General features: G+C 37.7%; 1 protein-coding gene across 2 annotated transcripts; it reads left to right on the top strand.

The window, feature by feature from the left end:
- The first annotated feature begins 28,583 nt into the window (after positions 1 to 28,583).
- On the top strand, positions 28,584 to 114,998 carry LOC149846906 (phosphoinositide phospholipase C 2-like). 2 transcript variants are annotated; one of them, XM_089996652.1, is made up of 10 exons: positions 28,745 to 29,158; positions 29,257 to 29,379; positions 60,259 to 60,455; positions 97,484 to 97,619; positions 97,742 to 97,978; positions 98,081 to 98,325; positions 98,581 to 98,698; positions 112,948 to 113,097; positions 113,175 to 113,261; positions 114,497 to 114,998. In XM_089996652.1, the coding sequence occupies exons 3-10, from the start codon at positions 60,271 to 60,273 to the stop codon at positions 114,788 to 114,790; spliced, it is 1,452 nt and encodes a 483-aa protein (XP_089852778.1). In that variant the 5' UTR covers positions 28,745 to 29,158; positions 29,257 to 29,379; positions 60,259 to 60,270; the 3' UTR covers positions 114,791 to 114,998. The 2 variants fall into 2 exon arrangements, with proteins under 2 accessions (XP_089852777.1, XP_089852778.1); XM_089996651.1 differs by lacking the exon at positions 29,257 to 29,379 and having other exon boundaries at positions 28,584 to 29,158.
- The last annotated feature ends 29,181 nt before the right edge of the window (positions 114,999 to 144,179 follow it).

The following is a 144,179-nucleotide window of genomic DNA, read 5'->3' as shown; positions in this document are numbered from 1 at the left end:
AGCTTGTTAAGGACGCAATGCATGACTATTTACATGAAATAATTTTCGATGTTGTTCGTAATGAGTTGTGCAGCTTTTTTCAGAACTGGGGAACTTCGTCTGCAGGTGCCTCTTAAGTATGAAAGTTTCATGTAATTTGTTTCATGTCGTTAGATTTCAAGCTGGTATATGCATGATTAGAACACATATTTGCGTGTTTGAATCGTTATGAATTTATTATGTCAGCCTTAGAACACATCTGAATTTTGTTAATATCCTTCACTTTATTACTAGCTAGATTATGTGTAATTCACTAATGTTACTTTGATTGCCTTAACTTAGGTGCATTGCATGTAATTTATTTCATTATATTTTATCTATCAATACTAACATTTTTTTCACTTGTAGGATGCTGGAGATAATCAGCGTAGAGGAGCTGAAGGGGCAGATCGAGCCAATGAAGAAGATGACACACAAAATCTTGGCAATGATTAGATTCATGTGTTGAATTTGTTGTGCGTTGTTGTTTCAAAAAAAATCTTTGTAAATGTTCACTTGTAAATAATTAGAACTTGGCGAGGATTATAATGGATCGATAAATTGTTTTAGTTGTTTTTTATATGTATTTTTTATGTGTACTTTGTTTTTTATACATAGGAAATATAAATTTTATCACACAATTTTTTTCTCGATATTTATGTTTTAAACATTTTTTTTTAAATTTTTTTTATTGTTTGCGACAAATATTATCCGTCGCTATTTAGTATTGGTGTCTAATTTCGTGACAAATATTTATCCATCGCAAAAGTGAATCGGCCAATGATTTGCGATGAATTTTAATCTGTCGCTAATTCCATTGCTATTGTAGCGACGAAATTAGCGACAAATTAAAATTCATCGCCAAACCAAATCTCCGCATATTAACGATGGCCTTGTGATGAATCATGTCATTCACTAATTCATCGCAAATTAGTGATGGAACTTGCAATAGATAGTTTCTGTCGCTAAATAGTGACTAGAATTTTGCGATGGAAGTTATCCGTCGCTAATCCATCGCTAAACTGTTTAGCGATGAATTGGTGATGTATTAGCGACGAATTGAGGTCATCGCTAATCCATAAATTTCTTATAGTAAATCAACATGTATATATGTTGATCTGGATATATATATTTACATATATTATTCAACACACACACACACACACACACACACACACATATATATATATATATATATATATATATATATATATATATATATATATATATATATATATATATATATATATATATATATATATATATATATATATATAACAAGCTAGGTATATATATACATCAACCAGGGTATATATATGCATATTTTCGACAGTTAGTGTCTTCTAAAGTTTTGGTATTCTAATTTCCTTGACTTATAATCTGATTATGCATGCATTGCCTATGTTCCTGATTATGTTGTTAATCAAATTTCGGTGTGTTAACTGTCACACTTTAGAAATCTGATGACAGTTTTAAGTATGAAATTTGCTTTCTTCAATGTGAGTAAATCATTTTGTTAAATGATAGAAATCAGATTTTTTTTAAAGAGGTTTTGAAAGTGCTGGAAATCTGATTTGATTAAATCTGATTTTAAAAGTAAGATTGACATGTTATAAAAAAAATATGATCTATGGCATATAAAAGAAATTTGTTTGGAAAATTAAATGGGAATCTAAATTTTTTAGACGCTCAAAACTTTGGTTTTTATTAGAAAATGTTAAAATTGTTCTATCTTGGACAGTTAGTAAATCTGAAGATTTTAGATGTTTTAATTTTCTTGTTATATTGGAATGGTTGTAAAAGTTTTGGATTCCCTATTGACATGGTAAAATTGTAATGCTTGGTTCAATGTGCATTCATTTATTTGTTGTGAATATGCATTGATGTTGTATCATGAGCACCAATTTGAATATCTTTACATGGTTTATGTTCACTGAAATTTGCAATGTCATTTAAATTGTTAGTGGTTATGTGTGAACCACTGATGGGTCTTTTAATGCCAGGAGCATGTGTTGCTCACGAAGAGTAAATTGTAAATGCATTGCAAAATTATTTTTGTATTGTTTTTGAATTAATTGCACTGGTAAATTAAAAGAGCAAGGACCCAACATTGTTATTGCATGATGATTTGCATCATTGTTCTTGTATAAAAAAACCTTAATTGATTAAGAATAGTAAAAGCGACCAAACAATATAATAAATTTCTTCCTTGGTGTTCTTCTAAAAGGGTGAGAACCTTGGATGGCGGTCATGAAGGACCGTGAGGATACTAAACACCATGTGCAATTATTATTACTAAGAACTTGATGAGTAGTTTGTGTTTCCTACCCCGGTTGTAGGAAACTTCTGCTAAGGGTGGTGGTGTTGACTCAATTGTAGTTATTGGTATACGAAAAAAGTGGCATCAATGAATGTTGATTTCCTTATCATCCAGGCATTATATGACAATTCCTAATATTTTGATTAATAGTGATGATTTCTAACATTGGTCGAGGAACATGTGTAGAACCCAGTAAATAAAATACAAATTGTGTGTTAAGGTACTACTAAGAACTACTTTAAACCTTAAGAATTTGTCTCATTTTGAGTATTTGCGGGTTTTAAGAAAGTAAAAATTAAATTATGTACATTAATTAGGAACATGCATGCAAACACAATATTTTTAATTGAACTTAAAAAGTTATTCATGCATGTTGCATTAGGTCATGCAACTATAATTTTTTAATATAGCATGAAATTGATGGTTCTGTTATTTGAATTGCTTAGATTGTAAGTTTGTTCTGAATGTGCATTGTTTGTAGAACCCTCTTAAACTTATGTTTTATTTGATTCATGTTAAATTCTTTATTGTTGGATTCTGAGAGGGTCTGGTACAAGAACTTCAGTTTTTATCTTATTTTTTTTAAAAAAATTTAGGTACTGAGGCACAGTGAGGGTGTGACCAGCTTGCTGGAGGGTGCGAGAATTATGATCTAGTGGTTAGGGTTTTGACATATTCGATAGTCTTTGTTTTCAGAGAACTTTGTGAACCCTAAATGAGAATTATTTAATTTAAATAAATTCAATTCCAATTCATGATTTGATTTATATCATGTTTGGAGTTATTGTAAAAGTTTTGCATTCCCTTTTGACATGATAAAATTGTTATGCTTGGTTCAATATATATTCATTTATTTGGTGTGAATATGCATTGATGTTGTATCATAAGTACCAGTTTGAATATCTTTGCGTGATTTATGTTCACTAAAATTTGCAATGTTATTTAAATTGTTAGTTATTATGTGTGAACCACTGATAGGCCTTTTGATGCCAGGAGCATTTGTTGCTCATGAAATAGTAAATTGTAAATGCATTGCAAAACAAATTTGGTATTATTTTTTAATTAATTACACAATTGAATTAAAAGGGCAAGAGTCTGAAATGATTATTGCATGATAATTTGCATAATTGTTCTTGTATAAAAAAACCTTAATTGATTAAGAATGGTAAAAGAAACCAAACAATGTAATAAATTTCTTCCTTGGTGTTCCTCTAAAAGGGTGAGAACCTTAGATGGTTGTCATGGGGGATAGTGAGAATACTAAACATTGTGTGCAATTGTTGTCCCCAAGAACCCAAAGTATAGTTTATGTTCTTGGCCACTGTTGTAGGGAACTTCTGTTACTTTGCCTCGAGTGTTGTTGACTCAGTTGTAGTTATTGATATACCAAGAAAGTTGTGTCAATGGTTGAGAAATTTCATTGATGTTCAAACATTAAGTGAGGATTCATACTATTTTGATAAAAGATGAGGATTCCTGACATCAGTCAAGGAACATATATAAAACCCAGTAAATAAAATACAAATTGTGTGTTAAGCTACCACTAGAAACTACCTTGAACTTTGAGAATTTGACCTATTTTAAATATATGTTGGTTTTAAAAAAATGAAAATTAAATTGTGTGCATTAAATAAGGACATGTATGCAAAAATAATATTGTTAATTGAACTTAAATAGTTATTCATGCATGTTACATTAGGTCATGCAACCCTAAATATTTAATGTAGCATGAAATTGATTATTATGTTATTTGAACTGCATAGATTATAGGTTTGTTATGAATGTGTGTTGTTTGTAGAACTCTCTTAAACTTATGCTTGATTTGATTCATGCTAAATTCTCTACTATTGAATTTTGAGAGGGTCTCATACGAGAACTTCGGTTCTTTCCTAGTTTTTTAAAATCTTTTTCAGGTACTGAGGTGAGGGTGGGACCAGCTTGCTTGAGGGTGCGAGGATTATGATCTAGTGGCTAGGGTTTTGATGTATTCAATTGTTTTTGTTTTTGGGAAACTTTGTGAACCCTCAATGAGAATTATTTAATTTAAATAAATTCAATTTCAGTTCATGATTTAATTTATATTATGTTTGGAAGAGTTATTCTTGGGTTATGTAAATTAAATCTTTAATATGCTCTGGGTCCTTGGGATATTTTTCGCAAGGTTTAAATTTTATTTTTATTTTTTGAGGGTTAGTTTGGGGTCATTACAGAGTTGGTATCAAAGCTAGTCAGATACCACCACCATAAAGTCATAAACTCGTACTCCAGAAGCTATCTCCACTTAACTGCTAAGAGGTATATAGTGAATTTTTGTTTCCTTACGGTCTTATAATCATGAAAATTATTATTTTAGCAATATAGATTGTTATAATTAACTCATTGTATAATGATTTAATTTGAATACTTGATGTGATCATGTTTCTTTAGTGGGATCAATCCTCAGAGAATAGGTTAGATCCATAGGTATGGTTGAATGATAATTTATGGTTAATTTTTTTTAGATGTATACTCGTAGTCGCATGAATGCTTTTGAGAACTGACAGGAACAGAGGGATTTTCTAACAAATGCTACCAACAATCTAGCCAAGACAGTTACTACGCATATCATGTCACATACTATAAGGCATGCACCATGAGTGCATCTCGCATCAATAGCGACTCCTAATGCTAGTGCAATGACCTATGAAAAATTCTTGAAGTTGGACCCACCAAATTTTTCTGGGAAGGCCGACCCTAAAGTCATTAAAAACTGGGTCAAGAGATCAAACGTGCCTTTCGTGTCATGCCTGTACTAGAGAATAGATGGACTCATTTTGGCACTTACTATCTAAAAGGTGATGCCAAGAAGTGGTGGGACACCGAGCGAAAGGTAAAGTACGTCACAGTGGAGTCCATTCTCTGGAAGACCTTTCGAGAGGAGTCCTTGAGGGCTTATGTTCCCTCCTTCACCAGGGAAAGGATACAGTAGCAGTTCATCGAGCTGACTCGTGGAAACATGAATTTTGTGGACTATACCACAAAGTTCTGGAGCTTTGAGCGATATTGTCCCAACATGTTTGCTGACAAAAGGCAAGGGCGTCGAGGTATTTGAGGGGGCTCAAGGATGGGCTACATGTTCGGGTGATGACCAGCTGCCCTATGATATTTAGCTATGCGATTGAGTCGCCTTCCATCCTGAATGAAGAGTGAGAGTGATTCAAGGAAGGGCAATGAAGTATGTGAGGGGGCACAAGGATGGGCTACGTGTTTAGGTGATGATTATACACTCTATGATGTTTAGCGACATGATTAAGTCGGTTTTCATCCTAAATGAGGAGTGGGAGCGATTTAAGGGAGGAAAATCTAAGAAGTCAGGTGACAATGGTAATGGTGGAGCTCGAAAGCACCCACCTGCTGGTGGTAAGGCAGGGAGTGCAGAACAAGAAGCAGAAGACCCAGTAGGGGAACCACTAAAACCGTTTTCAGCAGAAGAAGCATCATTAAGGGAAGGCACAACAGACATGCAAGAGGTGCAACAAAAGTCATCCTTTCAGTTCATGTACTCTCCTTACTAGGCTCTGCTATTAGTACAAGCAACTCGATCATATTGCTCAGTATTGCCCGAACAAGCCAGCAACCCAAGGCAGTCAGCAGTAGACACAACAACAGAAAAGACCTTAGCAGTAGCAGACGCAAAGGAAGACCAATAGACAGGTGTATGCTATTACAACCATGAGACCAATCTGATCAAATGTATTATTGTAGTTGTTTATCACCTTGCTCATGTCATGTTTGATTTGGGAGCAACTCACTCTTTTATATCTTCTTCTTTTGCTGAATTACTTAACATTGTACCATGTAGCTTAGAAACTACATTAGAGGTTATGTCTCTAATGGGTGTGTCTACTCGATGTGCTAAGTATCTCTGTGCAGTTTAAGTAGTTATTGAGAGACATGAGTTATCAGTTGATCTTGTTATACTCTTGAGATGACATTCTATGATGTCATTTTGTATATGGATTGGTTGTCTTGACATAACGTGACTCTTCAGCACCGAGGTAAGAAGGTCTGCTTAGAGCGACCCAATCTGTCAGTATTAGTTTTCCAGAAGACTAGGCTGGTGGGTGAGATAAAGATAGTATCAACGTTGAAGATATCGAAGTATTTCAAACAAGGTTATATTGTATTCTTGACTAGTGTGTCTAGTATAGATAGCTAGGAGATTTCCTGACGTCTTTCCAGATGACTTATCGGGTTTACTGCCTTATCGTGAGATCGACTTGATGCCTAAAACAACACCGATATCATGAGCGTTGTATCATATGGCACCTGCTGAGCTCATGGAGTTAAAGACGCAGTTGTAAGAGCTTTTTGACAAGGGTTTTATGAGGTCGAGTGTGTCACCTTGGGTTGTACCAATTTTATTTGTTAATAAGAAGGACAAATCCTTGAGGCTTTGCATCGACTATAGGATGCTGAATCAAGTAACGAAAAAGAATAAATATTTTTTGCCTAGAATTGATGACCTCTTTGATCAGTAGTGTACAATGAAGGTGTTCTCGAAGTTTGATCTTCGTTTAGGATATCACCAGTTGCAGATCAAGGCAGAGGACATCCCGAAGACAACTTTCAGATCCAGATATGGGCATTATGAAATTTTAGCGATGTCTTTCAGACTAACAAATGCCTCAACAACGTTTATGGACTTGATTAACTGAGACTTCCAGTTATGGCTGGATCAGTTCGTTATTGTATTTATTGATGACATCCTAATATACTCAAAGAGGGGACTATTATAGAGAGCATCTGAGGATTGTGGTGCAAACATAGAGGGAACATAAACTCTATGCTAAGTTCTCTAAGTATGAGTTTTGGCTTGACCGGGTTATGTTCGTCAGTCATGTCATATCAAAGAATGGTGTTGAGGTAGATCCAACTAAGGTAGAATCAGTGTTGTCTTGGGAGTAGCCAAAGATAACCACAAAAATCAAAAGTTTCGTGGGGTTGGCAAGTGATTATCGTATATTCATCAAGGACTTCTCTCGAATAGTTATCCCGATGATGAAGCTACTATAGAAAGAGGTGAAGTTCGTCTGGATGCCACGTTGTGAGGAGAGCTTTTAGAAGATGAAGAAGAGGTTGACCTCAGCTCCAGTTCTAGTGTTACCTTTAGGATCAGGAGAGTTCATAGTGCATAGTGATGCCTTATAAACCGGATTTGGCAGTGTCTTGATGCAACACGAAAAGGTTATTATTTATGCTTCTCGGCAACTAAAGGTGCATGAGAAGAATTACCTAATGTATGACTTGAAGCTAGTGGCCATTGTCTTTGCATTGAAGATTTGATGCCACTACCTGTACGAAGAGTAGTTTAAGGTCCTTTTTTACCACAAGAGTCTCAAGTATATTTTCTCAAAAAAAGACCAAACTTGAGACAACTCAAGTGGCTAGAGTTCCTCAAGGACTGTGAGTTTACCATCGCTTACCATCCAGGTAAAGCAAATGTAGTGGTTGATGCATTGTGTAGGAAGACTTTGATTTTTGCAACCAGCTTGATTGGGCAAAGTTGTAACTTAATTGAGTAGTTTATCAAGTGGCAGCCCTTTGCAGACGAAACCAGATACATCCATTATGCAGGGATGAGATCACAACCCGAGATCATAGAACACATCAAAGAGTTACGGTTAGCTAATCCAAACTTCAAGAAGTTATACGAGAATGCTCAAAAGCCGAATGCGCAGTTCTATCACGAGGAGGACGGGACCATTATATTCAAGGACAGATGGTGGGTTTTGAAGGCTCTTCAAGAGGGTTGATGAGTGAGGCCCATAGGTTGAAGTATTCTATTCATCCTAATAGCAACAAGATGTTCAAGGATCTACAATAGATTTATTAGTGGGATTGGATGAAACAAGATGTTGCAGAGTTTGTGTCTCGATGTATTACTTGTTAGCAAGTTAAGATCGAGCACCTGGTAGACTATTACAACCTTTGGGCAATCCCGAGTGAAAGTGAAATGACATATTGATGGACTTTATAGTGGGTTTATTGAGTACCCATCATCAACATGATGCTATTTGGGTGGTAGTGGACCGACTGACGAAGAGTGCACATTTTCTGTCGATCGAGGTGAGTCAGAGCTTGACAGACCTCTACATTGATGAGATCGTCAGACTACACGGAGTACCACTTTCAATCGTGTCGGATCAAGATCCTCGCTTTATATCTCATTTCTGGTGCCAGTTGCAGAAAGCTTTAATTACCAAACTGAAGTTTAGTACAACTTTCTATTCGTAAATCAATGGACAGATAAAACGTATAATCTAAACTCTTGAGGACATGTTGAGAGCATACGCACTAGATTAGGCAAGAGACTGAGATAAGAATGTGAAGCTTGTTGAGTTTTCATACAACAATAGCTATCAAGCTAGTATTGGTATGGCCTTGTATGAAGCTTTGTATGGTAGACCTTATAGATCCCCGATGTGTTGGGATGTGGTTGGCATTAGAGTTGTGGAGTCTGGAGAGACAATCCAACATTATTCAGATTAGGTGCAGATGATTTGCCAGCGGTTGATTGCCGCATAGAGCCGATAGAAGAGCTACACTGATCAACGACGCAGGGAGCTCAATTTTGCAGTGAACGAGCACGTGTTTGTTCAGATATCATTGATGGAGAGTATTTTCAGGTTTGAAAAAAAAGGAAACCTTACTCCTCGGTACATGGGACCTTTCAAGATCCTTGAGTGAGTTGGTGAGTCAGTATTGAGTCACACTTTCACCTCAGTTTTTTTAGATCCATAAAGTTTTTCATGTTTTAAAGTTGAGAAAGTATGTATCAAACGCCTCACATGTTATCCAATATGAAGGAGTCAAAGTACAACTAGACTTAACGATAAAAGAGAGACCGGTGGAGATTATGGATCACCAGGAGCGAGTACTTTGGAATAGGTTGATTCTGTTCATGAGAGTGTGGTGGTAACAACACAGACTGGACGAGTGCACCTGGGTGCCTAAGACCGATATGCGAGAACATTACCCACACTTATTTGGTACATTATAATTTTATGAACAAAATTCTTTTAAGGGGGTAGGGATGTAATATCTCATGAATTGTGTCTAATTTTAAAAGTTTATAAATATATTTTTTATTAAATAAATATACATTTATTTTACTACATTGAAATATATTTATAAAATAGGCATATAGTGGTTGACGTGATGTGGATCTTGATATGGGTCTTGGACACATTGTCAAGATCCATGAGCCATTTGTGATATTAATCTTGGACCCTTGCCACGATCCATGATCTAGTTAGACTATGAATCTTGGATCTGATGCCAATATCTATAATCCAATAACAATATAGATCTTGGACCCGTTGCCAAGATCCATAACATATTAGGCTAAGATTAAATTTATCCTTATTTAAAGTGATAAATACACACACACACACACACACACACACACACATATATATATATATATATATATATATATATATATATATATATATATATATATATATATATATATATAAGGAGTTTTAAAATAGGAAGACTTCTATTTCCATTAGGAAATAGAAGCCTTTCTATTTTCTCAACCGCGGGACGTTCCTACTAGGGAGTCTCACTAGCTTTAAAAGAAGGTCCAACCTTTCTCTCTCAAATCAGATTTGTGAGAGAGAGGAGAAAGTTGAGCATTGAGAAGAAAAAGAAAGAGAAAGAATAGATGGAGAGCATTGTGTGAGTTGCAGTGTGTTGACCTCTTCAACACCTCCTTCTTCTTATTTTCTCGGTGTTCGAATCACAAATAAGGTACGAGATTCTCTCTCTATTCCAATAAGCAAAAAGATTTTCTTGGTCAGAATCAAGTACGAGTTTGAGATAGAAATCAAATTTGTATATATATATATATATACATATATATATATACATACATACATATAGATTTATCGATTATGTCAAATCTGGAACTATGTTGGATGTTCCAAAGTTAGTTTTATTTTCAGTTTAAGAAAAAAAACCCTGATATTTTCTGTTGTAAGTTTTGTAGTTAACGTCCCTGCAAGAGTATGATATTTCTTGGATATGTTAAATATGATGCCTGGGTATAGAAATTTTGTTTCTTGTTGTTTCTTTGCATAACCAAAATTTATGTGGATTCAGAATGTAACTGTTATGCCGATAGTGGATGCCTGTGTGAGTTTGCCGAACTGTCCTAACCTTGTTTCACACCAAGATTAGTCGATCATTGTATATATATATATATATTATTCAACATACATATATATAATGACTAATATATATGTATGTATTAAAAAAAAGTCAGAAATATATATATATATATATATATATATATATATATATATATATATATATTAGTCAGCATGCATGTATATTGATCTGGATATATATATTTACATATATTATTAAGGATATATATATATATGTATTCATAACAAGTGAGAAATATATATGAGTCAACATGTATATAGGTGGATGTGGATATTTATATTTACATATATTATTCAACACATATATACATATCGAATGATATATATATATATAAACATCAACTAGGGTATATATATGTGTATATCTGACTGTCAAGTATCTATGTACTTAACTGGGTATATACCTGTATGCATTCGGACTTACAGTTAGTGTCTTCTGAAGTTTTGGTATTCTAATTTCCTTGGCTTATAATCTGATTATGCATACATTGCCTATATTGCTGATAATGTTGTTAATCAGATTTCAGTGTGTTAACTATCACACTTTAGAAATCTGATGATAGTTTTATGTTTGAAATTTGCTTTCTTCAATGTGAGTAAATCATTTTGTTAAATGATTTAGAAATCAGTTTTTTTTAAAGAGGTTTTGAAAGTGCTAAAAATCTGAATTTAAAAGTAAGATTGACAAGTTATTAAAAAAAATATGATCTATGGCATATAAAAGATTTTTTATTTGGAAAATTAAATCGGAATATAAATTTCTTAGATGCTCAAAACTTTGGTTTTTATTAGAAAATGTTAAAATATTTCAACCTTGGATAGTTAGTAAATCTGAAGATTTTAGATGTTTTGATTTTCTTGTTATATTGGAATGTTGTAAAAGTTTTGGATTCCCTGTTGAGATGTTAAAATTATTATTCTTGGTTCAATGTGCATTCATTTATTTGTTGTGAATATGCATTGATGTTGTATCGTGAGCACCAGTTTGAATATCTTTACATGGTTTATGTTCACTGAAATTTGCAATGCCACTTAAATTGTTATTAAGTTTGTTAGTGGTTATGTGTGAACCATTGATGAGCCTTTTAATATCAGGAGCATGTGTAGCTCATGAAGAGTCAATTATAAATGCATTGCAAAATGATTTTGGTATTGTTTTTGAATTAATTACACTGTTCAATTAAAAGGGCAAGGGTCCCAAATAGTTATTGCTTGATGATTTGCATAACTATTCTTGTACAAAAAAAACTTAATTGATTAAGAATGATAAAAGACACCAAACAGTGTAATAAATTTCTTCCTTGGTGTCCCTAAAAAAGGGTGAGAACCTTGGATGGCAGTCATGGAGGACCGTGAGGATACTGAACATGGTATGCAATTGTTATCCCCAAGAACTTGATGAGTAGTTTGTATTTTCTGCCACGGTTGTATGAAACTTTTGCCACTTTGTGTAAGGGGGGTGTTGTTGACTCAGTTGCAGTTATTGGTATACGAAGAAAGTGACATCAATGAATGTTGATTTTCTTGTCATCCAATTATAATATGATGATTCTTAATATTTTGATTGATAGTGATGATTTTTGACATTGATCGAGAAACATGCGCAGAACCCAATAAATAAAATACAAATTGTGTGTTAAGGTACTACTGGGAACAACCTTGAAGCTCAAGAATTTGTATTGTTTTCAGTATCCACGGGTTTTAAGGAAGTAAAAATTAAATTGTGTGCATTAAATAGGGACATACATCCAAAAGCAATATTGTTTATTATACTTGAAAAGTTATTCATGCATGTTGCATTGGGTCATGCAACTATTAATTTTTAATATTGTATGAAATTGATGGTTATGTTATTTGAACTACTTAGATTGTAAGTTTGTTCTGAATGTGTATTGTTTGTAGAACCCTCTTAAACTTATATTTGATTTGATCTGTTATTGGATTATGAGAGGGTCTCGTACGAGAACTTCAATTTTTACCCTATTTTTAAAAATCTTTTTCAGGTACTGAGGCACAGTAAGGGTGAGACCAACTTGCTAGAAGGAATGAGGATTATGATCTTGTGGTCTGGGTTCTGACATATTAGATATGTCTTTGTTTTTGGAGAACTTTATGAATCCTAAATGATAATTATTTAATTTAAATAAATTCAATTCTAGTTCATGATTTGATTTATATTATGTTTGGAGTTGTTATAAAAGTTTTGGATTCCTTGTTGACATGGTAAAATTGTTATGCTTGGTTCAATGTGCATTCATTTGTTTGGTGTGAATATGCATTGATGTTGTATCGTAAGCACCAATTTGAATATCTTTGCGTGATTTATGTTTAATGAAATTTGCAATGTTATTTAAATTGTTAGTGGTTATGTGTGAACCACTAATGGGCCTTTTGATGCGAGAAGCATGTGTTGCTCATGAAATAGTAAATTGTAATACATTGCAAAACTAATTTGGTATTATTTTTTAATTAATTACATTGTTGAATTAAAAGGGCAACAGACCAAAATGGTTATTGGATGATAATTTGCATAACTATTCTTATATAAAGAAACCTTAATTGATTAAGAATGGTAAAAGAGACCAAACAGTGTAATAAATTTCTTCCTTGGTATCCATCTAAAATGGTGAAAACCTTGAATGGTTGTCATGGAAGATTGTGAGAATACTAAACATTGTGTGCAATTGTTGCCCTTAAGAACCTGAAGTATTGTTCGTATTCTTGCCCACAGTTGTAGGGAACTTCCACCACTTTGCCTCGGGTGGTGTTACTGAGTTATAGTTATTGATATACCAAGAAAGTTGCATCAATGGTTGAGGATTTTCATTAATGTTTCGACATTAAGTGAGGATTCCTAATATTCTGATGAAAGGCAAGGATTCTTGACATCGATCGAGGAACATGTGTAAAACCCAGTAAATAAAATACAAATTGTGTATTAAGTTACCACTAAGAACTACGTTGAACCTCGAGAATTTGGCTTGTTTTAAATATTTGCGGGTTTTAAGAAAGTAAAAATTAAATTGTGTGCATTAAATAGGGACATGTATGCAAAAGAAATATTGTTAATTGAACTTAAATAGTTATTCATGCATGTTGCATTGGGTCATGCAAACCTAAATATTCAATGTTGCATGAAATTGATTATTATGTTATTTGAATTGCTTATATTGTAAATTTGTTTTAAATGTGTGCTATTTATAAAACCCTCTTAAACTTTTGTTAGATTTGATTCATGCTAAATTATCTACTGTTGGATTTTGAGAGGGTCTCGTACGAGAACTTCGGTTCTTACCTAGTTTTTAAAAATCTTTTTGAAGTACTAAGGCACAACGAGAGTGGGACCTGCTTGTTGGAGGGTGTGAGTATTATGATCTAGTGGTTAGGGTTCTGACATATTTGCTAGTCATTGGTTTTAGAGAAGTTTTTGAACCCTAAATGAGAATTATTTAATTTAAATAAATCAATTTTAGTTCATGATTTTATTTATATTATGTATGGAGTTATTGTTGGGTTATATAAATTAAATCTTTAATGTGCCCCGATTTCCTGGATATTTTTCGCAGTATTTGAAAAAAAAAATTGTTTGAATATCCTATTGCGATTTTCCTTCATGAGCTTTATCCTAGGGAACGATACGTTCCATCTCGATTTAAACAATGACATTCAAAATTGGCGGAAAAGAAAAAATAAACAAATCGACACAATGTTTAGACTTAGTAAAGAACAAGTAAAGGTAACTTCACCATTATAGACGTCATTGTGTATATCGCTCTTAGACAATATCTGGTATAACGATTTAGATACAATAGATGTACAACAATTTGTCTTATCGTGAATTACACAATGACTGATAAAAGGCGAAAAGTAGAAAGAAAAAATTGTTGAAGGTTATAGTCTTACTAATATATTTATTTTGTAGGCCTAGACGTGAGAGCATATTGCCGCGTTGCGGCCTTAGTGTAGCTCTGCGATTTGTGGTTTTCCAAAGATCGGCTGGTGGGCTTGAATTAATGTAAAGCAAGATAATGATAAGTTCGTCTTAGATGGTCTGCAATTAAATGAGGTAAATGGTTTAAAATCATTTACATACAATTCAACATTTATCATTCAATAGTATAAATCGTTGAAAAGTTTAGCATTCTTAAGTAATCATCGCTACACGATTTTGTCTTCGTTAGTACAAATCGTTATCGCTTTAGCATTTATCCTTTAGTACTGTAAATCGTTGTAATTGTTTGCATTCCTAAGTAATGATCGTTGCAGGAATTTGCCTTCGTTAGTACAAATCGTTATCGCTTTAGCATTTAACTTCCAGTGTTGTAAATCATTGTAATCGTTTGCATTCATAAGTAATGATCTTTGCATGATTTAAGAAAATGGACATCATCAATATCATCATCAGCATCAACCCACGTCCAAATAGTGATGTACTTCGAAACAGACATCATCAGCATCAACACCTTGAGTTTACGGAGTGGCCTTCGCTAGTCACTGCGAATGATTGAAGGCAAATCTATCTACCAATGGAGGTCCTTATCTGTTTGCAAGATTTTTTTTCATGAAGTATATTGGAAGCAAATAACGATATGGATCCCAATAGGCAGAGAAGATGTAATTCAGTACGACTAGTATATTTGTCTTGAAGTATATCAAAGATTAGGCAGATATTTTCTCAACTGAAAAGTATCGTTTGCGAACGATTGAGAGTCTGATGGTAGGAATAGATCAAATAGATGGTCATCAGCACCTACCTGTCCATCATGCAGAATATTTGTGCTTGCACTGGTATGGCGACAAAGATTGAGGATGATTATGGTCGTTATATTCTGTGTAAGCTTCGATATACTTCACGACAAATATGTCACAGTCGTATGTGTCATGAATATATTGATGTATCCACAGAAGATAACCACTATAATCATCATCAATGATTATACAAATCTTTTCGCATGGCATGAAACAACTATGGTATCAACATCAAACACCATCCATCAAGCACAGGTAAAAGGAACACAGAAGAACAAAGAAGAAAGAAAAATACAAGGAAGAAGAAGGAAAAGAAGAAGAAGAAGACAAAGGCGTAAGAGAAAAAGAAGAAGAATAAGAAGTTGCTCTGTCGCAGAAAAGAGAGAGAAAGAAAGGTTAAATAGATTAGGGTTTTAGACCTGGACAACGGGTCGGGTCACTCCAGCAACTAAATCCATCACACAAATCGAGACATTGTTAAGACTAGATAAAGTAAAACAATGCTATCACGATTTACATGATATGTCCTATCGACTTTGACTAGTTTTGTAAAAGGTAGATAAAATGACATTTTTTTATTTAATTAATGCACAATGCAATTAATTTGCACGCGGTATTTAAAAATGGGTGGTAGGTGAAACGACGTTTCCTTTATATATAAATGACATGTCACACAAGTTCAGGAGGATTCGCTTTGCTTTGCTTCATGATTAAGGAACAGTCAAAACGACGATTCCTTTAGAAATGACGTGTCCGTGAAACAAACATATAACCTGCTTCATTACAAAGGGGGTATCGATGTCGAAGAAGGAAACAATGACAACTACACAGCCAACGATGTCAATGAAAAAGACGACGACAGCTACACGACCAGCAGTGGCAACGATGGAGATGACCACAGCTACACGACCAACGATGGCGATTCAGGCATATATTATCTAAACCTCGTGACTGGTTTCTTCAACATTTGCCTCTTTTATAGAGTATATTCTATTTGTGTTGTGTACTATAGAAAGCAATTTCAATGTCATTTACCGAATATTCTGCTCATGTCAGTGGAACATCCACAAATAAAGGTGGGCAAAAACGCTGTAAAGAGCTCCAAGAGAACATCAATTGGCTGCAGGATGAATTTGCAGAAGGAAACACTATCAGTAATTTTGTTCGTACAAAACCACTATCAGTAATTTTGTTCGTATAAAACCACTATCAGTTATATATTTACGTATGTCATGGGTATGTATGTTAACAAGATCATATTTGTTGCAAACAAAATATATATGATTTCATCAAGTATATTAAAAACAACGCAACAAGCATAACTAGATGCATCGTCAACCCTTATTTCATGGTATATTAGTTCTCTTTTATGTTTATTTTGTTTTTTGATTTACTCTTGTTGCTTCATGTTTTAACATTACTATTATGACTGTTTCGTTTAACAGAGCATCGTCCATCGATTACCATACTCTATTGGATTTCAAGATAAACTACCATACTGGGGTAACAATGATCATTGTGGAGACTTTTGGTCAAGTGAAAAAGTAAGTGAACAAACCTCTTGTGCAAGGTTAAGGCATAACAGTCCTAACACGATTTATAAAATCAATTTCTAAGATATTGTATTGATTCACAGATATTGATTCTTACACTCTAGCAAACTGCTGAGCATTGGGTCTTATACGTGATGGATTAAAGAAAAAAACAACTATGGTGCTACAACTCATTGGACTTTCACACTGGTGTACAACGTGACATTATGCATTTGGTAAGTTTCTGTCTGTAAGTGTATTGTATCTTTTACGGTGACCTTGATTTTACTTTATTCTGGATTAACCATAGGAGGGATTCCTAAAAGACATTTTGGGTGTCAACATTGGCGAGTGGACCTTGCTCTGTGCAGACCATGCTCCTTAACAAAATAATGGCGTCGATTATGGCGTATTTGTAATGAAGTATATTGAAGCAATATACAATGGACAAAAACCTGATTTCGACATTGTATGTTCTTTATTATCCTCTGTTATTGGGGACTCAATTTATATATTGGTGTCACATTACATTTTTGTTGCAGGATGGTATACCTAGATTCCGCACAGAACTATGCCAAAATTTGACTGAGTTTTTTATTGCGGAAGAGAAAAAAAATCACCCGCGAAGAGTACTTACAAGGCAACAAACGACGTAACCCCCCTCCTCCCAGGGGGAGCACAGGGTTAATATGATGTACAGAGATTTCTAACAACTTTTATAGATTGTGTATACCAAAATTTTTTATACAAATTTTGTAAGACTGTATACAAATTATGTAAATCTCTTTGAGTTGAAATAAAATTTTAATTTTACTAAACACGCGAATAAGTTAGACTCTTATTTGTCACCTATATAGACGACTACTCTCTGTACATGCATCTCTACTTACAATTTGAGAAATCCGAAGTGTTTCAGGCCATTAATGTGCTTTTTAAAAGAAAAATGCATTATGCCTCAGTATACCATGCATAGGTTGGCTCCAACAGAGACGACATTTTGTAAATAGTATTTGTCCTAACGCGATTTGCTTTCTTTGAAGTTTGTCTATGTGAACAAATTCTTCTTTTGTAAATGAAAATCGCAAAAGAGATTAGCGATGTGTAAAGTAAACAAATTGATGTAATGTTCGCCATTCGTTAATGAAAAACACAGAAGTGATTAGCGTTGTGTACTGTTAAGAAATCATTGTAATGCTCACCCTCCGTAAATGAAAATCTTAAAGCGACTACCATTGTGTAGAATGAACAAAGCCTTGTAATGTTCGGCCTTCATAAATAAAAAACCTATAAGCGATTAGTGTTGTGTATAATAAAAATGAGTTGTTTTCTGTAACGTGATATTCCATAAGTGTAGCACACAAATGTCGCTAAACAAATCATTTTAATGATCGACCTTCGTAAATTTAAATCGAACAAGCATTTATATAAGTCTGAAAATATTTGCACAAACATTCATAAATGACTGAAATGATTTGCACAAACAATGACTAAAGATATTAGCGATGTGTATGGTGAACAAATTGGTGTAATGTTTGCCATTCGTTAGTGAAAATTGTATAAGTGATTGGCATTGCGTACTGTTAAGAAATCGTTATAATGCTCACCCTTCGTAAATGAAAATCATAAAGCGATTACCATTGTGTGCAGTGAACAAAGCCTTGTAATGTTCACCCTTCATAAATAAAAATCCTATTAGCAATTTGCGTTGTGTACAATGGAAATGAGCTATGTTCTATAATGTGACATTCTATAAGTGTAGCACACAAATGTTACTGAACAAATTATTGTAATGATCGGCCTTCGTAAATTTAAATCGAACAAGCGTTTATATAAGTCTGAAAAGATTTGCACACACACTCATAAACGACTGAAACGATTTGCACATACAATGATCTTTCACTTTTATAGCGTTTTGTACATATGCAAAAACTTTCATAAGCGGTTTAGGGTTTACGGTTAGGGTTAGGGTTTAGGTTTTAGGTTTCAGATTTATGGTTTAGGTAGTAGGGTTTAGGGATTAGTGTTTAGGGTTTAATGTTTAGGGTTTATGGTTTATGGTTTATGGTATATGGTTTATGGTTTATGGTTTATGGTTTATGGTTTAGATTTTAGGGTTTCAGGTTTAGGGTTTACGGCTTAGTGTTTAGGGTTTAGGGTTTACGGTTTAGGGTGTAAGGTTTAGGGTTTAGGGTTTAGGGTTTAGGGCTTATGGTTTAGGGTTTAGGTTTTAGAGTTTTGGGTTTAGGGTTTAGGGTTTAGAGTTTAGGGTTTAAGTAGTATGGTTTAAGAAGCTACCGCGATAATGATATATCTTTGTTTGTCTTTGTGAACGATAGCGATATATAATATCGCGATTGACGATCTTTGTGTTTTAGGTTTATGGATTTTTGGTGTAGGGATTTGGATTTAGGGTTTAGGGTGACGAGCTTTGTCTATGTGAATGATATAGCCTATCACAATTTACAATTTCATGTCGATTTTAGTCATAGTTGCAAATCGATTTTGCTGCAACAATTTGTCTTATCGCAATTTGTTTTGACAAGCTTTGTCCAAGTTAACGATTTTTCTATCACGATTTACACAATGACATATAAAAGACACAAAAGATGTAGAAAAACAAATCCACATGAGACGTGATATCGTGAATTGACTGATATGTCCTATCACGTTGATTAGTTTTGTATAAGGTAGATGAAATGACATTTTTTAATTTAATTATTGCACAGTGCAATTTATTTGCTCGCGTTTTTTGAAAACTGTTGTTATTTGTTTGAAAACTGACGGTCTGTGAAATGATGTTTCCTTTATATATGAATGACACATCGCACAAGTACTGAATGGTATGATTATCCTCTACTTCTTGAATAAGGAACAAACAAACTGACAGTTCCTTTATAAACGACATGTTCGTGAATCGAACATATAACCTGCTTCATCATAAATGGGGTATCGATATCAATGAATGAGACGTGGAAGGAGAAGACAACAGCTACACGACCGACGATGGCGAATCAGGCATATATTGTCTAAACATCATGTCATTTTGCTTCAAAATTCGTTTGTTTTATGCTATTTATGCGATTTGTGTTGTGTACTGTATAATGGAATTTCAATATCGTTTATTGAATATTTTTCTAATGTTAGTGGAACATCCACCAAAAAAGGCAGGCGAAAACTTAACAAATGACTCGAAGAGAACATCAATCAGCTGCAAAACAAATTCGCTAAAGGGAACACTATCAGTAATTTTGTTTGTATAAAACCACTATCAGTTATATATTTACGTATGCCATGGGTATGTATGTAAACAAGTTTATATTTGTTACAAACAGACTATATCCGATTTCATCAAGTATATTAAAAGCAACGCAACATGCAAAACTAGATGCATCGTCAGCCCTTATTTCATGGTATAACGGTTCTCTTTTATGTTTATTTTGTTTTTTTGATTTACTCTTGTTGCTTCATGTTTTAACATTACTATTATGACTGTTTCGTTTAACAGAGCATCGTTCGTCGATTGTCATACTCCATTGGATTTCAAGATAGACTACCATACTGGGGTAACAATGATCATTGCAGAGACTTTTGGTCAAGTGAAAAAGTAAGTGAACAAGCCTTTTGTGCAAGGTTAAGGCATAACAGTCCTTAACATGATTTATACTATTGATTTGCATATACTGATTCCTACACTCTAGCAAACTGAAAAGCATTGGGTCTTATACATGATGGATTTACATGAAAAATAAATATGGTGCTACAATTCATTGGACTTACACATTGATGTACATCTTGACATTTTACATTTCGTAAGATTTCATCTATAAGGGTATCATATCATGTACGGTGGCCAAGAATTTATTTTCTTCTGCATTAACCACAAGTAAGATTCGTCAAAGACGTTTTAGGTGTCAACATTGGCGAGTGGATCTTTCGCTCAACACACGATGCTCTTTTATAAAGTAATGGAATCGATTGCGGCATATTTGTAATGAAGTATATTGAAGCAATATACAATGATCGAGAACCTGATTTCGACGTTGTATGCTCTTTATTACCCTCTATTATTTGGGACTCAATGTATATATTGGTGTCACATTATATTTTTGTTGCAGGTTGATATGCCTGGATTCCGCACAGAACTATGCAAAAAATTGACAGAGTTTCTAATTGCGAAAGAGAAAAAAACCTAGCTGGCAAGAATACCTAGAAGGCAACGAACGACGCGACCCCCCCCAGAAGTAATATAATGTACATCGACTTCTAACAATTTTTATAGACTGTACAACAAAATTTTGTATAGCAATTTTTTTAAGACTATGTATACAAATTATATAAATATCTCTAGGTTGAAATAAATAAAATTTTAATTTCACTTAACACGCCAATAAGTTGGACTGTTATATAGTAAAAGCAAATCGTTGTTGTGTTCGCCCTTAATAATTGAAAATTGTCCAAGCGATTAGCCTTGTGTAAAGTGGAAGCGAGCTATTTTCTTGAACATGACTTTATATAAGTGTACAAACATTCATAAACGGTGATCACGATTTGCACAAGCAATGACATGCACTTTTACCACGATTTGTACTCATGCATAGATCGATTTTCATCCAGTTGTGACCGACATAGACGTCATTGCATAAATCGTTATACCATCGCGATTTACACAATGACATCTGTCTTTTAGACAATGAGCTTTGTCTAAGTGAATGATACGTACTATCGCGATTTACAATGACCTATAAAGGCTACATGGTATCGCGATTTGCTTTTACGGGCAATGTCTATGTCATCGATTTTTCTTAATCGCTTTTATGGGCGATTGAGGTTGAGGGTTTAAGAATTTTGGGTTTTACTTCAATAATAAAAAATGAGTTAAATTCTTGAATACAAATCGATTTCGTTCGTAAATACAAACAAAGATATATCATTGTTACCGTAATTTCATAACTACAAATCCACATGATTTACAACCAAATTCATATAGAAAATATATTAGTATTTGGTTACAATATCTATGTGCAACTGAGGATACATCCACTCTAAGAAAATGAGCTCATTAGTAATGGCAGCCCACTGTACCATTTTTCTAGGAGTGAGGTTGATTCTTAGAGACTCTAGCATTGGTGCGCTCTTGACAATATGCTTCACAAACTTTATCTCAGGCACCATCCCCTTAAAGAAGCATAGTGGCAACATGATAAATCGCTTTTACGTATTTGTCATGAAGTATATCAAAGATTAGGCAAATATTTTTCCAACTGTGAAGTATGGTTTGCGAACAATGGAGGGTCCGACAGTAGAAATAGATCAAATAGATGGACATCTGCATCACCCCCACTGTCTATGATGCAGATAACCACCATAATCATCATCGAAGATCATACAAATCTTTCCTCATGGCGTGAAACAACTACGTTATCACCATCAAACCCCATCTATCAAGCACAGGTAGAAGGAACACAAAAGAATAAAGAAGAAAGAAAAATACAAGGAAGAAGAAGAAGAAGAAGCTGTGCTGCCACAGAAAAGAAAGATAAAGAGAGGTTAAATAGATTAGGGTTTTAGATCTGGACAACGGGTTGGGTCGGGTCGGGTAGGGTCAGATAGGGTTTTATATATAGATCTATATTAGGGTTTTACACTCGTGTATAACAATCGATACGATGTTTAGACTTGATAAAGTACAAATCCAATTAAGTAACAATTGTAAAACGTTATGAGCAAATCGATATCGTTCACATAGACAAACAAAGGCATTTCTATTTTTTTGATAGAATTAGACGTCCTGTTAATTACCCACTGGTGATGATATCTATTTTTTTTATGATGATGGTCTTGTATTTAATCTAAGCCAAACCATTGCGGTCAGGTAAAAAAGACTAGGTTTTTTCATAAATGATTGAGGTTGTAAATCATATCGATTTATAATTTTAAAGTTACTGCGACAACGATATGTCTTTGTTAGTCTTTGTGAATGAAATCGATTTGTATTTATGAAGTTACCGCAACAACAATATATCTTTGTTAGTCTTTGTGAACGAAATCAATTTATATTTAAAAAGTTACATCGATTTGTATCGTTGAATTATTCTCGAATTGTTCTTTACTAAGTCTGTACATCGTGTGGCTTTGTTTGTGAATGAATTATTCTCGAAAAATACCGGATGTTGTAGAGGCTCTCCCATAAAATATGGACCATACAGTTTATATATAACGATTTGTATATGTGAAGGCTAGATGAGACAATGATTTTCACTAATTATGTAGGCACTGCAGTTCACATACAATACCCGATTTTCATGATTTTCACTAACTACGATTTATATAAGTGAATGATGCATATTACAAGGATTTATACATGTGAAAGATACATTATTAAACAGAGTTCACACGCGATTCCTTTGTTCCATAGCTTTTTGGATGAAGCCATTTTCATGAACGATGATCCATAATAATATTAACAATTCTATTTTTGTGGCCCACGATTCATGTAAATGGCTTCATCCAAAAACTCTTTCTTAATAAGACCATCTAGTGTATACGCATATTCACCTGTTGTTTTGTTAAACTCTTAACAAATTCGACAATGTAGAAATTGGGTCATGCAAAGAGGCATGACAACTAACTTTATGGTAAGACTTAAACAGAATTCACACGCGATTTTTGTGTTTCATAGCTCTCTTTCGAATTGATCTGAGTCTGTCATGAAACAGAACAGTATAAGACATTACATTAAGTTTCACAAGAAATGCAAACATCCTCCCAACATTGATTACATACCAACAGACTTGTAAAACTGAAGCTATCATTCTGGGAAAATTGGTCAGGAGGATTAAAGGTTACAATGTTTGAAATTACGTCTGTAGGGTATTGTTGCATGTTGAAAATTACAAAAGTTAGATATTGATAAGCTTCACATAATGCAATTTACATGGAAAGCAATATAATGTCTTATATACCTATTCATGCGAAGGGCTTGGTTGCTTTTGATTAGAGGTTGGTTGTTTCTTAGACCTTTTCTTGCCAACCAATTCTAGTGCACCCTTTGTCCTCCGACGACTATGATCAGAGACAGGTTTTCTTTTGATACCTTTCGCTTGATGATTTTTTCTATCATAATATACAACGTTCACTCCTGACTTGTTGAAGATGATGTTTATGCTTCGGTGTAACTTCTTATGAGTGCCAAGGAAAGCATGATTTTTACTTTTGTTGTTCGCTCTCATTTTCTTGGACTGGTATTCATGAGCTGCAACAGATTGATGGTGAATTAACTACACGTTTTCAAGTAACTCCCTTGACGCTTTTCTCATGCATACATAAACTTCTTTACTTTTAAATGCCAATTCTACAACATGCATAAATGACCTACACAGTTGTTGGTAATAGGAGGCTATGTGACACTTCTCATCAACACCAGATTGACTGGCATTATCTGTATCCAGTTCAATCTTTGCTTGTCTTCTCTATATTCGCATTAAATATGACTCAGGTATTTCTTGTATTTTTTCTTGATTAAGTGTCTTTAATACATGACGACATAAAATACCTTTGAATTCATATATTTTGCACATACATTCAACTGTTTAGTTGTCAACATTGTATGTGACATGTGCTTCTTGCCCTTTCTAATGCTCTTCACCCTCCCATAAAATATGGTGTTTGTGCATATTATCAATTTGCACGCATCCTTCTATGTTGCAATTCATGACCTGTATAACCTCTTTCTTAATCCATTCAAGTACAACTAGTGTATACAGATGTGCAGGTCACATCAATATTTTTATGCCCAAAGTTACAGGGCGTGTATTGAAGCATTTCACATCTTATTCAAGCTCATTCTGTCTAAAGCCGTCTACAAATAATTCATATTGTTCCATGAAGAGAAATATTGTTAAACATGAATACAAAATTTTCTTCAGCGTGACATGCATAAATTCAGCTCTTTGTGTGCTTATCATACCTGCACAAAAGTATTGTCTTCCATATGTCAATGCCCACTTCTCTTTTTCTGTATATAAATTTTGTAACAAAAAATAATCTTCAAGGTCGTATATCTGAATCATTTCCTCCCAATTAGACATAAAGGTGACCTCATCTACGCTCTCAAGTACACATCTTATAAACTTTTTGTCAAACCTTGTCTTCTTATTAAATATGTGTCATATATTCTTTGCTGCATTTTGAAAGATATGATACAAACATAGGCGATGATGTGCATCTAGCTACACATGAGACACTGTAGCCGTAATTGCATGATCACCATCTGTAAGTACAACTTCAGGTTGCTTCCCATTCATTGCCTGTGTAAATACTCTGAACAACCACTCAAAGCTTTCCTTGGTCTGGTCATACAAAAAAGTGCCGCCTAATATACAACTCTGTGAGTGATGGTTCACTCTGACAAACTGCGCAAATGACCACTGTTTAGTTTTAATCTTCACTGTCATATAAAAAACAAGCACATCATTGAAGCATTCACAATCTACTCTTGACTTTGAATCTGCCCAAAACGTATCCACAATATGTCCATCTACATCCAGTTGCATTGCACTAAAGAAACCAGGGTCAATGTTTGATTTCTTCTGTAAGTAATCAACCAAAGAACATATTTCTCCATTCTTTATATTATCTGTCCTCTTCCTTCTCAAGTGATTTCTTAGATCCATAGGTGTGAATCACACATTCTCGCAACCACCATCTATGTGCATGAATAAATTATATATCTTTCTTGGTACAGTGATTACGTTATCAGCTATTTCAGCAATTGCATACACTTCAGTTACTTTACTATGTGACATTAACATAGAAGTCATAAATGAAGAGATAAATCATAGTTATGATCACTGATTAAAGTACAAACTACATATTTCCCATTCGAAAGTCTTCTTAACACCATTCTCGCTAGACATCCACATCTTGATTTCGGCATGCTCCTTGTTGGATTTCCACTTGACTTCTTCCAACCTTCCTTAGAATAAACATGTCTTTCTCACCATGACACCCTGTGCATTTTTTGACCAAGAATACCTTCTAACACTGAAGCCAAATTTTAAGGCATAATCATTGTAACATTTATATGCAGTATTCTCATTATTAAACTACATTTCTTCTACGAGAACAGAGTCAAGTGTATTATCATGTTCATTCTTAATGCTTGCACGTTTATCAAGTGTATTGTCACGATCGTCTATCTCATTATCGAATTGCATTTCTTCTGTTGGAACATTTAAGTCAAGAGTGAATCCAGTGCCTGCACCCTTGTTATCATGTGCATCATTAGTGCACATGTTCACTTCTTCAGGTGCGTCATTAATACAAATGTTCACTTCTCCATATCTTTCAAATGATTTAGATAGATCATCTTCATTACAACCATATGATAAGCTCACCACTGTTATAAGCAAGATATCAATTTGCGTTAGCAAGCGCATACGTTTACTATGATTTATTCAAGATGCATATAACAATGGATACCAATAAGGTTAAGCAAGTCAAAGAAACAATTTAATGAATCATAGTATAAAAGCAACTGTGATTTGTTATTTACTTATACTATGCATCGAGTTGTTACTTACCATGCCAATAAAAGAAACGATATATCGTATATGTGTGTTGACGATAGTGATTTAATTATATCTACGATGTTGTGAAGCGAGTTCAATAGAAATCGTTAAATGAGCAGCGTTTTGAATACAAAAATCGCCACCGCAAGTGCGTAACAATGTATTTCTGCACGCACATATTTAAAAAGTCTTTCTACAAATATCTTACAAATCGATACTAGAAAACACATAATATATTACAAATTGATATACATATCACATAATATATTGCAAATCGATACGACAATTCAGCATAATACCTTACAAATCGACACTACAAAACACATAATATCTTACAAATCAATAAATATATCACAAAATATATTACAAATCGATATAGAAATTCAGCATAGTAGCTTACAAATAGATATTAACAAACAAAACAATATCTCACAAATCGGCAGTATGTTACTAAAACCGCGATTTGCGATACATTGAATATACTGAGTGAATGGAGGATATCGGATGGGGTAGAGGCCCTTCCTCGCATCTATAAACAAGCATTCTTGTCAACAAGTTCCGGCATCTTACAAATATCGTTAAGTTTCCAACCATCGAAATGATAAGATCTACCTGCAATAACAAAACAACGCTTTAATGACACTCACGATGACATACGTTCTTCAATGTTAGCATGATGGCATGAAAAGATACTCACGATGCCTTAATGGCACTGGTTGGAATGTTTGTGCGTCATTACTTTCTTCCATAATGCCTAAGGACAACGAAAAAGAAGAGAAAACTGTAAAAAGAGATGGCCGACAAATGTCCCTATGATGCCCACCAATGATCGAACCAGATGATCGTGAACCCGGGAATGTTTTGTAACATAAGGCAAGAACGAGAAGACGACAATGTGTTGTAACACAAGCAATAAACCAAGGCGGGAACCTCGACTCAAGACGACTGTAAAGGCTGCTACTCCAATGGCAGCAGACGAAGGCAAATGGTGCATTGTCAAAGAGAGCGCCTGCTACAGCAGATAGTGCAAAAGTTTACTGCTTGGGGTGAAAATGAAACGTTTGGACTTTGAAGAGTTAACATCATACTCGACTTTATGGATGAAGGACATTTTTGTCCTTTTCTCGAACCATTATTTCATGGCGAGAATAGCAGGAAAGGGTACTTAAGTCTTTGCAATCACACCAGATTCTGATGCTAAGTGATGCCGGCACACACGGGATACAAGTTCCATGAGCTTTTATACGTGGCACTCATTGGGCCCCCCAGACACACACTATGGCTAACAACCGTCTTCGGGGGAGAACACACAACACCCTCTCATTTTGGCTGGATTTTAAAATAAAAAGAAAGCATAGAGGGGTTGGGTGGGCCCCACCCAACTCGTTCTACCCAAAAGTCTTGTGCACCCACACCGCTGGGCCTCGATTGGGTATCGATCGAAGTGGGTCGGTTCCCACTCAATGCACTACACTAAAAGAGATAACAATTTTTTTTTTAAATAAATGTATATATATAGACCATTTCAATAAAATAAAATAAAATAAAATATAGCCGTCTCATAAGGTAAAATACCCAAAGTTAAATCAATATAAAAATCAATTTAAAATGATATTTTTGGGTGGACCCATTGGATCCGAACCCACTTGGACACCAATTCCAAATTGCAAATCCATCTACATATTAAATCTTGTAAATGGTATTTTAGAACTCTAAAAAGTTCTATTAAATATTTGTTTTGATAATATTTTAAATACCCAATGTTTTAAATAACTATTATATTAAAATAAAATGATTGGTTAAATATTATTTAATAAAAATGCCATTATGAGTATAAATCAAAGATATGATAACTAACCGAACTAGTTAGTCAAATAAATAGTAGATTATATTTCAGTCAACAATATCATCATAAAATTTCTATATTTAATTATAAATTAAATATAAATGAGAGTTAAAAGTCTAAATAAATTTAAAAATGCCAATTCTATCTTATTGGTCGGAAAAGAATAATTGAGCATACAATTAAAAGATAGAAACACAATTTACACAGAATTCTTTATTTATTAATTATCTTTAAAAATTCTTATTCCATTTGGAGGAGATTCTTCAGGAAACCAGGACCACATCCCTTTGGCCTGGTGAAATATGAAACATGACAGATCTCATTTTGCCTGTTGTCCCACGCTAGCAAATGGCATGTATTCTTTTGCGTTTTTCTTTTTCTCTTTTCGGTGAAATACGGCACCCATGTAGCCATCAGAATGCACATGTGAGAACAAGAATCGGGTGCCTTCTGTGAGAATACGTCAAGAATCTGACCATCTGAGGGATGAGGCTGGAGGAATTGTTTGTCGTGCATTCGTAAACTTGCTCCTCCCATGGAAGGATATAAGACTTCAGGCAGCATGACAAGTCTGATCCCCAGGGTTGCCCTTGTTTGGATCGATGACTACATTCAAGGTGTGTTTCTGCTGGAAGAGGAAATTTAGCTCGGCGTCAGAGGGACCGCCGGACGCTGTCAAACGGCTGTTCGAAAGGTACTCTGAAGATGGTCTCATGGTCGTCGAGCAACTGCAGAGGTTTCTTGTTGAGATCCAGAAGGAGGAGGGATCGACTGCTCAAAAGGCACAGAGCATCATTGAGCAGTTCATGGGTTATCATCTGCATTTGTTCAACAAGAAAGTCCTCACCCTCGATGCCTTCTTCCAGTACCTTTTCAGCGAGGGCAATGGCCCTCTACTGCCTCTGGGGGTAAGTTCTGCTAAATTGATATTCTTATTTTTGATTGCTTGTTTAAAAACCCTCTCAGAGACTGCTCTTGAAATAAAACATGGGTTTGCATCCTGTAGAGCCCAGCTGTGCCGTCCAGCAAATTCAGCAAAGGACTCTCATTCTTTAAACACAAGTTACTGATATGTCCTCAAGTTCAACATGGTTGATTTTATGGAATTAGTCTCAAGCTGTTTGAATAGGTAATGGCATTAACCGTCTATCAGTGGTGAATATGCCCTTGCAAGTTGTAGCTTATGTTTCTGCACTCTACTTGCAAGATGAGGGATAGAAAAGGAGGGGTGAATCAGCTACTCCAGCCATGACTAATTGGAAGAAGCAGCTTCTTCTCTGAGTACGCTGCGCATTGCCAATTAGACTCGTACGCATTTGGGGCTTTTCCATATAACCTATTTGCAAGAAAATTATTTATATACACAATCAGCCTGGGATATAAAATGCAACCATGGTGCTAATTGCTAACTCAATGGGCAGGCATAGCAGAAAGGCTCTTTAGCGGCGATCATGACCGCCTCTAAAAGGTCTTTTAAGTGCCATTGGGTTGCTGACCAACACTAGTAGGCAGTCTCTCTCTCTCTCTCTCTCTCTCTCAGTGCGTACAGACTTGCTCCATGCAATCAGTTACACAGATCAACCATACTGTTGGATTCGCATGAAATCCAACGGTATGCATTAAAATGGCACAAAGAAACAACCCTTAGTGGCATTCTCAAACTGCCACTAAAGACCTTTAGTGGTGATTTCTGACTGCTGCTAAAGATCCTTTCTGTGGGATCCAAAACAAATCATCGGTCTACATGCAGTTTGTATTGATGTAGTTTATGCATACTCCTAATACACACACGTGTATGTGTGTTGTGTGGGTGGGAGGGGGGGTTGTGCGTTGGTTCGTGTCAGTGCCCATTTGTGCGGATGGACCAACACCATGCAATGCTACAAACATCATTTTTACCCCGAAAACGGCATTTGACGGCGGTTTCTGCCTGCCTCTAAATATCATTTCAGAAAATGACCGGCGCATCCTTCCTGGGGCATTGACGATGCTTTGAAGTGCCACTAAAGGCTCAAAAATGCGCAAAATCGCATTTTTAGCATTTTTTTTTGCTTTTTTTGGGCGCTAGCCATCCATCACGCCTCACGATGGACAGCCAGCATGATCCCACTGGTAGTTACACACCTATGGGTTGCACAACTACCACTTTTTCTCATTTACCATGTTGGAATCTTTTATCTTGTTTAGTATATCATAAGATTTGTTTTTTAAGATGGCAGAAAATCAATTGCTCACAATTCATGAAGGTAATGGTGGTTTAAAAATGGTCTAAATGATCATGTTGAAGTGTCTTTCAATATTTGAAAATAGTAAATAAGACATGCTAAACATAATCCATAGGTCATTTTTCACATTTGGAGATCATGTAAATCAAGTGTGTACCACCATAAGTTATAGTGGTACAGTACCACAATTCAAGCACATGCTAAACATGAAAGGTTCACCTTTGGAGTTTAGATCTATGTAAATCAAATGTTACCACCATAAGTGGCGGTAGTATAGTACCACAATAGCACCTATCTATCTATCTACGTGTAAATATAAAACTATATCCACCAAGTAGAAACCATGATTTTTGATAATATTGAGTTTTTTTGTTGTTGATTAAACTCAATAGGTGTGATCTGTATACATTATTTAGTAGAAAACCAGTTTTGGAGATTGTGAATCTTGATTTGCATGTAGGTTTTCTAAGATCTTGATGCAGCGGAGGTTGGTAAACTTGTCACACTTGGGTGCTGTTGTCAGGTGCACTCTCACAAGGCACATCCAACAGGCAGAGGTAAATAATGACGGAACAAAAAATCAGATGAAGGCGCTTTGCCAATCAGTCTACGGTGATTCACTTATTAAAAGGAAATACAATGAAGAAAAAAATTGAGAAAAGGAAGTAATGGCTGCAACAGGAAACAAATGTTGACAGAAAAAACCCCCAAAAGAATAATCAATCTTCCCCCCTACGTGACCCTAAGGCCGGGTATTTGTAGGCTGCACCATGGATCTGGATCTCGGGTCCAATACTGGATCCGAGAAGAAATGGACGTCCACTGACTGGTGTGCTGGGTCACCGCTGGCTTGCATGCTTCAGACCTTCGCTCGCCTGGAATAGGTACGCAGAGGGACGTCCCTGAGTTGTGGTGCCGTGCTCGAGGTCGGATCCATCACCTGGGTCCGATCGTCTATCCCATTGGTGTCGGGAGCCCATGCCACTTCTGGGTCGTTCGGTAGAGGTCTGGGCTGTTCCTGCTCTGCATCATTCTCCCCTGGTTGGGAAGAAGTCGCCTCTGACGACTTATTGTCACCACATTATGCATATAGATCAGACACATTGAAGATAGGCGAAATGCGCCAAGCTTCGGGCAAATCAAGGAGGTAGGCATTCAGACCAAATCGTCGGAGGATCTTGAAAGGGCCATGTTTCTTGGGGCTCAACTTACCATAAGTATCAACTGGGAAATGCTCAGGACGTAGGTAGGCCCATACTAACTGACCCACTTGAAATTGAACATCACGACGACCTTGGTCCACAAAAGCTTTGTAAGCTTCGTAGTTTTCAACGAGTTTGGCTCGCACCTGCATGTGAATATCATGCATATACTCTACAACATCAAAAGCATCTGGGGCTGGGTCTTGGAGGCTAGTCACGAGTGCTAGATCTACTACACGTGTCAGTGAACGCCCATAAACCACTTGAAAAGGGGATTTGCCGGTGGATCGGTTGATGGAACTATTGTAGGCAAACTCGGCTTGTGGCAAGACTAGGTCCCACGTTTTGACATTCTCTCCCACGAGGCTCCTTGGTAGGTTTCCTAAGGTGCGGTTCACAACCTCTGTCTGGCCATCCGTTTGCGGGTGGTATGCACCACTGAACTGGAACTTGGTTTTCAATAAGGCCCACAATGATTTCCAAAAATGACTCATGAATCGCGTGTCACGATATGATGTGATCAAGTGAGGCAACCCACGGAAACATGGCACATCCTTGAAGTAGTACGAGGTTACTAGAGAGGCGTCAGTGGTTCGCTTACATGGGACAAAAATAGCCATTTTGAAAAACTGGTCAACCACAACTAATATCGAGTCAAATTGTCGCGAGGTCCTGAAAAGGCCCACGATAAAGTTCATAGAGACGTGCTCCCACGGGCGCTCAGGGATGGGTAACGGTGTATAGAAACCACTATTTTGACGACGATCCTTGGAAACTTGACACACTCGATAACATCAGACAAACTTGACAACATCTTTATGCATTTTGGGCCAAAAGTAGCGTTCATCTAACAGCGCGAACGTCTTATCATGTCCAAAATGTCTACCTAGTCCCCCTTCATGTAACTTAGAGATCAACTGTAGCCTAAGAGAGAATGCCGACATGCATAACTTATTACCTCGAAAGAGGTAACCATGATGTATAGTGAACCGTGGGTCTGCCGTGTTGGTGGAGGAGAGGCACCCTTCCCAGACTTGCTGAAAATCAGGGTTCGTCAGGTACAACTCCTTGCATTGCTCAAACCCAATCACTTGTATGGACAGTCATTAAAAGACTATTCTTCCTGCTGAGTGCGTCAGCTACCTTGTTGAGAGTACCCGATTGATGACAAATCGTAAAAGTGTACTCTTGCAAGAAGCTAACCCACTTGGCGTGCCTCACACTCAACTTCTTTTGACTGTTTAAGTATTTCAAGGCCTCATGATCCGTGTACAAGACAAACTCTTTATAAATAAGATAGTGCCTTCAGTAACGAAGGGCTTGTATGACGACATAAAATTCGACATCATAAGTAGAGTACTGGCATTTTGCCTGAGTCAGCTTTTCACTAAAGAAGGCAATAGGCTTGCAGTTCTGACTCAGGACGGTGCTAATGCCCACTTTAGAGGCGTTGCATTCAACTTCAAAAATCGAGCTAAAATCAGGAAGTGCTAGAACGGGGGTACTAGTCGTTTTCTCTTTGATGATCGTGAAAGCCTTGCCCGCCGACGAGGTCTAATGGAAGCTAGCACCCTTTAGACATTCCGTGATAGGGGCCATGAGGATGCTAAAATTCCTAATAAAACGACGGTAGAAGGTGGCCAACCCATGGAAACTACGGATCTCCCCTATAGTCCGCCGGGTAGGCCATTCTACAATCGCTCGGACTTTGGCGGGATCAGCCTTCACTCCATCAGACGACACTATAAAACCCAGGAACACCACACTTGGCGTCACGAACTCACACTTTTTGGCATTCACATAGAGTTTCTCTTTCCTCAAAATCTCTAGGACTTGACGCAAATGATCAGACAAAGAAGAACTGTAAACCAAGATGCTGTCGAAATAAACAACGACAAATCGTCCGATACAAGGACGCAACACTTGGGTCATCATGTTCATGAAAGTACTTGGAGCATTCGACAACCCAAAGGGCATGACTAACCACTCGTACAACCCATCACGTGTCTTGAAGGTCGTTTTCCACTCATCCCCTTCTTGGATATGGATTTGGTGGTACCCGCTTTTTAAATCAATTTTCAAAAAAATGGAGGCACCAGCCAGCATATCAAACATGTCATCCAACCGAGGAATGAAGAAACCGTATTTGACGGTGATGCAGTTGATTGCCCTACTATCGACACACATGCGCATGGACCCATCTTTCTTAGGAGTGAGCAGGGCTGGTACTGCGCAAGGGCTAACACTCTCACGAATGAACCCCTTTTGCAGTAGCTCTTGGACCTGTTTCAACAACTCAACATGCTCTGATGGGTTCATGCGATATGCAGGTTGGTTTGGCAGACTCGACCCAGGAACAAAATCGATGGCATACTGCACCACCCTTATCGAAGGTAGGCCATTGGGAAGGTCGTCTGGTATGACATCACAAAACTCCTCGACAAGATGTGTGATTTCCGCTAGAACGGGCAGTGACGTACTCATAATCGGTTTGGCCACTAGGGCATAGCAATAACGGTATTTCCTGCATTGACTCAAGAAAGTCCAATAGTATAGGCCCGCGAGCCGGAGAACTCGTTCAGGCTTATTCACAGTGGGAAAACCGGTCTCCTTGATAGGAAGTAGGATTACTTTATGCCCTTGAAAAACAAATGAGTATGTATTCCTACGGCCATCGTGAATAGTCTTACGATCAAACTGCTAGGGACGTCCCAAAAGAATATGACAGACACTCATTGGGGTCACGTCACACCACACTTCATCGTGGTAATGCTCTCTCATTGAAAATCTGACTAGACATCGTTGGGTGATGGGAACTTCGTTTCCCTTTTTGAACCACGCCATCTTGTATGGTTGAGCCAGTTTTTCCGTTTTCAAATTGAGGGTGGACACGACGTTTTCAGAAACCATGTTTTCACAAGCTCTAGTGTCAATGATGACATCACACACATGGCTCTCACAATTGCACCTGGTTCTAAAGATATTATTTCACAACCATTTTGCGGGGGCCGACTCTTGGGGTGCGGTTAGGACATGACGAATGGATGGTAAATTCTCGATGTTACCATCGAAATCTACGACTTCCCCTTCATCCTCCCCCTCAACAGGCGACTCACTCTCACTCTCGTTGGCTGACTCTGTTTCGGCCACAGGTTCGGTGAAGTGGGCGTTCTTGGTCACGGTGGGACACTTTGAGGCCACGTGTCCTAACTCTTGACATCTAAAGCAATGGATGGTAGACTCAATAGGCTTGAACTTGGATCGAGTATGGTAGGCTGGTCCGGACTGGTCAGGCTTATTGGGATCTGCTCTTGGGGTAAACCTTGAGTCTTCCTTCCTTGGGGAGCTCACTCCTTTGGTTGGGAAACTCGACTTGGGTCGACTGGATTAATCACTTTGGGAAACCCTGTACTCCTGCCTCCTTTTCAGTTTTTCCTCTACATTCATGGCATAAATGCTGGTCTGATCTAATGACTCTACTGTGACACAACTAAAGTCGTCAGAAATAACAGGACGGAGACCAGAGATATACCTCGTGACCTGTTGTCGGGCGGTCTCCTGAATCTGCACTCGGAGGGATAGGCGGTGGAACTCAGTAGTGTACTCCGCCACGGTACGGGTGCCTTGACGCAGGGTCAGGTACTCCTTGTAAGCCCTCTCAGTGTGGTCCGATGGTACGAACTTAGCTTGTATCAATCTCTACATCTCCTCCCATGTCTGCACACGCTCTTGCCCCTGCTTCTCCTTTGATCGTTGTAGTTCAACCCACCATGTCTATGTTAGGCCCCTCAATCAAGTGGACGCTAGAGAGACACAACGGTGCTCGGCCACTGAGTGGTAATCAAAGAAGAACTGCACGACGTATGCCCAGTCGAAGAATTGCTCTGTGTCAAATCGTCCTGCGAACTCCGGAAGGTTCAGCTTCACCCCGTAGGTGGTGGGGTGCTCTGGCATCCTTTGTTGACGATGTTCCACCATTCCTGCAGGGTACTCGTTCCAGAAAGTCTCATCATCCAACATGGTGATATCATCATCTTCACGGTCTTGATCGGCTGGTAGCTGGTAGCTGGTGCTGATGGACTCCATTGCCATGTGGTCGGCACTCAGGTCGCGCTGGCCCCTGCGGAATCAGTATAGGTGCTGTTGAAGGCTGTCGCGGTCTGGCCCGTACTTGGGTTGGAGACAGTTGCTGCCGGCGTTGAGGCACCGATAGAGAAGGAGGTCCCGTCAACGGGGGAAGGATTGATCGGATAACCGGTTCAGGGTTGGTAAGAGTGGGGTAGGATGGGTTTGGGTTATGAATTGGGCTGCGGTAGAAGTATTGGGTCAGGTTTGGGATAGGGTTCTGGGCCGGGAATGGGGTTGTGGTGTGGGTTAGATTCGGGTTTTGGTATGGGTACTGGGTATGGTGTGGGAAGTAATCGGACGTTTCACCCGATTGGATCTGGATTGGGTCTAAACCTAGACTATTCGTCGGACCCAGAATTGGATATGTGGGATTATAAATCGAGTTGTGAGGAACAAAGGTCTGGCTGGAACTTGATCCCTGATCCATAACATGATGGGTCTGGTTTTGACCCGGTTCAAAATAGAGCGGGAGCTCCATCCGGGTTCGATGCAAGACTGGGTCGGTATTGGATCACACATTAGGGTAAAAAATATTGGGTTGGGCCAGATTCGGGACAAACCGCGAACTGGTCCCAATTGGGTAGGCTCGGTGATGATGTTCAAGGCTCAGACCCACTCCCTGGGACCCAAAGGGCGGTCCCCGAGACCCGGATTTGGGCCCTGCTACAACTTGCTCTGGGCCGGACCCTGTCGGGTTCGGACCAGTCCATATGGGGCCACCTCCCCCGGCTCGCTGACAGACTGTGCTTGAGCCTCCATGAGCGGGTTCCAGGGGGGTGGAAAATCAACCCCGTCTCCCGCCATCGAAGCAGTGCCTACAGCTCGACCCAATGTCAGGTTTGGGTCCTGCAGGCCATTTCTGGCCTGCAAAACCTTTACCGCGGGTTGAGGACAAGACTGCGCACTCGAGTCGACGATGAGAGACCCCTCGACGACCCCCTGTTCTGACGGGTAAGCGCTACAAGCCTGATGCATCGCGGCTATCGGGACAGAATTCAGAAACGGTACCGTCTGTTGGAGGGTCACGCGACCAACATCCCTGTGCAGGCTCGCCTCAAGGCAATCCGGTTGCACAGTAAGTAGGTGGGAGTGTGGTTGGCCTGGTTCGATCGCCATTGCACCCATGAGACCAGCGACGTCATCGCCCAATCCAACACTCTTTTTCAGCATGGTCGTTGTGTGCGCCTCCACCAATGATTCAAGGGCCACGATCCGGCCGTCTATTCCATCCAACCGCTTTGACATCCCCGCCATATCCCTGCGTATGCACATCATATTCTCTTGGATCTTCGTCATCATATCAATCATGCACATCATGGGATCCTCGTTGCCTGTCTCTGATCCCTCTCGTTCTTTTCTGCTCGCAAGATCGTCCCTTGCTTCCTGCGTCATGTCGCCGACCAAGGAGAAGGGGTTGTGCTCTGATACCACTTTGATGCAGCAGAGGTCAGTAAACTTGTCACACTTGGGTGTTGTCATCAGGTGCACTCTCACAAGGCATGTCCAACAGGCAGAGGTAAATAATGACGGAACAAAAAATCAGATGAAGGCGCTCTGCGAATTAGTCTACGTTGATTCACTTATTAAAAGGAAATACAATAAAGAAAAAAATTGAGAAAAGGAAGTAATAGCTGCAGCAGGAAACAAATGTTGACAGAACCCCCCCCCCCCCCCAAAAGAATAATCAATCTTCCCCCCTACGTAACCCTAAGGCCGGGTATTTGTAGGCTGCACCATGGATCTCGATCTCGGGTCCAGTACTGGACCCGAGAAGAAATAGACGTCCACTGACTGGTGTGTTGGGTCGCCGCTGGCTTGCATGCTTCAGACCTTCGCTCGCCTGGAATAGGTACGCAGAGGGACGTCCCTGAGTTGTGGTGCCGTGCTCGAGGTCGGATCCATCACCTGGGTCCGATCGTCTATCCCATTGGTGTTGGGAGCCCGTGCCACTCCTGGGTCGTTCGGTAGAGGTCCTGTCTGTTCCTGCTCTGCATCAGATCTTCAAAGATCAAAGAACCACAATGGACCAAAAGTTTGTGACATAAAAAATCATATTTTTGCTTTCGAAAAACATGATCGAAGGTTTGATTCTTATCAAACAAACTATACTGAACACATTTGTAAGGTCAGAATTAAAAAAAAACACCAAAAATCTGATAAAATGTTTCTTAGTAGGTAGGTTTGGTAGATTTTCATTCCACTATGCACCTTTTTTTATGGTATTCATTTTGAGCAACAATACAATATGCTTATTGTACCCTCGAAGAAGAAAGAACATAAAAAAGTCCTGCCTATCGGACAAACTAGAATCAACCGGTAAAGGAGGTGAGACAAACCTCAACCCCTTCGTATATGTGAAACAGGAAACCCCATATTATGACAACAGTCTTTTGTGTTTTGTAGGTGCCAGAGGTGAGCAGAGATCCATAGTCATGGTATAGTATCACTCTAACCAACTTTGAGACGTTTCACCAACCTTTTCACATACTAGCCTCATATAGCATAACATACGTCTCTGAATATTCCCAATCCTCAAGAAAGGTTTGGATAGGTTAGGGATTTTTTTCCACCCACTCTTTATACATGGTTAAAAATCCCTCGGATTATTCACAAATGGTATTCATGTAACGACCCCAAACTGTTCATCGAAAAATGTTTTTTTTTTTTTAAACATTGCAGAAAACATCCCAGGGATCCACAGTACATTACAATTTAATTAATACAACCCAACAATAACTCCAAAATAACATAAATCAAATTATGAATTGAAATTGAATTTATTTATATCAAATAGTTCCCATTAAAGGTTCACAAAGTTTCCCAAAACAAAACATCTCAAGTATGTTAGAACTCGGGCCACCAAATCATAACCCTTGTGCTCTCCAGTCAGTCGGTGTCTCCATCACAGTGCTTTCGTACTTGAAAAGGATTTTTAAAAACCGAGTAAGAACCGAAGTTCTTGTGCGAGACCCTCTCGAAATCTAACAGTAAGAAATTTAACATAAATTAAATCAAACACAAGTTTAAGAGGACTACAAACAACACTCATATGAAACAACTTACAATTTAAGCAGTTCAAGTAATCAATCAACAATTTCATGTTAAATTAAATATTTAGGAATGCATGAAATCAATGCTAAACATTTAGGGATGCATGAATCAATGCAACATGCATGAATAACTTTTTAAGTTAAATTATTATTGCTTTTGCATGCATGTCTCTATTTAATGCACACAAATTTAATTTTCACTTTCTTACAAACTTGCAGATACTAAAAAACAGGCAAAGTTTTTGAGATTCAAGGCAGTTCTCGGTCGTAGCTTAATATACAATTTGTATTTTAATTACTGAATTCTATGCTTGTTCCTCAACCAATATGAGAAATTCTTACCATCAATCGGAATATTAGAAATCCTTACCTAATGCTGGGATATCAAGGAAATCTACATCCATTGATGTCACTTTCTTGGTATATCAATAACTACAGCTGAGTTAACAACACCATTCTCAGGCAAAGTGGTTGAAGTTCCGTACAATCGTAGCCGAGAACATGAATTAGTATCCTCACAGTGCCCCATTATTAGAGTTTCAAGTATTACCTGATCAAACCTGCTGTCGCTCGTTGATCAGCCTTGCAGAGGTTCCTTTATCTTTTCAGCAACGTCTTGTTGGTTCCTCTTTTAACGAGAGAGAGAGAGGTCCATAATGTGTTGTGCAGCAACCAGACCCTGTGCAGCAGCCAGACCCTTCACGTGTAATGTCTTTTTATGTTACAATCAGATTAGGGCTGCAATCCAATGACTAAACGACCCTCAATAATATAACTTAATTACATGGTATGTTTGGATTTTGGATCCATATCCGATCCAAAACCGAAGCTATAAAATGACGTCTTAACAACCTCCCTCAAGATGAGCATGTATTTGAATCATGTTCATCTTGCCTTTAAGGAACCAAAATCTTCTTATTGTGAGACCTTTGGTGAGCAAATCTGCAATTTGATTTTTTCTTTCAATATACTTCGCTTCTAGTTCTTGATCTTCAATCTTTTGCCTGATGAAGTGCTTATCTATCTTAATATGCTTCATTCTTCCATGATGTATAGGATTCACTGAGATCTTTATCGCACTTTGATTGTCACATAATAAAATCAATTTTGGTAAAAATTCTCCTATCTCAACCAAAAGATGCCTAATCCACGTCAATTCGGATGTAACGGAAGCCATTGCACGATATTCCGCTTTTGTGCTTGACCTAGCAACAACCCTTTGCTTTTTACTACTCCACGAAACTAAGTTTTTTCCAAGAAACACACAATAGCCAGTCACTGATTTCCTTTCATTGGGATCTCCATCCCAATCTGCATCTGAGTATGCCATCAACATTAACATGTCCTGATTATGTCTTCTTTTCTCATACACCAAACCGTCTCCTATAGTGCCCTTCCAGTACCGCAAGATCCTCTTGACCGCCTCCATATGCACAGTCCTTGGTTCATGCATGAATTATGAGACTTGATTTACAACATAAACTATATCTGGCCTGGTAAAGGTTAGGTATTGAAGCATACCAACTATACTCCGATAGTTGGTTGCATTCTCATATATATCTCTATCTCCATTACTTAGCTTCTGGTGAATGGGAGATGGCGTGGCCACTGGTTTGCAGTCCCTCATTCCACTCTTATCAAGTAAATCAATGGTATATTTATGTTGAGTCATTGTTAACACCTCTTTTTGCCTATCAACTTCAATACCAAGGAAGTACTTTAACTTTCCAAGATTTTTCATTTGAAATCTGCTGCTAAGCAGCCCTTTGATCTCTTGAATATGTTCTTTTGAATTTCCTGTAATTATCATGTCATCTACATATATGAGAAGTGTTATGGAACATTTTTTTTGTAGATAAACAAGGAATAATCAAGATATAAACGAACAAATCCATGCCTCTGAATTTCTTGAGAAAAACTTTCAAACCATGAACGTGATGCCTACGTCAATCCATAAATGGACTTTTGTAGTCTACACACATAAGCATTCAGGTCATCTTGGGCATACCCTTCTGGTTGTTCGATATACACTTTTTTCTTTAGGCTACCATGAAGAAAGACATTTTTAACATCCATCTGGTTGAGTGTCCAACCATAATCAATAGCTAGAGACATAATAATCCGAATGATATCCATTTTTATCACGAGACTGAATGTTTCATCATAATCCAATCCATGCTCTTGAGTGAATCATTTTGCCACAAGTCGTGCTTTGTATCTCTCCACACTATCGTCAGGTCTATATTTTATTTTATAAACCCATTTGGACCCAACCACATTCTTATTCAAAGGTCTCTTGACAATTTTCCAAGTTTGACATTTGTGCAGAGCTTCCATTTCTTCATTCATTGCATCAACCCATCTTTTATGTTGATATGCCTGATAAAAATGCTTGGGTTCTTCTTAGGACTCTATGGTTGCAAGAAATGCTCGATGATCTGCGCTAAAATTTTCATAACTGACCCACTTTTCTATGAGATGACGTATTCGTGCCGACCTTCTCAGGGTCACGAGATTCTTAACTGTGTCCACGTGTCTTTCCTGTCCTGATATTTTGGGCATAAAATCGGATCTCGTACCTCTGGTATACACATGTCCCTCTTTGAATTTGTTGTGGGTTTGCTCTTCTGTCTTATCTCTGTCATTTGTTCCTGTCTCATCTAATCCAACAAAAGTTGTATCCTCTTTTTTTTATGTGAAAATAACTCTGCACTGAGCCAAGGTTGATAATATTCAATCTTTGATTGCCTGTCTTGAAGTTTATTTGTATTATCATCATGTTGAAAACAATTTTCATCAAATACGACATTCCTTGAGTTACGAATGGTTCTAGTGGTCATCTTATAATATCGATACCCTTTATAGTCATCTGCATATCCAACAAATCTGCAAATACTGGATTTATCCTCAAATTTATTTCTTTGGGTTTTATCAATATGAACATAGCAAATGCAACCAAAAGACTTCAGAAGTGAATAATCAGGATGTTTGCCATAAAGTATAAAATAAGGAGATTTTCTGTCCAATACTTCCATAGGAAGACAGTTTATTACATAAACTGCAGAATGAAAGACTTTTGTCCATAGTCCCATCGGTACACCACTAGCATGTATCATAGTGAGTGCACTTTCTACGACATGGCGATGTTTTCGCTTTGCAAAACCCATTTTTTTGGGGGGTGCGAGGACAAGACACCCTTCGAACAATTCCATTTAGTTGCAGAAATTCAATGAAATCATTAGAAACATACTCACCACCTTCATCACTTTGGAATTTAAGAATTGTCGAGGAAAACTGATTTTTAACATAGCCATGAAATTTGCGAAAGATGTCAAAAACTTTAGACTTTTGTTTTATGAAAAATATCCACGAATAACGAGAATAATCATCGACAAATATAATATAATATCTACTTCCAGAAGATGAATTTTCTAGAGCCGGACCCCAAACATTAAAATGAACAATTTTAAAAGGTTTTGAAGCTCTTTTATTCATAGAATGAAAAAGAATTACATGACTCTTGCAAACTTGACAACTGAAACACAATGTCTTATTTAAATCATGACTCAAACTTGTCTCTGTAATCAACTTGCTAGAGGCAAGGTGTTCAATAAATTTGATGTTACAATGACCCAATCTACTGTGCTAAAGATTGACATTATTGACAAGACTAACTGTATAAGCAAAAGACTTTTTCGGAACTGATGTTGAAGAAAAAGATGGACACTTCTGCAATGAATTTTCTTGGAAGACAGTACATGTTCCTACGTTGCTCCTCTTCAGCGTACGTTGTCTTCATATGAAGATCCTTCACATACACAGAGGAAGGAGTGAAAACAACGCAGAAATTAGTATTATCAACAAGTTTGGAAATAGAAAAAAGATTTTTCTTGATGTTGGGGGCACAAAGAACGTCAAAAAGTTTAATAGCTTTAGCCTTAGATAAATGAATAAAAACATTTTTAACATATGTGATGGGGTGTTTAGCACCGTCTTCTGTAATGACATTGCCCTTCCCAGAATATGTAATTGGTCTAGAAAGCTTACCTGCATCTCCAGTGATGTGACTAGCTGCTCCAGATTCAACATACCAAACTCCTTGATCGTTCTATTTCAGATTTAAGGAATTTATCGCAATAACTAATGCATTCAAATCACCCAAGTTTTTCTCTCCTCCAACATGTGACTGATTCATATTTTGTCCAACTGCATGCCCTTTATGATAAGTAAAGCTATCCTCAGTATTATAGGTCGGATTATCTTTGTGATAACAATTAGCTTTCACATGACCAGGCTTTCTGCATATGAAGCAAACTGGAATACGCCTGCCCCCAATGTTAACACTATTTGAATTTGGAGTATTAGGAGAGGGCAAAATACCTCTGCCTCCCTGATTTCCTACTCTTCCTCGGCCTCCTCGGTAACCTCCTCTTTCTCTATTTGCCCTCATAAACAACACCTCCTAAGAATCTTGTGACGACCCAGTGTCTCCGGTGGAATTCTTGAGATTCATCTTATACTGAAGTAACCGAGGTCTGAGATCTTCGAACGACGAGAGAATAGGAAAGCACTGTAATGTCATAGAAATAATATGATATTCCTGCCCCAAGCCAGTTAGGGTCTGTTGAACCTTGTCACGATCGAAAACAATCTCTCCAACCAACGCTAATTGATCAGTGATATCTTTCACTCTGTTTAAATACTCCAAAATGGTTGAGGAACCTTTCTTGAGACTCTGAAACTCTTTATTTAGATACATAACTCTAGATTCTGAGATTTGAGAATATGTCTTGGCTAAACTATCCCATAGTTCTTTAGCTGTGCAATTATCTGGAATCCCAACAAGAACCTCTTGTGAAAGGGTAGACGTTAGATAGGCTACAACCGCTTGATCCTTTTTTACCCATGATACATACTCAGAATTCTTAACATAAACTACGTTCACTGTCCCTTTGTCATCTCTCTGCTCCTGCATAATAAACTCAGATGGGATTTTAATCGAACCATCAAGATGACCAGACAAATCATGGCTCCTGATAAAAGGGATAATTCGCCTTTTCCAGATCAGAAAATTATTGTTGTTTGATTTTTTCTGAAACAAGCTTTGTCAAGAAACTAGAGGACAACATGGACTGTGAAGTATTGATATCCATTAGAAAGAGACGAAATTACAGCAATATATGATGAACATATGTTATGTTCAGCAAACAAAAATGATCAAAGGTAAAGGCCTACCCAACAGCAATATATGATACACAGATATTACCCAGGAGCAAAAAAAAAAATGATCAAAGGTAGACTGGTAATGAAAGGCTGGTAATGATAGACACACCCTGAGATATGGACAACAATGATTAACTCATAAAATTTTCAGCAGAATTTCTGTTACAGTCGAAACAAGCCAGATCACGACACAGATTTAAGAAGCAACCAGTTTCTAAATAGTAGACGACACGAGATATTCAGATTCACGACACAAAAAAATGATTGCAACACAAAATCAAATTCACGACAACGACACTAGAAATATAAAGGGGGAAAAGATCTGAAAGTCAGATTCACGACGACACAGGAAAATTATAAAAGAGGGAAAGATCTGATTCACTACACACCAAAAACAACTACCCAACCAGTTATAATCACGTTACAGCTTGCAGAATGATGATCAGCCCAATCGAACACGTCGAATCACGCCCAATCATGCACCAGGCTTTGATACCATATTAGAGTTTCAAATATTACCAGATCAGACCTGCAGTCGCTCGTTGATCAGCCTTGCAGAGGTTCCTTTTTCTTTTCAGCAGCGTCTTGTTGGTTTCTCTTTTAACGAGAGAGAGAGAGAGGTCCAGAATGTGTTGTGCAACAGCCAGACCCTTCACGTGTAATGTCCTTTTATGTTACAATCAGATTAGGGCTGCAATCCAATGACTAAACAACCCTCAATAATATAACTTAATTACATGGTATGTTTGGATTTTAGATCCATATCCGATCCAAACCCAAAGCCATAAAATGATGTCTTAACACCCATGACCGTCATCCAAGGTTCCCATCCTTTGAGAAGGACACTAGGAAAGAAAATCAGTATCCTTTACCATTTTTAATCAATTTAAGGTTATTTTCACAAGAACAGTTATGCAAATCAACCTGCAATAACAAATTTTGGCCATAATTATTTCAAAACCATATTTTTTAACAAATCTTTGTAATGCAAATTACAATTTAACATTTCATAAGTAACACATGCTCATGGCCTCAAAAGGCCCTTCAATGGTTCTTAACTTCCTACATTACCACAATAAGATATATTGCAAAAATTTCAGTGAATATGAAGCACACATAGATAATCAAATTTTCTTGTTTATAACACAACTCATTATTGTACAATCGTGACAATTTAATTAATGCATATTAAACCATGTATAACAGTCTTACCGTATTGACAGAGAAGTCAAAACATTTAAAAATCCTCAGATTAATTACCTGTCCATAACAAAATTTCTTTCTTTTCAAGAATGCAGACATATATATATATATATATATATATATATATATATATATATATATATATATATGCTGTGAACATTATCAAGATCGCAAACATATATATATCTATGCTACGAACACTGTCAAGATCACAGACAGATATACACATATGCTGTAAACAAAATCCAGCTCGCAGACATATATATATATATATATATATATATATCTATGCTGCGAACACTATCAAGATTGCAGACATATATATATATATCTATGCTGCGAATACTATCAAGATTGCAGACATATATATATATATATATCCATGTTTCGAACACTGTCAAGATTGTAGACATATATATGTATATGCTGTGAAACATAATCAAGATTGCATATATATATATATATATATATATATATATATATGCTGTGAACTTTGCTCAAGAACACATAAAATCGTAGGCTTATCCCTGTTCCATAACACTGAAAAACATAGGCATGTACATGATCAAGAACACAGAAAATCACACGCTTATGCATGTTCAATAACGTTGAAAAACACAGGCATGTACATGATCAAGAACACAAAAAATCACAGGCTTATGCATGTTCAGGAACACAAAAAAATACAATCATATACTTGTTCAAGAATATATATGTTCCAGATTGCAGAAAATTGCTAACATATATATATTCAAGAACACAAGAAACACAGGTTTACACACACACACACACACACACACATATATATATATATATATATATATATATATATATATATATATATATATATATATATATATATATATATATATATACCTGCTGCGTTTTTTGTTCAAGAACAAAAAAATACAGATTTGAGTTTTCTTAACCCCATAAGATTCATCTCATGCCAAAATCCTCGTTTTATCAGAAAAAGAGAAGAGCCAGTACCTTTTTCTTGCAGATTTACGAAAAATAGAAGAAGAAGAAGGATGAAACAATGGAGAGGCCTCTTACTCTCCCTCTATTTTTTTTCTGTATTAAGCCCTTTCTCTCTTTCTTTCTCTCTCTAATGCAGCTCCCCTCTCAAAATTGTGATTTGAGAGGGGAAGGGGGGTCACGCCCCTTTTTATAAACCTAGTGGGACTCCTCTTCTAAGGAGGACATCCCCCACTTTTTGGAAATAGGTGTTCTATTCCTTTAAGGAAATAGAATGTAATATCTCGTAAATTTTTCATGATTTTTAAGCCTAAAAATATAATTTTAAGTTAAATATTTATATTTAATATGATAAAATCATGGAAAATATTTAAATATGAGATGGCGTCAGCTTGGATCTAGGCTTGGTCTAGAGTCCACTGACAAGATTTAAATATGTTAAGAAAAAATTTGTGTAATTATTTGTTTTTAACTGTTAAAAGCAATATTCATAAATCTGGGGTGGTCATACGTAATTTAGCACAATTACGGATGCCTACTTGTAAATCTTCTCTTTACTAATCCCTATTTAAATAGGTGATTAGGGTTAATGAAAGATGTGCTCTCTCTCCTTCTGTTAACTCTCTCTCTTGTCTCTCTAAAATAGATAAAAGTCTAGTAGTTTCAACATGGTATTAGAGCGGGTCTCCTTTCTAGGATGACGCTGTTGCTGATCGTGGTGATGAGGCTGCTGCTGATCGTGAAGGGTGAAGAAGAATTGGGTGTCGTGGATCGTGATCTGGTCATGGATGACGCTGCTGCTGCTCATCGTGGTGATGAGGCTGCTGCTGATCATGAAGGGTGAAGAAGAAGTGGGTGTCGTGGATCGTGATCTGCTCGTGGACCTTAAAAAATCAGATCGTGTCTGATCGTCGTGATGCATAAGGAGAAGCACGCTGATCATCGTGATCTGCTCGTGGATAAAAAAATTAGATCGTGTCTGATCATTGTGATGCATAAGGAGAAGCACGCTGATCTGAAGACTGCGATTGGATCTGAAATAAAGAGATCACAGTTCAGATCTGAGTGGTGTCATCTTGGGTTAAAAATTTTAATGGAGGATGTTAAACTATGTTGCAGTCAACGATCTGACCGGAAAATAGTGATCTGAAAAAAAAAAAATAGATCATTGTTGAATGTCTGCGATCAGATCATTACCGTGGAGATTAAATGGTAAGGGTTTCAGTCTTGAAGTTGGTAGTCTTACTAAAAATTCCAGTCTTGAAGTCGAGTCTTTTCTTAAAAAAAATTATATATTCTGTGGTTGTGGTGATGATCTGATCGCTATTCAGATCTGGAAGCAAATTGCGCAGGAGACTCTTTGTTGCGCATAAATAGCTGGGTTGTTGGAATTTTTTTTTGGTCCTGTCTAGTTGCTGTCCTTGGTGAACAAATAATTTTTTTTATGGCTGAGTCACATGCTCAAGATAACGACCAAAAAGCCGAGGTCATTGGTGAATATAAAGCCTTTGCGAATCCATTTTCGTATGGATCTTTAGTTAAGCTAGATGATACTAATTATGCACGGTGGTCACACACTTTCATGATGTCGGTTTCTGGTCATCGGAAAAAGCATGTCCTGTTGGAATTGGAGCCCACTGAAAGAACCGAAAAATGTCACCTGGGATGAAGACAATGACATTGTGATGTCATGGATAATGAATAGTGTATAATCTCATATAGCTGATGGACTGATTTATTATACCTCAGCTAAACAAATGTGGGACCATCTCCGTGATACGTATTCTCATGAAACCAATGTGAGTCGTATTCTACAAGTTGAGTAAAAAATTTACCAGTTGCAGCAAGGAGAACAAACTTTGGCCCAATACTATACCTCTGTTAAATATGCCTTTTGAGAGGCTAAATGCACACAAACCCTTATGCTGCACCAAACAGAAGACCCATCAGGAGTAGACTATGGTTGCCCGGTTCCTTACAGGGTTATCATCGATTTTTCAGTTGCCAAAGTTCAAATGCTAACTAGTTCTGATGTTCCTACTCTTGTAAAAGCCTACAATCTTCTGAGTAGGCTTGCCATCACTCTTTCTCAAACCCAATCTGCATCACAAGCATCAACCCTAGCAATCATCTCAGGTCGTGGAAGAGGTACTTTCTTGAATTTTCGAGGAAGAGGTCGCAGTCGCAGTATAGGAGGAAGAGCAAGGCTTCAATGTACATATTGTGGTAAACTTGGACATCTTGAAGATAGGTGTTGGGATAAGACTGGTCGACCTCCTATCCCATCACCTAAACCGAATGTGTCTAAGGCTTAAGTTGCTAAACTCGAGGCAGAGACTCCCACTACCTCTTCTAGCGATTCGGTTATCCTCAGTCGTGCAGAGTATGATGAATTGTTGTCTCACTGGCTTCCTAGTTCGAGTGCTCCTATGCCTGTTGCTGATGTTGCATGCTCTACAGGTGATAGCCTGAGTTATCAAGGTAGTAGATGGATTATTGATTCAGGTGCCTCTAGACACTTGTGTGGGACTCCCTATAATTTTTCAAAGTTAAATGCTATTGCGGAACCTCGCAATGTTATACTTGCTGATGGGAGATCTTCTTCTATTGTAGGCCAAGGAAACATCTCTATATCCCCCACACTTCAATTGACTAATGTCCTTCATGCTCCTTCATTTCCTCAGAATTTACTGTCTGTTAGTCGTATTGCTAAAGAGCATAATTGTAGGGTGATATTTGATCCTGTGTGTTGTATTTTTCAGGACTTGCTGACAGAGAAGAGGATTGGTGGAGGCCATGAGGAGGGTGGTGTCTATTATCTACATCAGCCAGTTGGATCCATGAATTCTGTGTCTGAGCCATCTTCCAGTACCTATCAGTGGCATCTCCGTCTTGGTCATGTTCCTTTGCCAAAGCTTCGTAGACTTGTTCCTCAGATTTCTCCGTCTGACTAATTCCACTATGACGCCTGTCAATTGGGCAAACATCACATAAGCTCCTTTCCTTCTAGTCAAAGTCCATCGAGTCAAGGAATGTTTGAGATTTTGCATGTTGATGTATGAGGACCTAGTAGATCTTAGTGTCGTTATTACTTAGTTATTGTTGGTGATTTTTTTAGATTGTCATGGGTTTTCTTAATAAAAGAAAGGTCAGAGGTTGTCTCCATTCTTATGTCTTTTGTCATTGAAATAATGACTCAGTTTCATTCTCTTTGTCAAGATTATCCGTATTGATAATGCTCTCGAGTTCAAGTCTAATGAATTGTTACAATTTTATCGAAATCGTGGCATCCGTCCTCAAACCACTTGTGCCCATACATCTCAGCAAAATGGAGTCGCTGAGAGAAAACATAAACATCTTCTAGATGTAGCTCGCACCCTTATGTTGCAATCAAATATGCCACCCTCATACTGGGGGGATGCCATTCTCACTGCTTGTTATCTCATTAATTGTATGCCTTCTTCATCATTGGAAGAACAAATTCCTTTTCAAATTCTCTATCATAATGCTCCACTTTTCTCGATTTCTCCCAAAGTATTTGGATGCGTCTCCTTTGTTCATAAACTTAGACCTAACCGTGATAAATTATCTGCCCAAGCCATCAAGTGTGTCTTCATTGGATATCCAAAGAATAAAATTTGATACCGGTGTTATGATTCCATCTCCCGTCGAGAGTATGTTAGTGCCGATGTATCTTTCTTTGAATCTGTTCCTTACTTTTCTACTACTGCATTCAGACTATATGTTGAACAAGGTGATGCCATGCCTCTTCCCGTTCTTCCTTTTCCCTTGGAGTCGTTTTCACAGACTATTCCTCATTCTCAGTCTCCCACATCTGCTCGGTATCGTGATCCTCCGCTGGTGTACACTCGCAGATCACCACCTGAATCAGATCCTACATCACCGCCTTCTTCAGAAGTAAGTTCGCTTGAAAATATTGAGATGTCTAATGTTGAGGATGACAAACCTATAGCTATCAGGAAAGGTACAAGACAATGCACATTACATCCTATTTCCAAGTTTGTTACTGAAGCAAGGCTTAGGGTTCACATGAAGAATTTTATCTCAGCTTTATTTACCACATCTGTTCCACTTAAGCATCATCAGGCGTTGTTAGAACCTAAGTGGAAGCAAGCGATGCAGGTTGAGATGGATGCCTTGCTCTCATGCGACACATGGGACTTAGTTGTTCCACCTACTGATGCAGATATCGTTGGATATAAGTAGGTCTACACCATTAAGTATAGCTCAGATGGCTCCATTGAAAGATACAAAGCCCGGTTGGTGGCTAAAGGGTATACTCAAACATATGAGGTTGACTTCTTTGAGACTTTTTCTCCATACGCTCGTCTTGGGACTATTCGTCTGGTCATATCTGTAGCTGTTCATTGTAGGTGGAGTTTATGCCAGTTAGATGTGAAAAACGCCTTCTTGTATGGGGATCTGTCTAAAACTGTGTACATGGAACAACCTCCCAGGTTTGAGGTTCAGGAGGAGTGTAGCAAGGTGTGCTAACTAAAGAAGGCCATATATGGCCTAAAACAGAGTCCTCATGCATGGTTTCAGAAGTTATTTGAAATTATGTCTGCATTTGGCTTCGACAGGTCAGCATTAGATCACTCCTTGTTTATCAAGAAGACCTTCGCTGGTATTGTGGTTATGGTTGTGTATGTGAATGATATTATTCTTACAGGGAGCAGTGCAAAGGACATCTCAGACACAAAAATTCATCTTCAGAAGCACTTTGTCACAAAAGATCTCAGTTCTCTCAAATACTTCTTGGGTATAGAGGTGGCCAAAAGTAGTGAGGGGTTAGTTCTATCACAGAGAAAGTATGTACTTGACCTACTGCAGGAAACACGGATGTTAGGTGCCAAACCAACCAATATACCATTGGATCCTAAACTTCATATGTATGATGAACAAGCATAACCAATTGACAATAGTAGTTTTAGATTCTTGGTTGGTAAACTTTTATATGTTACTGTAACAAGGCCATATATCTCCTTGGCTGTGAGCAAGATAAGCCAATTCATGGACAAACCAACCCGTGTGCACTGGCAGACAGCTATGATGATTCTCAGGTATTTGAAATCCTCTCCTGGAAAGGGATTGCTATATAAACAAAGCTCTAACCTTGATATACTTGCGTACTCAGATGCAGACTATGCAGGGGCCATCGATGATAGAAAGTCCACCATAGGGTTCTGCGTGTTTGTAGGAGGAAACTTAATTACATGGAGAAGTAAAAAATAGACTGTGGTAGCTCGTTCGAGTGCTGAATCAGAATATAGAGCTATGACTCAAACAACTGCTGAAATGATGTGGGTTAGGTCCATTCTGAGAGATCTACAAGTGATGATTCCATCCCCAATGTTGATGATGTGTGATAATAGAGCAGCCACCCATATAGCTAACAATCCAGTTTTTCATGAGAGAACGAAACACATTGAAGTTATTTGCCACTATATACGTGACTTAGTGCAGTCGGGGCATATTTCTACTAGTGATGTGACTTCTGAGGACCAAGTTGCAGATGTCTTCACCAAGCCTATCGCAAGTCCAGTTTTTTCAAGATGTTGCAGCAAGCTGAGCATGATAGATATATATGCTCCAGCTTGAGGGGGAGTGTTAAAAGCAATATTCATAAATCTGGGGTGGTCATACGTAATTTAGCACAATTACGTATGCCTATTTGTAAATCTTCTCTTTACTAATCCCTATTTAAATAGGTGATTAGGGTTAATGAAAGACGTGCTCTCTCTCTCTCTCTTGTCTCTCTAAAATAGCTAAAGGTCTGGTAGTTTCAACATTAACCTTTAAAATTTTGGGTTAAATTTAGGTTAAATTCAGGCGAAATTTGGGAGCAAAATTGATCTGAGACCATAGTTAGATCCCTTTCAGAACATAGATCTCGTAGGAGATATGTTTCATCGAAATTGCATCTCGATTGGTTCAAAAATTACATTTTTCTAAAATGATCGGCCTCTATTTTGGGGTCTTTTTCAGTTTGGATTGGACTCGACCCGCTTCGTTGGACTCATGTTAATATGGATCTGGACCCAGTTTAGGATCCATATTGACTAAGACTCGGTTCGGGTGGAGATCCAATTGGATTTGAATCATGGATCCAACCTGGATCCATAATCCATCTATGCCATTTTAAAACTAAAATGAATTTAAAGTTTTAAAAACAAACACTTGATTTTAAAGACTAAGGATGAGGTAGAGTTCTACCTGGGGTAGAACTCTACCCCATATAGCCTTTTAGAAGGGGGTGCCTCCCCTAGAATATTCCATACGAATAAAAAAAAAACAAATATAATAACAATCTCTAGATGATAAGGTTTGATGAGGTAGAGTTCTACCATGGGTAAAACTCTACCCCATGTATCTAGAAGGGGGCGTCCCCCCTCTAGAAGACCATACACAGTTATAAAAACAGAGGCTAGAACCCCTCTCTATAGAACTCGTTTTCTAGAGAGAGAGAGAGTAAAAGAGAGAGAAAGAGAAAGTAAGAAAGAAAGAGAAAGAGAGGTGAAAAAGGAAGAAAAAGAGAGAGGAGAGAAAATCGTGAGTTAGGGAGAGAGAGAAGAGAAAAGAGAGAATAAGCGCTTCATCGATTTTTCCTCTTTCCTCTAGTTTTTTTTTCAATCATCGAATCAAGGTATGAGTTTGTCTCTAAATCTCAACAGGAAGGGAATTAGTGTAAGTTGATTTAAGCATAAGTTTAGAGAGAAAAAGAGAAATCTGATCACAAATATATATATATATATATATATATATATATATATATATATATATATATATATATATATAATTTTTTTTTCAGATTTGCCAATTTATATGGTTGAATCTAATAAATATATATGTTTATCAGTCTGTCGATTTATGTGGTTGAATATGATAAGTATATGTGCTTATCAGTTATGTAGTTGAATCTGATAAGATATAAAGTTTATTTTCAGTTTGCCGATTTCATGAACATGATAAGAAACAAAATTTATTTTCATTCATGAACATGAATCAGATTGATATATATTTCAGTTCTGCTGATTCATGTGCAGGAATCTGATATATATATATATATATATCAGTCTTACAATTCATGTATTTGAACCTGATTAGATATTCATGTATTTTTTAGTTTGTCGATTCTTGAATCTCATGATATATTTACTTCTTTTTAGTCTGCCGATTTCATGAGCATGAATCATATATATGCACATATTTTCAGTCTCTTGATTTCATGAGCATGAATCAGATATGTTTATTTTTCTTGTCAGTCGATTCATGCTTATGTGAATCTGATATATATATATATATATATATATATATATATATATATATATATGTCAGTCGATTCATGTTTATGGATGTGATATATATATATGTCAGTCAATTCATGCTTACAATATATGTCAGCCAATTCATGTTTATGAATCTGACCCAATTCATGTTTATGAATATGATATATATATATATATATGTCGGTTAATTCATGTTTATGAATCTGATATATATATGTCAGTTGATTCATGCTTATGAATCTGATATATATATGTCAGCCGATTCATGTTTATGAATCTAAAATATATTTGTCAGTCGATTAATGTTTATGAATCTGACATATATATATCAACCGGTTCATGTTTATGAATCTGATATATATATGTCAGCCGATTCATGCTTATGTGAATTTGATATATATATATATATATATATATATATATATATATATATATATATATGTCAGTTAACCAATTTCATGTATTCGAATCTGTTTATAACATGTGTTTAGCTGTTCAATGATCATGTGTTTGAACCTGATGCATATACATATATTTTTGCAACTAGCCGATCATGTACATGAAGCTGATCATTTGCAGTCAGCTGATCATGTACATGAATCTGATCAGAATATAAGTGCATATTTTGCCAGATGATTATGTATATGAAACTGATCATATGCAGTTTGCGGTCAGCTGATCATGTACATGAATCTGATCAGAATATAAGTACATATTCTGCCAGCCGATCATGTACATGAAGCTGATCATATGTAGTTTGAAGTCAGCTGATCATGTATATGAATCTGATCGTGGTTTGCTGAATTTCTGTCAGCCGATCAGGTACATAAATCTGATAATAAACATATCAATTTGCAGTTTACTATTATATGCATGAATCTGATTATAAATAGATGCTTGCATGACTGTTGATCATATTCATAAACATGATCATATGCATAAATTTGATCATGAAGAGTGGTATGCAAAATTTCCATATGCATGTGTATGTGTTTGATCAAATGTACATTCTTTTTGTGTTGTGAATGTGTATTGTGAACATAGATTTGTGAAACTGTGTGTTTTATGTTCACTGAAATTTTGCAATGGCATGAATCATTTTTGAGATTATGTTAGTGGTTATCTGTGAACCACTGTGGGCCTATATAGGCCAAGAGCATGTGTTGCTCATGTGTTATTCAAACTGTTTATGCATTGCAAAATGATTTATGAAAGTTATTGGTTTTCTAAAATTTATTACACTTAATTTTTTAGGGCAAGAGCTCAAAATTGTTATTGCATGTGGATTTGCATAATTGTTTTTGTTTAAAGAACTTGAAATTGATTTAAATGGTAAAAGTGACCAAAACAATGTAATAATGCTCTTCCTTGATGTCCCTTCTATAATATGAGAATCTTCGATGACGGTCATGGGGGACCGTGGGATACTAAAACTCTGTGTGAAATATGTACCCAAGAACCTGATGTGAGGTTCACATTCCCGGCTACGGTTTTAGGGAGCTTTCAACCACTTTTCCTAGGGGTGGTATTGTTGACTCAGCTATAGTTATTGATATACCAAGAAAGTGACGTCAGTGGTTGAGGATTTCCGTTGATGTCCCGACATTAGGTGAGGATTCCTAATGTTCTGATGGAAGGTGAAGATTCTTGATATCGGTCGAGGAACAAGTGTGAAACCCTTTAATTTAAACTACAAATTGTGTGTTAAGGTATAATTGAAAACTATCTTGAACCTCGAGAATTTTTGCTCATTTTGAGTATCTGCGGGTTTTAAGAAAAAGTGAAAATTAAATTTGTGTGCATTTAATAGTGACATGCATGCAAAAGCAACTCTGATAAATAACTTAAGAAGTTATTTATGCATGTACATTGAATCATGCATCTTTTACTATTCAACATTAGTTCTATACATTTCTAAATATTTGATTTGGCATGATATTGTTGGATGCTTGAATGATAAGTTATTTTTGGTAAATTATTGCTTGTGATTTCCTCTTAAATTTGTCTATGAGTTAATTTATGCTATTTCTTTTACTGTTGGATTTTTAGAAAAATTCGTATGAGGACTTCAGTTCTTACCCGTTTTCTAAAAATGTTTTTCAAGTATAGAGGCTCAGTGATGCGTAGGACTGGCTGGTTGGAGGACCCGAGGCTTGTGACTTGGTGGCTTGGGTTCTGACTTGTATGCAAGATTAGATAGAGTCGATTTTGTATTATTGAACTTTTGACTTATTGATTAATTAAATGAAGTCCAATTTTTTATTTTCAATTGACTTTATGCATGAAATGGTTTATGGATAGATATATTAAATCTGTGATGTACCCCCGGTCCTTGGGAGTTTTTTTGCAATTTTTTTTTTTAAAATTCACTATTTTTCTAGGGTCAGTTGGGGTCGTTAAATAAAAATGTTTATTTATATATATATTTTAAAACTTATTTATCCTAACTCATATCGATCATGGACCTCAATGATGGGTCCAAGATCCATATGTGTATCCAAACTCAACGTCAACCACTATATATATTATATATATTAAATCGATTTCAATAATAATGCACCTAACTCTCCATTAGGTAACTATATGAATCTCCAAGGTAAAAGAGGAACAAAGTTCCAATAAATGGAACCCACGGACCATATTCTTCTTCTCCGGTTTGAGTTTTACTCATGTCTCAAGTAAATTCAAGAACACACACACACACACATATATATATATATATATATATATATATATATATATATATATATATATATATATATATATAGAGAGAGAGAGAGAGAGAGAGAGAGAGAGAGAGAGAGAGAGAGAGAGAGAGAGAGAGAGGTTCCTCCTACCTGGGTAGAAGGGAATAGACACTTTCGTTTTTCTATTTTTTTTCATTTTTTGGTTCTCTTTTTCTAATTTGACCTTACAAATGTGATCTACATGGTTTATTTAGTAGGAATCAACTTTTGGATCAGCCAAATATGACATGTGAGCTGGTTTTTATAAGGTTTCAAAAACCAATGACCCAAAATTTTCATAAAGTACAAAACTCATAAAATCATATTTTTTATGAGAAAAACATGATCCAACAGCCTATTCCTAGCAAATAAAACACGCTGAACATATTTGTAAGGTTTGATTTACGTAACATGACTTAGAACATTTAAAATCAACACAGTCCATATCGTATGGACGGTAGGAGGAACCAATCTCTCTTTCTCTCTCTCTCTCTATATATAATGTTTCCTACAATCAATTGTAGCTACAACTAGTCTAGCAAAGCCTTTTTTTTGTTTGTTTTTGGTTACATCTAACATTGTTGATGTGATCCCCATGTTCTTTTTAGTAGGAACTGGCTTTTGGATTGCTGGAATCAAACCTGTGTACAGGTTTTCTCGGCGATGCAATCCCGACTCGAAGAAACATGTTTCATTGAAAAAACATGATTCAAAAGGCAATTCCCACTAAAATTGTCCATGCTAAACACATCTACGCGGTTAGTTTAGTCAAAACAACTTGCATTGTGAGATTCCAACTAGAGTGTTGGTGCAATCAATTATGGCATATATATGTGTGTAGAATGATTGATTCCTCCTAATGAGGGACAATGCAGACAGTCTTAATTTTCAACTTTTTAGTTCTCTTTTTAGAATCTAACTTTACAGATGTGATCTACATGATATTCTTAGTAGGAATAGGATTTTGGATGATTTGATTATGACAAGTGAGCATGTTTTCACAAGGCTTCAAAAATCAATGACTCAAAATTCTCATAAATTTAAAGACATGAAATCATATTTTTTCATCGAAAAATGCGATCCAATGGTCGATCTTTAATAAATGGAACACGTTGAACACATCTGTGGGGTCAGATTTGCCAAACATGTCTTGAAACATAAAAAATCAGCACTGTCTACACAGTAAAGACAGTTAGGACTTGGAGGAACCAATTGTCCTGTCTGTCTATATATATGACCACCATAGGTACAAATTCTGTATGAACTGGGCATTTTTTTTACTGTTTTAGCAAATCAGACCTGTAGATTTGTTCAGCGTGGTGCATTTTCTGGGAAGCAACACTTGGATTGTGTTTTTTTCGACGAAAAATGCAATTTTTTGGGCCTTAAAATTAATAAAATATCTGGGTCATTAATTTTTGCATCCTGATATAAACCTGCTCACATCTCATAATGGAACGATCTAAGAGTTGGGTTCTACATAAAAACATACATGTAGATCACATCTTTATGGTTAGATTAAGAAAAAATCATAAAAACTGCCTTGAACGGTCTATTGATACCTATGTTGCTTAGTATAGTGAAAGTTTTGCTTCATATGGAATCCATGGAAGATCAATGTGTTTTAGATACTGGTTTTTTCAAGGGTCAATTAAAGTTTGGGTGATGCATAATCCTAATTCTAGAAGTATCCTCCTCATATGAAGCAAAACCTTCACTTGCAATTGTACTCTAACGGGTAACAGCCTGACCTCATGCTGATAATTTTCTTCTGGTGAGTACTATGCCTTTGTCAGTTGGAGGTATAAGTACTCTCTTGCTTCTCCACATGCCACGGTAGCTGCCATGATATAAGTCAAGCTTTTACATTTGTGTGCAAATACTTTGTCTCAAACCATGGTAATGTAACTGTGCATCTCCTGTATATATGTTGTGTTTTGAGTCTAATGGAGTCTAATTTATGTTTCTGGTTCTCACGATGAGATGAAAGGCTAACTACTTTGCATAATCAACATCTTGCTATTGCATGAGCAATCATAAACTGCAGCAACAAGAAAAGCCTAAAATACCTAATCATGTAATCAAATAATGTTTTACTAGGATGAATATGCTTAATAACTGACAAGTACATATTAAGCATCTTACCATGCCTCTAGACAGTTTTTCCGAGGTTAGAATAATCTAAATTGAGCTTAGGATGGATAATGAAGTTTTTAATCTGTTTTCTTTCAATCATCATAATCATTGAACTATTATTAAAAAACTATAGGTATAGCAAAAGGCTGATATGCACATTTATGACCAAGAGTGACTGAAAGGTGCAAGCACTAAGGTGAGAGTCCCATATGCACTAAGGTGAGGTTCACACCTTGAGGCAAGACACCATAGTTTTGCCAAGAGTTACCGGAAGCTTCTTACTACTTAGATAGGTGGGAAGCGCGCTTCCTGGAAACACGCTTTGGAAGCATGATATTCTTCATTTCCGAAACTTGATAGGAATCTCGATTCTCTCATGTTTCTCCTATGCTTCCCAGGCTTCATTTATGTTTCCTACATGTCCTTTTGTGCTTCTTTTCATGTTTTCTATGTGCTTGATCTCACGCTTCTCACTCACTTCTCATGTGACAAAAAATTGATTCTTACACTACAAGATCATGAAATTTAAGAATAGTTTTGCTTCCCATTCGATTCTCATATCGCTTCCTTTTCATTTCCCTTTTCGCTTTCAAACCGATTCCTCTCTTCTCACTTCCTATAAATGACAAAATGCCTAGCTTCTAGCTTCTGCTTCCCGTATCAATTCCCACTTCCGCTTCCTAGTCCGACAACCTTGTTTTTGCTTCCCTTTCCCTAGAGAGGGTGTTAATCATAAGAGCAATGAGGTCATACATGCTGAGGTGTATGTCTTGCTGAGAGGTGTGTACTTTATGGAGAGGTATGCTGTCACTTGATAAAGCCCCAAGTTGGCTTGAGAGAGAGAGAGAGAGAGAGAGAGAGAGAGAGAGAGAGAGAGAGAGAGAGAGAGAGATGAATGGCTGTTGTTTCTTGAGCGTCCCAATCTGAATGAGGATTGATTCTTCATTACTTTGAAGAAGATGAAAAACATGTAAATACATGCATTGTTTTCAGGCCAAGAGAATTTAAAACCATTTTCCAAAAGAGTCTTCATATTATAATAAGTATCTGCATTTTATGAAGAACACAATATGGTGCCAGAATTTTAAGTCCCCATTATGAAATGTCCAAGTTGGTCAAAGCCCCATTCTGAAAAGTCATAATATTGAGCTTTTATTTTCCTGAATCTTATAGAACCATTTTTTTTCTTATTCCCAATTCATTATTAAACAATTATAAACTAATTGAACACTTGTATGGGAGATTCCTTGAATTGCTTTGCTATGTCCATTGTAACTTTCATTGCCATCTTCAATTCTTTTAATTTTATGATTGTTATTTTTTTAAATTGTAGTTTACACCTTGGATTGTTTTGAGGTTCTCACAGTCTCACTTCACTTAATGACTAAGGCACCTTGGCTCCACCTAATGCCCTTTAAAACCTTGTGACCATGAATGACATTTTAGTGTAATGAATACTATTGAACCATAGAGATTCGTCAAAATGAAGCATTTCCCTATAAATGCTTTAGTTTCAAGCAACATCACATTCTAACATAATCAAGATGCCTGAGTTGTAGGTACCCTTTCAAGTGTCTTTTACAATACTAGGGAGCTGATTCTAGGCAGCAAATATCTTATTGTTTGAAGTAAGAAAAAAGTTGCATTGTTCAAGCATGCCAATTCTGATTTTTGTTAAAATAATACCTTTGTGGAATTTGGTTTATTTTATTTTATTTTTTTTATCTTTGGTTCTAACTTTCATATTTTTACTTCTAAAAGTTAATAACATTTTATTTATATGCCAGAAAGGGATATTAGTGATTTTTATTTGCTGTTTCATTTCAGGTTCATCATGACATGACTGCTCCTTTGTCCCATTATTACATATTCACTGGTCATAATTCCTATTTGACTGGCAATCAGTTAAACAGTAACTGCAGTGATGTACCAATCATAAAAGCATTGCAACGAGGTGTCAGAGTAATTGAACTAGACTTGTGGCCTAATTCCAAGAAAGATGATGTACATGTTCTGCATGGAAGGTTTGGAATTAATTTAATCAGTTTCTAGCTTGCTGCACTGTTGATTTTGTCTCCCTTTATCATGAAACTCTGTGTGGAAATCCATAGATAAATTCCATGACATGTTGATGGCAGATCAAAAAATAGGAGTTTGTATAGACGTAATGTCCACACCTTATGTAAAATTGGAGCAATTATATGGGGTCCTCAGAATGTATTTATTCCAAAATCCAGATAAAAGTAATTTTGCTACTGCCATGCCATTTGTATTGAAAATTCTGTTATTAGATGTAGTAACTTTGAACAAGAACCTTTGACAAAATGACGGTGAAAGTAATCATGCTTTCTCCTTTACATTTTTTTTGGGGTTTTGGACATTTACCAAAATTTCACCTAGATAATGGTATTTCTTTCACAGCCCTCCAAGAGTTAGGCCTTGAAGGCCCCAAGCAAGTTATAATGGATCATATTCTATTCCTTCACGAGTGCTTTCTAAGCCATTTATGCCAATCCTAATAAATCTCTGTCACCTTGATGTGGATGAGCATGCAGTACAACATAGGTACAACTGGTACATGGGTGGTTTTGCATAAAAAGTGGCATAGTATGGCTAGGGGTATGTGTCACAACATTGTATGGATTCCAATGCACTCCATAATGAACTCCAAGAATCAAAACATTATACCTTTGGACACATATGTGAATGAATAATCTATTCATAATGGACATTAAAAATACAAAAGGAAAATTACATTGGTGAATGAATAACACTATCCATAATGAACACTAAAAATACAAAAAGAAAATTATATTTAATCCTCAATATAAATACACTCAACACACACAAGCCTAATACTACCCATCACTCTTTCACGTTACAAAGCACACACCCACACCCATTTATAAAGAAGGAGAAGTAGAGGAAGAGAGGAGAGGAAGTCCTCTCAAGAACCAAGGGAGGGACCTTCCAATGGCTAGAATTCTAGTCATTGGGAGCTTAGTCAAACAAGTTTGATTGGGTCCCAACGGCTAGAATTCTAGCCGTTAGGACTAAGTCAACTTGTTTGACTTAGTCCTTATATATATTTATAATAAATATATATATATATATATATATATAATCTATGTCACAATGACTCTTCTAACAGGGCACTGCACCCGCGTTGCACCCGCACCCAGGAAAGTGCGACACTTGGACACAACTTCCTTTGTGTTAGGTAAAGTCAACCACACTGAGGCCCATTTCTATCTAAAAGTAGATTCAGTTAACCCTAATCAAGTTCATTTTTATCTATATTATATATATAAATACATAAATGCACACAAATACACATAGTGTTAACTTAAAACTATTAATTTATATATATATACTCCCCGCACCCAAGTTTTTTTAAAGTACTGTATCGCCGCATCCGCACCCGTACCCGCACTTGCACCTGCACCTGCACCTATGTGACATAGTATATAATATATATATATATATGTATAGATGTATATATATATATATATATATATATATATATATACAAAATAATACATTAATCTTAACACCCCCCTCAAACTTACAGTGACTCACTGTAAATTTGCAAATACAAACAAATAACCCTTTACATAAAATATCATCATGCTCTTCCATAATACAAATTCTTGAAAGGGCTTCTAGATCTTCTTTGATATGCTCGAAAGGTCTCTAGAATCATCAATAGTGCTAATACTTTGAGAACCTATAAATAGAGCAAAATAACAATCCAACTAGAAATAACTATATATATATATTATGGAGAGAGTATGTTCAAGCACGCCAACAATATAATATATATAGAAATATTTAATAAGATACTTCATCATTTTGAAAATCATTTAAAGTAAGAAGAATTTTAAATCACATGCATTAAAGTCACTTTAAAATCAATACATACATATATCTATCACAAAAGGCACATTAATGCATAAAAAGGCATGAATTTTTAAACATCAATTCCATGAAGAAATAACTCACAAAATCCCACAAAGGAGAGTAAACTATTAAAAGATAAATTTTCTTTTAAGAGCAAATCATTTTTATACAACGAAAAATATAAGAAATGATTCAATTCATTCAATAAGGATTTAAGAAGAAATAAGCATGGATCAATTAACTATTATATTTTAGAAACAATATTAACCATACAACTAATGCATATACGAAAGAATCATGCAATAGTTTAAAATCAATGAAAAAGTCACTTATTGACTGATAATAGAAAAACTTTCAATAGATAACATCTTACAAGAAATATGCCGAGATTTAAACTCCCACAAGTATCAAGAAATGATATTTCTCAAGTATCAATACATATGCAAAACACGCAAGGCAGCCAATCATGAAACAAGTTTGAAGAATCCTTAATAATGCAATTAAAGCATATTCAATGCAAAATTTATGAAAATATTTCAATAACCATTTTCCATAAGTGAGTTTAGAGATTAATAAATCCCACAAAACATAATAAATGATATTTGCAAATCTCAACAATAGTTGGACCATCACAAGCAATCACCTCACTAGATCTCCAAACCTAAAAAATTTAAGTGTATCAGCTACTAGAACAAGAGCACAATTTCAAATATCAGCAAAAATCATCTCTATGACCATGCATAGGCAATACAGGGCTCCCTGACAATACAAATTAAGAGATCAATCACAAATGTCTACAACAATCAACTATGATACCATGTTATGAAATGATACGGATTCCAATGCACTCCATGATGAACTTTAATAATCAAAACATTATACATTTGAACACATATGTGATACGGGCCTCATTGAAAATGTAAATGAAGAGCGAGCAGAATCAAGCCGAAGGGGTCAAGAACGGTTAGACAAGTTCAGTTCTCTAGTTGAGCAGAAGGGTCAGCATGAGCAGCCTGAACCGATCAGTGATATTCAGCTGGGTTAGCAAGTGCAACAGGTCAGCAGTTGATGTAATTGAGAGAAATCAACTTGTGCAGTAGCTTCCAGCCACACGGTTTCAAAATTGAAAATAAGGTCGACGCCAGCATATTTTGAAGCATGGGCCGCCCAAAACGATTTTGGTGCTATGATTATGCAGCTTATAAATAGTTCAAAGCTTTTGTAATTTGTCATTCGGTCAATTTTGTAACTTTCGGAAAGAGATCAATAAAATGAGGTTTTCATCTTGGCTCCATTTGGAGAAGGCCTCGTCTAGAGGATTCGGCCCTCTGCTAGCTTTGCCGCCGGCTAGTAGAGGATATCCCTGATCATCCAGTCCATTTCCAGCAATTCAATTGGATCGTCATATTCGATCTTCGCTTCAGCAGATTGAGCAATCGTCACGAGCATTCTGGAATCGTGAAATTGAAACTTACGCATGTGACGAGAGATAGAGCTTCCTCAAGCTCTACGATCGTCGCTAAATTCTGCACAGTTAAGTGCATTTACTCCTACGAACTCAGATCTGAATAATCATCTACTGTAGAGCATTGCTCCTCCATTGCAAGTCATAATCAAGTTCTGCTCTATGGATGATAGCTGGAGAACAACGAATTCTGGCGCTAATTACAATGTATCAGTCTACAGTGAATGTAAAAACCCCAAATAATAATAATAAAAAAATCGGTTTGGACCCGGGCCGGGTCGGGTCCGGACCCGACCCGAGCCCCCTTTTATTTTAGGGTTTTCAAAAAAACCCGAGCAGTCGGGCGCTGCAACCCCCCCTTCTCCCCCTTCGTTTCTGGGCTGGATAGGGAAACCCATCGAGGGTTTCCCCATTCGGGTGCCCCCTGCGCCTTTAAGAGAGAGGATAGAGGGCAAGGGGGGGGTCACGCCTCCCTCTTCTCTTCTCCTCCCTCTCGCAGCCCTCGCCCCCTCCACGCCGGTCTCCTCCCTGCTGCGCACGTCGCCGACGCCGGCCACCGCCTCCCAGGTTAGTACCCCCTCTTCTCCTCCCTCTTCTCTTCCTCACCCCCTCCCTGTCACCTCGCCGGGAGGACGGCAGGCGGCTCACAGCCGCTGCCGCGGCCTCCCACCGCCTCTCTGTGCCATCGGGGCCCCGATAGGTGGCCTACGCAGCCCCTGTCGTCCCCTTCTCTCGCTGGGGATCGTCGGAGTGCCGGCAGGGGACCTGAGGCCACTGCGACCCCCCCCCCCCCTTTTTTTTCCTTTGCTGCCACCTTGTGGCATTTGGCAGGGACTGCCCCCCCCCTGCCATCTTCTTGCTGTCGGCAGGGGTTGGCCCCTGCCGACCTGTGCTTTTGGCAGGGGCTGGCCCCCCCTGCCATCTCCTTGCTGTCGGCAGGGGTTGGCCCCTGCCGACCTGTGCTTTTGGCAGGGGCTGGCCCCCCTGCCATCTTCTTGTTGTCGACAGGGGTTGGCCCCTGCCGACCTGTGCTTTTGGCAGGGGCTGGCCCCCCTGCCATCTTCTTGCTGTCGGTAGGGGTTTGCCCCTGCCGATCTGTGCTTTTGGCAGGGGCTGGCCCCCCCTGCCATCTTCTTGCTGTCGGCAGGGGTTGGCCTCTGCCGTCTGGTGCTTCCGGCAGGGGCTGGCCCCCTGCCATCCATGTGCTTCCGGCATGGGCTGGCCCCCTGCCATCCTTATGCTTCCGGCAGGGGCTGGCCCCCTGCCATCCTTATTGTTCCGGCAGGGGCTGGCCCCCTGCCATCCATTGCTGTCGGCAGGGGCTGAGCCCCTGCCACTGTGTGCTGTTGGCAGGGGCTGAGCCCTGCCACTTCTTGCTGTCGGCAGGGGCTGAGCCCCTGCCACTGTGTGCTGTTGGCAGGGGCTGAGCCCCTGCCACTTCTTGCTGTCGGCAGGGGCTCAGCCCCTGCCACTGTGTGATGTTGCAGGGGCTGAGCCCCTGTCACTTCTTGCTGTCGGCAGGGGCTCAGCCCCTGCCACTTGGTGGCTGTCGGCAGGGGTTGTTCCCCTGCCGCCACGCTATTTTGTTTTTGACAGAGGGCTCAGCCCTGTCTCCCCGCGGCTGTCTGCAGGCAAGGGCTCGCCCTTGTCGTGTTTCGGTTTTCGGCCAGCCGGGGGCACACCCCTGCTGCCTCTCTTTTTCTCCTATAGGCAGGCTTGTTTTTCTACTTCTCCGCATTATAATTAACGTAGCACTGTTACAGACCTCGCATCGGACCCCTCGCTCTGGATCCGCGGCCCGAGCCTCGTATCATCTACACGCGTAGACGCACGCAGCTGCACGACATCCCGAGGTAGGGGAAAGTCGCACGAATAGTATGTATGAACAAAATAAAATAAGACTTCTGAGATAGAATAGTTATTTTGCATACTTGCGTATCTGAAGAAATATTGACTGGTCAAAGTTTACTCTTTGTGATTCTTTTGAAATTGCATAATGTAAATGCTTTGGGTAGACTCATCAAGTAGTTTAATTGGCATGCCTGTTTACGTGTAAGATTACTTAACTGATAATTGTCAATTTTGCATGCTTATTCCTTTGAAACTGCATACTTAAGGTAGACTTTGTGAATAGACTCAGAATGCACTGCAATTGCTATTGTAATTGAACCTTAAGGCAGGTACGGTATGAATTTTATGTAAGATCATGGAGTGTATTGAAGTGTGAAATTTACATTTTATTGATTTTAAATGTGATAATATCGGCCTCCACAGGCCAATTGCTCAGAAAAGCAAAACATGTCATGTAGGAACCAAAGAAATCATAAAACATTATCGTAGTTGTACCTCTAGGAGGGTATGATCGTACTTTTGGACAAGTACGTCCCATGTGGGTTACGATGGTGGGTTGATGAGGTTGTAACAACCTCGATGAGTGCAATTAGCACATTGCTGAGATCACATAAATAGTGACCATTTCGCCTTCACAGGCAAGATGCTCGAGTGGGTCTAATGGACCAAAGCATGTAGGATGGGGCGGTGGTTAAGAAACCCCCGTCGTACCCATCCGATCTTCACGGTTCATCAAGGGAGAGGATGGATGGTACAAAGACTCCGATGGACAGGTTGTTAACAACCACCCCACGAGCAAAAGACTCGGTTTTCCCCAGTCATCTGAGTTAGGGGAATTGGGATTACCATAAATTATCCTAGGTGGTAATTCCCAGGCACTTCTGCAGAAGTTGGATGCATCCATGGGCCACGAATGCCTTTGGGGATTTACTCTCTTGGTCACTGACCGTCCCCTTAGGAGCGGACTCAGTCAACCATCCGGGTTAATGAAAACACCTGACATAATAAACCCCCGGATCGGTCTCGGCTGTTTCTACGTTTCGCGTCTGTGCGTACCCACAGGCCAGTTAATATCAGAACTTAAAGAATATATTCATGAATAGTTGTAGATGACTGAGACTTACACTGCGTCAACTAACAACTCTTTGCACTTATTACATCTGTTAGAATAGACTACAGTTGCTTTAATTGCTTAAATATCATAACTGCTTATCTCATGAATGTCCTGTTTTAATTTCATTCTACTTATCTGTTCGTGCACCTACTGGTTTGTTATGAAACTGACCCATTTCATGGGCAGGTGAGGAGTAGGACGTCACTAGCAGCCGATGGCGTGGTGCAACATGGATCAAGATTTATCTTCTTTCTGCTGACGGCTTGGCTCTGGGACTTTTTGGACTTTTTCTTAGATTTATTGAACTTTGAAATAAAATGCTCATTTTGTAATAAACTGCAGATTTTAATCGATTGCCTTATTTCTTAAATTCCTTTAAGATGTTGTACATGTGAATGATGGTTTTTCAGCTAACGTACCCAGGATTGTTGACTTGTGTTCCTTTCTAAATGTCTTCCGCTGTTGTTTTTAAATATTAAACTTTAAATCTTTGAAAGGTTTTTCGATAAGGTTTTCGAAATCACAAGTCGAAATTTTGGGGCGTTACAACTTGGTATCAGAGCCAGTTCAGAAAGAGGTGAATCTTGACTATTGAGCATCTCATCGCGCTGTAAGTAAGTCTTTAATATTTCATAGCATGTTTAGACTAAATTATATTCTTGTTTTATTCGTTGTACCGTTGGATATATGGATCCGGTTACTGGTTCTAATGGTATTCGCGGTAGGAGCATGCGTAGTGTACGTGGCCGTTCCGTAAGGGAGAGGGGCGGACGTGAGATGTTCGGGGCTGGTTACTGGGCTAACCGCCCTCCTCTACCCATTTTTACGGATGAGCAAGGCTTCTCACTACCGATCGCCTACCAGATACCCTTGGCAGCAGCGTGGGCTGAAGTGCATGCTCGAGAAGGTGGTTTTGCGCCTTCACACATTCGGGTGCACCATCAGACACCCCAGGAGTCATCGGGAGATTTTGTTCCCCCTGAGTTAGCAGAGGAGTGCGGTTTCTGCGGAGAAACTGGGCACACCGTGGATGCTTGCCTCCACAAGGCCAAGCATGATGACAAGATCGCATTTTCGACTGCAGGCGAGCAACCACCACCTCCGGCAGACCCAGTGGGCGGTGTATCACCCACATACACACCTGCGACGGATTCTTTAGATTTTATCCTTGGCTCACCGGAATATACTCCGGCGACGCCCCTTTACGGGCAGGAGCCCTCCTACGAGGAACCACTTCCCTTCACCCCTAAGCGCAGATTCAGGCGCACGGGCAATAGAAGGGAATATCTTAGAAAGTATTCTAGTCGTCCCTAAGGGGAGGTAACACTTACCCAGTTTTGTTGGAGTCTGTGAACTCATTTATAATTGCGGAATATAACTTTTGCTTATGTACCAGCACAACTGGATTCTAAATATTTGACTTTCGTAATAAAGATCTATGTTTTTGCCTTTGCTTCTATACTTATGTCTACTTGTACGTCTTCAGTATTTTTGACTTTAATCTGGGTTGCTTTTTAAGGATGGCGGGAAACTCAAGCCACAACATGGCCGATGAGTTGCGCGAACAGAGGGGATTCATGATGGATACCCTCAACTCCTTGGCTGAGGCGATTCGTAACCAGGGTCGCCCCCATCAGGATTCAGGTTCCCTTGTTGGGAATGCACCAAACGCCACATATGAAAAATTTCTGAAGCTGGACCCTCCTACTTTCTCTGGCAAGGTTGATCCTGACTTGGCGGAGAGTTGGGTTAAAGAGGTGGAACGGGTGTTCCAAGTGTTGTCCGTTCCTGATGATAAGAAGACAATGTTCGGGTCCTTTCGTTTGAAGGACGACGCTCGCGAATGGTGGGACACTACGCGGGAGGTGCAGTTTTCGGGTGCTGAGGTGATTCCGTGGGAGGCCTTCCGAAGGATTTTTCTCGGAAACTATTTCCCTCCTCATGCGAGGGAAAAGAAGAAGGTGGAATTTCTGGAGCTGTGCCAAGGCACCTTAAGTTTGAACGAATATATCGCCAAATTTCAACGGTTGGAGCGCTATTGTCCTCACCTATTCGAGGATGATCATGAGCGGGCCAGGAAGTTTATTCGCGGACTGAAGGAAGGACTCAGGCATAGGGTTCTCACCAGTATGCCCGCGACTTTTTCTGCGGCAGTAGCAGCAGCCACCCTACTGAACGAGGATTGGGAGCGTTCAAAAAGTGTGCAAGCCAAGAAGTCAACCGCGTCAGGTGGTGAGCAGAAGAAGACCTTTTCCGGCGGCACAGGGCAACGACCACCTTTTCCAGTGAAGACTGAAGGAGGGAAGAAACAGTTTCTTTCAGCGAAGCGCCAACGACAGCAGGGCAACCCACCGTCCAGGCAACCGTCGGGAGATAACTGCCCCAGGTGCAAGAGGCCTCATGTGGGACAATCTTGTCCGCGGGACACTGGCGGATGCCTGTACTGTGGCAAGATGGGCCATTTTATACGCGACTGCCGGAAGAAAGCAGCAGATGACCTCAAGCAAACCGGCAACGTATCTCAACCTCCTCGACCACCTCATCAGCAGCAACAGAGAGCACAACCAAGCAGTGGCCGAGAGCCGGGTCGAGTTTATGCAGCCACGGTCGATCAATTGACCAAAGGAGATCTCGTTCAAGGTACCATTCTTGTTGCTGATCAAGCAGCTTTTGCACTCTTTGATTGTGGTGCTACACACTCGTTTGTGTCAGAAAAATTCGTAAAACAATTGCATATAACGGTAAAAACGCTTGATAATGCATTAGACGTGTATAACCCCGTTGGGAAGAACACGGTTTGCACTACTTACATACCTGAATTGGATGTAGTGGTGGCAGAGCGGCACTTGCCTGCTTGTGCTATCCTGCTGGAGATGACTGAATTTGACGTCATTCTAGGCATGGATTGGTTGCACAAGTATCATGCCAAGATCTTTTGCCGTGATGGCAAGATCGTTTTATCCCCTCCAGGCTCTTCGAGAGTAGAATTCAGAATCCCCAGACCTGTTCGAGCAAGCCGGATGATCTCGGCGCTTAAGGCACAAAACTTCTTGCGGAAGGGATGCACTGCCTTTTTGGTAAGTGTTATCCAGTCAGATCCAATGCCCATTCCCATCAGTGAGCTAGATGTTGTTCGCGATTATCCCGACGTTTTTCCTAAAGAGCTGTCGGGACTTCCACCGTCTCGTGAGGTAGAATTCAATATTGAATTGCTACCAGGTACGACACCAATCTCCAAAGCACCCTACAGAATGGCGCCAGCTGAGCTTGAGGAGTTGAAGAAGCAGTTGCAGGAGTTGTTGGATCAGGGATTCATTCGCCCCAGCATTTCTCCTTGGGGAGCTCCTGTGCTCTTCGTGAAGAAGAAGGACGGGACCTTGCGATTGTGCATCGACTATCGAATGCTCAACCAGGCCACAATAAAAAACAAGTACCCTTTGCCGCGTATCGAAGACTTGTTCGATCAGTTGCAGAAGGCCAGGGTTTTCTCGAAAATTGATCTTAGGTCCGGATACCATCAACTCAGAATTAGGAATGAGGATATTCCTAAGACGGCCTTTCGGACGAAATACGGACATTACGAGTTCACAGTCATGCCGTTCGGACTGACCAATGCCCCCGCAGCTTTTATGGACTTAATGAATAGGGTGTTCAAGCCATTTTTGGACACCTTCGTGATCGTGTTCATCGACGACATCTTGGTGTACTCAGAAAATCGAGAGCAACATCGGGAGCACCTAAAAATTGTGTTGGAAACCTTGCGAAAGGAACGGTTGTATGCCAAGTTCTCTAAATGTGAATTCTGGCTTGAGGAAGTCATGTTTTTGGGACACGTTATTTCTAAGGAAGGAGTGTCCGTGGACCCTGCAAAGGTGGAGGCTGTACTTGGTTGGCAGCAACCAAAGAACGCGCGTGATATCAAAAGTTTCCTTGGACTAGCGGGTTAGTACAAAAGATTCATTCAGGATTTTTCTAAAATTGCGTTACCCCTGACAAAGTTACTGAAGAAAGAGGCTAAATTCTTATGGGACGAGAAGTGCGAGGCGAGTTTTCAATTATTGAAGGAGCGACTTACCAGTGCTCCTATTTTGACCTTACCTTCTGGTAAAGGCGGATTCGTGATTTATACCGATGCCTCTGGGTCAGGCCTAGGGGCTGTGCTGATGCAGAATGGGAAAGTGATCGCGTACGCTTCTCGACAACTTAAAATTCACGAGAAGAACTACCCAACTCACGATTTAGAGTTAGCTGCAGTGGTGTTCGCACTGAAGATATGGAGACATTACTTGTATGGGGAGCAATTTGAGGCATTCACCGATCATAAGAGCCTTAAGTATCTATTTTCGCAGAAAGAATTGAACATGAGACAACGGCGTTGGCTTGAATTCCTCAAGGATTACGACTTCACCCTCTCCTACCACCCAGGAAAGGCGAACGTAGTGGCGGACGCCCTCAGCCGCAAAGCACCAAAAGTTTCGATTAATGCCTTATTCGCTGGATGGAGGTTGGTCGAAGACCTAGCCTCTTGGGAACCTTTCGCAATCACTCAAGGTTCAATCGGTTTATCCCACCTTGTTGCTCAACCTGAGCTACTTGCGAGGATCATCAATGGACAGAAAACGGATGCACGCTACGAGAAGTTGAAGGCTCAGGCGATACTGGCAGATACCCCTTTTCGTCTGAAGGAGGATGGACGTATATGGTTGAGGGAGCGCCTTTGGGTTCCTGATGACCCGGTTCTTCGAGATGAAATTCTTGCGGAAGCCCACAAGTCTAGGTACACAATTCACCCGGGTAGCACGAAGATGTTCAAGGACCTACAACGCAGTTATTGGTGGAACGGTATGAAGCGAGACGTGGCTGAGTATGTCTCGAAGTGTTTAACGTGTCAGCAAATCAAGATCGAGCACCAGAGACTAGGTGGGGTCATGCAACAGATAGAAATCCCTCTTTGGAAGTGGAAAGATGTTACCATGGACTTTATAGTCGGTCTTCCGAGGACGCGGAGGAAGCATGACGCGATTTGGGTGATCGTCGATAGACTCACCAAGTCGGCTCACTTCCTACCTATCCGTCTCAACCAATCGTTAGATAGTCTAGCTGATCTCTATGTTAGAGAGATTGTGAGATTGCACGGTATTCCAGTCTCGATTATCTCCGATCGTGATTCTAGATTCACTTCAAGGTTTTGGGGACAACTTCAGTTGGCGTTGGGCTCAAAGTTGAAGTTCAGCACTGCGTTTCACCCTCAGACTGACGGGCAGTCGGAAGGTACGATTCAGGCCTTAGAAGACATGCTTCGAGCCTGTATGATGGACTGGAAGGGACAGTGGGATTCCCACATCAGTTTGGCGGAGTTCGCGTATAACAACAGCTATCATGCGAGCATCGGGATGGCCCCATACGAAGCTTTATATGGGAGGCCATGTCGATTACCTGTTTACTGGGACGAGGTTGGCGAACGAAGTTTGGAGGCACCTATAGTTTTGCAACACTATACTCAACAAGTGCAGATGATTCGAGAACGACTCCGTACCGCTCAAAGTCGGCAGAAAAGCTATGCAGATAAACACCGACGAGAGCTTACCTTCGATATTGGCGAGATGGTTTTTGTTAAGGTATCTCCGACGAAGAGCACATTTCGGTTCGGGAAGAAGGGAAAACTAAGTCCTAGATACGTCGGACCGTTCGAAATCCTGGAGCGGATTGGAGAAGCAGCTTATCGCGTGGCGTTACCTCCGCAGTATGCTCAGATCCATAATGTTTTTCACGTATCCATGTTGAGGAAGTATGTTCACGATCCATCGCATATCATTCATTATGATGATGTGGACATTAGAAGGGACTTGACATTCGAAGAAAGACCAGTGGAGATCGTCGACCGTTGTGACCAAGTGCAAAGATCAAAAACCATTTCCTTTGTAAAGGTTCGGTGGCAACATCATGGAATTGACGAATGTACTTGGGAACCTGAGAACGATATTAGGGAAAAATATCCTGACCTGTATTTTTGATTCTTCAAGCTAATAAATATTTCGCGGACGAAATTCTTTTAAGAGTGGTAGGATGTAAAAACCCCAAATAAAAAAAAAAAATCGGTTTGGACCCGGGCCGGGTCGGGTCCGGACCCGACCCGAGCCCCCTTTTATTTTAGGGTTTTCAAAAAAACCCGAGCAGTCGGGCGCCGCAACCCCCCCTTCTCCCCCTTCGTTTCTGGGCTGGATAGGGAAACCCATCGAGGGTTTCCCCATTCGGGTGCCCCCTGCGCCTTTAAGAGAGAGGATAGAGGGCAAGGGGGGGGGGTCACGCCTCCCTCTTCTCTTCTCCTCCCTCTCGCAGCCCTCGCCCCGCTCCACGCCGGTCTCCTCCCTGCTGCGCACGTCGCCGACGCCGGCCACCGCCTCCCAGGTTAGTACCCCCTCTTTTCTTCCTCACCCCCTCCCTGTCACCTCGCCGGGAGGACGGCAGGCGGCTCACAGCCGCTGCCGCGGCCTCCCACCGCCTCCCTGTGCCATCGGGGCCCCGATAGGTGGCCTACGCAGCCCCTGTCGTCCCCTTCTCTCGCTGGGGATCGTCGGAGTGCCGGCAGGGGACCTGAGGCCCCTACGACCCCCCCCCCCCCCCCCCCCCCCCCCCTTTTCCTTTGCTGCCACCTTGTGGCATTTGGCAGGGACTGCCCCCCCTGCCATCTTCTTGCTGTCGGCAGGGGTTGGCCCCTGCCGACCTGTGCTTTTGGCAGGGGCTGGCCCCCCCTGCCATCTCCTTGCTGTTGGCAGGGGTTGGCTCCTGCCGACCTGTGCTTTTCGCAGGGGCTGGCCCCCCTGCCATCTTCTTGCTGTCGGCAGGGGTTGACCCCTGCCGACCTGTGCTTTTGGCAGGGGCTGGCCCCCCTGCCATCTTCTTGCTGTCGGCAGGGGTTGGCCCTTGCCGACCTGTGCTTTTGGCAGGGGCTGCCCCCCCTGCCATCTTCTTGCTGTCGGCAGCGGTTGGCCTCTGCCGTATGGTGCTTCCGGCAGGGGCTGGCCCCCTGCCATCTTTTTGCTGTCGGCAGGGGTTGGCCCCTGCCGTCTGGTGCTTCCGGCAGGGGCTGGCCCCCTGCCATCCATGTGCTTCCGGCAGGGGCTGGCCCCCTGCCATCCATTGCTGTCGGCAGGGGCTGAGCCCCTGCCACTGTGTGCTGTTGGCAGGGGCTGAGCCCTGCCACTTCTTGCTGTCGGCAGGGGCTGAGCCCCTGCCACTGTGTGCTGTTGGCAGGGGCTGAGCCCCTGCCACTTCTTGCTGTCGGCAGGGGCTCAGCCCCTGCCACTGTGTGATGTTGCAGGGGCTGAGCCCCTGTCACTTCTTGCTGTCGGCAGGGGCTCAGCCCCTGCCACTTGGTGGCTGTCGGCAGGGGTTGTTCCCCTGCCGCCACGCTATTTTGTTTTTGACAGAGGGCTCAGCCCTGTCTCCCCGCGGCTGTCTGCAGGCAAGGGCTCGCCCTTGTCGTGTTTCGGTTTTCGGCCAGCCGGGGGCACACCCCTGCTGCCTCTCTTTTTCTCCTATAGGCAGGCTTGTTTTTCTACTTCTCCGCATTATAATTAACGTAGCACTGTTACAGACCTCGCATCGGACCCCTCGCTCTGGATCCGCGGCCCGAGCCTCGTATCATCTACACGCGTAGACGCACGCAGCTGCACGACATCCCGAGGTAGGGGAAAGTCGCACGAATAGTATGTATGAACAAAATAAAATAAGACTTCTGAGATAGAATAGTTATTTTGCATACTTGCGTATCTGAAGAAATATTGACTGGTCAAAGTTTACTCTTTGTGATTCTTTTGAAATTGCATAATGTAAATGCTTTGGGTAGACTCATCAAGTAGTTTAATTGGCATGCCTGTTTACGTGTAAGATTACTTAACTGATAATTGTCAATTTTGCATGCTTATTCCTTTGAAACTGCATACTTAAGGTAGACTTTGTGAATAGACTCAGAATGCACTGCAATTGCTATTGTAATTGAACCTTAAGGCAGGTACGGTATGAATTTTATGTAAGATTATGGAGTGTATTGAAGTGTGAAATTTACACTTTATTGATTTTAAATGTGATAATATCGGCCTCCACAGGCCAATTGCTCAGAAAAGCAAAACATGTCATGTAGGAACCAAAGAAATCATAAAACATTATCGTAGTTGTACCTCTAGGAGGGTATGATCGTACTTTTGGACAAGTACGTCCCATGTGGGTTACGATGGTGGGTTGATGAGGTTGTAACAACCTCGATGAGTGCAATTAGCACATTGCTGAGATCACATAAATAGTGACCATTTCGCCTTCACAGGCAAGATGCTCGAGTGGGTCTAATGGACCAAAGCATGTAGGATGGGGCGGTGGTTAAGAAACCCCCGTCGTACCCATCCGATCTTCACGGTTCATCAAGGGAGAGGATGGATGGTACAAAGACTCCGATGGACAGGTTGTTAACAACCACCCCACGAGCAAAAGACTCGGTTTTCCCCAGTCATCTGAGTTAGGGGAATTGGGATTACCATAAATTATCCTAGGTGGTAATTCCCAGGCACTTCTGCAGAAGTTGGATGCATCCATGGGCCACGAATGCCTTTGGGGATTTACTCTCTTGGTCACTGACCGTCCCCTTAGGAGCGGACTCAGTCAACCATCCGGGTTAATGAAAACACCTGACATAATAAACCCCCGGATCGGTCTCGGCTGTTTCTACGTTTCGCGTCTGTGCGTACCCACAGGCCAGTTAATATCAGAACTTAAAGAATATATTCATGAATAGTTGTAGATGACTGAGACTTACACTGCGTCAACTAACAACTCTTTGCACTTATTACATCTGTTAGAATAGACTACAGTTGCTTTAATTGCTTAAATATCATAACTGCTTATCTCATGAATGTCCTGTTTTAATTTCATTCTACTTATCTGTTCGTGCACCTACTGGTTTGTTATGAAACTGACCCATTTCATGGGCAGGTGAGGAGTAGGACGTCACTGGCAGCCGATGGCGTGGTGCAACATGGATCAAGATTTATCTTCTTTCTGCTGACGGCTTGGCTCTGGGACTTTTTGGACTTTTTCTTAGATTTATTGAACTTTGAAATAAAATGCTCATTTTGTAATAAACTGCAGATTTTAATCGATTGCCTTATTTCTTAAATTCCTTTAAGATGTTGTACATGTGAATGATGGTTTTTCAGCTAACGTACCCAGGATTGTTGACTTGTGTTCCTTTCTAAATGTCTTCCGCTGTTGTTTTTAAATATTAAACTTTAAATCTTTGAAAGGTTTTTCGATAAGGTTTTCGAAATCACAAGTCGAAATTTTGGGGCGTTATAGTGAATCCGAGCGCAAGCTCTCTTCACTGATTTAATCCCAGCAGCTAAGTGCATAGGGCATTACAATCTTCCTAATTGCAGTTTGATAAACTCCTTACTGTCATCTTGTACATTGCAGAAGACAGGTTCAGACCGTGATCTAAGTGCGTGCATCTGTATGCGAGAGACGACAGATTGATACTCTGATCTGAGCATTATTCGAGACTGTAGATCTTAATTGTAAAGCACGCCTGCGTGTGTGCTGTCTATAGTGCGCATCTGATGAGGTCGTTTGAATCCGGATCGCCTGTGTGCGAATGTGAATGAGTGTATTAGCACCGAACTGAAGCTGAGCACCTGCGAGTGCTGATTGAGTCAAGAGCTTGTAATATCTTGTAAACTGATACTTAGAGGCTACCGGTGGTGAAGATCCATAAAGCGCACTCTATCATATGTGAATGAATAACTCTATTCATAATGGACATTAAAAATACAAAAGGAAAATTACATTAGTGAATGAATAATACTATCCATAATGAACACTAAAAATACAAAAAGAAAATTACATTTAATCCTCACTATAGATACACTCAATACACACAAGCCTAATACTACTCATAACTCTCTCACGTTACAAAGCACACACCTGCACCCATTTATAAAGAAGGATAAGTAGAGGGAGAGAGGAAAGGAAGTCCTCAAAAGAACCAAGGGAGTCACCTCCCAACGGCTAGAATTCTAGCCATTGGGAGCTTAGTCAAACAAGTTTGACTAGGTCCCAATGGCTTCTAGCCGTTGGGACTAAGTCAACTTGTTTGACTTAGTCCCTATATATATACGAATATATGCGTGAACATATACATATATATTATACTATATACATAATATATGTGTATTGTTATTTGTATATATATATACATATTTATGTATATAGTATAATATATACATATGGCTAGCGGTATGTGTGTGTATGTATCCGTGTGTGCACATGTAAGTGTGTTTTGTCTCTTCTTCCATGAACTTTGAAAAAGTTTGAGTAGGTGTAAGAAGAGTAACCTATATAGAATTGCACATCTAACATTATTATACTTCAGCCTCAAGACCATAGGCAGCTCAATCACTTGCATTCTTTCCTTAGCCTTGTTGCCTGGCTCCATACAAGCCTTGCAATCCTCACGCTTGGTAGACCTTTTATTGGATTAAATTAATGCCAAAGAATCGGATAACTGCTGAATTTCAAAGAAACTCTAGCTCATATTATTTATCTTGCCTCAAAGTTTGCAGTTCTTGCATAAATTGGTTCTTGCTTATCTATCCGCTCCAAGTATGCCCATGCACCCTTCGCTTCTTGAAACTTAGCCAAGTTCATAGCAATCTTTTGCTCCACAGAACCAAGAATCAACGATTTTATCTTCATATTGTGCATCTTTCATTCCTTTAATAGCTTGTCATAATCTACCACTCTCACTTTTAGTTTTTCACAGGTTCCATCAAGATACCCCATGAGTTTCTTTCAGATACGTGTCGTATCGTAAAAAATAAAAAATTTTGATTTTTTTTTAAAAAGCCATAAAAAATCAGAAAAGATTAACAAAAATTCTAAAAAATCATAACACACAAAACAATGATGAAATGCACAAAATGCAACCATAAAATCACATATGAAGCATTTATGTCTCTATGAGCTACTTGACACATCATCAATAATCAAATCTCACAAAAACAATAGTAATATCTTCAATTAACAAGTAAGAACATGCTACAAAATTCATCAAAATGCAAAAAAACCAAGTTTATGAATACTTAACAGTAAAAAATTACAATACATAACCAAGTTTTTAAGAAGTATACCATCAATCATCATCATCATTATCTTCGTCTTCTTCTTTTCCTCCTTCGACATTCAAATCATCTCCAATATACATGGGGTCTTCGTCATTTATGTCCTAAGCTCCCTTCATGTTTATTCATTTATATATATATCCTTGTTGCGAATCCCTCTTCAACAACAAAAAACGCAGACATATATATATATATATATATATATATATATATATATATATATCCCTGGTGCGAATCCCTGTTCAAGAATAGAAAACACAAATATATGTATATATATATCCCTGCTGTGAATCCTTGTTCATGAACAAAAAACACGGACATATATATATATGTCACATGGGTGCGGGTGTGCTGCACTTTCAAAAAACTTGGGTGTGGGGGTGCGGCAAAAATATAAAAAATTATACATATATATATAATTTTAAGTTTTAACAGTTAACAACAGTAACACTAATGAAATAAAAAACAATTATCATAATATCATTCATCATGCATGCAATAAATCAAATTAACAATCTATAATTTTATTCTACATTAATGATATGATGCAATCATCTCTCAGATTTTACCAAAAAGCACATCCATGCAGCTGCAAGGACTTTATTAGCATGTATGACTAACAAAAGTTTCTTTCATTTTTCTCTGAAAGCATGTCCTGGCGGTTGCTAGCCACAACAATGTACAACAGACATAAACATTATTATCATCTACATGCACTTCTATTAAAAAAGAGGACCATAAGCACGCTAACATTTGTGTACAATAAAGCATATCATGAATGAGATACGCTCCTGCATTTTCTAAGACTATCCAGTATCAGGCTGGCTCGAAATCAGTAAGATGGCACCATCAGAAAGGTGCTTCAAAGCCGCAGCTTTTGTTTGCTCAAACTATGTCAAAGACACCTTTTCACAAATACCAATATTACGCTCATGGGCAAATCTATCATGAGAGGACTATTGCCTCATGTAGAACGCTCAGCATTCCTAGCTACAACAGTATGCAGGGCAGATGAATATGATAATATCAGCAGTCCACGTTCACTTTTAAAGGTCCATAAGCATGCTAATGTTTATGTATAAACAAGTGTATCATGAATGTGACACATTCTAGCATTTTCTGGGACGATCCAGCACCAGATTGGCTGGAAATCAGTAAGATGGCACCAAGAGAATGATGTTTCAAAGGGGTGTTATTTTTTTGATCAATCTGAGTCAAAGAAACCTTTTCAAAACAAATAGTATCATGCTCATGATACCGTTCACTTCAAGTGCTTCTGCAGGTTTTTTAGAAAATCTATCTTGAGAGGTTATTGCCCCATCCAGAACATTTAGCATTGGCAAATTTGAACCAGCGCACTGCCTTGTATGTAAGTTATCCTTAGCTTCCTCTTTTTTCTTGATAGATATCATTCTCTTCCTCTTGGAAGCAACTAATTCAACTTATAGTTGCTCAATGCAAGACTGGGAATCAATGTCACATTGGGTGCAAAAACAATGGACTCCAAGGGCAAAAAAGAGTCTGGGGAGCATCTACACACACCGAAGGAAATGACATCAAATTATAGGGCATGCTCACTTTGCCTCAAATCAGAATCGTTCTCAGAATGGTGAGAGAACAATTCTCATTTGAGGCGCAACGAAGGTCCGATGAAGGTCGACAATGCGGTGAAGGTTTGGCGACGGTGCCGACAATGGTGGCCGACGGCACGGCGAAGGTCCGACGACGTGTCAACAACACGATGACGGTGGTTGCAGGTCGTCGGCCAGATTCAGGTCTACAGAAGGCCCCCGTAGAGAGACAGAGAGAGGAGTCAGCGTCGGCTTCAGGAGGAAAAGTCAAGAGGATTAGGGCAAAAAAAATTTGCCCTAATTCTCTGTTAAATTGCATCTCCTTTTTATATATATATATATACATATACAAAGAGAGATACATATACATATATGTATTATTCATATATGTATAGGTATCTATCTTTATATATATATATATATATATATATATATATATATATTATTTTCACATCATGTAACCCCCAGGGGTATTTTTGTCTTTTCCTCTTTTTACGCATATCCACATTAGTGAATATGTTTGTAACTTTTCTTTTTCTTTCCTTTTCTTTTTCTTTTCTCTTTTCCTTTTTCCTTTTCTTTTTGTTGACTTAGTCAACTCCTTGGAGGGGGTCCAACACTAGACGTTGGACCCCTCCAACGGTTAGATTTCTAACCGTTGGAGGGGCTCCAACGTCTAGTGGGGGTCCTTCCAAGGCTTCCTCTTCTTATAAATAGGGGTGAACCCCCCTCTTAAATGTCATTCAATGCTTGGAGCATTGTTCTCCATTGTTCAATAAAATTCTTTATATTTTAGCATTTGTGTTCTCTATTTGTACCTTGTGTACATTTTGTTCTAAGTGTTCTTGTGCTTTTGTGCACATTTCCCTTTGTGGAGGTTGTGCTTATTTTGTACATTATCTCTTTTGAGATATTTTTACATGGTATCAGAGCAAAGTTGAAGATTGAAGATTGAAGATTGTGTGATTCTTCGTATTTGCAAATGCCTCAAAAAGCATGCCTTTGGCTTCTTGGTGATTTGAGTGGGGACTTATCTTCCCTCAATATTTTAGAAGGTTTTTATGACAAGTAAGATTTAAAAGTTTTGTTGTGGTACGTATAAATTCTCCATTCTTCCCTCTCTAATGGTTGAAAAAGACTCATTTTTCACTTGGTTTTAAATTAAATGGCTCTAACTATTACGTTTGGGCCGGTAATATGGAGGCTCACATTAAAGGGAAAGGTCTTTGGGGATATGTCGAAGGAACCATTCCCGAACCCGAACCTAAGATCACCATTATTGAGAAGGGTGAAATAAAGGTTCTTGATGGTGAAGAGAGAGAAAAAGCCTTTGAAGAATGCAACAAAAGGCATGAAGAATGGGAGATGAAAAACTACAAAATTCTCTTATGGTTTTTTTCTTCCGTTGAAACGAAAATAAATGCCAATATATTGAAGCTCAAGAAAGCCTTTCAAGTATGGGAGTATCTTGAAAGAATGTATACTTCAAGAGATTTGTCCCATAAATATTATCTCCAAAAGAAGGCATTAACTCTTCAACAAGGGGAAATGTCCGTTAGAGAATATTTTGTCGAGCTATCCACTATTTGGGATGAACTTGCTCTCCAAGAACCTAAATGGAGTGGAGAGGCAATTGAATTGAGGGCCAAACAATTAGAAGATGATCATTTCTTCAACTTTTTAAATGGGCTTAGACTCGAGTTTGAACAAACTAGATCCTCTCTCTTATCTTCTTTCTCTTCTCCTCTGTTGGAAGATGTGCTTACCAAACTAAGTGGAGAAGAAACTAGATTGTAGATGAATAAAACCAATCTAAGTGTGTTGGTCGTTCCCTCTAAGGATGAGGATGAGGGTACTTATGCTGTCTTAAGACCGGGGAATAATGTCAAAACTTATATACCCCCTCACTTCAACAAAAATCAAGGAGGAAGAGAAAATTGTGGGCAATATGGAAGAAGAGATTATAGTAAAATCATATGCCACTTTTGCAAAGAACCGGGACACATTAAACCGGTATGTCCTAAATGGAAAAAGATGGTGGCTATGTCTACAACTTTCCAACCAACCAAGGAGGAAGGACCATCAACTTCCAACAATGTTACTTTGTCTCTAAATCAAATAATGGAAGCTCTTCAACCTTTCCTCAATGGATCCGTTTTCGGAGCCGCCATGACCACCTTCTCTCTTCCCGGTAAGACTCTTTGGCTCTTAGACTCGGGTGCATCCTTTCATATGACTCCAAATGTCTTTGCACTTTCTAAATACTCAAAAAATTCGTCACCTTCTTTTGTCTCTACTGCGGATGAGACTTCTCTTGAAATAAAAGGAATTGGAGATTTTGAAAGACAAGGTCTTTTTATTCCTTAAGTTAGATTTATCCCAAAACTACATTTAAATTTGCTTTCCGTCTCTCAATTATCGGATCATGGGTGTGATATCAAATTCTCATCAAATAAATGTTGGATACAGGATCACCGGTTCAGAAAGTTGATTGGGGAAGGCTTTAGAAAGGGAGATCTATACTTTATAGAATTTCTTCAAATTTCAAAACACTCTTTTTGTAATGTTGCCCAACATAAAGATATAAATGTTTGGCATAAACACCTTGGGCATCCAAATATTGTCAAGCTTTCTTATTTACATTTTGCTAAAACTTTATGTAAAGACAACTTCTATTGTAATGATTGTATTCTTGGTAAAATGAGAAGCTTACCTTTTGGATAAAGAATTATGTTTTCAACTAAGCCTTTTGGAATTGTGCATTCAGACGTACGGGGACCGGCACCTGTAGTGTCTAAGGGAGGGTTCTCGTATTATGTTATTTATGTTGATGATTTCTCAAGATATAGTTGGATATATTTCCTCAAACATAAACATGAGGTTTTCTCTACCTTTAAGGTTTTTCATATGATGATACAAATCAATTCAATAGTAAATTACAAATTCTTAGAACCGATTCCGGGAGAGAATATCTTTCAAATGATTTCAAAAGTTATATTGAAAATAATGGAATTGTTCATCAAAGGTTTTGCCCCAAAACATCTAAAAAAAATGGATTAGCCAAACGAAAACATAGACATATAATAGAAACTATAAGGACCTTACTCATTTCTCAAAAAATTCTAAAAAGATTTTGGGCCGAAGCGGCTCTTGCATCGGTTTACCTCATAAATCGACTTTCATCCAAAAATTTGAATCAAATATCTCCCTTTGAAACCTTGTATAAAAAAGAACCCAATTATAATAGATTAAGAATTTTTTGTTGTAAATGTTTTGTCCTCACAGACAAGAATGATAAACTATCTCCCAAAGCTATTCCTTGTGCGTTTTTGGGGTATTCAGAAACACAAAAAGGTTTTAGGTGTTATGATATTAAAAATGATAAACTATATGTTTCAAGAAACGTAATCTTTTTAGAAAACATGAGTGGTTTTGAAGAACACAAAACTCTTGAAGATAATGCCGATTACTCTTTTTTGTTTGAATTATTATCTAGAAATGAGGATTTTTTTAGCGATGATGAATTGAATGAGGATGAGGATATAAGTGAAAGTATTCCACAACCCATCCAACATGAAGAAGAAATGATAGTTGAACCAATTACCTATACACATAGAGATAAAAGTACCTTTAGAAGTGCAATAGAGAAATATAGTGACCATAGTGAACCTTCCAACCACTCTCGAAGAACCGAAAGATCTAGGAAAAATCCTTCTAGATTTATATTCTGAGTCTTTTTCTCCAAAACATAGGGTATGTCTTAGTGCTATTCTCTCATATCAAGAACCTAGGAATTTTGAAGAAGCTAAGGAAATGATAGAGTGGAGGGACGTCATGGATAACAAACTTAGAGCTTTCAATAAAGCCAAAACTTGGGTCTTTCAATATCTTCCAAAAAGAAATAAATCAATAGGATGTAGATGGGTTTTTAAAATCAAAACCAAAAGTGATGGCACTCTTGAAAGATATAAAGCCCACCTTGTTGCAAAAGGATATAATCAAGAATACGACATTGATTACGAAGAAACCTTTGCCTCTGTTGCACGAATGGTTAGTGTAAGATGTTTGATCACCATTGCATCTATTAAAAACTGAAACATTTATCAAATGGATGTTAAAAATGCCTTTTTAAATGGGGACCTTAATGAAGAAGTTTACATAGATGCTCCTCCTGGCATGGACATATTAAAGGGAAAAGTCCTTCGTTTGCAAAAAACGCTCTATGGTTTAAAACAAGCCCCCAAGGCTTGCCATGATCGATTTAATGAAATAATGGTTCAAGATGGTTTTACTTCATGTTACACTGACACTGCTTTGTTTGTCAAAAAGTTTGATGCAGGAATTGTGATTTTACTACTGTATGTTGATGATATGTTGATAACAGGTAGTGACATAAAGGGCATCAAAAGTATTAAAACCACTTTAAAAGAAAGGTTTGAAATGTCAGGCTTGGGATATCTGACATACTTTCTTGGTATTGAGGTAGCCTATTCTCATAAAGGCTATTTTTTCTCTCAAACTAAACTTGCATGTGAGATTCTTGACAAACCAGGTATTACTGACTATAAAATCTGTGAGACCCCTAAAATTATGAGATAAAAAATGAAGATCGATGATGGGATCCTTTTGGAGGATCCCACCCCCTACTGGCAACTTGTGGGGTCTCTAATGTATCTTAGCATCACAAGGCCAGACATCTCACATGCCGTGCACACTGCAAGCCAATTCTAGCATGCTTCTACATCCGTCCATATGGGTGCCGTTCTCCGAATTGTCAGATACATAAGGGAAACTTTAAACAAGGGAGTTTTTCTTTCCTCATCTTCTGAGTTAAATTTAATTACATATATTGACTTTGATTGAGGAGGTGACCCAAATAATCGTCACTCCACTACAGGTTTTTGCATTTTTTTAGGTGAATCCCTGATCTCATGGAGATGCAAGAAACAACAGAAGGTGTCTCTATCATCCACAGAAGCAGAATATCGAGCCATGACTTCCAAAACCATGAAAATTATGTGGATTCATCAACTACTATAAGACATGGGGATTCAAGTTCAAGGACTCACAAAGTTATGTTGTGATAATAAGAGTGCAATCTACATTGCTAAAAATCACACGTTTCAAGAACAAACAAAGCATACTGAGATGGACTGCCACTACGTTAGAGAAGCATATTTGCAAAAAGTTATAGATCTTTCTTATGTCACCTCAGAATATCAGTTGGTAGATTTCTTCTCCAAAGCACTCTGCTCTCCTAGATTCAACTTTCTTCTCAGCAAACTCTCGGTCATTGCGCCCTAAGTTTGAGGGAGGGTGTTAAATTGTATCTCCTTTTTGTATACATATATATATATATATATATATATATATATATATATATATATATATATATATATTATTTTTACATCATGTAAACCCCAGGGGTATTTTTGTCTTTTTCTCTTTTTACGCATATCCACATTAGTGAATATGTTTGTAACTTTTCTTTTCCTTTTTCCTTTTCTTTTTGTTGACTTAGTCAACTCCTTGGAGGGGGTCCAACACTAGACGTTGGACCCCTCCAACGGTTAGATTTCTAACCGTTGGAGGGGCTCCAACGTCTAGTGGGGGTCCTTCCAAGGCTTCCTCTTCTTATAAATAGGGGTGAACTCCCTCTTAAATGTCATTCAATGCTTGGATCATTGTTTTCCATTGTTTAATAAAATTCTTTATATTTTAACATTTGTGTTCTCTATTTGTACCTTGTGTACATTTTGTTCTAAGTGTTCTTGTGCCTTTGTGCACATTTCCCTTTGTGGAGGTTGTGCTTATTTTGCACATTATCTCTTTTGAGATATTTTCACATCCTCCTCCCCTCAGCCCTTTTCATCGGGCATTTTTTTTGTCCAAAAAATGAACACAAATGATCATGGGTGTGTTGACCCAGGGTCCCGTTGACCGCACCGGGTGTCACACCCGCATCGTGTCGCGTCGATGCGGGTGCGGCACCCAGTTTGCCGAGTCCCTGTGACTTATATATATATATATATATCCCTGCTGCGAAATCCCTGTTCAAGAACAGAAAAACACAGATTTAACAGATCAGCCAAATAAATCTGATCCAAACATAGATAATCACAACCTTAATTAATATCATGACTGCTATAAATTTTTATGCTCAGGCCCATCAAAAACCCGAATCAAGAATCAATATTCGACCCAAGCCAACATAGTTCTAGATTTGACAGAAATCGATAAATCTGTATGTGCATATATATATATATATAGATTTGATTTCTCTCTCAAGCTCATATTTGATTCAGACCATGAAAAATCCTTCCACTTATCGGAATAGAGAGAATCTCATACCTTTGCTGCAGATTCGTGAAAAGAGGAAGAAAAGGCGGAAGAAAGTAAAGGTGGTTGAAGAAGAGGGAGGGGGAGAACACTGTTGGGCTGTTCTTTCTCTCTCTCTCTCTACTCGGTTCAGCCTCCCCTCTCTCTCTAAATCGATGTTGAGAGAGAGGGAGGCTCACACCCCTATTTATGATCCCATTAGGACTCCTCTTCTAAGGAGGACGTCCCCTATTATTTTGGAAAGATTTCTATTCCTTTAAGGCAATAGAAATCTTTTTAAACAAAATGTTAACCATAATATTAATATATATATCTATATATATATTATCTTTTTAATACTTATTTATCCAACAACTCATGGATCTTGGATCTCGGCCCAAATGATCCAAGATCCATATTACGATCCATTTAACAATACATGGATCTTGGATCTCTGCCCAAAGGGTCCAAGATCCATTGTAGGATTGTAATGATCCCAAACTGACCCTAAAAAAATGCGTAATATTTGTTTTTAAAACATTGCAAAAAATATCCCAGGAATCCGGGGCACATTACAGATTTAATTAACACGACCTAACAATAACTCCAGACATAATATAAATCAAATTATGAATTGAAATTGAATTTATTTAAATCTAATAGTTCCCATTGAGGGTTCACATAGCTTTCCAAAATAAAAACATATTGTTCCATGTACGTCAGAATCCGGGCCATCAGATCATAAGCCTTGTGCCCTCAAGCCAGCGGGTCTCTCCATCATGGTGCTTTAATACTTGATTTTTTTTTTCAAAATCGGGTAAGAACCGAAGTTCTCGTACGAGACCCTCTCGAAATCCAACAATAAAGAATTTAACATAAATCAAATCAAACATAAGTTTAAGAAGATTCTACAAACAACACATATTTAGAACAACTTACAATTTAAGCAGTTCAAGCAAGAAATCAACAATTTCGTGCTAAATTAAACATTTAAGGATACATGAATAACTTTTTGAGTTCAATTATCAGAATTGCTTTTGCATGCATGTCCCTATTTAATGCATACAATTTAATTTTCACTTTCTTAAAACCCGCAGATACTAAAAAACAGACAAAGTTAGGTTTAAGGCAATTCTCGGTGGTGGCTTAACACATAATTTGTATTTTAATTACTAGGTTCTACACTCTTTCTTCGATCGATACCAGAAATCATTGCTATCAATCAGAATATTATGAATCATTACCTAATGCCGAGACGATAAGGAAATCATCATTCATTGATGTCACTTTCTTGGTATACCAATAACTATAGCTGAGTCAACAACACCATCCTCAGGCAAAGTGGCGGAAGTTTTCTACAACTGTGGTCGAGAACACTAACTACACATCGGGTTCTTGGGGACAACAAATGCACACGGTGTTTATTATCTTCACGGTCTCTCATGACCGTCATCCAAGGTTTCCACCATTTCAAAGAGACACTAAGGAAAAAATTATTATACTGTTTGGTATCTTTTACCAATCTTAATGAATTTATAGTTATGCAAATCATCATGCAATAACATATTCACATCAATAGTGTAATTATTTCAAAAACCAATTTTTCAGCAAATCATTTTGCAATGCAAATTACAATTTAACATTTCATAAGTAACACATGCTCATGGCCTTCAAAAGCCTAACATTGTTTATACATTACCACAATAAGATAACATTACAAAAATTTCAATGAACATAAAACATATATAGATATTCAATTTTTTTATATTTACAATATAACTCATGGTACAATCACAGAAAATTTGATGGATGCATATTGAACATGGTATAACACCTTTTGTAACGACCCTAACTGACCTTCTAAAAATATTGGATTTTTTTTCTTTTAAAACAATTGCGGAAAACCTCCCAAGGACCTAGGGTACATCACAAATTTAATATAACCAAACAACAAACCATTCCATGCATTGAATCAACTTGAAGTAATAAAATAAACTTCATTAAATTAATAAAAAAGTCCAAAAGTTTAAGAATATAAAAATTGACTCTATATCAACTCCTGTGCTCTGGTCAAAACCCAATCACCAAGTCATAATTATCTCATATCCTCCAGATAGCCAGTCCTAGACATCACTGAGCGTCTGTGCCTAAAAGACAGTTTTAAGAAAACGGGTAAGAACCAAAGTCCTCGTCCGAATTCCTCTAAAAATCCAACAATAAAGGAAATAACATAAATCAACTCTTGCATAAATTTTAGAGGAATTCACAAGCAATAACTTACCACAATTACCTTACCATTCAAGCATTAAACCAAATATCATGTAAAATCAAATATGCAGGGATGATGAGCTAATGCTGAATAGTAAAATATGCATAAATAACTTATTCAGAGTTTCTTTTGCATGCATGTCCCTATTAAATGCACATAAATTTAATTTTTACTTTTCCTTAAACCCGTAGTTACTCAAAATGAGAATAATTTCCGAGGTTGAAGTTAGGTTCCTAGTTATAGCTTAACCCACAATTTGTATTTTAATTACTGAGTTCCATACTTGTTTTTCAACCGATATCATGATCGACACCATCAATCAGAACATTAGAAATCAACATCTAATGCTGAGACACCAGGAAAATCAACATCCACTAACGCCACTTTTTTGGTATACTAATAACTATAGTTGAGTCAACAACACTATCCTCAGGCAAAGTGGCTGAAAGCTCCCTAAAATCGTGGCTGGGAAGTGAACCAACATCAGGTTCTGAGTCACAGTTGCACACAGAGTTTTAGTATCCTCACGGTCCCCTATGACTGCCATCAAAGATTCCCAGACTATGAAAGGGATATCAAGGAAGAGATTAATTACACTGTTTTGGTCTCTTTTACCATTTCAAATAAATTTTCAAGTTCTTTACAAAAGAACCGTTTTGCAAATTAACATGCAAAAACCATTTCGGGCCCTGACCCTCACAATTTAATAGTGTAACTAAATTTGGACAACCAATAAATTTTCAGAAATTATTTTGCAAATGCATAAACAATTCAATAACATTGGAGCAACACATGCTCGTGTTCTACATAGGCCTGCAGTGGTTCATACATAACTACTAACATATCTCAACAAGTAATTTATGCCAATTGCAAAATTTCAGTGAACATGAGCACACACACAGTTTCCAAATATGTTCACAATGCACATTTAAAACACAAAAAATAATGCACATTTAGCTAAGCGCATACACATGCGAATAAAGAGCTTGCAGACCACACCATTCATGATCAAATTTTTATGCATATGATCAAGCAAACATGCATATGATCACAGTCATGCAAACATCTAATTAAATTTATATTCATGCATATGATATGCACAATTGCAAGCTGATCAGTTTAGGATTAGTTTTATGTATCAAATCAGCGAATACATATTCCGACCAGAATCATGTACTTGACGGCTATGCAGAAATTTTCAAGTGCCGATCATATTCATGCACAAGATCAGTTTTATGAACATGAACCGACTATGCAGCAAATTAACCGCTGTTGGTTGGATTCATGTACAGTCAGAAAGTAACAAATTGTTGGTCGGATTCATGTACATGATCAAATTCATGTACATGTATCGACCATACAAAAAATTATTACTGGTCAGATTCATGTACACGTTCGTATTCATGTACTTGTATCGACCCATCAAAAAATATCAAATACGGGTCAGATTCATGTACATATCAACCAAATATAAAATACTATCAGCTAGTCTGATTCATGTACATGAGCAGGTTCATGTACATGGATCAACCAGACATACATATACAATCAGCTGAATAGAAAATATCACTTCTGAATGAAAAATATAACTGCTGAATCGGAAAATATATTACATCAGCTGGTCTGATTGATGTACATCCATTGGTCCGAGTTTCGCTTGAATTTAAAGGTCGAAAAACAAAACCTTTATCACCTTTTGATTGACTCATTTAGACTTTGTCGATGAGACCTGAGCCAAACCCAGACTCAAAGGACATATGCCTATATCAAGGTTTTACTGATTTATCTCCTATACTTAGCCAAATTTTTGAAATCTTGAATTTGACTAAGTATGAAAATACACATGATATTACAGTTCAAGAACACAAAAAATTGCAGACATGCATGTTCAAGAATGTAGAAAATCATAGACTTATACATGTTCAGGAATGAAAAAATTCGTAGTCATATATATCTATTCAAGAGCACAGAAAATCGCAGACATATGCATGTTCAAGAATGCAAAAAATACAGACATATTTATATGTTCAAGACCGCAGAAAACTGCAGACATATATATGTTCAAGAACGTAGAAAATACAAACATATATATGTTCAAGACTACAGAAAATCGTAGACACACACACACACACACACACATATATATATATATATATATATATAATCCCTGATGCAATCCCTGTTTAAGAACAGAAACCACAAATATAGGTATATATATCCATGCTGTGAACCTTGTTCAAGAACAAAAATCACAAATATAGATATATATATCCTTCGATTTTTTGAAAAACCAATGACCTACCTGTAACGTCCCAAAATCCTGAACTTGTAAAATTTTAGAAAAAATTATAATTAATCCTTTTTCAGAGTAAAAAATGATAGTTCATCGAAACACAATATTTGAAAAGAACAAGTCGATGGATCTTGGACGCATTACAGGTGAATTTTCTTTTCGACACTTTAGGTTCGTATTTCTGTACATTCGTTCGAAACCATCTAGATTCAAAACAACAAGATTTTATATAGAAAGAGTTGTTACAAAAGAGGCATACAAAATTACAAAAAGTGCTTAGGAGCGAAACAACAAAGAGAATAAATTCTTGATATCATTGTGTCATCGCCCGCAACATCATCCTAATTGTCACCTGTATCCCATGAAACAGGTCGGACTCATGAAAGCTTGGTAGGTGCATCAATATCAGACGTCAGAACAACACTAACATATGTATTAATACATTTCACAACATGCAGTTTCAAAAGAAGTAAAGTGAACATGATAATCTCGTTTTGATAATCATGACCTGCGGGTACTCACAGGACAATACGTAGAAACAACTGAGACCGTTCGGGGGTTTATTATTCCATGTTTTTTGATACCCCAGACTACTAGCTAAACCTGCTCCAAAGGAGACGGCCTAATGATCGAGAGAGAATTCCCCATAGGCAACTTATAGCTGGGGGATGCATCCGAACTTCTGCAAAATCAATGGGATCTACCACCTAGGATAATATTTGATAACCCAGTCCTCTAACTCCGATGACTTGGAATGTCGAGCCATTGTCACTCGAAGAGTATAGTTGTTAACAACTTGTCCATCGGAATTTGTACCTCTTATCCTCTCTCTTGACAGAACCAAAGGATGAATGGGTACGTCAGGTCTTATTTTATCTGACAACCCATTCAATATGCCTTGGTCTATTAAACCAAATCGAGCATCTTTCCTGTGAAGTCGATAATCTTTGTTTATGTGATTTTTTTTAATATGGTGCATTATCGCACTATGAGGTTACCATAAACCTCCAGACAATTCATTGTCGTACTAACATGTCGTGCATGTCTGATAGTACTACTACGATGATATAGATATTGGTTTCTCAAAAAGAAACTCATACACAACAATGAAAATCACGACATCTCTCACCTTAGGTCGGAAAAAAATTGAGTTATTTTGGATACAGAAAAGAAGGATCTGATTTGTGTACCACCGAAGGCTACGTAGTCAAAGCCTTTTTGTTATGTTGGTTCGAAGAAAAAACTCAGTTGCGAATTCCTGAGTCATGTCAATCTCAACTTGTTTTTAAAGTTTGAACCAATTTGAAAAGGTGTTTAGAAGAACCCTCAAACACTAGGGAGTTTGTCTGATAAGCACAAACACGACAACATTGATACAAGGGTGCATGGGAGCCTTGCTTTATACTTAGGATAAGCTATATATGTAATTGCTGAACATTGCGAATATGCAAACGAAAAACACTTGTTTTGCTTTTCGAGACATCGGGGCATGCGACCTTGAAACCTCACATGTAGATTCTTTTGAAATTGAGTTACAACAAGGATGCACAAATATGCTTCTTTAAATACATACTGGTGTAATTTAAAGCAAGCAGGAGTACGCAAAACTGCGTACTTTATATAATTATATATGTATATGAGATACATATATTTAAGCAGAAGCCTGTGCACATTACAGCGTGACGACAAGGTAAATAGCGTAAAGTAGGGCCAAGTGTGTGAAACCATACATCAGAATAAATAAATTGCATAAACAAGGTCTGGTGTATGAAATTGTACATCAGGCTAACTAAATTATGTAAGCGAGGCCCAGTGTACAAAATCGTACACCGGGATAAATAAATAGCATAAAGCAGGAGCCTGTGCACGTTACAACGCGACGACAAAGTAAATAGCGTAAAGCAGAGCTCGATGTACGAAACCATACATCAGGGTAAGTAAATGCATAAAGCTAGAGCCTGCACACATTATTGCGCGACGACAAAGTAAATGACGTAATTGAAATAAAACAAGAATACACAAAACTACTTCCTTTGAGTTAAATGCATACATATATATATATATATATTTAACATATAATATATGCATATATTAGAAATGTTTCTTTGTCAACATCGAGTGCAATTTCTCTCTACCTTGGAGATGGTCCGAATCTCTTAGGATTCCGAGCGTAGGTTATTAAATTGTTCGTACCTAGGTAACCATGTTAGAAATATGGAGTCTTGTTCGTTGCACCAATGTGGTGTGCTGCAAATGGTTTTTATCGTACTGTGTTAAGTTCTTAAATTTAGTAGAAGTGGTGACGATCGTGTCACAACGATCAAACTTGAACCTAGTTTGAGCTGACCGGACCGAGTAAGGCTTGGTAGAGGTTGAGCCGATCTCGGTGGCTAGCTGGGTTGAGCCAAGGAGAATCGAGGGATCGGGATAGTATCCGACCGAGCTGGCTTGGCGGAACCGAGACAAACTCGATGCACTTGAGCTGCCCCGGGAGAGCCAGATCGAATCACGCTAAGCTCAACTTTATCCGGGCTCAACTCGGTTTGGTTCGACTTGAGACAACAACAACAATAGTTGTTGCTGCTTGGGTACAACAAGAGGTCGGGGTGTAATATTGCGTGTTTTTATACTATGTTAAACTTTGAAATTTCTGAAAATTTGGCTATATTGTAGAAACATCGGTAAAATGCCCGATGCTAGATCATGATATTTGAGTCTGGGCTTAGTTCAAGTCTCATCGACAAGACCTAAACGAGCAAATTAATAGGTGATAAAAACTTTTATTTTCGGCCATTAAAATCAAGCGAAATTTGGGTTAAATTTAGGTGAAATTCGAGATATATATCGTTAGATGTGCCACAAAATTTTGAGTTCAACGGTATTTTATTTTTCTGAATTCGGGCTACGGTTAGCCCGAAAATCACATTTTTTCAAGAAAGGCTCATCTCGATGGAATCGGGCCTAGGTTGGATTGGACCGGATCTGATCCGTATGATCCAAGTTAATATGGATCTGGACTCAGTCCAAGACCAGAGTTCCCGGAAGCACCTATGCTTGAGGGGAAGCGCGCTTTCCCGATACGCGCTTCGGAAGCGCGAAACACGACGCTTCCGAAATGCACGGGGAAGCGCACTTAAGTATTAGGACGCTTCCTAGGTTGCTTCGGAGACGCTTCCTGGTTCACTCCTAAGTCGTCCCACGCTTCTCGCTTTCTAAAATTTTAGAAGTGCCTCGCTTCCTGCTCCCGCTTCCTCGACTGACAACTCTGTCCAAGACCCATATTAATTAGGATCTGATCCAATTCAAGATCCATATGAATTTTGGATATAAATTTGAATCTTGGATGCAGATTTAGATCTAAAATCCAGGTCCAACGAAATTAAAGTTGTAAATTTAAAATACAGGTTTAAATTAAGGAAATTTAAAGTTAAAAGGACTCCGAGAGGGATAAGACACCCTTTGAATTTTTTTGGTTAATTACTAATTAATAAATAATTAATTATTTCAATATTAAAATTATTAAATTTCAAAAATTTCAGATAAGGTAGTTAAAAAGTAATTAGGTTTCTCTAGAAGAGTCCTGTAGTTACTATAAGAAAAGAAAAGGAAAAGAGGTAAGTGTTTGAAAGAGGTAGGAGTTGGAAAAAGTTAACAAAAGAAAAAGGAGAGAGTTGAGAAAAAAGGTAGGAAAGTAGGTTGGAGATAGAATTTCATATGGAAACTTTATCTCCAGCCCACATATGAGAAACCCTAGAGGGGGGCGTCACCCTCTAGAGGCCTTCTAGTATATAAAGTTATAAACTACAAAAAAAAAGAAAGAAGAGAGAGAGAGAGAGAGAGAGAGAGAGAGAGAGAGAGAGAGAGAGAGAGAGAGAGAGAGAGAGAGAGAGAGGCTTTCTTCCTCTCCGGTTATCCGAGGTTTTCTGGTCGTTTTTGAGCTTCGAAAAAGGTACGGGCTTCTCTCTAGATTCAAATAAGAAGAAATAACGTAAATAAGTTCACGTAATGTTTTTGGGTGGTATGAAAAAGAAGAAGAAAAGAAGAAGAGAAGAAGAAGAGAAGGTGAAATCCGATTTTATTATATATATATATTGGTTATGTATATATATATATATATAAATACTTATATGCATATATATATACATGTTATATATATATATATATATATATATATATATTTATACGTGTTTTTGTGTATATATATTTATATATGTATGAGACGTAGACAAGGACAGATCTATCTCATAATGTGTACGGTCAGATCTGGACAAATCTGCCCATTGCTATGGTGGACAAATCTGGACAGATCTGTCCCATCATGTGTACGGTCAAATCTGGACATATCTACACACTGCAAGGGTGGACAGATCTAGACAGATTTGACGAGCCTCACGGACGTGCAGATGCGAATGGCTGGTTCTTGGCCTGTGCATGCTTAGATTTTGGTCCGTGGTATGCCAAGAGTTCGTACTGGACATACAACATGTTTACATTACTGTTTGATGCATGACACAAAACTGTTCATGTTGCACATAAGGTCAGCAAAACCCAAATCTCAAAAGAATATGTTTTTTTTGGATTGAATATCAAAATTTATTTCGAAACAAAATTCTTTTTATAGACTGCAGTCGGCTGAGCATGTTTTACATGCTGTCACGCCCAGCCGACTGCAGTCGGCTGAGCAGTGAGTACTCTGTCACGCCCAGCTGACTGCAGTCAGCTGGGAAGAACCTATGTATTACACCCCAGCCGGCTGCTGCCAGCTGGGGGTGGATTCATATAAAAAACTGTGCAGCAGGTTTATAAAAAAAAGAGGGGCTTTTGATAAGCCCAGCCGACTGCAGTCGGCTGGGATCAGCAGTTTGAGAAACTGCCAAGCTGACCGCAGGCTGGGCAGATTCACAAACCAGTACAGTTTCAAAAAAAAAAGGAAAAGGAAAACCATATATATATATATATATCCCACATTTAATGTACAGATTTTTACATGTTAATTTTTTAGGTTTATACATGTTAATGTATTGATTTTTACATGTCAAATGCTTAGGTTTGTGCATGTTAATGTGCAAATTTTCACATGTTAATTGCTTAGGTTTATACATGTTCAATGTGCATATTTTTACATGTGAAATGCTCAGATTTTATAAGTTAAATGTTCAGATTTTTACATGATAAGTGCTCAGATTTATGCAAGTGAAATGTTCAGATCTATATATGTTAAATATTCATATTTATGTGTCTGCCTAGGTCCAGATTATGTATTTTTACGTGTGGTCGGACTGTCATGCATGCTTTCATATAACCAATATGCATGTTTTCATATAACTATTAGGCATGTTTTTATGTGACTACCATGCATATTATGTGGCTGTTCATGAGCATTGAAATTTTACTGAGAGTATGTGCTCTAGTGTTGTAAAAGGGTCATCATAAGTATGCAGAAATTAACATGAGAGTTAATACAATAATGGCAGGAATGTGCATACTATGAACACTTAAATTGTTGATTTAATGTCAGTCACATATGTATTATTTCGATTTAAATAATAAAAATATATTTAGTTAATAAAAGTTACATTTATTAAATTTTAAAATTAGGTAAAATTTGCAAGATATTACAGATACACACTTGTATCGCGATACGAGTACGTATCGTATCAATTTTCTTCTTAGTTACAATACGTATCGTACCATATCGTACGATACAAACAACCTTGATATCATAATACCCCAAAACCTCCAAGAATATCCAAAAACACAGTACCAACATTGAGAAATCACTGAGATATTCCCAAACAATATCTCCACACTCGGTATAAGAATGATGACACAAAAGCCAAAATGCAAAGAAAACCCCTCAAAAACAGCTTATCGCCTGCTAGGGGAACCCCAAAATGATGATAAATTTCCTTAAATAATTTAAATATTTTCACTAGAATGGTTTCTTGCATTCTAATTGCAAAAACGACCTGAATAGACGCTATCATGCTAATCTAGGCATTAGAACTCAGAAATCCAGTTGGAATCGATAGATTTCTCAAATCTTGCCAGAAGTTCCATCATAATTCAGAAAATATTAGAAAATCCACAGTAATTCCAAAACTTCTTCAATTTCAACGAAATTTGATTCATTGATTTCTAAAATCTTAAATTTAGTGAGTTCCTAACTCAGAGTTGTGAAATCAAGAACATCTGCACCGGGCGTATATCTTGGTAAGGCAATTTCTCGGGATAATATTGGTTTAGTTCATAAATCTTGGGAAAAGCTTGGTGCTTAAAAAAATTTAAAATATTGGTAGAAATAAGTTAGAAAATGACATGTTTAGATGATATTTTCAAAATATTGTGATATTTTACCTTTAATATTGTTTTATGAATTTACAACTATATTATCACTATATTCTTGAAATATCTCCTACATTTGTGACTATGACATATATATATATATATATATATATATATATATATATATATATATATATATATATATTATATGTGTGTGTGTGTACATGCACTCCAGCACCAAAGTTTTCTGAAATTTCCATGTCACATCCTTCGTAGCCAACAAGGATATAGGACAAGAATTAAGAGAGGGGGAGTAGGGTGGTAAGCTTGGGAGACGAGAAAGAGATGCTCTCATCCTAGGTAACACCAAGGGGGATAAAAGTCAACCTTGAAGGCTGCTTGCTAACAAGGGGGGTATATGAGAGAGAGAGAGAGAGAGAGAGAGAGAGAGAGAGAGAGAGAGAGAGAGAGAGAGAGAGATGCCCATATCTTTATTGATATGCAATATTCCTAAGCATCTAGGGTATCTAGTTCTTTTTGGAGGCACCTCATACTACCAAGATACGTTGCTTCTCCTTTTTGTCAGCCTCCTTATGTTAAAGGACTAAAATTCACCAGGGATGGAATCATTAATATTAGGTTGGTTAGTTAATATACCTGCATGAAAAATATGATTTTTTTTATTGGAGCTCCATTTTGGCAATTTGTTGCATTGACATTTGTTTCTTTTGCAAATTCATTAGTAAATGCAATACAATTATTTAAATGCCATCCTTATTCTTGTGTGAATTTAACATCCTTCTTTTTCTTTACTGCAGGACTTTAACCAACCCAGTGGAACTCATCAAATGTTTGAAATCCATTAAAGAGCATGCATTTTCTGCTTCACCATATCCTGTCATAATAACTCTTGAAGACCACCTCAGTGCAGATCTCCAAGCTAAAGCCACTGTGGTGATTTATTGTTTTGTTTAATCTTTTCATTCCTATTGGCCTATGTCTTGCTTCTCATTTTGCTATCTTCCTACATTTATTAGGCTTCTAACTTTTGCTACTCTCTTAATAATTCCATACAGATGATCACCCAAACATTTGGTGATATGTTGTTTTACCCTCAGTCAGGATCTTTACAAGAATTTCCTTCACCAGAATCATTGAAGCATAAGGTTATTATATCGACTAAACCACCAAAAGAGTATTTGGAAGTTGAGAGTTTCGTGGATAATGGATCACAAAAGGGAAAGGATTTGGATGTTGATTTTTGGGGAAAAGATGTCCCAGACATTAAAGAAGAAATTGAAGCTGATAGCAAGGTGCACCACTTGATGCATCATTTTATTTATTAATGGTTTTTTGGCATATGTATGATGCAAGCGTACTAATATTTTCACAACCTCTGCAATTCATTCTGTTAGAAAAACATTGATCCAATCGAGCAGCATCCAGATGGAAATGATGTTGTTGATGATGATAATGTGATAAGCCATAATTTACATAAAGGTGATTCTGCATATAAACATATCATTACCATTCATGCCAGTAAGCTGAAGGAAGGACTGAAAGAATCACTAAAAGTTGAACCTAAGAAAGTTAGGCGCCTTAGCTTAAGTGAACAAGAAATGGCAAAGGCAACAGCCTCTCATGCAGCTGACTTAGTCAGGTATCCACCTCCCAAAGCCAGGATAAACTTTCTTCATGAAATATGAGTTATTCTATCAGTTGATCTTCTCATTGTTAGTCTTTGTTCAAGATGTCCGTAGAGGAGCATTATGTGACATTCTTTTCTGTTTATTTCTACATATCCTTCCTCTTGTCTCAAATATTGTTGCTAGTTGGAGTGTTCTAACTTTCTGCAAATTGTATTTTGGATGTCACTTTATCTACTTTTTGTTCTAATGGTTTACATTTACCTTAGGTTCACCCAACATAATTTACTGAGGATATACCCAAAAGGCACTCGTGTTGACTCCTCAAACTACAATCCTCTAATTGGATGGATGCATGGAGCTCAGTTAGTTGCTCTTAATATGCAGGCAAGCTTCTAACTTTTGCATCTGTATCTCTTATTGTGCTGTCAAAATAAATCATTTCCTGTGTTGCTTTTCTTTCTTAACTTCTATTTATGTTTGACCATCTTTTGGCCACTTCAATATCTTCTTGAGCGGTAAAAATAGTCTTCTCTCAAGAATTTTTATCTCACATTGTATGAAGTGAATTTGACAGGAAACCACAATGTTTTTTACTAGGATGGATATCGAGATCATAGCTGCCAATTTCTTCAAAACATCATGATATTATCATGATAATATCATAAAATGACATCAAATCCTTATGACGTTATATATCAATGAATCTAATATGACTTGTTATTATCATGAAACTTTTCCAATTCAAATGTTTTCTAAATTCATTGATTTTTTTTTGGATTTTAAATGTTTAGGTACATTTTCGATTATTTAAAAATCTTAGTATCATTCTTTTTCAAATTTCTCAATTTCTGTCTCCTTTCAGAAATTGTGGATGTTTTCACAATTATTTTTAAATTGACTCATTTAGAAGTTACCATTACCAATACTTTTGAGTGTGTCTAGTGATGTATCTATTTTGTCCAAACCTACTCCCTCTCACTTGCTCCCCTTGAACTTCAACATTCTTATCAATTCCATCTTTTTTAGGGAATGTCACCAAGAATGAGAAATCAATCTTATCTTCCTCCTTATCTGTAATCTGACTAAAGTAGGATATGTCATGAAAAATAACATTCTTAGATGTCCAAATTCTTCTTTCAATAGGATCATAATACTTGTATCCTTTCTAACCATTAGTAAAGCCCAAGAAACAACATTTTACAGATCTAAGAAAAAGTTTATTTCTATATCTATCGGACAAAAGTCCAAAATAAGTACACCGAACAACTTTCATCATTTTATAATTTGGATCAATGTCATACAAATTTTGAAATGAAAATATACTTTTAAGAACATTTGATGAAATATGATTAATATGATAGATGACCATACAAACTGCATCTGCCCAATAGTTTTTTAGGCGCACACCCATCAAAAAACAAACCTCTAGTGATCTTTAAAATATGTCTATTCTTCCTCTCGACAACACCATTTTGTTTGGGGATATAAGGATGTATTTTCTGATGTTCTATTCCCCTTTCCTGCAAGAAACTTTCGAATATGTGACTGATATATTCACCTCCATAATCAATACAAAGAATCTTGATTTTAGTAGCGAATTGGGTTTCAATTATAGCACAAAATTTCTTGAAGATTTCAAAAAGCTCACTTCTTCATGAAGTATAACCATGTCTTGTACAATCATCAATAAATGTGACAAAGTATGCAAAACTACCTTTGCACAAAATTGGTGAGGGACCCCACACATCCGAATGTACAAGATCAAAAGGACTATCAAACTTCCTATCTCTAGACCCAAATGGAAAGACATAACTCTTTGCCAATTTACATCTCTCATAGTCCTATACATGACTCGATACAACTAACTTGGACTCATCAAGACTACCCGAAGACACTAAATGTTGGAACTTAAAACTAGCGATATGTTCTAATCTCTGATGCCACAAAATAGATGCATCCATGGTAGCCGCTCCTAGACCAGTTCTAGATCTTCTCTAATCACTCATGTCTAACTAGTCTAGATAGTGCAGATTTTCTTGCCTATACCCAATCTTAATCCTCTTTCCTGATGGTTGATCCTACACAAAACAAGCAACATGAGGGAAAGTAACATTACAATTGAATTTGGCAATTCGACCAACTGAAATTAGATTCATAGTAAGGAAGCATGATACTTTTGAAAAATATTTAGTGTACTTCCAATATAAGAACTAGAAGTAATGTAACCAACTTTTGAAACAAATATGGATGACCCATCTGCAGTGTGAAAAACACCAATGCAGAAATGACCGTTGGTTAAGACAGACTCATGAGCTATCATATGACAAGATGCTCTTGAGTCTATCAACCATCTAAGGGAACTATCAGGATACCTGCAAAGGCAGTACTACAGGAAGAAGTAGGAATGAAAGAAGAGGAGCCAGTAGTAGAATGAGTTGGGAGCTGCAACTGGTAGATCTGCTGTTGCATCTGCTCTAGGATATAAAGTTGGCAACCACTTGCATGCCCTGAAGAGCTCACAATAGAGGAGGAAGTAGAGCACCAATACTACTGCCATCAAACTGCACATCCTTGGGCTTAGATCCCTTTCCTTCTGTAGATGCTACATACACACCACCCTTCTTCAGCATAGGGCACGAGTTCTTCATAGGCCCATATCCTTTGCAATAGTTGCATTGGATAGAACTCATATCTCCTCTACTACCTCCTTTACCTTTAGTATGCCTGGCTGAAGCAACAAGCACAAACTCATAAGAGATTGAACATTGAGAGATTTAATCTTTGTCTCTTCAGCCTTGCATCTGAACAAGTGTAGGAAGAAAAGGGTGAGAGTGAATAGAGAAGAAAACTCAAAGGAAGCTTCATTAAGCCAAGAATGAAAACATTACAGCCATATAAGGTGAGACATCCCTTAAATATCACTACAAGACAAAAACTGTTGACTTTACACTAACTGAAAGTGTATAAGAACACCCCTACAAAGAAAAAAATGTATATATATATATAGAAGGGTAGCACCCAAAATGGGTCCGGTGGTAAAGTTATTTGCATTGGGTGGGCCTGCATGTCTTCCTATGGTGCAGTCGTGTGTTAATCAGGTAGTACTATGGTATGCAGTGGCCCAATTTGGTGAGCGAGGGATGCTTGTGTATGCAGAATTTTCTTCTCAGCACTTGCTATTCATTGGGGGACAGCATTGTTTCTCATCTAGTCTTCTTTTGGAAGCAGAGGTGCGTTTTTTCAGCCTTTGAGCCTCGGGATTAAGGTTTCCATCTTGCCTAATAACAGGCGATGGTGTAACTGTTAAATTGTAATTTATAAGACAATGTATTTTCTATATATATTTTATATATATAAAAGAAGATACATATACATATATATATTTCATATATGTATATGTATTCATCTACTTGTATATGTAAAATATATATTTCTTTATTGTATTGGCTATAGGGGTATTTTAGTCATTTCTACATTTTACGCATATTCATGTTTTTGAATATGATTGTAATTCCTCCTTTTTATTTTTTTATTTTTGTAATTTTTTTCATTTCTTATTTTTGTTTTTTTTATATAATGTTTTTGTACACCGTCAGTGGCTGACTGTGTACAGTGTACAACAGTCAGCCATTGACTGTGTACACAGTTTTAAAAATATAGACGTTGGGCTGATTCCCAATGTCTCTAATAAGAGCTGTTGAGAATAGCCCAACGTCTCTTAAGTTTGCTTATAAATAAGGGCTATGTGAGCCCATTGTATGAATGCATTAGAGTAAGGAGTTGTCTCCTTAAGTTTATAAACACTGTGCATTTATTGCACTTTCTTTGGTGTGAAGCTTATAAACACTGTGCATTTATTGCACTTCTTTTGTGGTGTAAAGCTTATAAACACTGTGCATTTATTTTGTGTATTGAGTATTTGAAGTATCAAGTTATTTAAAAACTTGATTGTTTGCAAGGATTCTTCACATGGTATCAGAGCAAGGTTGGAGAAAAAAAAGGATCCTGTGGATTCTCACTTTTTTGGGCGCCTCGAAAAGCGTGCCCTCGATTTTTTTGGTGATTGAAGTGGATTCACTTGTTCATCCAATATTTTAGAAGACTCTTCTATCAAGAAAGGTCTAAAAATCCTTTGTGGTACGTATTCTTTTTCATCATCTCTCCTCTCTAATGGGTGAAAAAGACTAATTTTTTCTCTCGGCTTCAAACTCAATGGGTCCAACTATCACGTCTGGGCCGGAAACATAGAGGCTCATATTAAAGGAAAAGGGCTTTGGGGTTATGTTCAAGGCTCGATTCCCGAACTGGAGCCAAAGATAACCTTGATGGAGAAAGGAGAAATAAAAATCCTTGAAGGCGAAGAAAGAGCCAAGGCTCTTGAAAACTACACAAAAAAGCATGAAGAATGGGAGATGAGGAATTTTAAAATCCTCTCATGGATTTTCTCATCCATAGAAACAAGAATTAACGTTAATATTATCAAGTTTAAGAAGGCTTCTCAAGCGTGGGAGTACCTTGAGAAGATGTACACCTCTAGGGACCTGTCTCATAAATATTACCTCCAAAAGAGAGCTCTAACTCTTAGTCAAGGAGAGATGACTATAAGAGAGTATTTTGCCGAACTCTCTTCTATTTGGGATGAGCTTGCTATGCTCGAACCCAAGTGGAGTGGAGAAGCCATAGAGCTTCGTTATAAACAATTGGAAAAAAATAGATTTTTTAATTTTTTGAATAGGCTTAGGCCTGAATTCAAACAAATTCGATCTTCTCTTTTATCTGCCTTAACTTCCCTTTCTCTTGGAGATGTAATTACTAAACTAAGTGGGGAAGAGACTCGTATGGGTATAAGCAAGAACAACCCAAGTGTTCTAGCTACACCTTCCTATAATGAAGAAAATGAAGGAGTTAATGCCGTCTCAAGACCGGGGAGCAACTTAAGGACCTACAAGCATCCTCACTTCAAGAATCAAAACTCAAGTGGTCAAGGAGGGAAGAAGGATTATAGCAAGCTTTTATGTCATTTTTGTAAGGAACCGGGGCATATCAAGCCTATTTGCCCAAAGTGGAAAAAGCTACTTGCCATGGCTACTACATCCCATCCTCAAAAGGAAGAGTGCTCGTCATCTTCAAATGAAGCTCTTTCATTGCAACAAATCGTTGATGCACTTCAACCTCTTTTAAAATGGGCTATTTCCGGAGCCGCCATGTCAACCTCTTCTCCTTCCGGTAAGACCTCTTGGCTTTTAGATTCAGGTGCTTCTTTTCACATGACCCCAAGTTTTAGTTCTTTTTCCGAATACTCAAAAAATCTCTCTCCATCTTTTGTTTCAACTGCGGATGGAACATCTCTTGAAGTAAAAAAAATAGGAAATTTTGAAAAACAAGGGTTCTTTATTCCAAAAATTAGATTTATACCCAAATTAAACTTAAATTTGCTTTCTGTTTCTCAACTCTCGGATCATGGGTGTGATATAAAGTTCTCATCTAACAAATGTTGGATATAGGATCACCGGTCCGGGAGATTGATTGGGGAAGGCTCTAGGAAGGGCGATCTATACTATGTCGATTCCCTTCAAATTCCAAAGAACCCGTTTTGTAATGTTGTCCAACAAAAGGATATTAATGTGTGGCACAGGAGACTTGGACATCCAAATATTGTAAAAAAATTTCATTTACCTTTTGTTAAAAGTCTATGTAAAAGTGATTTAACTTGTAATGACTGTATTCTTGGGAAAATGAAAAAATTACCTTTTTGTGAAAGATCTATGTTTACAAAAAGACCTTTTGAAATTATCCATTCGGATGTATGGGGACCGACACCCGTCCTATCAAAAGGAGACTTTGCATATTATATCATTTTTGTTGACGACTACACGAGATATTGTTGGATTTATTTTCTTAAACACAAATATGAAGTTTTCTCAATTTTTAAAGCCTATCATATGATGATTAAAAATCAATTTAATGAGAATCTAAAAATTTTTAGAACTGACTCTGGTGGAGAATACCTTTCAAGTGAATTCAAAAATTATCTTGAAAGTCATGGTATTCTTCACCAAAGATCTTGTCCCAAAACCCTTCAACAAAATGGATTAGCCGAAAGGAAGCATAAACATATAATAGAGACAACTCGAACATTACTTGTTTCTCAAAACATCCCAAAAGGTTTTTGGGCTGAAGCGACTTTAGCATCTGTCTATCTGATAAATCGGCTACCTTCTAAAAACTTGAACAATATATCGCCTTTTGAAAAATTGTATACCAAAGAACCCGACTATAGTCGGTTGAGAATTTTTGGTTGCAAATGTTTCGTTCTTACTGACAAGAATGACAAGCTTTCGCCAAAAGGCATTGCCTGTGCTTTTCTTGGATATTCTGAAACCCAAAAAGGGTTTCGTTGTTATGATATTGAGAATGACAAGCTATATGTTTCCAGAAATGTGAGTTTTCTGGAAAATGTTAATGGTTTTGAAAGGAGTGAACCCTTTGAAGAAAACATGGATTACTCCTTTTTATTTGAAATGTTAGCACATGATGATGATAGTGATGACAATTTCATTCATAATGACGTCAATGATAAAGAAGATGGCTCTTCCCATCCACCTATCTCCCAACATAGAAGTGAAGGAGCATTGGGAGATCCTATAACATATACCCATAGAGATAAAAACAGTTTTAGGAGTGCAATTGAAAAATTCAGCGAACCTAGTGGGTTCAATTCAGCAAATGATGAAAGCCTACGAAGAACTGAGAGAAGTAGAATGATGCCTTCTAGGTTTATTTCATATGATTTGTTTACTCCTACACATAGAGCCTGCCTTAGCACCATTCATTCCTATATAGAACCCAAAAACTTCGAAGAAGCCAAAAAGAATGATGAATGGCTGAAAGCAATGGAATGTGAGCTTTCAGCTCTCAACAGGGCAAAGACTTGGGAGTTCCTAGATCTTCCTAAGGGTAAGAAAGCAATAGGGTGTAGATGGATATTTAAGGTAAAAACTAAGAGCGATGGATCTCTTGAGAGATATAAGGCTCGATTAGTTGCAAATGGATATAGTCAAGAATACAGGATTGACTATGAAAAAACTTTTGCCCCTGTGGCTCGAATGATCATTGTTCGATGTCTCATTACCGTTGCCTCAATCAACAAATGAAACATCTATCAAATGGATGTTAAAAATGCCTTCTTAAATGGTGATCTGAATGAAGAGGTATATATGGATGCTCCACCAGGAATGGAGACTCCCAAAGGGAAAGTGCTTCGTCTTCGAAAAGCACTTTATGGTTTAAAACAAGCCCCTAAGGCTTTGTATGATAGATTTAACTCCGTAATGTTAGAAAATGGTTTTTCTTCCTGTTTCACTGACACTGCCTTATTTGTTAGAAAAACCAATGCAGGGATTGTCATTCTGCTCTTATATGTAGATGATATGCTTTTAACCGGAAGTGATTCTAAAGGGGTTAAAAGCATAAAATCAATTTTGAAGGATAGGTTTGAAATGTCTGATTTGGGATTTCTAACTTATTTTTTGGGTATTGAAGTAGCTTACTCTTATAGAGGGTATTTTTTATTTCAAACTAAGCTTGCCTCTGAGATTATTGACCGGTCAGGTATTACAGATGATAAGGTTTGTGAAACTCCTGCTATAGTAGGAGCCAAAATGAAGATTGATGATGGTATTCCTCTTTTCGATCCCACCCTCTACAGACAGCTTGTGGGATCTTTGATGTATCTGAGTATTACTAGACCAGATATCTCTCATGCAGTTCATACTGCAAGTCAGTTCCAACATGCACCAACATCAGTTCACATGAGTGCCATCTTGCGGATTGTGAGATACATAAAAGGCACACTAAACAAGGGAGTATTCTTATCCTCTTCTTCTGAATTAAAATTAATTGCTTATACTGACTCTGACTGGGGAGGTGACCCAAATAACCGTCACTCCTGTAACGACCCCAACTCGTACCTTTGAAAAATGCAGATTTTTTTTTCTAAGAGTTGCGGAAAACTTCCCAGAGAAATGGGGTCCTTACAGTTCCAATTTCAGTTGGATAACTACACACCACAAACAAACTTACATTTATCATCCATAACCAACCAATTAAACTCTTTTATTAATAAATCAATAAGAGTCTCATACTCAATATCCAACGTGAAATAACAACTTGCAGGAAATAAGAAGAATTAAAAGAAAACAGAAGTAGAGCCATTCTGTCCGTAAGTGAATCCGTCTGAAACGAATGTGACCCTCGTATCCCCTCAGAAGCGAGTCGATTTCACTGATCACCCGTGTCTGGGAAAAACCAATAAAAGAAGAGGGTCAAAAATCCGAAGAATTTTACGTACAGGTTTCTCTAGTGAATCAAATAAGAAAAAAAACATAAATAAGATCCATGTAATATTTTAGAAGGATACAATTATAATCAAATTTTAAGGCAATTAACCATTCATGCAATAATAAAATAAACATTAAGTATGAGGGACCACTAAGTAAGTAACAATGATTATAATTTAATCAATAAGGGCGTTTGAATGCAAAAGAGATCATCATGCAATGATCAACATAAAACAACCAAGTGAATAGGTAAACATGCATGAACTAATGCATAGCAAGAATATGCATGATTTATGTGCGATGCATGAACACTTATTATCTTTCATTTAAGCTTTTTTCTTTCCATATGCATGTCCTATTAAATGCACACAATCCTTAAGTTCCTCTTTTTAATTTACCATTGCCCGCGGATACACCAAACAGGTACAGTCCCCGAGGTCAAATAGGGTTCCCGAGGTAGCTTAACACACAATTTGTATTTTATTACCGGGTTCCAAACTTAGCCCTCGACCGATATCAGGAAACAACACCATCCATCGGAACCTTGGAAAACAGCATCCAAAGTCGGAGACACCAGGGAAAACAGCATCCACTGGCGCCACTTTGTTGGTATACCAAAACAATAACAGCTGTGTCAAAACACACCACCCCTAGGAAAAGTGACAGACTCTCCCTAAAACCGTGGACAGGAGAAGAACCTCAATATCGGGTTCAGGGGCAACAACGCACACAAAGTTTTTGTATCTTCACGGTTTTCCCAAACCGCAATATCCAATATTCCCACGCTAAAGCAGAGACATCAAAGAGAAAATGAATTACACTGTTCTTTACTTTCTTTTATCTGATTATTAATTCATCTCTTTTATATTTGCAAATCAACATGTAAAAATTTTAATAACATAAGCTTGCAAAACAGCATGCCAAGCTTCTAACAGGACTATAGTCCATAGCAACAAAGAACAGTGCAGTAAAAACCATAACATCACCTCTGATTTGCGCAATGCATCAAAAATAACTAAAAGAGAGAACAACCGGTTCTCGAGGGCCACCCGGCCCCTGATGATCCAATTGACCATCAATGCCCTCATAAGCCAAAAAAAATCATAAAGAGTATGCCACTTATGCATTCTTTTCACACACTTTTCAATGCACATTCATCTGTGACAAAAATCAATAATATTTAAATGCATGAGCACGAGTTCCCACACCAACATGCAATGCATACTTTCATTCATTGCACAATTCCTGACAAATGCATCATTCTAACTATAACATGTGAACAATCATGCAAAACTCATAAATTTAAGTTAATGCAAGTATTCCTGTCATAAACACGCTTCACTCACATATTCATACCATATGCTAACCCTTATACACTACACATTTTAGTCAAGTATGCAAGTATTCAAGTGATAACATACGTGACCTACTCATAAGTTAAATGTATAAGTACACCAATGTTACCTTCAACATATTCTGTCAAGTAACAATCCCATTCCTTAACATGTACTCAAATACACCCTCTTAACAGGAACTAAAATTCAAAAGAAAAGCACACCACACGTATCTTTGAATTAACATCATGTTTTTTTTTTTTACAGGTGGAATCTTCCAGCACTTGGCAAGTGCTGCCAGACCCACAGAAAACTAGGTATTTCCCAGCCGATGCCCACTCTACTCGGTTCAGCAGGCATGTGTGCATCATGTTTATGTGGTTCTGTTGGCTTGCAGATGTCAAAGGATGTGTAGTTCAGTCATTCTCTGATCTTCATAGTTGAGCTCAAATGTTACCATAGTATAGACTGATATTAACACTAAAATGACTCTAATGACCAGAAATTCATTAAAAATGTCACTAGGCCTACAACCATGCTGGATGGTGAGTAAGAAATGCTCCATTCTTATTAAAAAAAACTCCAACCTCATATGTTCTTTGCGAGAATACAAATAGTGAGACCAATAGAATTTAAAGAACAATTAACACAAGCATAATCAAAGTTTCATCCATGATTCATGCATACACAAACAAAACAACATCATTCAAGTGTCCTTCATCAGGATATTTCGGAAAACCCCAAAATAATCAAGAACAAACATATAATAACCTATACTTTCCATGTAATAGAATTCTGTTTGGAGTAGAAATGACCTACACAAAAATCTTTGTTGCTAGGCACATAAAATCGAAAATACCACTGTGAACCCAAGCCTTACAAAAACCCCAGTACTATGTATGGCTGAAACAAACTTGTCACCAAGACTCACAATGATATACAGTTGGTGCACATGATGCCTAGTTAAATCATGAGAAAATCATATTCTTAACATGCATTGAAATACACACAGTTAATGAAATCTGGAAATTTAGGAAACACATCACATGTATCTCAAAAAAATTTCGAACAAGTGGCTCGGCCAAAACTGGGTCTAGCACACAGCCAGACCCACCCAGCCGACCCCAGTTGGCTGGGTCAGGTACTCAGCCCAGCCGACTGAATACCTGGGCCCTAATCATGAAAATAGAAAAATTTATTAACTCTATTTTTTTTAAAAAAATTACATCTACATCTAATTTATTACACAACAACCTTCAAGAGGATGAGAATACATGGATTTCGTCCATGGATCTTAGGGTAAACGTCTAGATTTACTCATCCCTATGCTTTTACACCAAAATACTTACATGGAAATCGAACCCATATTCTTATTCCTTACTTAACTCAAAAGAAAAACCCGTACCTCTTTGTCTAAGCTTCAACGATTAGCAGGTTCAATCGTTGCTAGAGAAGGGCCGGCTGAAGTGGTCCCTTGCTGCTGCCGTGACAGGGGTACCTACCGTGGCTGCGGGTGGCTGCAGCTTTCCGGCAACCTCCACCTCCCCAATGCACGCCCACACGAGAGAGAGAGAGAGAGAGAGAGAGAGAGAGAGAGAGAGAGAGAGAGAGAGAGAGAGAGAGCCCTCTCTACTGCCCCTTTATCGGCTAACCTCCTCCCCTCTTGCCGAGAGGTGCGGGGTCGGTTACGCCCTGCGTAACCCCCCCTGCACCCCTTTCTTGCTCGCGATCGGGGTTAGGGTTCTCTCAGAACCCTAACGCCTGCTAAAGATATCGGGCAACCCTTATCGGGTTGCCTTAATAAAACCCAACTTTCCCCCTTTTTAATCGAGAGGGTCGGGTCCGGGTCCGAGCCCGTGACCCGCGATGCTGGGTCCATTATTACAATGGACCCGGTTCGCCAACAATAACGGATCCTCAGTTGGACCCGGGTGGATCCAACTGTGGGTCCGACCCCCTGTACCGAAATTTTCTTCTTTTTATCTTATAATTAATATTGATTATCTCTCTTTTTTTTATTATTATTATTTAAAATTAACCCTATTCATACAATTTAACCCCCATCAATATGGATCCGCAAGTCGGATCCATGTGGGTCCAACTGTTTGCTATATATATATATGTATTTATGTATATTTCTCTTTTATTACTAATATTAATATTATTTTAGTATAACGCAAATATTTAGGCATAAATACCCCTTTATGGGTCCCGGATCCGCGACTTGGATCCCGGGCCCAAATCACATTGTTATGAAATATATATCATAATATATTTAAATAAAAACCTAAAAATTATAGTTATTACAAATCCACTACTGGTTTTTGTGTGTTTTTAGGAGACTCGCTGATTTCATGGAGATGTAAGAAGCAACAAAAAGTGTCTCTATCCTCAACAGAAGCTGAATATCGTGCCATGGCGATTACTATCATGGAAATTGTATGGATTCATCAACTATTAGAAGACATGGGGATCTCAATAGAAGGGCCTACCAAGCTATCCCACCAAGCTATGCTGTGATAACAAGAGTGCAATATACATTGCCAAAAATCATACTTTTCATGAGCGGACTAAACACATTGAGATGAACTGCCACTATGTTCGGGAAGTGTATCTGAAAGGAGTTATAGATCTTCCATATGTAACTTCAGAATATCAGTTGGCAGATTTTTTTACCAAAGCTTTGTGTGCTCCGCGGTTCAATTTCCTCCTTGGCAAACTTTCGGTCATCTTGCCCTAAGTTTGAGGGGGGGGGGTGTTAAATTGTAATTTATAAGACAATGTATTTTCTATATATATTTTATATATATAAAAGAAGATACATATACATATATATATATTTCATATATGTATATGTATTCATCTACTTGTATATATAAAATATATATTTCTTTATTGTATTGGCTGTAGGGGTATTTTAGTCATTTCTACATTTTACGCATATTCATGTTTTTGAATATGATTATAATTCCTCCTTTTAATTTTTTTATTTTTGTAATTTTTTTCATTTCTTATTTTTGTTTTTTTTATATAATGTTTTTGTACACAGTCAGTGGCTGACTGTGTACAGTGTACAACAGTCAGCCATTGACTGTATACACAGTTTTAAAAATATAGACGTTGGGCTGATTCCCAACATCTCTAATAAGAGCTGTTGGGAATAGCCCAACGTCTCTTAAGTTTGCTTATAAATAAGGGCTATGTGAGCCCATTGTATGAATGCATTAGAGTAAGGAGTTGTCTCCTTAAGCTTATAAACACTGTGCATTTATTGCACTTTCTTTGGTGTAAAGCTTATAAACACTGTGCATTTATTGCACTTCTTTTGTGGTGTAAAGCTTATAAACACTGTGCATTTATTTTATGTATTGAGTATTTGAAGTATCAAGTTATTTGAAAACTTGATTGTTTGCAAGGATTCTTCACAGTAACAACATTCGAGCTGCATTGCATGATGGAGGAGGGTGTCCTTCTGCTGTTGGGGTGATCCGTTTCCCTTAAGGGGTCGAGTTTTGCTATGGGCTATGTTTTTCTTTTGCTTCATAAATTTCCTTCTGTATTCTGGAAAGACAAGCCACCGAATTGGCTCCTCTCCTTGGGGTGATCGATTGTAATTTGATTCCTTTTTATTAATAAAATTCGGAGCCATGCTCTAGCGTTTGCATTAAAAAAAAATCACTCTTTTGATATATGTAATGGATACATTGTTATAACATCATAATTATAGCTTTTATATTTGATAATTGTTACATATTTATTCATGCTCAATTTACATAATTAAGTTTTCTTAATATTGTAGTTTGACTATTTAAATGTGTTTTAGTTCTCTCTATGGTCACATTTTTTTGTAGTTATTTTAATTTTTTTTTTATTTTTTTATTATGTGATTGTTATAAATGTTTTACTCAAAACCTTTTCTTTTGCTTGTTTTCTAATGAGACTCTTTAATAGTAAACCTTTTTTTTACAGTATCGTTTCACATGTCATAGTAGTATATGTGTATGTTTAGTTTTTTATAATGCTTAAATTTGATTTCTTTTTTATTTTATTCTATGTTTTTTTCTATATTTTTCTGATTTTTTTTTTATTTTTAAATGTATCTTACGATATGATACACTTGTATCGCCAGTCCTTCCGATACGATAATTACAATATTGTGTATAATTGCCGTAGAGGGCAATGAAGCCTTGTTAAACCATCTTATGTCAAATTATTTAGAACCAACATGGTAGAACTCATGTTCTTGATTTTCTTTTGAAAATGTTAAAGTTTTGAGATATTTGAGGTTGATCTCTTCATGAACAATTTCTTATCATTTAATGTAACCTTGACAATTTGAGCATTGGTAGTGCTGTTCTCCCCAGGAAATTTATCCGTACTATCTTGGGTTGCTTTTAAAACTCGGTTCAACATAAAGGTCCATTGAAAAAATGTTCTTGATATTGAAAGTATTCATGCGCCCCAAATGTAAGGCCATCTAGGAAAAAAGGAAGACCACTAATGACTTGGAAGGAGGCAGTTAGAGGTAACATGAAGGATTGTAAAGTAACTGATGTCGTGGCTCTAGATACACAAGAATGGAAAAATAGGACTCACAAAGCTAGCCCCATGTAGTTGGGATAAGGCTTGATGATGATGATTTGCAAAGCATCCTATGAAATAACTCTGCTTCTTGATGTGCTGAGTTGAAGGTTGGAGTGTTGTTTTTCATGGTTTTTAATTTTACTTGTCTAGCCACTGCTCAAATGCTTTTCTTCAAAATCTTTCTGGAAAATATTATGCCTCACCTTATCTAAGTTTACCTTAAACTACATTGTAACTTAAGATTGCCCTTGCCTATCTCAAATTACCTTAATTTGGAGACTGGTTATGCAACCTACAGTGTGCAAGCTCATGTTTTAGCCATGCATAAAGTCCAACAGAATTCACTAGATAACAGTTTTTACTTCTTTTTGGTTAGGGTTATGGCAGGTCACTGTGGTTAATGCATGGTTTTTTTAGAGCTAATGGAGGTTGTGGATATATTAAAAAACCTGATTTTTTGTTGAAGACTGGCCCTAATAATGAGGTTTTTTATCCTCAAGCAAAGCTGCCGGTGAAAACCTTAAAGGTAAATTTTAGCAGGTTAAGAGATTTGATTTTTGTAGTTTTTTGTACTTGATTAATTGCTTTGATGTTATTGACTAGGTGAAAGTGTATATGGGAGATGGATGGCAACGAGATTTCAGGAAAACATACTTTGATAGGTACTCTCCACCTGACTTCTATACAAGGGTATGTTTCTATCTTTTCAGAAATTGCAAAGTTATGGACCTTCCTCTTTTTTCACTTTACTGGTTGAGGTAAAACAACTGTTTTTCTGTTTTGGGGTAAGCCAAAGGAAAAATCAGTTTTCTCTGGTTGTGGCCATGGTGGGTGTGAATCTGGCTGGACCTAATGCAGGCCTCCACAAATAAAACCCCTGAGGTCTACTGCACCCCCTGGCAGTACTCCCATCTCTCTCTCTTTTATATATATAGGGAAATTGAAACCTGCTAAATGGTTTCCATGCTAAACCTGCTAAATCAATAAGAGCCGGTCGATCAAGCTTTGATCAGATGGCCCAAATGTGCCCTTTCTATGTTGTTGTTTTTCCCCTTTCCCAACCCTAATCCCCTGTTCCTCTCTCTCATATCCCCTTTCCCTTCTCCTCTCCCGCCGGCGGACAACCATGATTTCCGGCGACCGTGCAGCCGTTGGCGACACCCAACACCCCACCCCTCTCGTTTCCCCATGCCGACGACCCTTCTCCCTTCTCCTCTCTTGCACGGCGGCATCCCAGTGATGACCATGAGTTCTGATGCCACCCAGCATTCCACCCCTCGTTTTGACCAGATGGATTCTACGGAACAATCATGTTATTAAAAATAAGGACAAAAACATAAAACTGAATGTGCTCAGTGTAAGAGGTAGCACCTATCAACAAACATTTTTACATGGTATCAAAAATTGAATCCTACCATTGGCTATTCCGCAGCTTTCATATCAGAAAAAGCAAAAGGAGAAATACTTGATGTGCTAAAATGCCAAATCCTCCCAGAATGCAAGCTCTCAACAGTTAGCACCTCTTTTTGGCAAAAAATTAATATGATCTCCTTTATGATACATGATTGATATAAATAGATCCAGTTTCTCTACACGTGTTTACAAGTTGGGTAGGCCCTAATGGGAAAATTGGACACCATCCAGTAATGATGACTATGCAAGTGAAGAGGACAAGACTGCTCGACAAAGCAGACAACAAAAAAAAGGATTTGCAGTTTGGATATCATGAATGACACAATTGCATGTTTCTGTTACAACTTTTTGGGTATTCGTTGGCGTATTAATTGAGTGGCAGTGTTCTGTATAATACAAATATGTGCTGGATTCCCTCTGCTAATAGCAGATTTAGGGATAATTAAAGTATTGATATGCCATATATTCTCATTTCAAGAGTAATAGTCACATCTGGATTTGTTATTGAGCAGGTTGGTATTGCTGGGGTACGGGCAGATAGTATAATGAAGAGAACAAAGACAATTGAGGACGATTGGTCACCAGTTTGGGATGAAGAATTTGAGTTCCGATTGACTGTCCCTGAGTTGGCATTGCTTCGGATTGAAGTGCACGAATATGACATGTCTGAGAAGGATGATTTTGGGGGGCAGACATGTTTGCCCATATCAGAATTGAGGCCTGGAATCCGAGCAGTACCACTTTGTGACAGAAAGGGAGAGAAATATAAATCTGTTAAGCTTCTTATGAGATTTGAATTCTCCTGAGATTTTAATGGTGGCTTTCCAGTTGTTGGGATTTCCTGCCACAGACGGCTTCCTCAATTCATAGTGCATTGTTATTGTGCCAGTTTATAAGTGGCTTCCACCTCCTATTGTAACCTGGCATGGACCATCAGCTGTTAATGATAATGGTGAAAGTGTACGCTTTTTAATAATAAAGTATGCTGTGTACAGGCTGCTGCCTGCTTTCCTGTTTGCCTTATTTGACTGATCCAAACAGGTCAAAATCCTAAGGCAGGACTATTTTGCAAATCGTCTATAAGGCAGGGAACAATTTGCAAAAAACCCTAAAAATATCATACAGGCACAATGACATGCACCAAAATGGAATAGTGTCAGAAAATTGGATATAATGCAACAAGACTCGTGTTGGATACACTTTTTTGAAAGGAAAAGTTGCCCCACTTACAAAGTTCAATCCACAACTTTCTGTGAACAAATTGATATATCACTCTTGAGTAGGCTTTTAGACCTAAAATGAGATTTTTTTCTCACAAAAGATAAGAGAGAAAGAGAGGGGCTAAAGCTTCCACTACAAACCCTAAGACACCCCCCTCGTCTTTCTAGAAAATAACAAGAGATTTGGCCAAGCCACCTCTAAAAAACCTAGAATTCTATAACGTGGTGAATCATCTTTCAGCAGAACATAGATCTTCCAAATGCCAACTTTTGAACCATGTTAGATTCAAGCACTACTTAACACGAAACTCATACCTAATTCCAATGACAAGTCCCTCTCCAATCCACCAAATCGTCTTCTAAGTTAAAATAAAATAAAAAAATGATCGTATTGTATGGCAAAAATAACACGTTTCTTCAAATGCCTTTGCAATTTTTGAAATCTGCCCGATGTTCAAATTCTCAAATGTTTGGCTTTGAAAGGACTATTTTAAGCTTTGCACAAGCAAATTTTTTGAAGTTTGTGCAATATATTGATACGTTCTCCATGTATTGCAAACTCTTACTAAAATATGGATTTTCACATTTTTTTGTTGTGGACCTCAAGAAGTTCGTATAACCATATCTGTGAATTTCTTGTAACTAAAACCTAGAAATTTTATAAATATTTTACTAAATTCGCATATATAGTACAAAGTTCGTATAACTATGTCTTTGAACTTTCGGTAACTGAAACCTATTGTAACTTTGCAAGTATTTCACTAAATTTGCATATATAGTACAAAGTTTGTATAACTAAATCTGTGAACTTTTTGTAATTGAAACATGTTTAACTTCTTAAATATTTTACTGACGTTGCATATATAGTATGAAGTTTGCATATAACCGTGCAGATCTTATTTAAGTAATTCATCCTCAAGGAGATCCACAAATAAGGGGCGATCTCTGCATATATCATTGCAAAGTTTTTTGAAATTCACGCTCCTAAATGGCTATTGTGCAAAATTTTAGAAGTATCACAAATATTGGGGATGAATAAAATACAAATTTCTTTTTTTTGCAGGCTTTTGTATGATCATTAAATGCAACCTTTTGATTGTTTAAAAGCTGATTGCTCGTAACCCAAGGCTATTTTTGCATAAACTAGGTTTTTTTTTGTCCTCAACCGGTGGTCCCTAACGTACTTCCCCTAAGCAATAATTTTTGGCCACTAATTTTGATGACTTTTTTCAGTAAGATTGGTGACAGTTCATCGTCGAGCTTTTCAGAATCATCGACAGTGTTTTTTTCCGGTAAGCACATGTTTAGCGACTGAAGTAATTATTTTTTTGAAACAATGGCTTGAATTAGTTTTTTTTGAAAACATTGGCATGACTTAGTTATTTTGCGAAATAATTGCATGGTTTTCAAGTTATCTTTCCATATTTAATAGCCTATTATATATTTTTTTGTTGATAAAATCATTTGTGTGTAAGTGTCTATTTGTCTAACTAGTTCCTTAATGATTCATATGCCTTTATTCTCTAGTTTGGTTGTTTATATGGTGCGTATCTTGTATTATAAACATGATTAGGAAACACTGTTTGTATGTGTTGTTTTATTGTTTCCTAAATGATTTGAGTTTATGCATCGCCAATAGGCTATTCTGTTTGTTTTTTAATGTTTTTTCAATAGCCTACGTCCTATATCTGTTGCCCACTTGTTTACCTATATTCTCTGTTTTGTTATTGTAGAAAATTCTGAATTTGTTTGTTACAATATGTCGATCGAGAAGAGTGTCTCGGAAGGGTCCACACCCACATCATTCGCTAGTGTTGGAATACAACAGAAAATGTCAAAGAAGAGAAATTATGACCTAGGTAATGCATCCTACTATTAAGTACAATGTAGGGTTGTATCTATCACAAAACCAAATCAGTGCTTATTTAGCAACGGATTAGCGACAAATCATGACATTTGCTAATCTGTCGTGAATTACTGATGAAAGCAGTGACAAATCAATTCTGTCGTTAATTAGCGACCAAGAAATTACGATGGACGTTATCCATCACTAAATAGTTCAGCAATGGATTTGTGACGGATTAGCGATGGATAGCGTCCGACGTTAATCTGCAGAGTTCTTGTAGTGTGAGTTCCCAATGGACTAGAAACTTAGGCTTTCTATGGATCAAGGGGACATTCTTGATGATCTGAACCATTATCAGAGACTAGTTGGTTGCCTTATCTACCTTACAATCACTTGACTGGAGATCACCTACTCAGTTAACATACTGAGTTAGTTCATGCGACAACCATGGAAGCCTCGCCATGATGCAACCATTCGAGTACTAAGGTACCTAAAATCATATCATGGGAAAGGAATTCTATTTTTGGCCGATAGTGCACCTCAACTATCTGCACATTGCGATTTGGATTGGGCAAGCTACTCAATGACTTGAATACCCACCATCGGCTATTTCACTCTTCTTGGAAAAGTAAGAAGCAAAACAGTCTTAGAAGCAGAGTACCATTCAATGGTAGCTTTTATTGATCTGGTTAAAGGCTCTCCTTGGCGATATGGGTGTTGCTCATACACAACCTATGCATCTATATTGTGACAATCAGGCGACTCTTCACATTGTTGCCAATCCAGTTTTTCACAAATGTACTAAGCATATAGTATATAGAACTCGACTGTCATCTTATTCATGAGAAGTTACAAGCTGCAATTATTACTAAGCTCACATCTCAATAAATATGCTGATCGTTGATATATTCACTTAAGTCCTTGGTATCAGTTCCATTCTTTTCTAATCAAGTTGATGTCACTGACTTACACAACCCAACTTGAGGGAGAGTATTAAGCGGTAATCAAGGGACATAAATAAAAAATTACTATCTCAGTTTTACATTTTATAGTTTCAATTTGTTGTATTAAATCTGTTTGCTTTTCTTATCCCTTCAATTGAGGGATTGAATCTACATATACGTCTCTCAGTCAATAAAAATATGAGAATACATTGTTTCTCTCCTCATAGTCTTCTACTTCACATATTACCTATCTAACAACCGATAGTTGTAAAAAGCTGGTGAAAGCTTGCATCTAACTTCCACAATACTTAAACCGAAGAATAAGTAAATACATGCCAATATGCAACTCTAGGGATACAGATGAATCTTTTTTTATTTATAACTTAAGAAGCTTGTCTCAGTCTGCATGGTCATCGTTTCTGCAGTGTAGAACTTTAGACTATAACGACCCCAACTCATACCCATTGAAAAGTAATTTTTTTTTAAACAATTGCGGAAACCAAAACTCAAAGTTTCGAGGGCTTATAGACTTAACAACTTCTAAACCACAAAATATCTCTACATTGAACCATCCAATCAAAATAACTAACTTTATTAATAACAAATCAGAGTCTCAAAACATAATTGAATTAAAGTGTAAAATCATAGAGCTACACTGTCCAAGAATAACAGAAGTAAGTCACGCAATCTCATAGACTTCCTGTGGCATTCGTCCTCATAACTAAGCTTTAGATCCAATAAAAATATAGGGAGTACTGAGTAAGAATAAAAAATTCTTTATATGAATTCCTCTAAAATTTTAAAGAGACAAGAAAAAGCATAAATAAAATTCATGCAAATTTTCAGAGGAAGTATAACTACAACAATCATATACTTCAATTACCATTCAAGCATTTGAAAGCAATTATCATGCAATAACAATATCTCACATGATACATAACAAGTAAGAATGCATGAACTAATGCAGAACAATAAATATGCATGAGTTCAATGCACATGCATGAATACTTTATTAAGTTATTATCAGAGTTCTCTTTTGTATGCATGTCCCTATTAAATGCACACAAGTTTAGTTTCACTTTTCATTAAAACCTGCAGATACTCAAAATGAGCACAACAAATTATTAAAGTCCAAGATAAGTTTTCAGTTGTAGCTTAATACACAATTTGTATTTTATATTGGGTTTCACACTTATTCCTCGACCAATATTAAAAATCAACACCATCCATCGAAATATTAGAAATCAACATCTAATGTCGGGACACTAGAAAAATTAAAATCCACTGATGTTACTTTCTTGATATACCAATAACAACAGTTGTGTCTACAACACCATCCTCAGACAAAGTGGTGAAAAAACTTTCTAAAACCGTGATCGCGAAATGAACCATTATATCGAGTTCAGGAACACAATCGCACACGATGTTTTAGTATCTTCATGGTTTTTCCAAAACTACCATCTAGGATTTCTATACTATAGAAGGAATATTTGGGAAGAAAAATACTAATTACATTGTTTATTTCTTTTATCTTTTTAACAAAAATTAATTTTTTTACCAAAATAATCATTTTGCAAATCAACATGCAAAACACAACTCGGGACCTTGGCCCGTTATAATATTTAACAGTGCAATTAATTCAGAAAGCGAATAATTTTAAATAAATTTTTGCAATGCATATAACAAATCTTAGAGCAACACATGCGTGTGGCCCACATGGCTTATAATGGTTCACATCTGACCACCGATGCATCTTATGCAAAAATTCTCAGTGAACATGTAACCATACAATTATTCAAACATGTCCACAATGCACATTCATTCATACACAAGAATAATGTACATATAAAACAATTTACATATGCATATAAACACTTGTTTGCAACATGCATTTTGCTCTTATGATTCATCTCGTGCATAGCATCCAAATATGCACATGATTATGTTGTTAATGCAACATTAAAATAACTTTAGAATTTACGTGTTCATGATATGCATATTTATGCCAACATGATATTCAATTTTATGAACATATATAACCAATAAATACCTTTGTCAATTCAAGCATGCTCGGGATACCGAACATAACTACCGAGCCCACGCTATGCTGCTCTCATACACAAGACAATACCAGCATGCTATTGGCAACATGTTTCTCTTACATAAACATGCAACCATTGGTGTTGGACAGCGAACAATGTTGCACATAAATGTCCAACCTTGTTCTGCCCTATAACAACCCACCAAAATCATAAATAGAACACCTCTCACAACAATAGAATAACTCATTTGATTCATATAGACAATTTCTTAAACAAATTTCTATATTCAGCAGGTCATAAGACAACATTAAAACAATTTTAACCAACCTAATGACATCAATTAAAATGCTGATATGAAAGCAATTATGATAGCCTCGAAATAGCTTCACCATAAAATATTAAAAATGGTAAAAAAGTTTGTTATTCATCTTAACAACAAATCGAGTTTTTTTTCTTTTAACTGCCAAAGATTTTGGCGTATGCACATAGGCCTTAATGGAAAATCTTAAAACACAACATATTGGGGCATGAGACAGGTTTGAATCCAAACAAAATAGATGTACACGGCATATCTGGACCTGATCTGTGTGTACATGTGTTCAGCAGGTCCAATCCAGCCAAAGAGTGAGTACACGACATATCTGCACCAGATTTACATGTACAACAAATTGGCGGATCTAAATCAAAAGGTGCCTATGCATTTAAATTTGCACATGCTTCCTTAATGGAAACGATACATCAAAAAATCGAAAACTGCATAAGCATTTAAATTTGAACATGTTTTCTTAATAGAAATGATACATGATAAAAAAATATCAAAACTACATATGCATTTAAATCTAAACATGCTTATCAATCTCATAAACTAATCATGCATATCCAATTCTAATAAACTAACTTGCATATACCAATCTCATAAACTAATCATGCATATCCAATTCTCAAAAACTAACATGCATATACCAATTTGCATATATATATGTGTGTATGTTACAGATCTGTACTAAATCTCTCTCTCTCTCTATATATATATATATATGTTCCAGATCTGCCCACTCATATGTATAAATATTATGGAATACAATTTACAATACATGGTAAATTTAAGAAATAATCATATTTCTGCATGTATATAACCACCTTCAATGACAGTTTGCACACGTAAATGAGGCTGAAAACTAACTTCATATTGTTGCCCACTATGACTGAAAATTCGCACCACTTTGTAGTACAGCCAACTGATTTTCAATGTTATTAAAAACGTAAAATAAATCAGTTTTGCAAGTGTATTTATATCAACAACTATATATATATATAAACAACATGCTGGGCTTTGCAACAAGTCTGGTTTTTTATCAGATCTGATCCAAAATGGGACTTTGATGGGTCAACCGAATGTACAGTCAGTTTCACGTGTGTGTGTATATATATATATATATATATATATATATATATATATATATATATATATATATATATATATATATATATATATATAATATACATGTTGAACCTGCGGTAGGCCTGATTTGGGTCAAATATGATCCCAAACCGTGGTTGTGACATACCGGGGCTGATACTTATACTTATATATATATATATATATATATATATATATATATATATATATATATATATATGCATGCATATTAAGCAATCTATTGTTATAAAAGCAAAAGTTTGAACATAAATAAATAAAACACAAGCCATGTATATATCAAAAATCAAGATTTTCTACCCTCATGCATCAATACATGTGATTGAACATGCTAAAAAAAATCATATTTATTATTTTCATCTAAAATCCCCACATAAGTTTGATTTAAGCTATTTCTCCTCATTCGAATCAAGAGAGAAACTAGTACCTTGGTTAGAAAATGAAAAAAGACCAAAAATAATGTTAGACGATCGAAAAGGAAGGAAGTCTTCATCCTTCTTCTTCTTCCTTCTTTCCTTCATATTTTCCCTTTCTCTCTCCCCTCCCACGATTTTCTCTCTCTCTCCCTCTTTTTCTCTTTCTTTCTTTCTCTCTTTGTTTTTTTTTTTTTTGAGTTTTTATAGCCGATGGGATCCTCTAGAGGGTGACGCCCCTCTAGAGTCCAAATCTGGTTTGGAGATAGAGTTCTACTAGTGTAGAACTCTATCCCTAACCTCATTTCTACTTTTTTAACAAATTAAATTTTTTATTATTATTACTTTTTACTTTTTTTTTTAACTATATTTGAGATCTTCTAGAGGAAGATGCACCCCTCTAGAATCCCTAAATTCTAGGTAGAATTCCACAAATGTAGAACTCTGCCATATCAAAATAGATTTTTAGAATTAATTAAATTTTTATATTTAATTAATTATTATTTATTAAATAATAAAATTTTAAAAAGTTTCAGTGGGTATCTCCACCCTTTGGGAGTCTTTTTAAGTTACAAATTCACTCAATTAAACCTTTATATTGAATTTAAAACTTTACATTAGTTGGACTTGGATTTTGAATCTGGATTCAGATTCAGATCCAAGATTCAAGATCCAAATCCATATTCAATATTCATATGGATATCAAACTAGACTAGATTCTAATTAATATGGGTCTTGGACTGGGTTCAGATCCATATTAACTTGGGTCAAACAGATCGGATCTGATTCGATCTAATCCAAAACTGATCACATTGAGGCGGGTCATTTTTGACAAAATACGATTTTCGGGCCAATTGTAGCCCAAATTTAGAAAAATAAAATATCAATATTTTCATAATTTTGAGACGCATCTAATGATATATTACTTAAATTTGCCCTTCAAATTTTGCCTAAATTTAACCCAAATTCCGCTTGCTTTTAATGGTCAAAAATAAAAACTTTTACCACATCTTAATTGGCTCGTTTAGGTCTTGTCAATGAGACCTGGGTCAATCCTAGACTCAACTGATGCCACCTAAAATCAAGGATTTATCGATTTTACTACAACACTTAACCAATTTTTCTAAAATCTTAGAATTTAACGTAATAAAAACACACACGATATTACAAAGACTAAGATCTCCACCTCCAGGCCTATGCTGCACATTGGCTTGCATAGAGGAGAGACACCCATGGGACTCAAACCTTGACCACCCATCTAGTGGCCAAGGCCCCCACCCCACTGCACAAACCCCCTTGGTGGGGGGATATAGATGAGACATGGGGATCTAGCATAAGAGCATGAAACATCACTAGATTTGCAACGTTGATTTTTACATTCACTATGAATGTGCCTAAAAATCATTCTAAGGTACGATTAAGGCTTGGCAGCTCATAGGTCGTCAAGGTACGATTCGCGGTCATTATATGCAGCAGTGTTTGACCTCCAACTACCCAACTTATGCTTCAATTCGAGGTAACAGATAAACGGCAAAGCAAAAACTCTCTAAACGCCAAAAAAAAAAAAACTTCACAGAAGCAAGTCACACTCGGCTTGTTAGAAGTGTGAGTGCACAAGCCACACTATTATTGTTGGAAAAAATTTATTTAAAACTCACTTACCTTTTGACTTGTTGCTAATGAGTGCCTAACTTTTGAACAATTACAGAAAACCTTAAGTATTTCTCCAGCAGCCGCCTCTTCTTATCAATGTTGTGACTGTATTTACCTGATGTAAAAAAGACTTTTCTGCCATTAAGTTGGACACTGTCTCTTCTATGAGACTTCAACTACCCAACTAAACTTCTTCTGGGTCTTTTTTTTTTTTTTTTATGGATGGATACATGGATGATCGTCTACTTATGTATGGAGTTTTTTGTATTTATCTATTATTACTTTTTGAGGGGGGTAGGAGGAGGATTGTATGGGTGGCTCATGAAAGGTTGGCCGTACGACACCGTTTGACGGTGCCAGTTGTTGGTAATGAGAAGGGACCACAGGTTTTACAAAATTGGTGGCACGTTGGTTGATATACATGTCGTGATGTTGTGATATGAGAGAGAGCGAGAGAGAGAGAGAGTATTATTGTAATCCTCTCTATGGGGAAATTTTATTATTGTAACGCCCAGTATTACAGCCCAACAAAAATGAAATGGAGATCTAAATCGTCATAATCTCCAATCTTGCTACACACCACAGTTATAAAAGCAAGTGCAACGGTAACCCCCTCCCGGGTTCTGCTCGCACACACCATTCCCATTCTTCTGCTGGAGGCATTGCTGACGGCAACTGGAGAGATCACAGTTGTTGGGGTCCAACACATCCATGCACCGCTGTTGTTCTACACCAGGAGCCCTCCCCTCAGCTGCTAACCATCAACAAAAGGACCAAAAACACCAACGATATTGAAGCAACAATTAGTTTTCCGAGTAAATTTAGAAGGGCCTAATGGCCAAACTAGACCAGGAAGATAGAGCCAAAATGGCACACCAACTTGCCATGGTTCATTGAGTGTATGCAGGAAACATCCGTGACCCACATGACCATGATCATGCTTCCCTACTGTATGATGGCTCATCATAACATGGCTCAAAGAAAGCTTTAGGTATATATATATATGTGAAACACATCATTAATATAGTTCAATAAGGGAGGAGAATTACCAAAGAGGAAGAGGGCAAGTAGGAGGAGTACAGCAAGAGCTTGTTGATGCTTCATCCTTCTTCACCTAGCTATGCCCTCAAGCTACCAACAAGTATATGACATTTTGACCGATGGCTCCTGATGCTTATAAAGGGGCAATGGATAGACTACCGCTAAATGCAAAAAACATGAACCGGCAACAATAAAAGGAAAGAAAACTCATCCTATGAATTTGCTACCTATCACTAGGAGAACCGTTTGATGCTCTTTCTTTCATAAGCTTTTTTTCCTTTAGTAGGCGTTGATGCTGTTTCCTTGTTTTTCAAAGGCTCCCATTGGTCGAAACTAGGGGTGTCAATGGGTCAGACCTGGTTCAGACCCAGGTGAGTCCGAACCGGATCTGACTTTGAGGTGCTGGTACCAGGTCCGAACCCAGATCTGCTTGGACCCACCAAAAGAAAAACTATACCCGCCTATAGGATTAAATGAACCACACCCAAACCATACCCATTAAAATAATATTTTTTATCATTTTTATATTAAAAGGATTAAATGAACCACACCCAAACCATACCCATTAAAATAATATTTTTTATCATTTTTATATTAAAAGGTTATGGATCTTAATTGGATCTTGGGTCTGACCCAGGTCTGGTAAGAAATTTCACACACCATACCGGGCTCCAATATACTAATCAGACACTTTGGGTCTGATCCAAATTAACTAATTGGGCCTCTTTCTTGATCACCAAATCGTGAACCTAGGATTTGGTACGGGTAGGGTCCAGGTTAAGCTTGACACTTTGACACCCCTAGTAGGGGCTTCACCGAAGTTCAGACCTTTTATGACCCATAAGACCCAAGAAAACCAAGTTGGCTCAATAGAATCCATGTTGCAGTGCAGGATGTGCGTAATTCTAACCGATATCCACTTTCAAACAAGGTACTGTTAAGGACGTCATCAAGGAATTTACATGAGTTCATGTCTTACAAGCCATCCAGAATGTTTATCCTTGCAAGATAGATGCTCCCCATTGTGAGAAATACAATAAAAAAGTAAGAATTGCAAATGTTAAAGGAATACCTATCTAATCAACAGGGTGGACAATTACTTGTTGAAACCTACAGTTGGCCTGAGCCTGAATGCCTTCCGCAGCAGAGCAGATCCAATAATCAGGGACGAATACTCTACAAAGTACTTGAGCTACACAATATAGAAAAAATCGCTACATGCACTGCGATTTTCTGTGGCCTGAGTAGGTGGGGGCAGGTCCACACTTCTCACCACCCTCGGTGAGACGGTAGCGGCAGGTGAGTGTGTTCACCCTTGCACATTGAGAGAGAGGGGTTGAGAGGGGTGGGGGAAATCTTGAATCCTCTTTCCTCTTGGAGACTTCTACTTGAGAGCTCTTGCTCTACTTGGGGTTTTGGAAGATTCTTGCTCTCTTGAGAGAGAGTTTAGAAAGAAAAGTGGTTTCATTCCTCAAGAGGGAGAGTGCAACCCATCAGAGCATCCTCCTCAGAACGATCTGTCTAAAGTAGTAGTAGGAGTAGGCCAGCGTACCGTAGAACTAGTCATACATGCTCAATTCTACGACAAACTCCACGTACTAGAGGAGCATGTGGGTCTCATTGCCTGAAGGAAAGAGGGTTGACCCCATCAAGAAAATAATGTATGAGTCCTGCCAAGATATACATTAATGTGGTGAATGCCACCCTCTGGGCCAGATACGCTCCACAGCCAGTGCATTTGAATCTTGTTGTTCGAAGGAGGTAACCACCTCTCAAAAATTTGGTGAAAGGGCCTCACTGTATCCTCACCAAAAGTGACCATCGAGTCTAGCTACACCCATCAGAAGGCTCAAAAGGTTGTGCACCTCAACAGGGGTGATAATCATCTCACCCCAAGTGAAATAAAAGGTGTTGGTCTCTCGCTTCCACCTCTCAACAAGGCCAGAATCAGCTTCTGGTTGGCCTTGGTCATCCCACAACGAGCGAGGCAGTTGAATCTTATCTCGTCTATAGATGCCATGAGCTCATCATCCTCGTACAATCGCCAAGTCTGCATTAGCTCGAGATGAGCCTGCCCTCACTTCTCTGAGATCTCCTGTAATTTAAATTCGAAGCAAAATTTGTGAAAGTTAGAAGGATGTAGTGATTGATGAAGAAGTGAATTGAAGTCAGGAACATACCACTCCCACAAGTGAATTGATGTGGTGTCTCGAGTCAAGAAGGAACTCCAGTACCACTGGCAAAAGAAAAGAAATGTTGGAGTTGAATCACAACCGCTGTCAACACTCTTTTGGTACCAACGTTGTCACCTCCATCACTGGGAATATGTTTGCTCTTCTTTTGTTGAGGTGTGTATCGAGTAGTCAACTAATGACGGATGCCCTTCTTTTTCAAGAATTTCTCGAACTCATTGGACATATATTCAGCCCCACGATCAGTACACAAGGTTTTAATAGAAAGATCACTTTGCTTTTCAATAAATGTCATAAATTACTTAAAATATTTAAACACCTCAGATTTTTCTTTTAGAAAATAAACACGTCTTTCGACTGAAGTCATCAATGAATGTTAAAAAATAACGATTACCTCCAATAGATGTGGTGCGCATAGGGCCACATAGATCAGAATGAACCAACTCAAGTGGTTTTGATGCTCGCCGAGATTTGCCACCAAGAAAAGAGTCTCTGTGATGTTTTCCAAGAACACAACCTTCACAAATTTTGTTTTGCTGATGAATATTAGGCATGCCTTTGACCATATATTTTTTGCACATGAGAGATAAGGACTGAAATTCAAATGCCCATATCGAAGATGCCACAACCATGATGGATCTTTAATAATAGTATTGAAGCAAGGAAGAACAACACTTTGAAATGTAAATGGAAACATTTTGTTTTGAGTCATTTTCACCTCGGCTATGAGAGTATTCTTCTTGTCCTTGATTTCACATATTTCTCCTTTGAAATGAAGATCATATCCTTTTAGAATAAGTTGCCCAACACTCAAAAGATTGTGTTTGAGGCCTGGAACATAGAAAACATCAGTGACATGCTTGCTGCCATGGTTAGTTTTAACAAGAATATCACCACTTCCCTTGACAGCAAGCCTATTATCATCACATGTTCTAACTTTAGTTTGAACCATTTCATTTAAGTCCATAAATAATTTTTTGTTTCCAGTCATGTGGTTACTACAACCACTATCAATATACCATACTTCATCATGTGTTTCTTCTTTGGTATCACAAGCAAGAAAGAGAATATCATCATCAAGAATTTCATTTTTCTCATGCATGAAAGTTACCTCCTTTTGGTTTTCTTCTGTGAATCTCTTTCTACAGAACTTTATGGTGTGACCATATTTCTGACAATGAAAGCATTGAACTTGTGAGAGAGAGCGACCACGACCTCGACCTCGGATAGAATAAGATTAATCACAATCATCTTCTTTCGTTTCCTGATTTCTACCACCTCCATATCCTCTTCCTCTTCCTTTTCGTCCTCGAGCACCACCATGAATAGAGAGATGTGTCTGAAAAGCTTTCTCAATTGAAAGAGAATCAAATTGCTTTATACGAAGTTCATGGGATTGAAGTGATCCCATTAAACTATCAATGGACAAGGTGGAGAAGTCTTTGGATTCTTCTATAGCAACAACAATATGTTCAAACTTGCGAGTTAAGCTTCTTAATATCTTTTCAACAACTCTTTGATCTTCAAGTTTTTCACCATTTACTCGCATTTGATTAACAATGGAGAAGACTCGATTGAAAAATATTTCAATAGTTTCAGATTCTTTCATTTTTAAAGAATCAAATTCACTTCTAAGAGTTTGAAGTCTCACCATTTTTACCTTGTCTTCTCCTTTATATGTTGTATAGAGAGTATCACATGCTTCCTTTGCCGATTCCGCCGTAGATATTCTTTCGAAAATGCCTTCATCAACAACTTGATAAATATAGAACAATGCCTTATTGTTCTTCTCCTGGTTTTCCTTCAACTCAGTTAATTGTCGTGGAGTGATGCCCTCCACATTGTCCATCACATCGAAGCCACTTTCAACAATGTCCCATAGATCTTGAGAACCAAAGAATGCCTTTATTTGAATACTCCACTTGTTATAATTTTTCCCAGCAAAGCAAGGAATTTGTGGTTGCACTATATTGTTGGAAGTCATCCTAGCTCTGATACCACTATGTTGAAAATAAAACAACAAACTAGAAAAGAAGATTGTTCTCTAGAATGAAAAACACACAGAAATGGTGCAAGAGAAGGAGAAGGCTACAAAAGGCTTCAATACATTTCAATGACTTATCCAAATGATGATACATGGCTGCTATATATATAGCATTCAAACTCAACCAAAATTTAATTACATAGTAAATTTCTACCATAAAAAAACTAAAAAACTTATACATTTTCAAGGAGAAAAATTAAATGAGAGAGGAACCCAAAGAGTTTGCATAGAAAACTGCAAATAGCTTTAATGTAAAACGAGTTTCCAAAATGAGGGAGGAATACGAAGAGTCTAGCTTATAATTCCAACAAGCCTTAAAGTAAAATGAGTTTCCCAAAAATGAAGGAGGAATACGAAGAGTCTAGCTTATAATTCCAACAGTCCATCTCCAACAGTTTGTTATTCATGGTTCTTTGGATATCCAAAAACTGATGCAAACATCAGTCGAGGCAGTACGTATGGAACCTTGTAAAAGGGTCCCACAAGCCAGAGAACCTTTTGAGGGAGCAGCTTCGTAAACTTGAGCCCCTCATAAGTTGCAATTGGCATAATGTCCCAGGCAATAGAGTTATTCCCCAAAGTTATCGACCAACTTCTGACAAGTCTTCAAGGATCAACGCTTCTGAGATTGCAGACATCCATTGTACCACTTTTGCAAACATACTGCTGAAAAAACTTGTGAAGGACCTAATGTCCATCTATTTTATAGGATGATCTTAAAATTTGATCTTGATAAGCTTTCCTAAGGGTTAAATGGGTTCTTGCAAGAAAATATGTTAGAAAATGCAAAATGCATGACATGTATGAAATGTGTGAGATAAGAAAGTACATGAAATGCCTAGAAAAATGCATGAGAAAATGCATGAAATGATCATTGAAAAAACTCCTCAGAGAAAGAGAATCATCTCTTTGATTTAGCTACTGATGACACATAATATGTCGTTAAAGATCTAGTAATGACAATTCAAATCTAGCTGATGACAAACAATGTGCCATTAGCTTGGCTGGCGACAAATCATGTGTTGTCAGCAACACTTCCTCTTTTGCTAAGGACACTTTATGAAATTTGAGATCCTTTTAGGAAATTTCTTGTACTAACGACACTTCATGTACTTTCATGTTTCTCTAATGACACATTATGTTCTACTTACGATTATCAATGTGTTATTAGCAGGTTTTTGGTGATTTTTTAAAGTATGAGGCCTTCTATTGTTCCAAGCCATCAACAAGCACTTTTCAGTCCAATTTTTCTATGCTTCTATACACTTCCCTCCTCTTTCGCCATGGTAAGAATCGAGAAAGATGCCATCTTTCTCTATTTTGAAATTCTAGGGTTGGTGCATGAGTATCATTAAATGGGAGAGGGGGATTTGGTGAGACAAACTCCATCTTTTTCTTATCCTTTCTCTTAGAAAATTTTCCTTTTGTTTCTAACCCTCTTCTTTCTTTTATGATAGAATATGAGTATCGTACCTTTTGGGACTCCTTTAGATTGGTTCCGCCAGTGGTTGATTAAGTTTGATACTCACAACAAGGAATATCTAATTGAGTTCTGTTTGGTGTGAGTTGCTCATCTGTGTGACTTCAAGGTTAGCGGCCAACTAATCTCTGCTCTTGTGGAAAGGTGAAATCCGCGCACCAACACTTTCTGATTCTCGAAGAGGGAATTGATGATCATTATGGATGAGTGCATTGAGATTTTGGGGCTCATCTTTCGTACTAGGGGTGCGACCATCCAAAACCAATTAATTTTTGTTGAACTGTCAACCATATGATGAACGAACGATCTTGCGAAAATTTGACTGGAGGATCATTGTGTTTGGCGTGACTCATGAAATGATGGATCTTTATCATGCTCACCTTCTGAAACATTGGTTTCACCACGGGAAGCACCTTTCTTTGGGCATGGCAGCTTTGGATTGTCTCTATCGAGGTATGAGTTCTTTTGCCTACCACCTTGATAAATGTTTTTTCGGCAGTAAGGTCTTGCTCAAGATTTGGTTCAATGAGCATGTTCTGAATCTTTGTCCTCCACAAATTTTTTCAGCAGTATGTTTGCAAATGTGGTACAATGGATGTCTGCGATCTCAGAAGCGTTGATCCTTGAAGACTTGTCAGACGCTGGTCGATAACTTGGGGGAATAACTCTATTGCCTGGGACATCATGGCAATTGCAACTTATGAGGGGCTCAAGTTTACGAAGCTGCTCCCTCAAAAGGTTCTCTGGCTTGTGGGACCCTTTTACAAGGTTCCATACGTACTGCCTCGACTGATGTTTGCATCAGTTTTTGGATATCCAAAGAACCATGAATAACAAACTGTTGGAGATGGACATTGTCTCGGCTGAGTGGAGAGCTTATTTGAAGGTTGTCACTTCTCCTAACAACACACATCTGTCTTTGGCAACCGGCTAACGACAATTGATTTATCATTAACAGCTTACTAACGACACATACTTGTGTCATTAGGAGGAGCCCAAATTCGATGAAAAATACTTACCTGGGCTATTATTTCTCCTTGTAGAGAGGAGCAAGAGGATCTGTAGACCAAGATCTTTGCCACGTTAGATTGTAAGAGTTTGCATCTCCTTTGAGGGAGGCTTCAGAGAGTCCAAGGGGGCTGAGGTCCTTTCATGTTGGACCATAGTGAGGGTGATCCGCGGATGGTACTGTAGCCTCTCGGGGAGCAAACATATTCCCAGTGATGGAGGTGACAACGTTGGTACCAAAAGAGTGCTGACAGCGGTTGCGATTCAACTCCAACATTTCTTTTATTTTGCCAGTGGTACTGGAGTTCCTTCTTGACTCGAGACACCACATCACTAGCCTAGCACTTGTAGGAGTGGTATGTTCCTGACTTCAATTCACTTCTTCGTCAATCACTACATCCTTCTAACTTTCACAAATTTTGCTTCTAATTTAAATTACTGGAGATCCCAGAGAAGTGAGGGCAGGCTCATCTCGAGCTAATGCAGACTTGGCGATTGTACGAGGATGATGAGCTCATGGCATCTATAGACGAGATAAGATTCAACTGCCTCGCTCGCTGTGGGATGACCAAGGCCAACCAGAAGCTGATTCTGGCCTTGTTGAGAGGTGGAAGCGAGAGACCAACACCTTTTATTTCACTTGGGGTGAGATGATTATCACCCCTGTTGAGGTGCACAACCTTTTGAGCCTTCAGATGGGTGTAGCTAGACTCGATGGTCACTTTTGGTGAGGATACAGTTAGGCCCTTTCACCAAATTTTTGAGAGGTGGTTACCTCCTTCGAACAACAAGATTCAAATGCACTGGCTGTGGAGAGTATTTGGCCCAGGAGGGTGGCATTCACCACATTAATGTATATCTTGGCAGGACTCATACATTATTTTCTTGATGGGGTCAACCCTCTTTCCTTTAGGCAATGAGACCCACATGCTCCTCTAGTACGTGGAGTTTGTCGTAGAATTGAGCATGTATGACTAGTTCTACGGTACGCTGGCCTACTCCTACTACTACTTTAGACAGATCGTTCTGAGGAGGATGCTCTGATGGGTTGCACTCTCCCTCTTGAGGAATGAAACCACTTTTCTTTCTAAGCTCTCTCTCAAGTGAGCAAGAATCTTCCAAAACCCCAAGTAGAGCAAGAGCTCTCAAGTAGAAGTCTCCAAGAGGAAAGAGGATTCAAGATTTCCCCCACCCCTCTCAACCCCTCTCTCTCAATGTGCAAGGGTGAACACACTCACCTGCCGCTACCGTCTCACCGAGGGTGGTGAGAAGTGTGGACCTGCCCCCACCTACTCAGGCCACAGAAAATCGCAGTGCATGTAGCGATTTTTTCTATCTTGTGTAGCTCAAGTACTTTGTAAAGTACTCGTCCCTGATTATTGGATCTGCTCTGCTGCGGAAGGCATGCAGGCTCAGGCCAACTGTAGGTTTCAACAAGTAATTGCCCACCCTGTTGATTAGATAGGTATTCCTTTAACATTTGCAATTCTTACTTTTTTATTGTATTTCTCACAATGGGGAGCATCTATCTTGCAAGGATAAACATTCTGGATGGCTTGTAAGACATGAACTCATGTAAAGTCCTTGATGACGTCCTTAACAGTACCTTGTTTGAAAGTAGATATCGGTTAGAATTACGCACATCCTGCACTGCAACATGGATTCTATTGAGCCAACTTGGTTTTCTTGGGTCTTATGGGTCATACAAGGTCTGGACTTCGGTGAAGCCCCTACTAGGGGTGTCAAAGTGTTAAGCTTAACCTGGACCCTACCCGTACCAAATCCTAGGTTCAGGATTTGGTGATCAAGAAAGAGGCCCAATTAGTTAATTTGGATCAGACCCAAAGTGTCTGATTAGTATATTGGAGTCCGGTATGGTGTGTGAAATTTCATACCAGACCTGGGTCAGACCCAAGATCCAATTAAGATCCATAACCTTTTAATATAAAAATGATAAAAAATATTATTTTAATGGGTATGGTTTGGGTGTGGTTCATTTAATCCTATAGGCGGGTATAGTTTTTCTTTTGGTGGGTCCAAGCAGATCTGGGTTCGGACCTGGTACCAGCACCTCAAAGTCAGATCCGGTTCGGACTCACCTGGGTCTGAACCAGGTCTGACCCATTGACACCCCTAGTTTCGACCAATGGGAGCCTTTGAAAAACAAGGAAACAGCATCAACGCCTACTAAAGGAAAAAAAGCTTATGAAAGAAAGAGCATCAAACGGTTCTCCTAGTGATAGGTAGCAAATTCATAGGATGAGTTTTCTTTCCTTTTATTGTTGCCGGTTCATGTTTTTTGCATTTAGCGGTAGTCTATCCATTGCCCCTTTATAAGCATCAGGAGCCATCGGTCAAAATGTCATATACTTGTTGGTAGCTTGAGGGCATAGCTAGGTGAAGAAGGATGAAGCATCAACAAGCTCTTGCTGTACTACTCCTACTTGCCCTCTTCCTCTTTGGTAATTCTCCTCCCTTATTGAACTATATTAATGATGTGTTTCACATATATATATATATATATATATATATATATATATATATATATATATATATATATATATATATATATATATATATATATATATATATATATATATATATATATATATATATACCTAAAGCTTTCTTTGAGCCATGTTATGATGAGCCATCATACAGTAGGGAAGCATGATCATGGTCATGTGGGTCACGGATGTTTCCTGCATACACTCAATGAACCATGGCAAGTTGGTGTGCCATTTTGGCTCTATCTTCCTGGTCTAGTTTGGCCATTAGGCCCTTCTAAATTTACTCGGAAAACTAATTGTTGCTTCAATATCGTTGGTGTTTTTGGTCCTTTTGTTGATGGTTAGCAGCTGAGGGGAGGGCTCCTGGTGTAGAACAACAGCGGTGCATGGATGTGTTGGACCCCAACAACTGTGATCTCTCCAGTTGCCGTCAGCAATGCCTCCAGCAGAAGAATGGGAATGGTGTGTGCGAGCAGAACCCGGGAGGGGGTTACCGTTGCACTTGCTTTTATAACTGTGGTGTGTAGCAAGATTGGAGATTATGACGATTTAGATCTCCATTTCATTTTTGTTGGGCTGTAATACTGGGCGTTACAATAATAAAATTTCCCCATAGAGAGGATTACAATAATACTCTCTCTCTCTCGCTCTCTCTCATATCACAACATCACGACATGTATATCAACCAACGTGCCACCAATTTTGTAAAACCTGTGGTCCCTTCTCATTACCAACAACTGGCACCGTCAAACGGTGTTGTACGTATTGGCCCGAAAAACGTATTTTGTCAAAAATGACCCGCCTCAATGTGATCAGTTTTGGATTAGATCAAATCAGATCCGATCTGTTTGACCCAAGTTAATATGGATCTGAACCCAGTCCAAGACCCATATTAATTTGAATCTAGTCTAGTTTGAGATTCATATGAATATTGAATATTGAATTTGGATTTGGATCCAGTAGTTATGTTCGGTATCCCGAGCATGCTTGAATTGACAAAGGTATTTATTGGTTATATATGTTCATAAAATTGAATATCACGTTGGCATAAATATGCATATCATGAACACGTAAATTCTAAAGTTATTTTAATGTTGCATTAACAACATAATCATGTGCATATTTGGATGCTATGCACGAGATGAATCATAAGAGCAAAATGCATGTTGCAAACAAGTGTTTATATGCATATGTAAATTGTTGTATACGTACATTATTGTTGTGTATGAATGAATGTGCATTGTGGACATGTTTGAATAATTGTATGGTTACATGTTCACTGAGAATTTTTGCATAAGATGCATCGGTGGTCAGATGTGAACCATTATAAGCCATGTGGGCCACACGCATGTGTTGCTCTAAGATTTGTTATATGCATTGCAAAATTTATTTAAAATTATTCGCTTTCTGAATTAATTGCACTGTTAAATATTATAACGGGCCAAGGTCCCGAGTTGTGTTTTGCATGTTGATTTGCAAAATGATTATTTTGGTAAAAAAATTAATTTTTGTTAAAAAGATAAAAGAAATAAACAATGTAATTAGTATTTTTCTTCCCAAATATTCCTTCTATAGTATAGAAATCCTAGATGGTAGTTTTGGAAAAACCATAAAGATACTAAAACATCGTGTGCGATTGTGTTCCTGAACTCGATATAATGGTTCATTTCGCGATCACGGTTTTAGAAAGTTTTTTCACCACTTTGTCTGAGGATGGTGTTGTAGACACAACTGTTGTTATTGGTATATCAAGAAAGTAACATCAGTGGATTTTGATTTTTCTAGTGTCCCGACATTAGATGTTGATTTCTAATATTTCGATGGATGGTGTTGATTTTAATATTGGTCGAGGAATAAGTGTGGAACCCAATATAAAATAAAAATTGTGTATTAAGCTACAACTGAAAACTTATCTTGGACTTTAATAATTTGTTGTGCTCATTTTGAGTATCTGCAGGTTTTAATGAAAAGTGAAACTAAACTTGTGTGCATTTAATAGGGACATGCATATAAAAGAGAACTCTGATAATAACTTAATAAAGTATTCATGCATGTGCATTGAACTCATGCATATTTATTGTTCTGCATTAGTTCATGCATTCTTACTTGTTATGTATCATGTGAGATATTGTTATTGCATGATAATTGCTTTCAAATGCTTGAATGGTAATTGAAGTATATGATTGTTGTAGTTATACTTCCTCTGAAAATTTGCATGAATTTTATTTATGCTTTTTCTTGTCTATTTAGAATTTTAGAGGAATTCATATAAAGAATTTTTTATTCTTACTCAATACTCCCTATATTTTTTATTGGATCTAAAGCTTAGTTATGAGGACGACTGCCACCGGAAGTTTATGAGATTGTGTGACTTACTTCTGTTATTCTTGGACAGTGTAGCTCTATGATTTTACACTTTAACTCAATTATGTTCTGAGACTTTGATTTGTTATTAATAAAGTTTGTTATTTTGATTGGATCGTTCATTGTAGAGATATTTTGTGGTTTAGAAGTTGTTAAGTCTATAAGCCCTCGTGACTTTGAGTTTTGGTTTCCGCAATTGTTTAAAAAAAAATTACTTTTCAATGGGTATGAGTTGGGGTCGTTATAGTCTAAAGTTGTACACTGTAGAAACGATGACCATGCAGGCTGAGACAAGCTTCTTAAGTTATAAATAAAAAAAGTTTCATCTGTATCCCTAGAGTTGCATATTGGCATGTATTTACTTATTCTTCGGTTTAAGTATTGTGGAAGTTAGATGCAAGCTTTCACCAGCTTTTTACAACTATCGGTTGTTAGATAGGTAATATGTGAAGTAGAAGACTATGAGGAGAGAAACAATGTATTCTCATATTTTTATTGACTGAGAGACGTATATGTAGATTCAATCCCTTAATTGAAGGGATAAGAAAAGCAAACAGATTTAATACAACAAATTGAAACTATAAAATGTAAAACTGAGATAGTAATTTTTTATTTACGTCCCTTGATTACCGCTTAATACTCTCCCTCAAGTTGGGTTGTGTAAGTCAGTGACATCAACTTGATTAGAAAAGAATGGAACTGATACCAAGGACTTAAGTGAATATATCAACGATCAACATATTTATTGAGACGTGAGCTTAGTAATAATTGCAGCTTGTAACTTCTCATGAATAAGATGACAATCAAGTTTTATATACTATATGCTTAGTATATTTGTGAAAAACTGGATTGGCAACAATGTGAAGAGTCGCCTGATTGTCACAATATAGATGCATAGGTTGTGTATGAGCAACACCCATATCGCCAAGGAGAGCCTTTAACTAGATCAATAAAAGCTACCATTGAATGGTACTCTGCTTCTAAGACTGTTTTGCTTCTTACTTTTCCAAGAAATGAGACTATATATTTCCTAGAAGAGTGAAATAGCCGGTGGTGGGTATTCAAGTCATTGAGTAGCTTGCCCAATCCAAATCGCAATGTGTAGATAGTTGAGGTGCACTATCAGCCAAAAATAGAATTCCTTTCCCATGATATGATTTCAGGTACTTTAGTACTCGAATGGCTGCATCATGGTGAGGCTTCCATGGTTGTCGCATGTACTAACTCAGTATGTTAACTGAGTAGGTGATCTCCAGTCAAGTGATTGTAAGGTAGATAAAGCAACCAACTAGTCTCTGATAATGGTTCAGATCATCAAGAATGTCCCCTTGATCCATAAAAAGCCTAAGTTTCTGGTCTATTGGGAACTCACACTATAAGAATTTTGCAGATTAGCGACAAACGCTATCTATCGCTAATTCATCGCAAATCCATTGTTGAACTGTTTAGCGATGACTTAGCAATGGATAGCGTCCGTCGTAATTTCTTGGTCGCTAATTAATGACAGATCTGATATGTCGCTACTTCTATCGGTAATTCATGACAAATTAGCGAATGACATGATTTGTTGCTAATCCGTCGCTAAATAAACACTGATTTGGTTTTACGACAGATACATATTCGTCGCTAAAATTTAATGATGAATATGTATCCATCTCTAATATTCATCGCCCATTTAGCGACGGATTCACGATGGATTACATTCCATCGCAAAACATCGACTGTTTCAGTTTTTGAGACAAATAAATATTTGTCCCTAATTTATCTCTAAATTGGTGATAAGTATTATTCATCGCCAAATACCGTCACCATTTTGCGACTAAATTTCTTCATAAAATCCAACTCGAGCCTGACCCTGCCAAAGGGGGGGGGGAGAGAAAAAAGAGGCGGTGCCAAAAGAGAGGGAAAATAGTGAGGGGACCGAGCCCCTCCTCTGTCAAATGAGAAGAGGGAGAAAGCGAGGGGGGTGGGCTTGTCTGAGCCTGACCCAAAGCAAGTGATAGGGCCCAAAGTAGGGGTGGGCTCAGCAACCTGGCCGAGCTCGACGCTGTCAAACGGGGAGGGGAGAGAAAAGGGAGGCCAGAGGGCCAATGCCCTCTGGTCGGTGCCAAAGGAGAGGGAAAACAAGGAGGGGTGATCCCCTCTCCTGTCGAACAAGAAGAGGAAAAAAGCGAGGGGGTGGGCTTGCCTGAGCCTAACCCAGAGCAAGCGAGGGGGCCCAGAGCTGGGGTGGGCTCGGCAACCTGGCCGGGCCCAACCCAAGCCTGTCTCTGCCAAACGGTGGAGGGGAGAAAAGGGTGGTCGAAGGGACAATGTCGTCGATGCCAAAGAGGAGGGAAAATAGGGAGGGGTTGAGCCCCTCCCCTGTCAAACGAGAAGAGGAAGAAAGCAAGGGGGTGGGCAGCGGTGCCCTTCCTTTTGCCACAAACGATCGAAGAAGGAGAAGAGAGATAAGAAGAAAGAAGATGAAGAAAAAGACAACAAAGAGGGGAGAAGAGTTGACCTGAGAGGGCCAAACGTGGAGTGGGGGTCGTCTGTGTTGTGTGGCCGGAATATGACGAGCAAGAGAGAGGACTCACCTGAGGGAAAGGGGTGACAAAGGGGGAACGAGCTTCATACATAAACATTGTTGTACGATTTATCAAACTTAAGTACAAATCATGGTAATTTCATTAAATCGTTACTACTTCAAACATATAAATCGTTGTTGCTTCAAACATATAAATTGTTGCTGCTTCATAAGAACAAATCGTGCTAATTGTTTTTCGACGCCCAGAAGGTGGATAGATACAAATCAATTTGTTTCAATATGAAAACAAGTGTTATTTAGCATGAATAGTAAAACCAGTTATAAGATTTAGCATTCAGATTTACAAATCGATTTGTTTGCATAACCAAACCTTACACAAAACTCACCAAAATGATACGAGTTTTGGTGATTCGACAATGGAGGAGAAACACCCAGAAGGTAGACGCAGCTGATGGTGGCAACAATGCTACAATTGCATAGACGACGACAAAGGATGTTCAGGCGATAGCATACAACAACATAGGATGCTCCGGCAGCAGCAGACAAAGTCAAAGGTTGCTCTGACGGCAGCAGACGATGACAAAGGGTGCTTCTGCAGCAGCAGACGATGACAAATGGTGCTTCGGTGGAAGCGGACGACAACAAAGGAGGGTCTGGGGGCAACAGACGACGAAAAAGGGTGCATCGTCAAAGGGAGCTTCTGTTACAACAGCTGATGTAAAAGTTTACTGCTTAGGGAAAAAATGAAACGTTTGGACTTTGAAGAGTTCACAACATTCTTGAACTGGCGTTTCACTTTTCTAGATGGAGGATCTCGAACCGTCGTTTCACTTTTCTAGATGGAGGACATTTTCATCCTTTTTTCAAACCATCATTTTTTGGTGGGAATGGCAGGAAAGGGTACTTAAGTCTTTGCAACCACACCAGAATCTGATGCTAAGTGATGCCGACACACACGGGGATACAATCCCCACAAGCTTATATACATGGCACTCATTCGGACCCCCGAACATGCACTGTAGCAAACCGTGCATCTTCGGGGGGGGAGGGAGGGAGGACATATAACCTGCTTCGCTTATTGAGCTTTTTGACTAACAATGAAAGAGCATCAATGCCTTTTGAAGGGAAAAAACCTATGAAGAAAGAGCATGAAAGGTCCTCCTAATGATAAGGTGGCAACATTGGATGCAGTTTTCTTTCCTTTTATTCTTGGTTGTTCATGTTTTTTGCATTTAGTGATACTCCATCCACAACCTTTTATAAGCAGCAACACCCATTGGTCAGAATGTCATCTACGTGGTGTTGGCAGCTTGAAGGCATAGCTGGGTGAAGAAGGATGAAGCGTCAACAGGCTCTTGGTGCCCTCCTGCTCCTTCCCCTCTTCCTCTATGGTAATTCTCCTCCCTTGTTGAACTTTCACATATCTACAACTTAATTTCTATGAACCATGTTGGGGAGGGGCCACCAAATAGTGGGGAGGCTTGATCATGGTCCAGGTGAATCAAGGTCATAATTGCTTGCATAGGCTCAATGGCTAAACCAGAGAAAGTAGGATAAAGTGCCCATCTTGGCTCTGTCTTTCTAGTCTGGTCTTGGCCATTAGGCCCATCTAAATTTATAACTTTGGAGGCATGGCTAACATTCACATTGCTCTCCAATATTTGTTGATGGTTAGCAACTGAGGGGAGGGCTCCTGGTATAGAACAACAACGATGCATGGATGTGTTGGACCCCAACAACTGTGATCTCTTCAGTTGCTGTCAGCAATGCTTTCAGCAGAAGAGTGGGAATGGTGTGTGCGAGGAGAACCCGGGAGGGGGTCACCGTTGCACTTGCTTTTATAACTGTGGTGTAGCAAGATGGAGATTATGATGATCCAGATCTCCTTTTCATTTTCGTTGGGTTGTAATGCTGGTTTCAGTAATAAAATTTCCCCATAGACATGAGAGAACTACAATAATACTCTCTCTCTCTCTTTATATATATATATATATATATATATATATATATATATATATATATATATATATATATATATATATATATATATATCAGAGTTATTAAAAATGCATCTCAAGGCGCAAAAAGTGCACCTCTCCTCAAGGCGAAGGGCTTTATGCCTTGAGGCGCAAGTATAAGGCATAAAAGCTCTGAGGCATGCACCTCATAGGCCTTGAGGTGCATGCCTCGAGGTGAGGCACACCTCAAGATGAGACACATATGCCTCATTGCTTTTGGTCAAATAAGGGCCAAAACCCTTATCTGACCAAAATTTAGGGCTTAAACCCTTTTATTTTTTTGATAGATCTCTCAAGCAGCCTCTCTCTCTTGTCTCTCACGGAGCCTATCTCTCTCTTGTCTCTCACTCAGCCTCTCTCTCTCTCTCTTGTCTCTCATTCAACTTTTCTCTCTTGTCTCTCACACAGCCACGCTCTCTCATCTCTCACTGAAAACTGGTACTCTCTCTCTCTCTCATCTCTTATTTTTTTTCACACGCAGTCTTAGAAAGAAAAGTTCACATGTTGATGATTGTGTTGAGTGTTTAGCGTAGTTTGATTTGAACTCCTACTTTAGCATAAGTTGATGATTTTAGAAACTTTAGAGAGAAGCTTTTTTTACAATTTTCAATGTTCAGAGTCTGCGTGTGAAAAAAAAACATGTGAACTTTTCTAAGACTACATTCATATGATAACATGTGAACTTCTCTCATTTTTTTTTTCACACATGTTGATGATTGTGTTGACTTACTATGTGAAGTTGTTGATGCTATGATGAGCCTTGTGCACTATGAATATGCCCTGAAATACTTGTGGCCACTAGATGAAGCTATTGGGCATGGCAGTGTATGTTATCCTTCCAAAACTATTGTTTCTTTTCTATTCTAAGGTTTTATGGAGTACACTTGCATGTATTTACGTGGATTTGCTTCCTTTTTGGTATTATGCTTCAAAAGTTTGAATCGATTAGCCTTGTTCCATTTAACTCTTTTGGCTTGACTTAGTTCACATTTTTTGGTTAAAGAAGATCTTGTGCACTTATTGGTTTCTCCTATACACAAGCATGTATGCATTCATTATTCAGATTGCAACTGCTTTTAGTTTATTATTTGTTTGTGCATTTGTTGACTATTGAATTATTAAATCATAAAATGCCGCAAAATCTTTTTCTGTTATAGAAGATACTTTTCTTCAGGTTAGCATACTACTGTTAAATTATAGTATCTTTGTAAATATATATGTTAATATATTAACATATATACATTAAATGTGCATATATGTGTTAATATATATTAGGTATTCATGTGATTTTTATGTTTTATTTTGATTTTTATGTTTCTTATTTTTGTAATAGGTAGTGCCCCTTAGAGGCACTATTGTTATTATGTTCTAGCCGCTTTACATGTTAATCTCATATTTTTTCAGTATTTATTTGAGATCTTTTATTTCTTGTTGGTTGTTGTTTCATCAATAAAAAAATTGTTATTTATTTATAATTTTAGATATTTTTTATAATTTTTTTAAGTTAAAAAAAATTGAGGCTTACGCTTTACGTCTCACCTCTTGTTTTGGTAGAGCGCCTCGCTATATATATACGGGATAATAGTGAACGCTCAGTACGATCAACGGTGATCGCCACTAAAGAGCCTTTTTTGGGATACTTGCATGTGTGAAGTGCATTCAATGGCATCTATTCTGGTATATGTTGCTACAATCACCGGTGTCTCACAATATATATATATATATATATATATATATATATATATATATATATATATATATATATATATATATATATATATATATATATATATATATATATATATATATATACATGAAAACCTATCAATAGAAAACGTACCAACCCAATCCATTAATTTTTTTTTGGTGTTTTTTTAAATTCCAATTACTAGAATTTGACACTTGGATCATGCATTTTGGATGAAAAAAAGGTATTTGAAGCCTCAAAAATTTAGGAAAATTATAGATAGTTGATTTTTTAACCTTATAAAAACCCATTCATGCATTTGAATCAAATGATCCAAATATCAATTTCTAGTAAATCAATCACGATGAACACATGTAAGGTCAAAAATTTGAAAAAAAACACTAAAAATTGATGGTCCCAAACAATTGGATACCATATGGTAAGGATTCTGTCGGGTAGCTTCACACACTATATATATATATATATAGAGAGAGAGAGAGTAGTAGAAAGCTACCTGACTGCATTCCTACCAGATTTCTTGAGATCATTAATTTTTGGAGTTTTTTTTAAGTCTGACCTTATAGATGTGTTCAACTTGATTGATTTACTAGAAATTGACACTAGGATCATTTGATTCTTATGCATATATAGGTTTTTATAAGCTTCAAAAATCAATGATCTATAATTTTCATAAACTTTTTAGACTTTAAATATAATTTTTTAATCCAAAATACATGATCCAAGTGTCAATTTCTAGTAATGTAATGCCAGAATTTTGAAAAAAACACAGAAAATTTAGTGGGCATCTCTCTCTCTCTCTCTCTCTCTCTCTATATATATATATATATATATATATATATATATATATATATATATATATATAGAGAGAGAGAGAGAGAGAGAGAGAGAAATGAAAACATACCCACTAAAAAAACATGCCAAGCCTACCCAATAAAAACATTTTGTTTTTTTTTTTTTTAATTCTGGCCGTACTCAGTATGATTAATTTATTAGAGATAGATACTTGGATGATAAATTTTGGATAGAAAAAATGGTATTTGCAGCCTCAAATATTTATGGAAATTATACATTGTTGAAGTTTGAAACTTATAAAAACCTATCCATGCATCACAATCAAATGCTCTAAGAACTTATTCTTTTAAAAACAAGCATATAGATCACATATGTACTGATCAAAATTTTGAAAAGATTATAAAAAATCCAATAATACGTGTGGTGGGTAAGTTTGACATGATTTTTAGTGAGTAGGTTTTTATGAAAGCAGATCAGGTCATGTTGAACATGAGCATTTTTTCACATGCCGACATCATGGCCATCTGATTTGCATTTTAAAAAGCTCAAAAGTCAACAAAATCATGTGGCTTTCATCCAAAATGCAAACAGACGACCACTATGTCGGCATGAGCAAAAATGCTCATGTTCAGCATGACCTGATCTGCTTTCTGTTTTTATTCATATTCATATTAATATTCATAATATATATATATATATATATATATATATATATATATATATATATATATATAAAGTGAGAGAGAAAAATGGGTGTAATTGTGGATGACATATGTTAGTTGACAGGGTTGTACCTGTGTTTTATGGGGCCTGAGGCGGAGGGAAAAAATGGGCCCCCTATTAATAGTAGGAGTTCGGAGGCAGGGCCTCAAAATTTTTTGAGCTCCTATTAAAAATGGGCTCCCTAAAAATAGGCCCCCTGTTAATAGTAGGAGTTCGGGGCAGCGCCTCA

Source organism: Nuphar pumila, chromosome 2 (genome assembly GCF_984573655.1).
Source record: "Nuphar pumila chromosome 2, dmNupPumi1.hap1.1, whole genome shotgun sequence".
NCBI classification, from domain to species: Eukaryota; Viridiplantae; Streptophyta; class Magnoliopsida; order Nymphaeales; family Nymphaeaceae; genus Nuphar; species Nuphar pumila.
Note: the sequence above shows the minus strand (reverse complement) of the source record. Positions and strands in the feature narration are given on the sequence as shown.

Bases quoted from the DNA above. Each gene is read 5' to 3' on its own strand.
- LOC149846906 (XM_089996651.1), top strand. From the start codon at position 28,853: ATGACTACATTCAAGGTGTGTTTCTGCTGGAAGAGGAAATTTAGCTCG. The intron at 97,620-97,741 runs GTGATTTATTGT...AATTCCATACAG, and splicing joins TCCAAGCTAAAGCCACTGTG to ATGATCACCCAAACATTTGG. The intron at 97,979-98,080 runs GTGCACCACTTG...TCATTCTGTTAG, and splicing joins AAATTGAAGCTGATAGCAAG to AAAAACATTGATCCAATCGA.